Raw genomic sequence first — 144179 nt, 5'->3', positions numbered from 1 at the left:
GGTAACATGTTATGCTTCCTTGGGGCTTAATAGAAACATCTCAGCAAGCCATTCCTAAAAGTAGCACATCAAGATTTCTTAGGAATATAAGGGAAAAAATACCTCAAACACTACAACCCCAAAATATAGTGATCTGAATAAGACAGAAGTTTCTTACTCTCTCACAAAGCAGGCTGGATGTGACCCATTCAGGTCTGGTGGATCCCCTCTACCATCCTCTACCAGGGCTTCAGGGTTCCCCCATTCCCCAATCAAACTAGTCAATTCTAAAGGAAATCAACCTTGAATATTCACTGGAAGGACTGATGCTGAAGCTCCAATACTTTGGCCACCTGATGCAAGCAGCAGACTCATCGGAAAAGACTGTGATGCTGGGAAAGGTTGAAGGCAGGAGGAGAAGGGACTGACAAAGGATGAGATGGTTGGATGGCATCACCAGTTCAATGGACATGAGTTTGCACAAACTAGGGACATAGTGGAGGACAAGAAAGACTGACGTGCTGCAGTCCATGGGGTTGCAGAGTTGGACACGACTCAGTGACTGAACCACAACAACATTCCCCTATCAGAATCAGGACGAAAAAGATGTCTAGGACATGTGAATTGACCTTGAAAAAGATGACATGGAAATCCTATATCTCTTTTGCCCATAGCCAACTAGTCAGTAATTTGCTGCAAGGGAGGTAAAGAAGTGTCATTCCTAGCTGGGTGGGAGGATTTTCTTCCTAAAAAGGACAGAAAGGCTACTAGGAAGAAGTTATTAGTTTCTATCATAGACCAACTCTGGCCATCCAAATACTCATACATATGGAACACATTCCCACCCTATATTTCCTCCAACTCAAAGTCCTGGGTCTCTGAGTGGTACATGTCCTTTCCATCAGGACTTTTCAGGGACCTGCAAACTAACACATTACTCTCTCTCCCTCCCCTTCTCTCAGTTCAACTCACACACACACATACATATGGGCTCACATACAAAAGTAGAGACAGAACAGGATAGCTGCCATAACATCTCCTATTCATAAAAGGATTGCACATGCACAGCAATGAATGGTCCTCAACTATGAACCCTCCTGGGAGTACTTATGGAGACCCCCTCATCCTGGAAGGACAGGTGCTGTGTTGGTTGCCAGGAGGCATCACCTTGTCAGTCACTCTGTGGCCACTGGTACTGCTCTCTAGGTAGTTTTCTCTCATTTACCATCATGGTGGCCCCATAACCAGAGAAGGAGATGTTGGCAAATAGTCCACCTTTCTGATGGTACATGTTTGGGAGGGAGGGAAGGGCTACAAAAATAAGCTTTTGTAGGCCAGACCTGTGACTTCTTTGGCAGAACAATTCCCTCAAAGTTGTGATAGGCTCTTATGGGCTTGCTCCTGCCAAGTTCCAAGTGCAATAACCATTCCTAAAGTTCTCTTTAGAGCACAGATCTTAAGAGGAGTGACTCTTGTTTTATTTACTACCCCCTATATTTTCTCAGTTTCATGACTGCTACCCTAAGGCCACTTGAAACAGTCAGCTTGGGAGGGAAAGAGAAGCCTTTAATAAGATCCTTGCCTCTGAGTTGCTTCCTGGTCTGAATGTGGTGTCTTACCATATTTGTGAGAAAAGTTCTAAAATACAGATTTATCTTTAGAATTTTGCTACAGAAGAGCTGACTTTTCCAACCTGGCAAATCCCCAAATTTAACTTGCACAGCATAGGCAAAAGCAAATTTATGTTTCTTCCCAGCTCTGCTTCCAAACTGGGCAAATTTTGTCTGCTTTCATCTCTCTTTTGTAAAAACCAGCAGGAAAAAGCCAGGAAACATCAAACACTTGAGTTTTTCCATGTCGTTACCCTAGACCAACAGATTCAGTAAGCATGTCATCTGTCTTTCAAGTTACTAGAGATGAAATTTTACCAAATAGTTTTCAACAGCCTACAGTCAGCAGCATGAGAATCTGCACTTTCTGTTGGTCTGCAAACCACTGCCAGACAACTGGGCATCATTTTAGTTATTTTTACGTTGAAGCTCACTTCTGGGTACCATTTTCTGTATTAGCTAGCTGCTATAACAAAAAACCCCCAAACATTGGCTTATAATAAGAATGAAGTTCACTACTTTCCCAAAAGGCAGTCTAGAGATTGCAGGGTGGCCCTACACTGGTGATACATGGTTTCATAACTGTTTAAACTGTCACCATTTCCTAGCTAGCAGACAAGGAAGAAGAGACAACTCAAAGCAAATGGGTGCTCTATAGGGAGACAATTTCAAAAGTACTCATATATCTACTCTCATCTCATTGGCTTAAACTTATTTACATTGCCATATCTTGATTCACATGTGTTCTCTAGCTGGTGAAATACCTGCTCCTTGAAAACTGGCTGGAGGAGGATACTATTACTAAAAATAACAGAGAGACTGGCTAGTGAAGAGCAATCAGCAGTCTTTGCCACCATGGATTTTAGAATCCTAGCTTAACGTTACTCCATCATTTTGATTCCCCCTTTCAACCTGGGCTCCTAAGAGTCTGCAAAGCATAGTACACAATGTAGCATCTCAATTGCAGACACAAAGACCCATCTTTGATGAGTTTACATAGATAACAATCCCCACACACTACACATTCCTAGTTCAGCCTCACGTTTACCGTAATTTTTCACATCCCATAAAAAGGAGAAAAGAAAGAAACAGACTAGCATACCAGTCTCTTGCTTCCATTTTGAAATGCTCATAATTGAAGACTTCTTTCTTATCTCCTCTTCATGATGAAATTCTTGGAATTCTGTGTCATATAGCACCCACCCACTAGCTATAGTACAGTCTCCCAGTGAATCAGGGTTTCACCAACCTTTTCAGCCCTGATGTTATCCTTCTCAAGTTCCACAAACACAAAATTTATGACTCAGGGAAATATGATTTAATGGTTTAATCAAAACAGTCATAGATGGGCTACACAGTATTCTATGAAAAAATGGAAAAAAAGTCCCCTATTGATTACAACACATCACCCTTTAAGACAAGAGTTCAGTATACCATTTGAGCCTTTTTAATGCTTCTTCAACACACTTTGCTTCTAGTACCATAATTTCACGCTTATCTTCTGATCAGTACTAAGCTCACTTCCCAGATACTTTGGTACCAGAATTGCATACCATGGGGTAAGTGATTCACAAAATATCTATTATGCAGCATAAACTGGATATAATGTTATGTGTGAGATGTATGTGAATGTAATAGTAATGAGGCTGCCATCAAGAGAATCTTATTCCTATAGAATGGGACAAACAATAGAAATGGTGACCCAATCAAGACGTTTTTCCTAAGAGGCTCCACTTATAAGTGAATTGTCTCCCAAATGACAACCTCATTGGCCTTCCTTCAAATGCCTTTAAATGCATTTCTAATTCTCATCAGTAGATCTCCTGTAAGCTGTAAATCTAGGGCAATGGTGAGGTGATCTTGCCACTTGTTTTAAAAAACTCTTAATGGACACCCCTCCAACACGAATTAAAGAAATATAACTGTTCTCGACTTTTTATTGTGTTTAATGAAGTTCTGTTTACAGGGAGAAAACACACATATACACACCCCAAGAGCCAGAAAACAAAATCCTGAAACATAATTCTTTTTATCATTTTGGTTGATTACTACATAACATTCCTCATCAATACCATAATAGATACTTTAAACCCATCATAACAACCTTTCCCACCAATGCCAAAAGTAACCCTAGAATCCAACTCTAGCCCAAGCTCTAAGAAATTGTCATCAATTAGAATTGGTCCTCAGATTGAAATCTATTCAACACCCTGACATCTAATCACACGCCCTCACCCCCACCACACACACACGTATGCATACATTCACTGATGCCTAAGGTGACACAACCAACTAGCGACAGATCTGAGACTAGGGTCCAGCACTCCTATTTCCTGAGACTAACGTTCTTTTTTCTACAATGTATTTTGATGGCTAGTTGATAAACTAATGATATTTTTAACAGTTTGGGATGACTTTATTTGCCAAAGGGAAAATCATCTAAAGAAAAATAAAAATCAATCCATAGCTCCCTAGATGGCAGTTTAAAGGAGCTTTCAAAAGTCCTTCTAAATGTTAAGAAGGTAAGAAAAAATACTGTTAATTAAATTCAATAGCTAATGTTTACTATACATATTTTTTCATTATTAGGCTAAACTTAGTAGAGGCTAAACAGAGTAGAGATGTATGTAGGTGTGCTTTCTGCATTTTATAGTATATTCATGCTCTCTTGTATCATCATTTGTGAAATGCTAATGCTATTTCTCCACCTTTTATAAGGAATGTAATTGGCTGTACTCTTACAAATTAGGAGAAATAGATGAGGTCTCCTTTATCTTAGAGTATGGGTGTGGGCTACTCCTGGACTTTTTTGCACTCTAGTTTTCTCTTTGTTGAGTTGAAGGGGTCTTCTTTATGCTCTCTGAAAATACTCAAGCCCTATTATTCAAAGCATAATTTGAGGGACTTCCCTGATGATCCAGCGGTTAAGACTCTGCACTGCAAATGTAGGGGATGTGGGTTCGATCTCTGGTCTGGGAAATAAGATCCCACTCACCACACAGCAAAAAAAAAAAAAAGGCAGAATTTTGTTGTTTTAAAATTATTATAGGATATTTCTGGACTTTCTATCTTGTTCCATTGGTCTATATTTCTGTTTTTGTGCTGGTACCATATAGTTTTGATGACCGCAGCTTTGTAGTATAATCTGAAGTTAGGAAGGTTGATTCTTCCAGCTTCATTCTTCTTCCTCAAGACTGTTTTGGCTTGTCTTGAGAATGGAGAAGGAAATGGCACCCCACTCCAGTACTCTTGCCTGGAAAATCCCATGGACGGAGGAGCCTGGTGGGCTGCAGACCATGGGGTCACAAAGAGTTGAACACGACTGAGTGACTTCACTTTCACATTTCCCTTTCATGCATTGGAGAAGGAAATGGCAACCCACTCCAGTGTTCTTGCCTGGAGAATCCCAGGGATGGGGGAGTCTGGTGGGCCACCATCTATGGGGTCACACAGAGTCAGACACGACTGAAGCGACTTAGCAGCAGCAGTCTTGAGAAAGCCCAGAAATAAACAAGAAAACCCAGAAACAAACCCATGTACCTATGGGTACCTTATTTTTGACAAAGGAGGCAAGACTATACAATGGGGCAAAGACAGCCTCTTCAGTAAATGGTGCTGGGAAAACTGGACAGCTACATGTAAAAGAATGAAATTAGAACACTTTCTAACACCATACACAAAGATAAACTCAAAATGGATTAAAGAGCTAAATGTAAGACCAGAAACTATAAAACTCTTAGAAGAAAACATAGGCAGAACACTCAATGACATGAATCAAAGCAAGATCCTTTAGGATCCACCTCATGGAGTAATGGAAATAAAAACAAAAGTAAACAAGTGGGACCTGCTTAAACTTAAAAGCTTTTGCACAGCAAAGAACGCTATCAGTTCAGTTCAGTCGCTCAGTCGTGTCCGACTCCTTGTGACCTCATGAATTGCAGCACGCCAGGACTCCCTGTCCATCACTAACTTCCAGAGTTCACTCAAACTCATGTCCATCGAGTCGGTGATACCATCCAGCCATCTCATCCTCTGTCGTCCCCTTCTCTTCCTGCCCCCAATCCCGCCCAGAATCAGAGTCTTTTCCAATGAGTCAACTCTTCGCATGAGGTGGCCAAAGTACTGGAGTTTCAGCTTCAGCATCAGTCCTTCCAATGAACACCCAGGACTGATCTCCTTTAGAATGGACTGGTTGGATCTCCTTGTAGTACAAGGGACTCTCAAGAGTCTTCTCCAACACCACAGTTCAAAAGCACCAATTCTTTGGCGCTCAGCTTTCTTCACAGTCCAACTCTCACATCCATACAAGACCACTGGAAAAACCATAGCCTCGACTAGATGGAACTTTGTTGGCAAAGTAATGTCTGTGCTTTTGAATATGCCATCTAGGTTGGTCATAACTTTCCTTCCAAGGAGTAAGCGTCTTTTAATTTCATGGCTGCAGTCACCATCTGCAGTGATTTGGAGCCCAGAAAAAGAAAGTCTGACACTGTTACCACTGTTTCCCCATCTATTTCCCATGAAGTGATGGGACCAGATGCCATGATCTTTGTTTTCTGAATGTTGAGCTTTAAGCCAACTTTTTCACTCTCCACTTTCACTTTCATCAAGAGGCTTTTGAGTTCCTCTTCACTTTCTGCCATAAGGGTGCTATCATCTGCATATCTGAGGTTACTATATTTCTCCCAGCAATCTTGATTCCAGCTTGTGCTTCTTCCAGCCCAGCGTTTCTCATGATGTACTACAGATGGTGACTGCAGCCATGAAATTAAAAGATGCTTACTCCTTGGAAGGAAAGTTATGACCAACCTAGATGGCATATTCAAAAGCACAGACATTACTTTGCCAACAAAGTTCCATCTAGTCGAAGCTATGGTTTTTCCTGTGGTCATGTATGGATGTGAGAGTTGGACTGTGAAAAAAGCTGAGCACCAAAGAATTGATGCTTTTGAACTGTGGTGTTGGAAAAGACTCTTGAGAGTCCAGTGGACTGCAAGGAGATCCAACCAGTCCATCCTAAAGGAGATCAGTCCTGGGTATTCATTGGAAGGACTGATGCTGAAGCTGAAACTCCAGTACTTTGGCCACCTCATGCGAAGAGTTGACTCATTGGAAAAGACCCTGATGCTGGGAGGGATTGGGGGCAGGAGGAGAAGGGGACGACAGAGGATGAGATGGCTGGATGGCATCACTGACTCAATGGACGTGAGTCTAGGTGAACTCCGGGAGTTGGTGATGGACAGGGAGGCCTGGTGTGCTGTGATTCACAGGGTCGCAAAGAGTCGGACACGACTGAGCAACTGAACTGAACTGAACTGAAGGAGGAGGGAGGGTATAGGGAAAAGAAGGATTTTCTTGGTGCAAACCGGAAGATGCAAACTAGTATATATAGGATGGGTAAACACAGGGTCCTACTGTATAGCACAGGGAACTAAATTCAATATCTTGTGATAAATCAGAATGGAAAAGAATACGAAAAAGAATATGTATAACAACTGAGTCACTTTGTTGTACAGCAGAAATTAGCACAATATGGTAAATCAACTATATTTCAATAAAATTCTTTTTTAAAAAGTCAGCATGATTTACTCAAGCTACTTCATTTGAGTGCTATTTGGCTTTCTGAACTTCAATTCTTAGAACTCTGAATGTAGGTACATTCCAAGGAATACACATCTTTAAAGGAAATATGCATTAGTCTTACTTTATCATATATATATCACAAGTAAATATAAACAAATTTTCTCCATATGAAAATAAAATGCAATATATTTATCAATCAGTTGAGAAAAATGGTATTTATTCATTTTTTATTATCTATAGATAGGCTCAGTAGAGAATGCTTGTGCTTTATTAAAGGAACTGAATTGATTTTAGTAGGGCTGGAAAATAAAGTGCTAGGAAGTGACGAGTAAAGAGAAGCCTGGACTAATTAGCAGAGGCAATGTGGTAAAGGATCTTGTAAGCATTAGGATGGAGTCATAAGGCAGAGGAAGCCATCAGAGTTGTCATCTTCCTACATGATCAGATTTACATTGTAAGAAGCTCCCTCTAGAGGCAGTGCAGGGAACAGATGATTAAAGGGCAGGAAGAAGCAAGAAGAGGCTTGAGTATTCTTTGTTGTTGTTTGATGGCTAACTTGTCAACTGCTAACTTTGCGACCTTATGTACTGTAGATTGTCAGGCTCCTCTGTCCATAGGATTTCCAGGCAAGAATACTGGAGTGGCTTGCTATTTCCTCCTCCAGGTGATCTTCCCAACCCGGGGACTGAACCCATGTCTCCTGCATTGGCAGGTGGATTCTTTACCACTGAGCCACCAGGCAAGCCCTTTGAGTATTCATAGGTGACAGATAATGTTGAGTTGAAATACCAGTATTTGTTGTGGGAATAAAGAGAAGTGGAAAGACTCAAGATTGTAAGAGTTGAAATCTCCCAGACTTGATAATTTGTTGGCAGAGGAATGCATGGCAGAATCACAAACTGGGGGATAAAAAAGAACAGGCTTGGAGTAAGAGACAGAGTTCAGATTGGGACATACAGAGACTGAGCCAGTTAGACATATGGGTGTTGGGGGCCAGCGTGAGGCACTCTGCCCATGGCAAAGGTCATGAGGAAGGAGGCTCGACATACGCAAAGGCGGGATCGAGCCTCAGGAGTCCCCCTGGAAATCCTTGAGCATCTACCCCCATAACCAGAGTCTGCCTACTTTACTACTTTGTGCTCTCACCTACACCTCTGACTTTATGGGGGGCTGTCCCCCACCCTCTCTTTCAGAGAAGGAGTTAACTTAGAGCTCCAGTTAATAAAAACTCCTGGGTGTGACAAGAGTGTTTTAACCTACAAACTCCTCTGAAGGTTCTCTAGCCTGCCTGACAGGCTTGTCCGGCCACATGTGATTGCTCACAGCCTCCCAACCATGAGAGGCACGAGATGCTTTAAACCCTCTAAAAACAGGTTCTTTAGAGAAGTTAGAAAACTATTAGTATAAGTATAGTGGGCTGATTAGAAGTTGTATTGGTGAAGGGTTTTTCATTTGTTGAGCCAATATTTACTGCTAAGTCTCCACATCCCCTGCCCTTGTACACATTAATGAATATATAGAAGAAATAAGTATTAACCTTTGATATAAATCACATTAGATCTTAGGCCAAGTAAATTCTTTCCTTAACTAAAACCCACTACACCCTCACCCTACAGGAATGTAACTTTATTTGAGTGGCGTCTGTTTTAAGAATAATCACCCCTGGAGAAATAAGTGTTGACTGACCGCTGTCACAAGGAGAGGGTCATAAATTGTCAGCAGGCCCCCCTGGCCAGAAGATGATGAAACACCCTTAAGACCTCTGTATACATTTGTATGAAGCACCTGACTTTTAATAAAGTCAGGACTGCTCACCCCACGTGACTTTTGTATAACATCTCAGTGTATAAAAACAGACTCTGGAAAATAAAGAATGGGGATCAGTTCCTCAAAAGACTGGTCTCCCCATGTCTCTCTCTCTCTCTCAAACTCTGGCTGAGTCTCCATCTGGAGCGTGGAACCCACCATGCTTACTAATTTTGCCTGGGCTTCTAAAATCCGACCAGGGAGGCCTCAGTGTCTCCTCTCCTTCGGGAGAACGGAAGGACGCCTGCAGCCTACGTAAGTGGTGCAAGCTTCTTGTCTTGAAGTTTTATTGGTCTCCTGTGTAAACCAAGCTACTCAGCCTCTTTTCTCCACTGAATTTTCCTACTGAGCTATCCTCATTCTATTACTCTTTATATCTCTAATTAATATCTAATTGAAGCTATTGTATCCTGATCCTCACTGAAGCTGTCTCCCCTTCGAATACCCTGGATCAGCAGGGGCTGGACCCCAGCATATGGGTTTATGGCTCTAGAGAAAGGTCAAGGCCAGAAATCAAAGTGGGAGGATCTCTGGCATAAACACAGTAGTTGAAGCTATGGAAAGAAGTGTAGTGAAAGTTGGGCAAGTGTGTAGTGTGGAGGGTGAGAAGGATCCAAGAAAGGAGCACCAAGATCATAGGGATGGGTCAGAAGAAGCAGCTTACAAAGGAGAGTGAGAAAGAGGGCTTGAGAGTTAAAGGAAGCCTGGAATAGGAACAGGCCATGGAAAACAAGGGAAACAAGCACTCCAAAACAAGAAGAGCTTCAGTGGTATAAAAGATTGTCAGGTGGAAAGTAAAAAAGGACTAAGGCACGTGGGCTTAGTGTTAGTCAGTGTTTGTGTCAATGAGAGGTTTTTTCCTGCCTCGGTAACTTAAGGAAGAGTTCACTTAACTCAAGAGTTAAGGCTTGAGTAGTGATGAGGCTTGAAATTAGAGAAGAAATTTGAACAGGAAAGAGTGAATAGACTACAGTAGGTGGAGAAGAGCATCTCTGTGCTCAAGGGGGGTTGTTGTTGTTTACCATAAGAAAGCTTTGAACAATTTTTAAATGATAGGAAAAGCCTGTACACAAAAGAAATATTTTAAGAACTTAGGAGAGAGACAGTATGCTGGAGCTGAGAAACAATGTAAAGTGGGAGAGGGGCTAAATTAAAAAAAAAAAAAAATGAAAGGGTGGAGGTATTATGGGTTGAACTATGTCCTGTGCTGTGCTGAGCGTAATTGCTCAGTTGTGTGCAACTCCATGCGCTGCAGTCCATCAGGATCCTCTGTCCTTGGGGATTCTCCAGACAAGAATACTAGAGTGGGTTGCCATGCCCTCCTCCAGAGGATCTTCCCCACCCAGGGATCGAACCCAGGTCTCCTGCATTGCAGGCAGATTCTTTACCATCTGAGCCACCAGAGGAGCCCAAACAATGTTACTATCTTTGCATAAATCAGATTTTTTTAATTATAACCCTCACAGAACTGTAACATTACAAAGATCATGTATTTCTACTAAAAAAGGAGACATAAAGGGAAAAAAGGGAAAATAAGTATTAACAAAACTCAGCTTCCCAGAAAAAAAAACCTCATAATCTATATTACACAATTTGTTGTTTCTTAAATTATCTCTGCATATTGGTTCTCAAAATTTATAATTTATATGGCCATGATGCACTCATATATGATAAGCAGATATTTAAGATTAAATTCAATCCTCCAAATTCAGTCCATTTTTTGCACTCAGAAACACCATTCAGGGCCCCCCTGGTGGACTAATAGTTAAGAATCTGCCTACCAATGCTGGGGACATGAGTTCCATCCCTGGTCAGTGAAGATCTCACCATATCTCGGAGCAACAAAGTTCACTGGCTGGGGGCTTAGTTGAGCCCCCATGCCCAGAGCCCGTGCTCTGCAGCAAGACAAGCCACCACAATGAAAAGTCTGCATACCTCAATGAAGAGTAACCGCTGCTCTGCAACTAGAGAAAGCCAGTGCATAGCAATGAAGACCCAGCACAGCCAAAATAAACAATAAATAAATAATTCTTAAAAAAAAAAAAATTCAGACTTTAACAATAGAAAACAATTACATACTCCTAAAGCATATCACGGAGAAGGCAATGGCAACCCACTCCAGTACTCTTGCCTGGAAAATCCCATGGACAGAGGAACCTGGTGGGCTGCAGTCCATGGGGTCGCTAGGAGCCAGACACGATTGAGCAACTTAACTTTCACTTTTCACTTTCATGCATTGGAGAAGGAAATGACAACCCACTCCAGTGTTCTTGCCTGGAGAATCCCAGGGATGGGTCAGCCTCGTGGGCTGCCATCTGGGTCGCACAGAGTTGGACACGACTGAAGTGACTTAGCAGCAGCAGCAGCAAAGCATAGCAAAGCAAAGAAAGGGCTTTCCTGGTCAAAGTATTTTGCTTGAGATCATTCAGTTCAATAACATTTGTTAGAAAAACAAAACAGAATTGTTTAAATTATAAAGTAATTATAAATATATATTATTTATATAATATATAATTTATTTATAATTTATATATAAATTAATTTTTAAATTTAATTTTTAAAATTGGCCATTTATTTTACATATATTTGGACTTCTACTTTTTTCCTTTGTAGATAATTGTGAGCAAGAATTGGTGCCAAAAGTAAATTGAGACTTTTGAAGTAAGATAACCTATAACTCCGTTCTCAACACACCACAGTTATGCTGATTCAATATTTCCTTGAATTAACTCTTCTGCCTTCTGATATATGGTCATCAGAGTTAAGCTCTTAATGTGGCAGCATCTAGATCATTGTTAGTCTCTCAATTTTGGCCCATGTTCTGACCAATGGGAATCTCACGGATCACACAGTACTTCACAAACCACCAGCCTGTAAAATTACCAAAAAGTAACACAGCAATATTTCTGATTCAGTCACCTTCTAGAGAATTCAGATAACTCAGATCCTAGACCCTCTCTTCCAAGAAGAGAAACCCCTCTCTCAAAAAAGAAAAAAGTCCTGAAAGAAGTCTTTCTCCTCACACCCATGTCTCTCCTGGCTCCTGGGAATGCAATCTTTCTCAATGTATTTGAGAAACAAGATGCTTCCAATGCCTATTAAATCCAAGCTCACTAAGGATGCCAACCTGATACCAAAATGAGAGCTCGGGACTTCTTTAATGGGTGCTTTTTCTGGTCCATGTTAGATCTCAAAGCAGCATCGTTATGTGTCCTGTTGTGTTTTAAATAAAAGCTCTCATGACATACCTTAACTTATTCCCCTCTCTAGTACAGTTCCCTCTTGACACATGTCCAAAGACAACTGAGCTGGAAGCCAGAAGATGATCACATTTTGGTGCAACCGTGTGCATATCCTACCCCACTCCCACCTAGGTTATAATTTGTGGAGCATCGTTTCATAAAGGAATGAGCTATATGAAGAGAAAGCCCCAGAGATCTGCAGAGGGGCCCAATCAAATCTTTGAATGAATTCTTATCTATCCATGAACATAATGAAACTCTATGAGGCTGATAAAGAGCCTCCAGAAAACAAAAGACTGAACAATTACCAGAGCTCACACAAGCCTGGGAATAGTTTATATTACCAGAGTGCAGAGACTTTTTAACTAATAGGCCACTGGATAGCATCCTTGGAAGGGCATTGCCTTAGTAAATTAGCCCCTAAAGGATATGTTAAATCTGCCCTAACAAATTTTAAAATTAGCTCCCGGAAGAATCAGTCTCTTCCAAGACAAATATACTACATCTGATGTTATAGACTTAGCCTTTCTCAGGACAGAGAAGGAAGGCTCCAGTGTGAGCAGAAGGCTGGAGGGACAAAAACCATTCACACACAAAAAAAACAATCACACCTACACAAATACAAAACAGGTTTGCTACTAAAGGCATTTAATTCTATTAGCCATGCATTCTCAAATGTCTTTAAATCCAGCCTTATGGTTCATCCATCTCATATATGAAAGGAAACAATTATGTAAGTTCTTTAAGAAAGACATCAGTTCCTATCGAGTTCAGTATATAACAATCTGTGTCCACTTCGTGCTTAATGAAAGTTGACAAGAATGCTTGATTCAGATCGTCCATGCATTTGAATTATTGTTCTGCATGGGAAATGAATTTCACTTATGCCAGCACCTGAAGGAACACACGATCAGCACATATAAAAATGCTTGCCACAGAGAGTAAACCTTAGTTTTTCTTTCTCTGCAAAACACAAACAGGCAAACAAATCCCCAAGGTTATTATAAAATGTTACAGAAAGTTAATAGGCTAAGTAGATTTTTGCAAAGCTAATGACTTTCAAAGTTCTCAGCAAGATTAATTTACTTAATGAAAAGACCAGCATTCTCTTCCCTCATATATTGTATTTTCCTTCTCGAGTGTCAGAGTTTAAAAATACAGTCTTTGGTATCAGATAATAAGCCTCATTCTTCCTGTCTCTGAGCCACTCCAAAATTATGTTACATGCCATTTTAGGTCACTGGAGTCTCAAAATCTATGGTGTTTTTAATATAAGTTCAATTCAGTTCAGTCGCTCAGTCGTGTCTGACTCTTTGCGACCCCATGAATCACAGCACACCAGGACTCCCTGTCCATCACCAACTCCCGGAGTTCACTCAGACTCACGTCCATCGAGTCAGTGATGCCATCCAGCCATCTCATCCTCTGTCGTCCCCTTCTCCTCCTGCCCCCAATCTCTCCCACCATCAGAGTCTTTTCTAATGAGTCAACTCTTCACATGAGATGGCCAAACTACTGGAGTTTCAGCTTTAGCATCATTCCTTCAAAAAAAATCCCAAGGCTAATCTCCTTCAGAATGGACTGGTTGGATCTCCTTGCAGTCCAAGGGACTCTCAAGAGTCTTCTCCACCACAGTTCAAAAGCATCAATTCTTCGGCGCTCAGCCTTCTTCACAGTCCAACTCTCACATTCATACATGACCACAGGAAAAACCATAGCCTTGACTAGACCTAGAACCTTTGTTGGCAAAGTAATGTCTCTGTTTTTCAATATGCTATCTAGGTTGGTCATAACTTTCCTTCCAAGGAGTAAGCATCTTTTAATTTCATGACTGCAGTCACCATCTGCAGTGATTTGGAGCCCAAAAAAATAAAGTCTGACACTGTTTCCACTGTTTGGAAACAGTGGTCCCATCTATTTGCCATGATGTGATGGGACCAGATGCCATGATCTTCGTTTTCTGAATGTTGAGCTTTAAGCCCACTTTTTCACTCTCCACTTTCACTTTCATCAAGAGGCTTTTTAGTTCCTCTTCACTTTCTGCCATAAGGGTGGTGTCACCTACATATCTGAGGTTATTGATATTTCTCCTGGCAATCTTGATTCCAGCTTGTGTTTAAGTTTAATACAATAATTCCTCCATTGAGCAAATAAATATTAATACTTTTACCAAACATGATTAATATAAACACTGCAAATAGGAAGCATTGTATAATCATAATAAGATCAGAAATTTCCTCAAATTCCAATAACAACTTAGAATTTTTAAAATATAGAACATATTATTATAAGTTTTAGTCTGTGGGTCATACTGCTTATAAAACAAAAACCTCAAAAACTGTTAGCAAATAGGTCTCAAAGTTTTCTACCTCAACTCCATTCACATGTGCAACCAATTCGTTTTTCCCATCATAGGCATTCATTCAAAAAATTACACTAAATTCCTTCTACAAGCAAAGTGCATACAGGAGTAAATACCACTGACATGGTCCCTATCCTCATAGAGATTAAAGTCTCCTAGTGGTGGAGATAGTAATCAAGTTATATAAACATAAATAGGAATGACAAAAGATTTTAAAATGACATTAAGATATATGAACCCTAATGTTGGCTGCAGCACTAATTATAATAGCCAAGACATGGAAGCAACCTAAATGTCCATTGACACATGACTGGGTAAAGAAGATGTGCATGTATGCATATATATATTGGGCTTCCCTGGTGGTTCAGGTAGTAAAGAATCCACCAATAATGCGGAAGACCTGGGTTTGATACTTGGGTTGGGAAGACCCCCTGGAGAAGGCAACAGCCACCCACTCCAGTATTCTAGCCTGGAGAATTTCATGGATTTAGGAGCCTGTAAGGTTTGTGAAGAGTTGACTCATTGGAAGAGACTCTGATGCTGGGAGGGATTGGGGGCAGGAGGAGAAGGGGATGGCAGAGGATGAGATGGCTGGATGGCATCACTAACTTGATGGACGTGAGTCTGAGTGAACTCCGGGAGTTGGTGATGGACAGAGAGTCCTGGCATGCTGCGATTCATGGGGTCGCAAAGAGTCAGACACGACTGAGCGACTGAACTGAACTGAACTGAACTGAAGGTTACAGTCCATGAGGTCACAAAGAGTCAGACACGACTGAGTGACTTTCACTTTCATATATATATATATATATATATGCGAGTACATATATATATGTATATTGCAGTAGAATATTACTCAGCCATAAAAAAGAACAAAATAATGCCATTTGTAGCAACATGGATGAACCTAGACATTATCACCCTAAGTGAAATGTCAGATAGAGAAAGACAAATATATAATATCACTCATATGTGGAATCTAAACACATAAATTAACTTCTTTATAAAACATAAATAGACTCACAGACATAGAAAACAAACTTATGCTTACCAAAGGGGAAAGAGAGGGAGGGAGTGATAAATTGGGAATTTGAGATTAAAATACACACACTTCTATATATAAAATAGAAAAATAACAAGGATTTAACAAGGATTTCCCTGTGCTGTACAGGATATTATAAAATATTCAATATTTTATAATAACTTTTAAGGAAAAGAATCTGAAAAGGAATATGTGTGTGTCTGTGTGTGTGTGTAACTAAATCACTGTGCTGTACACCTGAAACTGCATGATACTGTAAATAAATAATACTTTAATTAAATTTTTTAATAATTTTTAAGGACATACGAGATTTGGTATCTAGGTTTATAATTTATGATATAGGAAACTCTCTCCTTAAAAACTGCCTCACGGAGATGAAAGTTGGTGTCTCTCTCTCATAGTAGTGCCACAGACTCCTTGTCTTACTGGCCCATCATTCCTTCAGTCAATTTAGTCGCTCAGTCATGTCCGACTCTTTGCAACCCTGTGAATCCCAGCACGCCAGGCCTCCTGTCCATCACCAACTCCCGGAGTTCACTCAGACTCACGTCCATCGAGTCAATGATGCCATCCAGCCATCTCATCCTCTGTCGTCCCCTTCTCCTCCTGCCCCCAATCCCTCCCAGTATCAGAGTCTTTTCCAATGAGTCAACTCTTCGCATGAGGTGGCCAAACTACTGGAGCTTCAGCTTTAGCATCATTCCTTCCAAAGAAATCCCAGGGCTGATCTCCTTCAAAATGGACTGGTTGGATCTCCTTGCAGTCCAAGGGACTCTCAAGAGTCTTCTCCAACACCACAGTTCAAAAGCATCAATTCTTCGGCGCTCAGCCTTCTTCACAGTCCAACTCTCACATCCATACATGACCACTGGAAAAACCATAGCCTCGACTAGATGGACCTTTGTTGGCAAAGTAATGTCTCTGTTTTTCAATATGCTATCTAGGTTGGTCATAACTTTCCTTCCAAGGAGTAAGCTTCTTTTAATTTCATGGCTGCAGTGACCATCTGCAGTGATTTTGGAGCCCCAAAAAACAAAGTCTGACACTGTTTCCACTGTTTCCCCATCTATTTGCCATGAAGTGATGGGACCGGATGCCATGATCTTCGTTTTCTGAATGTTGAGCTTTAAGCCAACTTTTTCACTCTCCACTTTCACTTTCATCAAGAGGCTTTTTAGTTCCTCTTCACTTTCTGCCATAAGGGTGGTATCATCTGCATATCTGAGGTTACTGATATTTCTCCCAGCAATCTTAATTCCAGCTTGTGCTTCTTCCAGCCCAGCGTTTCTCATGATGTACTCTGCATAGAAGTTAAATGAGCAGGGTGATAATATACAGCCTTGATGTACTCCTTTTCCTATTTGGAACCAGTCTGTTGTTCCATGTCCAGTTCTAACTGTTGCTTCCTGACCTGCAAATAGGTTTCTCAAAAGGCAGGTCAGGTGGTCTGGTATTCCCATCTCTTTCAGAATTTTCCACAGTTGATTGTGATCCACACAGTCAAAGCCTTTGGCATAGTCAATAAAGCAGAAATAGATGTTTTTCTGGAACTCTCTGGCTTTTTCCATGATCCAGCGGATGTTGGCAATTTGATCTCCGGTTCCTCTGCCTTTTCTAAAACCAGCTTGAACATCAGGAAGTTCACGGTTCACATATTGCTGAAGCCTGGCTGGGAGAATTTTGAGCATTACTTTACTAGCGTATGAGATGAGTGCAATTGTGCGGTAGTTTGAGCATTCTTTGGCATTGCCTTTCTTTGGGATTGGAATGAAAACTGACCTTTTCCAGCCCTGTGGTCACTGCTGAGTTTTCCAAATTTGCTGGCATATTGAGTGCAGCCCTTTCACAGCATCATCTTTCAGGATTTGAAATAGCTCAACTGGAATTCCATCACCTCCACTAGCTTTGTTCATAGTGATGCTTTCTAAGGCCCACTTGACTTCACATTCCAGGATGTCTGGCTCTAGGTGAGTGATCACACCATCATGATTATCTTGGTCATGAAGATCTTTTTTGTACAGTTCTTCTCCATTCCTTAGGAAGTTCCTTTTGACAGTCTAGTCACCATGCATTGTGTCTACATTCTAACTTCAAAAAGTAGAGGAAAAAAAGAAAAGGGAAGCAAGCAATTTCCTTCTAAAGGACAGAACCCAGAAGCTGCCTACATCACTGCTGCTCAGGTCTTGTCATCAGGATTTAGTTGTTCAGCCACATCTGTCTTCAAGAGAGTCTGTGAAATATAGTCTCAAGCTGGGCAGTCACATGCCAAACTTGGGGTTCTATTATTTTAAAAAGGAGAGAGCAGAGACAGAGGACCTTTCCCAGACTCTGCCTTATCTAGCCCATGCTTTAAACAGATGCATTCAGATGAATAATGTAGTTATCATTTGTTGTAGAAAATCAGATCACAAGCATAAATGGCCTCTCTCACATGAATTAATTAAATGATTAACTGAGTATTAATTAAAAGGGCTTTTGTTCTTAATTTGTTATTATTTCAAGAAAGTTGGAGATTGTGTCTCCTAACCATTTACCAATGTGGAGAAAATATTCAAACTTGGTTGCTAAGTAACCATTCTTATTTGACACATAGTTAAAATCTAACTGAACTAAGTAATCTTCAATAATAGGAGAGAAACTGCTAAAGTAAATTTACAGTACCCTAAATTCATTCCAAGTAATAATTGTAAGTGTTTCTTAACAAACCAGTCATTTAAGAAGTAAAATAACAGTTAATAAATACAAATTAATGAAAGAATAAATAGAAATCAGCTTTTTGCTTGAATATAATTCTGTTGTTATTTCTGCCCATTCTCATAGACTTAGCTATCTTTTATGATAAGCCCCACTAGAAAATAAACACGTAAGAAGCATGGATCCATCAGCCTTTACATTTCAAATTACAACTAAAAAAGATGTGAAAACATGAGAGAATTAGAAGAGCAGATATCTAGATTCTCCATGATCAGGAACAGAGGGATATCCTTCCTAGCCTTCTGGTCTCCAATTATTCAACAAACATCTGTTGAGCACCTTCCCTGAGTTACATGCTGTGCTAAGTGGTGTCATGAGAGAAAGCAGACATACTTTATGCTGGCAAAATCTCATAGTCAAGAAAGATAAGAACAGGGGCTCCTTCACCTCCATGAACTCAGTCATAACATTTTGAGCCTTCTGCCACAGTTTCCTCATTGTGTTTACTTGCCCCCCACCTCCTGCCACCCCTTGTGTAAGAAATTGTTTATAAGATTCTTTTCTGGGGAATCGGATCAGAGAAACAGAAAAACTTAAATATACCACTCCCAATTCCCTGATGAAATGGCCCAGACTTTCAAGTCTCCTACAATAAAAGGCATTATTAACATGGCTGCCCACATGCATGCAGCCTCCAGTGAGATGTAAAGAACTCCTCTAAACATGAGGAGACATGGACTTCCCTATGGTAGTTAAGACTTTGCCTTCCAATGCAGGGGGTGTGGGTTTGATCACTGGTCTGGGAGCTAAGATCTCACATGTCTTGAGGCCAAAAAACCAAAACATAAAATAGAAACAACATTGTAACAAACTCATAAAGACTTTAAAAATGGTCAACATCAAAAAAATCTTTAATAAATAGATAAACATGATGAAACATTCAGAGATCGTCAGACATCTGAGAGATGTGTGTGTGTGTGGTGACAGGGCAGGTGTAAGAGAGTCAGAGAGAATTATCCCATCACAACTGAGGGGACAGAAATATAGGACTTATACTATTTTATAAAATTGTTAACATACCTCCTGTTTGGAGATCCACTGAGTATATGTGCTACAACAGGGGTCAGCAAATGATGGCCCATCATTTGGGCCCAAATCAAGCCTACTCACTCACAGTTTTTGTAAATAAAATTTTATAGAAACACATCCACGCCCCTCATTCACTCATCGCCTATGGTGGCATTCATACTACAGCAGGAAAGTGGAGTGGTCAAGAGGTAGACCTTATGGTCCACAGAAGCCTTAATTATCTACTGTTTGTCCTTTCATAGGAAAAGTTTGTAGACCTCTCTTCTACAAAACAGATCATTTGAATGATCTCTTCAACCAATCATACAATTTTTTTTTGTGCCAGCTCTATGAAGGGAGAAATAAAGGTGATTAAGACATGGATTCCATTTTCAAGCAACCTAAGATTTAGTAAGAAGAACTAACATGTGTGTGTGTGTGTGTGTGTGTGTGTGTGTGTGCACACATGCATGCAGGCACGCATGTGTGCACTTAGTCTTTCAGTTGTGTCCGACTCTTTGCAATCCCATGGACTGTATATATCTATGTGTGTGTGTGTATATATATATATAAAATCATATTAGCAAGTAGACAGTGAAAAGTGCTGTACAGGGTAAGATAATATGCTAAGTTATTAGGAGATACATTAATATTTGTGTAGTACAGAGACTCACAGAAGATCCTAAAGCAGATGATTTTTGAATTGGAACTTAAATATTAGCTGCATCCTTGAAATTTTACCTTCTTTTATATCTTTAAAGTGCTTTACATATTTACTGGAAACCACGGGTTTTTAATTCAGATGTTTAAAAAATAATAATAATCTTGTCCTTTTAAAATATCACTTTCTGTACAAACTGTTATAATTGTATTTAGCTTTGTCTTATTTAATTCTTGTTGTCAAGGATCTTGAAAACTATGTCTAAAGAAATTAATAGTGAATTCACATAATGTTCTCTAACATACTCTGATTTGGGTAGGAAGCATTTATGAAAGTCTGTACAGCAGAGAAGAAGAAATGGTTAGGTCAAAGTAATTACAGCCAAGCTGCTCTCTAATCACAAGGTAACTTGGCTGTTTGGCATGAATCTAATTTCACAAAACATACCATTCATTATTGCTGGTATAAAAGAATGTTTAAAAGATTTTTTTTCAAAGAACACTATAGTTCTATAGCAACAGAAGCCCAACTTTTATTTTCTTTTTTTTTCTTCTTTATTTTTTAATTTTACAATATTGTGTTGGTTTTGCCATATATCAACATGAATCTGCCACAGGTATACACGAAACATATATAATATCATATATGAAACGAGTCACCAGTCCAGGTTCGATGCACGATACTGGATGCTTGGGGCTGGTGCACTGGGATGACCTAGAAGGATGGTACGGGGAGGGAGGAAGGAGGAGGGTTCAGGACAGGGAACACGTGTATACCTGTGGCAGATTCATGTTGATATATGGCAAAACCAACTTTTATTTTCAATTGTTCAGTTTTTAAATTGTATTCAAAATAGATATGCACATCTCTTCTGAGCTCCATATACATGAGTAAGCCAACGATGCTCACCCACATCTATCTGGACTGATGGTTTCCTACTTTCCTTTAAAGTATCATTACTGGAAACTTCACAACTGAGGGAAAATCTCTTCTTTGGTGGGGAGGCAGCTCTTATCTCAAGAGTCTCCTTTCAGCCTCCTTGCTACCACCTTGTTGGCAATGACAACCATTAATAACCAACAAGCACAGAAGAGAAAAAGTTCTAAAGCCCTTACCAACGTTTTAGTAAAGACTTTGTGGTAAGAAGGCAGTAAAACCAGAATATCACATGAAACTGAATCTATAAGAGCTCATCAGGACTCTGAGTCTCAGTGCTGCCCTCCTGTCCTTCTAGAGAGAAGATGGGGACACCATTCCCACATTTAACTCCTTGAGCTTTCTCCCACACCTGATTTCCCCCAACCGTTTTAAGAGATTCAATTATTTCACCATGACCCACAGCAGTTAACTCACCACTATGTTCAAGGTTGATACAAGGAACAATTTTTTAATTAAAATACCATTTGAAGACATTTTTTAACATACAACATGTTAATATTTGTCACTACTGCTGTGGTGTGACCCTGGAAAAGACGTTATTAAACAATCTCAAAATTTAAGTTGTCATTTCAGAAACAAGATTATAATTAGGTGTTCAGTATCCATCATGAAATTAGCATGAAGTCAGTCATATACATGATCAACTGTATGGAATGAAGAGAAGGTGCTAATGCGAGGTGGTGCCTGCCACATTTCCTTTCTACATCACATGATTGAGCCTCTCAGGACAGCTTTCTCTCCTCTAATGTTTCCTTATGGAAATTCAGAACTTAGCCTGGAAACTGTAGGCCATTTCCATTTCTAATAAAAAATTTCAAATGATAAAAAGAAAATATTATTCCCTTTTCCTCTACAGTTACAGAGAAGTAGATTTAGTTTTGTGACATAAAACTGAACTTATAATTGTAATTTCTAACACATAAGTCTTGTAAAACATCTGAACTTCAAAGATAATTGCTATGCCCTATAAAAGTAACCTCTAACATTTAAAAAAAAAAAAAAAACCTATATGTTATTGATTATCTAAAAAGCCTGCTTTCCAGGTGTTACTATTTAAACAAACTCTTCCTTATTTGCCCAGGCATTTCCTGGTTTGAGCACTAAAAAGTCCCTCTTCCCAGGAAAACTCTCAGTCCCAGGTAAACCCAGACATTAGTCAGACTAATTGACATCCTTGTGTTCTGGAAAGTATAAATACATGCAAATTTTCTTTGTAAAGCCAGAAAAGAATGATTGGCATTTAGCTCTTCACCTCAAAGTAGGAAGATTTTAAAACCTGACTGCGATATTCCTTGCTTAAACAAAGGGGTTAAGAATCTGTGTCTCACTTAACAATTCAAGCAACTGCAAACTATGAACTTCCTTGATAACTATAAATAAGTCAATATGCCCTGAATCCTAGAATATCAGAATATATTTTTGTGCACACCAAGTACTCACAACAAAATGAAACACATTTAATAAGTCTATCACATAACAAAATAGTTTTATGATTCATTTCATTTATGATTCATTTCAAACAGCTTATCAGTAGTAATTCTAGTGTTCTCTGAAGAATTGAATGGACTCAGCACTATTGAAACACTGCCTTAGAATGAGCCCTATGGTCCTGGATTAGAATCAAGGATGTATGTTTTAGCTTAATATAAATACAAATGGAAAGATACAATAACAATTATAGACACACACACATATTTATATTATACACATATTATATATACATATGGGTTAGTATACATAAATATATTACCTCACTTTTTTGGCAGAGATGGCCAAGAATAATGACACCCCAGGGGCTGTTACCACATTCAGTTCCTGATCTTGGACCCAGAAGCCAACATGAAAGAGCTTCCAGTGGCCAGAGCTGGAACAACCCAAGCAACAAAATAAATAATATAGCATGAGATTGCAATTTAGAATAAAATATAAACACAAGATTCCACTAAAATTTTAAGGAATAAAAATGACAGAATAAGAAAGTAGACATAAGCAAAAATATACTTCAAAAACATTTTCTGGAAAAAGGAAAGTAGTCAGAATGTTCTGGTAATCAATTAATTGAGATGGAGAAAACCATAAACCAAACTGCTCACAGGAGGGATAGAGATGAAAAGAGGGATGATTTCCCTCATCAAATGCTGATGATGGCTCAATCCTTAGAGATGCAAGATACAGAACGGAGGGGTAGAACTGAGAGATAAGTCTAAAACAGAGGCTTTGGTTAAAAGTGTGTATGTGGAGGGAGGAGGGTTCAGGATGGGGAACACATGTATACCTGTGGCGGATTCATGTTAATGTATGGCAAAACCAATACAAATTGTAAAGTAATTAACCTCCAATTAAAATAAATAAATTTATATATTTTTTAAAAATGTGTATGTGGAACATTCATTTATTCCATTGCTTTCCACACCCTAAATATGAAATCCTGGGAACTAGATGTCCATTCCCTAGAGGGCACCTTCTCTAGGAAAACTGAGAAGTCCAAGAGAAAACATAATCTCTGAGACAGTAGATTATAGACCTAGAGAGTTGACTATACTCAAGTATAATCAATAGAAATGGCATCCAAAAGACAGGAATTCAATATTGGTTCATTCAATTAACAGGAGTTTCAGAGGTGAAAAAGAATAACTGGGAGATGTAAATTATTAGAGAAATAATACTAGCGAAATTCCCAGAGGTAACAAGTACAAGTTGTCAGACTGCAAATTCCCACTGACTATCCAATATACTGAATTAAAAAAAAAATAGACCTGTAACACATTATTTGAAATTTTGCACACCAAACTTGAATAAAACAAATGAGAAAATATAGGTTATCTACCCAAAATAATAATGATATGGCATTTCTCATTCATAATCCTATATGCTACAGGACATTAGACCAAACCTTCAAAAATATGAGGGAAAAATTATTTTCAGCAATTAATTCTCTGCAGAATTATCAGCCAAGTGTGAGATAAAAGATACGTTTGTAAAGGCATGAATTCAAATAAGTTCTCCTTCAGCTCTATTCAGTTCAGTCACTCAGTTATGTCCGACTCTGCGACTCCATGGACTGCAGTACCCCGTGACTGTTAGTGACCGTCCATCACCAACTCCCAGAGCTTGCTCAAACTCACGTCCATTTAGTCAGTAATACCATCTAACCATCTCATCCTCTGTCGTCCCCTTCTCCTCCTGCCTTCAATCTTTCCCAGCATCAGGGCCTTTTCCAATGAGTCAGTTATTCGCATCAGGTGGCCAAAGTATAGGAGTAAATGTATTAATTCAAATAAATTCTCCTTAGGTGCACCTTTTCTAAGGATTCTGTTTGGCAAGACGCTCCAAAAAAATAAGAGGACTAACCAAGAAAAAGAAATGGAATAAGACCCAAATTGTTGGTTTCAACCTAAAGGAAGTGGTGAATCAGAGTTCCCAAAGGGCAGATATGGAGAACAATCAGGCCAACAATCAAGAGCAAAGAAGACAGGACACCAAGAGGACTCCAAAGCCCCCAAGGAAAAAAGGAGAGGGCAACAAATGGGATACAAATACAGCAGAACATTTAGAAACATTAAACATAACTGAATGGAAGTTGGGGAAAAGAAAAAAGAGCACTTTGAAAAAATTTAACTCTACAATAAATGAATACATTCTTACAAGCACTGACTTTTAGTCACTTAGAGTAGGACTATATCCATAGTGGGAATACTGGAGAAGAGGAGGTAGATATCCTAAAAGATATAAACCCTCATCAATTAAAACAGGAAGTCAGTAGGTAATCTCTCAACTTGATTAATAAGAATATAATAGTATAAGCATATCACTGTAAGTAAAAACAACCACTGAAAATAAAGCAAATAAAGACAATAAAAATGATAACTTCCTAAAAGTAATTTTTAAAAATCAGAGAAATAATAGTAGAGAATGTCCTGAAAATGAGTGCTGGACACGTTCATACTGACAACACCCTCAAAGTGTGCATCACCTGGCAATATATATGTGCCAGCTTATAGTATTGTATAATGTTGCATCATTAAGGATTAAAGAGAAGATTCATGGATACCAAAAAGTGTGTGCTGATTCCAGCTAATTTTCTAACCTACATTTTCTTTTCTTTTTCTTTTACTCAATAGGTAATTTTCTTGAGCATCTAGCAATGCCAGGCATCATTCTAGATGCTGAGTCTAGAGCAGTGATCAAACACCAAATTCTTGCTTTGTGGAGCTCATTGCATGTACAGAGGACAGACAATATAACTACTAAATATAGAAAGTGTCAGGCATGGTGAGTTTCAGTATGAATAAGCATGGGAGCATAGTAGTTTCATAGTAAATTTTGAATTAATTATATATTTTAATAGTTTCATACCTTCATCAACCTGATATTTCCCAAATGTGAGATTCTTGCTATGCTTAAAGCTACTTAAAAGTTGAAAGAAGAGGCCAATAATCACCACCTATATATCCTTTTCCTAAATTCAATTGTTAAAAACATTATGCATTTGCTTGCTCTTACTTTCTCCAGTGAGGGAAGGAGTGAAAAAGAGAGACAGAAACAGAAAGATCTACATTATTTAACTTTTTTCTGAGCCATTGGAAACTATGTTATAAGCATCATGATCCCTACTTCATTCAGAACGTATCTCCTAAGAATAAGAATATTCTCTTAGCTAACCACAATACCATTATTTCACCTAAGAAAATCAATGATGTATGTTTGTTGCTCCTGGGATGGAACTGCTTCTGAGACATTTTAATGAAGATAGCAAGGAAAATATATACACAATTAGTTTATACCACTATCTTCAATTCAAATCTACATCCCAGGGTTCTACCTTAACTTTTCCCAACCCATATTTGCAGCTCCCTTCTCCCACAATGAAAATCATTATTTCCCCCCTACATCTATATATTCACTCATTAGCTGTGTCCTACTACACAAAATAGTTTGAAAATTATACCACCAATATCACTAAAAACAAAAAAATCTAATAAGAGCTCAAAGGTGTTTGTAATTGTTTTAGCCTTGAAATACTTTCTTCTAAGTGTACATGATCAAAGTACTGTATTCAAAAATCACTTGATTAATTTCTTTTTTGGTGTATTAGGGAGGATATCAACTTTACACAAAGTAAGGATGCTTGTGTCTGTATTTAGTTTCAATGTTTGCTTTTTATTTCACCTGTTTTGTTTGCTTTTTTTGAATATATAAAATATTTACATGAATATTACATCACAAAAGTCAAAACCATTTACAAGTTTATTCAGGGAACTCTAGTTCCCACATGTCTACCTTCCTCAATTCTCACCTGCCTGCTTATATAACCACTTCCATTGGTTTCTAGCTTGTCATTCCTGTATTTCTATTTGAAAAACCAAGTTGTGTGTGTGTGTGTTCTTATTTCTCCTTCTTTATTACACAAAGATAGTGCACTATATACCCTCTTTTGCACCTTGCTTTCTTTAACAATATATCCTGGAAATGATTCCATATAGTTTCATAAAGATCTTCTTTGTCATTTCATGACAAATTATTCCATTTTGTAGCTCTTAGAGTGGATATTTAAGCTGTTTGCAACATTTTACTAATACAAATCATTTTGCCATGAGTAGCTTGGGGCATTTTATATTCTATATTTAAGATGTACCTTCAGAGGCTTAAAAATATTTTGAGAATTTGCCACATAGGATGGTTAAATGCTAGAGATATCGTTAAGACAGTGTGGTAGTTGTCTGTCCAAAATCCATTTTCTTCTCTCTACTCACAGAATCTTGGTTGAATTATAGACCTCAGTGTGCCAACTAGAATACTATATTCTCCACCCACTTTTAGGCAGACTCAACAGAGAGGAGGTCCTTTGCCCGTCTCTCATCTGCCCTTTTTTCTTTTTTACTTTTTATTTTATATTAGAGTATAGCTGATTAACAATATTGTGATAGTTTCAGGTGACCAGCAAAGGGACTCAGTCATACATATATATGCATCCATTCTCCCCCAAACTCCCCTCCCATCCAGACTGCATATAACATTCAGCAGATTTCCCTGTGCTATACAGTAGGCTCTTATTGGTTACCCATTTTAAGTATATTAATAGCAGTGTGTACCCTGCACTCTTTTTGTGTAAAATCTGAACAAAATGTCTGGAAGTCCAGATGCCATTTTGGACTATGTACTTAGTCGCTCAGTCATGTCTCTTTGCAACCCTTTAGACTGTAGCCTGCCAGGCTTCTCTGTCCATGAATACTCGAATGGGTTGCTATTTCCTCTCCAGGGGATCTTCCCAACCCAGGGATTGAACCCAAGTCTCCTGTGTCTCCTGCATTGCAGGTAGATTCTTTACCTGATGATCCATCAGGGAAATACCTTTGGATTATGAAGTAACTTCAAAATCTGCAATCTACATACAAAGGATGGCATAGAGATAAATAAGAGACTGAGTTTTGGCCCAAAACTGCCTGCCTCTAGATTTCCTTACATGAAAGAACAATAAACTTCTCTATCATTGGAGCTATTTGTTTGGATTTTTCTGATAATAAGCCAAATAAAATAGTAGTGATATAGAAACCGGTACCTGATAGCAGAGTGACTTTAGGAACTTGAGTCAAAATATGCCAAGGCTTAGCAGAGGCAAGCCAGATGGAAAACTGATGATCTTTATAATGGGAGAGCAAAACAGGCAAATGTTTGCCTCTGCTTTGGCAGAATGTCCACATGCTGATGGACTCCAGTGTTAGGGGAAATGGTTGGGATATTCATAATGATCCATGTGTTGGCTCTTTCCTGTCACTTTCAGTAAAACCTAATAGGGAGAAATAACTCGGATCAGAGCTATCAAGTCTGCAACCTGACATTAAAGGAAACCCTGTCTTAGTCAGGGAACTGTTCCCTGCCTGTGTTCTGTAATCTAAGTTTAATTAGAGACCCACAGTTTGAGGCCTCCGAGGTACAGGAGCAACCAGTGCTTCTGTACTTTCAACCCAAAACAGTAATAAGATGTGTCTGTAAAAGTGCAGCCTTAACAAGATTTTAGATGGAAAGTGCATCTGCTGCGAAAGACAAGATCGAGGGTGCACCCTCCCACTGGACCCATTATTCCAAGTGTCCTCCAGACATCAGCCTTGAAGTTGAAAGACAGCACTGGAGAGAACACCAAAGCCACAACTAAAAGATGAAACTCTCAGGCTTTAGAATTATGTCTCAATGAGAGAACTAGAATAGTACATCCTTTTGAGAAAGGATATATTGCCACTGCTGCAGCCCTGGACCGTGACCATGAAAACTGTCTCTGCCTCCTTGACTTCTGTCTTCCACAGGAAAACCAGCTGCTCTTGATGCTCAAGTGTTATATCAGAAATGCTAAAGCAGTTATATCAGAAATGCTGCAAGGGAGGAAATGTGTTATTGGCTTTCTTCCTCCTCAGACCAAGAGGCGATCAGGAGTTCTGACTACCATCGGATGGACTAACAACAAGTTCATTCAGTCAGGACATTCTTCTAGCTGGGTCTTGCTGACCATACAATGTCAACTCATAATCCCTAATTCCTTTTGAGCCAAAAAACTTGAATGCTGGTCTTTGACTCTTTCCAAGGGAAGGGGGAAAAAATATGCAAAAAACTACATCTCTGCCAAGATTAAAGCCTACTTTGCCTCTCTCAAACAAGTCCCCTAGGTGACATCATCATAAGATTAAATCGAAGAGATATCTCTTACAGACTTCATGAAGAAGCGAAACTTGAAATATGGGTTGAAATACATTAACTCTGACTTACTTCAAGCAGAATAAGCAGTATGCACAAAGGATTAGGGGAGAAAAGGCTCAGGGTCAGTCTAAAGAATAGACGTATTTGGTTGAAGCTTCAGGTACAAGTGAAAAGATATATTTGGACATGGCCTTGAGTGCAAAGCTAAGACATTTGAAAGTTGTCCTGTAGGTAACAAGTGAAATGCTATGCAGGTAACACAGAAACATTTTCTATGTAGGTAACATAGAAAACAATGGGGGATTTTACAAACACTGTTTTTCTACAAGCTACATAGCAATGCCCACCGTTCAAGGAGTCAGCAAGGACCAAAGAAAAACAGCACAAGTTCAACTGAAAGAGTGAATAAGCAAAATAAAGTGAATCCACATTAAACAAGCAAGTCCCTTTAGTGCTCCCCAGCCCAGGAAGCAATAGCAGAGGGGAAATGAGGTCAACTCTGCGTATTTGGAAAAACTATTCCACCTGTACTTCTACAGAATGAGACTAACCAATTTGGGAACTTCAGTAGCCTGTGACACATTATCTTTGCCAATTGAAATTTTGTAAGTCTTGCCTTTTTTCTCTCCATCATAATTTGATAGTAGGTCAGCATTATTTGATAGAGATCAGCATTGTTACTGAAACTAGGAGCATAAAGGGTGAGATTTATAACTCACCCATCCAGATTAAAATCTGTCTAAAGGCATGACCATTTACAGATATGTCAGAACCGTCTAAATAAAGAGACAGAAGTTCTTCTAGGCTTTCTAAGCAATCTTGATTTTTTTGCATCAATTTCTATAGTACACTCTCTACAAGCCTTAACTGAGCTAGGATACAGGATACAAAATGTTGTCTTTCTTTGGTCTCATTTATATCCATCAATTGTGTTACCTCCCTCTGGCAGTATCTAAGGATTTCTCTGCATTCTAGACAATGTGGTCCTGAAATGTGGTGTAATCTCAAGTTACTCAGTGAACAACCACTATCCTCACATCAGTGCAGTCATCTCAGCCTCTGAACTGTCCGCTCCATATTATAAATTTTCTCTATCTGCTCATGAAGCTGGCCCTCGGAAGACAGATCAGGCCTTGCTTTGAAAGGGGAATGATTAGCAGCAAAGATGGATTCTAGTGTAAAAGAGTATTTAAAAAATTATGAAACCAAAATACATATTATCAATGCCTCTCTACGCAACAGAATAAATTATCCAAACTGAATGCAGCAGAAATATTGCTATTTGAGTTTGCCTTTCTCTCTCTTTCTCATTCTCTCTGTTTATCTTTTACCTCTCTCCTGTTTGGTACAGTACATTCTTTTAAATTACATGTTGCCAAGGGCAAACAGTTTTTGCTGGTACTTTCCTATCTCTGGAGGGAAACAAGGGTGAGTGTCATTTGAAGGTAGACAGCATCTTATTTGTACTGTTGGAAACCTTGCATCCTGCAGGCTTGATAAAAGCTCAAAAAATAAGAATCCTACTTCTACTTTCAGTGGTACCATCAAGATCAGTGTCCTTGGTTATAATGAGAATAAAAAATTTAACTCCATAAATGCAGAATTTGTGATCTCATAAACAAAAAAAAAAATCCTTCTGAACTCAGGCACTTGACTAGCTAGATGTAAGCTTATAAAGTGACAGCTCTGATGATCTTTTTCTCTCCATAAAATCATACTTTCTACTCCTAAAATGAATGCATACCCATCAATCAGAAGTTAATTACATATTTTCTTGCCAAAGTTTTTTTTTTTTTAATTAATAACATTCTCTAAATTATGGAATTTTCCTCAGTGGACTAACACACTGTAAAATGTGGAGATAAAGATGATTGTCTGTCACAGAAACCTAAAGCTCTTACTGGGTTACCAGATAATGTGGGTTGATTTGTGTCCCCCCAAAAGATACACTGAAGTCCCAGGCCCTTGTTCCTGTGAATGTGATTTCATTCAATAGAAACATTTGTTAAGATATAATTCAGTTAAGATGAGGTCATTATGGTGGGCTGTAGCCTAAAATGACTGGAGTCCTTACAAGAAGAGGAAAGTGTCATGTGGAGACAGACACACAGGAGCAACACCATGTGATGACACAGGCAGAGACCACAGTGATGCAGCTACAAGCCAAGGAATGTGAGGGACTGTGGCCACCATGAGCAGCTAGGAAAAGGCAAGGGAAAGTTCTGCCCAAAGGTTCAGATGAAGCAGTACTTTGCTAACACCTTGATTTTTGAACTTTTAGCCTCAAGAACGGTGAGGGATACATTTCTACTGTTCTAAGTCATCTAGTTTGTGGTACTTTGTTACAATATTATAGGAAACTCGTACTCAGGGCAATGAGCTAGTTGGGAGCAATGACATCCCCTTTTCCCAGCTGGAGGGACTGCACCTGAACTTGACATCTCAGAGGACAGAGACACCATATAGCTTGTAGGTGCTGGGCAGTTGACATTTCCCAACACGCATTAAACAGGTGCTTGTCTCCTGTTTTACCAGGTGCTCTTACTCTCCCCTCATTAAAAGGTTGAGCAAAGGGAGGAGGAGTTCTGCTGCTGGAGCACAGTCCCATGATGAGTGCCACTGTGCCCAGGTCAAGCACGGAATGCTGAAGACACAAGAGGTGAGTGTAAGCCACTGACCGGCTCATGAGTGCCAGCCTGCACCAAGTGATCCAGCTGGAACTTGCCCCAGGCCCTTTGCAGGACACATCATGAATTCAAAACAATGTGACATTCCATTTACATATCAAATAATAAATGGAGAGTGTGGAAGTATAAAACCCATATCCTAGAGTCACGGTAATTGGCTTCGGAATCGACTCCTCTCTACTAGCATTGTAGCCTTCGGCAATGTATTAACCTCCTTGGCCTTAGTCTCCTTAGCTATGAAATGAAGATAAAGATAGGAAGGTTTCCTCTGGGTGTCCCTGAAAAGAGTAAGTGAAAACAAAATCCATGTAAAGTGGTGAACACAATTAGACGCAAGTGTTCATTGCAGTGGTTGATAATTCTTTTACCTGCCCTGAGCACTAAGTGACTGAGAATTTATTTCTCATGACTGATGATGCATCTCCAGCCTCCCACTGTGCCAACCCTCTGTCTTCCTGCAAGTATCACACTGACAAATTTCACTGGCTCAGCATTTTCACTTGCATGCCGTTGTTCTGGGGCTTCATGTCCTTAAAGAAAGCCATGTTTACTGTTTCCATTATTTTTCCAAAATCAGTAGGCAAAACATTTACTTAAATTTTTGTACTGAAAAACAGCACAGTCTGAAGGACTCTGAGCTCCCTTGAATGAATGATGATTGTGAGTATCAGGTAAGTACTGTCACCACCAGTCATTCAGTTGCTTTCTCACTCAACTGAGAACAAAGAGCCACCATACCCCAAGATGTGCTTGCTTTTAATCATATATGTAACTTGCATTCTTCTAACCAAATTCCCATCAAAATGTCTATAATACAGCAAAAACTAATGTTTAAAAACTAAAATATCATGATATTAGATCATTTTGGTTCCTTGTTTATTGGGAATGATGAGTCCCACCAGCACTGGGTTATTCACAGAGAAAAGGATTGCATACATATAACACCCTGTATCCTACAACTGCGCTGTAATTGCTCACTTATTCCTGGAGGATTTTTTTCTTTTCTCTTTTTTTGGCTGATTGTTTTGGATTTTCTATATAGACAGTTGCATTATTTACAAAGACAGTTTTATTTCTTCCTTTCCAAATAATGTATCCTTTATTTTCTTTCCTTGTCTTATTGCATTAGGAAAAACTTCTGGTACAACTTTGAAAAGGAGTGGAGAGAGGAGATATTTTTGCATTGTTTCTGATCTGAATGGAAAAACTGCTCTACAGGTACAGTGGGAGGGACTTCCCAGGTGGCGCTAGTGGTAAAGAACCCTCCTGCCAATGCAGGAGTCCTAAGAGACGTGGTTTGATCCCTGGGTCGGGAAGATCCCCTGGAGGAGGGCATGGCAACCTACTCCAGTATTCTTGCCTGGAGAATCGCATGGACAGAGGAGCCTGGCGGGCTATAGCTCATAGGTTTACAAAGAGTCAGACACAACTGAAGCGATTTAGCACAGTGTAAGGAGAAGGTCTTCCATTTAGTTCCTCTGATTCACTTCAAATGGCCAGTCATTTTCTTCAACACACCCCTTTTTTACATTCTTACTCTTCTCCCCTTCCTTCACTTCCTCTTTGCTTCCCAACTGTGCCCAAGCCAAATCTGTTTCTTTTTCTTCCCAACTTTCAAAGTAGGTCATGCCCATCTGGTTTCTCTTATGGATCTCTAGATGTGGCTGGAGGAAGGGGGGATGGAGTGAGGGGAAAGGCCCCATTAGAGTCAGGCTGGGTTATCTATAAGACAAACTGAACTTCCACATTGCCAAAGCAGACCTTTTTTTTGACATACCCCCTGTTTACTATTGTGCTACAAAACAAATTAAAGCCTCTGTCTCTTTTCTGGCACCTTTTAAGGTGCTTTCCAAGACCCTTCTTAGTTATTTTTACTTTGGTATATTTCAAGCCTGAGAAATGGCAGGAGGTAAGGGAAGGGAGAACGCAACCCTGCTATATGTATATTATGTTTATTATCACTAAAATTAAATTCATAAGAATCTTAATTATATGTTAACTAAAAAAAATTTACTTGAATTATAAAATAATTACTTTAATCGCTGAACAAATTATAAATGTGTGTTATTCCAAGGAAGTGTTTCAAAAATTAAAATAATGGGACTATATATTCTGCTATTCTGGACACAAGGACTACTCTGATATGTCCTATCAAATAACTGATTGTATCACTCTGACACTTTCTAAAGAACTTTATTCCTTGATGTCACTGATTTTTTTTAAATTTCTGCTTTGCAATTGAAAAAGTGAAAAAGGAAACAAAGTGTTAAAAAACTGTAGTGAAAGGAAGCTAGAAAACTCTATATGTTTCCTATGTCACTGTTGTTGACAACAAGACTGGCTTTGTGTGCCACTGCAATGGACCAAACTGTCCCACTAAAATCCGTATGTCAAAGCCCTAACCCCTCACGTGACTGTACTGGAGAAAGGGCCTCTAAGAAGACATATAAGGTTAAAGAAAATCATAAGGGGAAGCCCTGATCCCATGGAACTGGTATCCCAAGGGGAGAGACACCAGAGATCTCTCTCTCTCTCCACCATGTGAGGACACAAAGGAGCATGGCTGTCAGCAAGCCAGGACGGAAGCTCTCACCAGAAACCAAACCCTGCTGGAACACTGGTCTTGGACTTCCCAGAGCTGTGAGGCATAATTTTTTTTGTTTGTTTAAGCCACCCAGTCTGTGTTATTTTGTTACGGCAGCCTGAGACAACTTAGACAATCACTGAATAGATGCCAGGAAAAGGAGGGTTACATAGTATGAACAGCTTGAGAAAACCTGTTCTAAGACAAAATTACCTTCATGAAAATATATTGTATCTGAGTCTCCAGCAATATTTTGGTTTTCTTTTTAACACATTAGGGAATCATCTGGAGAAGTTTCAAAAAACAGATTCCTCAGCCACAGCCTCCAAGATTTTGAATCAGTAGATCCAGACACATAACACGCATGGAATTCTCATGCTGCCTCAGTCACCTGTGAATGCAAGAATTCACTGGAACTAGAGTAGGTCTGGGGCCCTGTCAGACATGCATGCTTTGTGATCCAAACTTAAAGAAAAACAGTTATGTCTCCTTCAGCTTTTACTTCCCTTTCAGAATCCCCCTCTTCAATACAAGGTTATTCGTCTTCTATCTCCGAGGATCCTAAATTCCATCACATCTGGCTTTGTACTGATCTTTAAGGAAGAGGCTAATGACAAAAGGACCTGGGTTCAGGAGAACTGGGATCTCATCCAGGGCCTGCCTCTGACCAGATGTGTGACTTTGGAGAAGGTCATATACAACTTTCTTTTCTCAGTCATGTCATCATCCATACAAAAAGAGGTATGCTAACAAATATGTCTAAGGTGTCCAATTTTGTCTAAAATTCTCTGAGATCTAGTAAATAAATTTATAACAAACATGCCCATACCTGGAGGAAGAGAAACACAATCATTTATTAGCAACGGCCTTCAGTAAGTCAAGTCATCTAACTTCTCTAGGCCTCACTGTGCTGTACTTAATCGCTCAGTCACGTCTGAGTCTTTGCAGCTCCATGGACTGTAGCCTGCCAGGCTCCTCTGTCCATGGGGATCCTCCAGGCAAGAACACTGGAGTGGGTTGCCATGCCCTCCTCCAGGGCATCTTCCTGACCTAGGGATTGAACCCAGGTCTCCCGCATTGCAGGCAGATTCTTTACTGTCTAAGCCCTTCCAGGGAAGCCCTACCAGGCCTCATTACTGATGTCAAATTGTCTGATTTTTAAACCCCAGTTTTGCCACCTACTGGCTACAAAGATTTGGGAATATTACTTAACCTCTTTGAACCAGTTAACCAAACTAAAAGATGAGGATAATAATGGCTCTTTCATCATAAGGTCATTGCAAAGATTAAATGAGTTAATATACTTAGCATGTTTAGAGAAGTGCTGCAAATAGTAAGAGCACAATCAATGTCAGCTATTATTATCATCCTTGTCATAATAAAATGAGAATAACCACCTGCTTTGATTTCTTGCCATGATTCACAAGGACCAATTGAGGTATTGTATATCAAAGTGATTTTTAAATTTAAAAGTGCTATTTAAAGTGAAGAAATGATCCAAATGTTCAGTTACTGGCTACTGAATTTTTAAGGTATATGCCATATACAACAACTATGGGGAAGACTATGGAGGTTCCTTAAAAAAAATAAAAATAGAACTACCATAAGATCCAGCAGTCCCAATCCTGGGCACACATCCAGAAAAAACTGTAATTCAAAATGAAGTGTGCACCCCAATTTTCACTGCAGCACTATTTACAACTGTCAAGACATAGAAACAGTTTAAATGTCTATCAACAGATGAATGGATAAAGAAGATGTGGTACATATACACAAGAGAATACTACTTAGCTGTAAAAAATTAAATAATGCCATTTGCAGCAATATGGATGGAGATAGAGACCATCATAATAAATGAAGTAAGCCAAAGAAAGACAAACATCATATGATACTATATGTGGAATCTAAAAAAGTGATACAAATGAACTTATTTATAAAACAGAAACAGACACACAGCTTTCAAAAACAATCTTGTGGTAACCAAAGGGGAAACATGAAGAGAAGGCATCAATTAGGAGGTTGGGATTAACATACACACACTACTATGTGTAAAACAGATAATCAACAAGGACCTACTTATAGCACAGGGAACTCGACTCAATATTCTCTCAGTGACTGATATATAACTCAATCATATTGCTGTACACCTGAAACTAACACAACACTAAATCAACTATACTCCAATATAAAATTAAAAATTAAATTTAAGATAAATATGTGCCATATTCATACAATGGAACATAATTCAGCAATTGAAAGGAACTAGCACACACACTGGAGAAGGCAATGGCAACCCACTCCAGTGTTCTTGCCTGGAGAATCCCAGGGATGGGGGAGCCTCGTGGGCTGCCGTCTATGGGGTCTCACAGAGTCGGACACGACTGAAGCGACTTAGCAGCAGCAGCAGCACTCCAGTACTCTTGCCTGGAAAATCCCATGGACGGAGGAGCCTGGTAGGCTGCAGTCCATGGGGTCACTAAGAGTCAGACAAGACTGAGCAACTTCACTTTCACTTCTCACTTTCATGCATTGGAAAAGGAAATGGCAACCCACTCCAGTGTTCTTGCCTGGAGAATCCCAAGGACGGGAGAGCCTGGTGGGCTGCCGTCTATGGGGTCGCACAGAGTCAGACACGACTGAAGTGACTTAGCAGCAGCAGTGTTACATGTATACTGATGAAACCAAAGACATTTTTCCAAGTAAAAGAAGCCACACACAAAATATTGCATATTTATTCTATGTACTGATCTGCAAATTTATAGAGGCAAAGCAGATCAGTGGCTAGGATAGGTGTGGGAGGAGGGAAATTGACTGTAAACGGGCATGCGGGAAGTTTGGGAGTCACTGGAAATGTTCTACAACTGGACTGTGGTGATGGCTGCACAACTCTATTAAGCTACTAAAACCATTGTATGTTCACAGTGATTGCAAGCTATGTTGTATAAATTAAACCTCAATCAAGCTATTAAACTAATAAATACAAAGTGAAGGCATTACTGCCACTTAATATGTTATATTGTAAACCCTGTTTCTTTCTTAAAAATTGATTTGACATTGCTCAGTTTTGAAAACAAAGTGCTTTGAAAGCTGTCATTCTCTACACAAAGTAATAATGTTACTTATAAAAATAAAAATAATAAAAACATTTTAAGGCACTCTGTTGTGGCCCATCCCCCCCACAACCATTCCCACAGTCAAATACTCCCACAAGAATCCCTGTTTCATGAGCCCGAGTTCCAAAGTCCACTTACTCCCATAACTAAGCTTTCCTCAGAACTCCATCAGCCCATCTTGGGGATCACACTCCAATAGAATGAAAAAAAAAAAAACAAGCTTTAGAGTTAGTCATGGGTTCAAACCTCAGTTCAGCACATACCACTTGTATGACCCTAAGCAAAGTATTTACCCCAAGCACCTCCTTTTCCCAAGGGCAGGAAGACAGGAACCAAAGTAGAGAGATCAGTCCTACACTGAAAAAGCCCACTCATTCTCTCCACATCTTTCCAAATTCAGCTGAGTCCTAACTCCTCCATGTGGGCTTCTCCTAACTCCTCCTTCAGCTCTTCTATGAAGTCATCCATGGAAGTTCCTTCACCAACCTTAACTCTGAGCTCCTTGAGGATAGGCACCAGGTCCTCTATATATGTTTCAAACTTTTAGGTGGGAGATGTGCAAGCTATATTCATTAAAAATCAACTATGGTATTTCTGCTCATCACTGAGTGAGCTGCTTCTCATGATCATTTTTGATAAGAAGGGTACTGACCATTAGGTCCCTGTCTATATCCCAGGAGCCTGAGGTTTTATCCTTGTTAGGTTTGCCCTAACCTACCTAGTCTGCCTTTATTATTTCTTCATGGGAACAGATATTAAGATGTGCCAACATGTTAAAAATCAGAGACGTCACTTTGCTGACAAGTTCCATATAGTCAAAGCTTTGGTTTTCCCAGTAGTCATGTATGGATGTGAGAGTTGGACCATAAAGAAGGCTGAGTGCTAAAGAATTGATACTTTCAAACTGTAGTGCTGGAGAAGACTTTTAGAGTTCCTTGGACTGCCAGGAGATCAAACCAGTCAATCCTAAAAGAAATCAACCCTGGATATTCATTGGAAGGACTGATGCTGAAGCTGAAGCTCCAATACTTTGGCCACCTGATGTGAAGAGCCGCCTCATTGGAAAAGACTTCGATGCTGGGAAAGATTGAAGGCAAGAGAAAGGAACGACAGAGGATGAGACAGTTGGATGGCATCACCGACTCAATGGACATGAGTTTGAGCAAACTCTGGGAGATGGTGAAGGACAGGGAAGCCTGACATGCTGCAATCTGTGAGGTCGCAGAGTCAGCTACAACTTAGCAACTGAACAACAACAACACATGGAGAAAGAGCCAGTATGTTGCCAGAGAATGGAGCTTTTTCATAGTGCAAGGACAGCTGTTCCTATGAAGTCTGGATTCTGATGACAGAGCCTAATCAGTTAAGTTCATCAACCTAGATTTACTATTTTGCCCCCCCACCCCATCCTAAGTTTGGTGAACATCATTAGCCAATAGACTCAATAAATGAAGATTTTTAAAGAGAAAAGCATTCAAAAGCATGGCTGGAGACTTGTCAGTTGAATACTTTGTTGACTATATTTGTCACTCAGGCTCATTTACAGAGCCTTTCCCTGGAATCCCTCCCACTAAGAGAAAGTCATTTGACATCAGACTCAACCACATGATTTGCTTTAGCAAATGGAATGTGAGCAGAAATGATTAACCTTATAAGTAAGCAAAAGCTTTAAGAACCATTGTGATGTTCTGCCATTACCCTTCCCTCTGCCTAAGAATAGTCTGGCTCCATCGGTCTGTGTCTCAGGACAAACATGTGGAGTAAACCCACTAGTCCACAGTTTATATGTACTATGGGCAAGATACAATCCTTTGCTGTAATAAGCCACTGAAATTTCAAAGTTATGCTTTGTTCACAGTGGAACTTCCTGAGAACTGACTAACACAGAAAGTTAACTGTACACATCTCATACTCTCTCTCTGGTTTTTGTCACACCATAAATCTAGAAAGAGTTAGATGGTTGAATAGCATCACCAATTCAATGGACATGAGTTTGAGCAAATTCCAGGAGATAGTGAAGATCAGGGAAGCCTGGCATGCTGCCATCTATGGGGTTGTGAAGAGCTAGACATGACTTAGCAACTAAAAAACAACAACAAATCTTGAAGGAACTGGAAGCTCATTTTTTTTTAAGTCAACAGCAAAAGAGAGAAGAACTATGTCATATAGCTGTTGGAATTGTCTGGTGGGCCAACGTATGGAATCATCTAGGATTCTGTGAGCTCACTTAATGTGAGCACCTCCCCACCACAACCTGTTCCCTTCTCACTTCATTCCTACTTCCACAGTGGAGGTAGGAAATTACAGATAAATGTCTACCAGGGTCTTAACTTTTCTCTTTACAGGTGAGATGAACAAGTCATACACAGTCCCTACCTTTAAAAGCTTCTAGGGAGCTTCTGGTAGGAAAATGTGCATATTTGCTTCCTCAGATATTAAAGTAAGGTTTCAGCATCCATGTGGAAAGCTAATAAATGTGACTGGGATGTGTCTAGGAGTCAATGCATTGTTCATCATTCTTCCCACTCCCCACTGCTTCAACCACCTTCCTCCAGTACATGCACAGCTACCACCCCCACCTCCAGCTATCACTCAAGCTGGATTAGATTCCCCTCTGAGTTCCCACAGATCTCTGGACTTCCCTATTTGCCCAACTATTACTAAGGACTGGATTTACTTGTTTGTGAATCAGTGAATTAAACTACATTCTTTATTGTATCCCCAGAAGTTGGCTCAGGGGGTACAATGCTTGGAACAGGGTACTCATTCATTAACATTTTTGAATGAATAAATTTGATCAGTTAATTCCTTCATAATGACTTTTGAGCTCTCACTACAAGTTGATCAATTTGTTATGCCATAGGCTCAGGGCTCCAACTCAATCCTCATAGATGCTTTTTAAACTTAACTTACAAGGAGTTCTCTATGTGAAATCAGTACGTGATTCACATACACCTACAATGTTAAAGCACTCACAGAGCCTCGTGGAAATTCAAATGGGCAATCCACAAATTGAATTATCAGCTCCTAATTAGGCAGATGTTAACTTTCATTAAAACTGGTAAAATATATTCCAGAAGTTAATTAATAGCTTTGAAAATAACCATGAGCTTCACAAAGCTGAAATCTGCCAAAGCAGGGGTGTTCTGAGGTATGTGCAGCAGAGTTTCCAAGTGTATGATATGTTTCCATAGTTGCCTACACTGTAATAATCAAAGAATAGATAAATTAATTTATCTAAAAAATTAAAAAATGGAATGAACTCAAATTGCCTTTATCTCCTGAAAGGCCTCCAGAGTTGCCAGAGTAAGAAAGACCATGCCCTTACTTACTCCAGGGGTATCTAAAAAACTTTGTTTCTATGAGTTCCTTTTTATAGATGAGGAATGATTCTTATTCTGTTTATTTTTACATAACACCTCTATCATCAACCGTATTTCAAAATGATGATTTGGATTTGCTGAAGCCACTGTGGAAAACAGCATGGAGGTTTCTCAAAAAACTTAAACAGACCTACCATTTGACCCAGCAATTCCACTCCTGGATATACATCCAAACAAAAACAAAACACCTAGAGCAGGACATCCTGGAGTACAAAGTCAAGTGGGCCTTAGGAAGCATGACTACAAACAAAGCTAGTGGAGGTGACAGAATTCCAGGAAGCTATTTCAAATCCTAAAAGATGATGCTGTGAAAGTGCTACACTCAATATGCCAGCAGATTTGGAAAACTCAGTAGTGGCCACAGGACTGGAAAAGGTCAGTTTTCATTCCAATCCCAAAGAAAGCCAGTGCCAAAGAATGTTCAAACTACTGCACAATGACATGCATCTCACATGCTAGCAAAGTAATGCTCAAAATTCTCCAAGCTAGGCTTCAACAGTACAAGAACTGAGAACTTCCACATGTTCAAGCTGGATTCAGAAAAGGCAGAGGAACCAGAGACGAAACTGTCAACATCCACTGGATCATTGAAAAAGCAAGAGAATTCCAGAAAAACATCTACTTCTGCTTTATTGACTATGCCAAAGTCTTTGACTATGTAGATCACAAAAAACTGTGGAAAATTCTTCAAGAGATGGGAATACCAGACCACCTGACCTGCCTCCTGAGAAATTTGTGTGCAGGTCAAGAAGCAACACTTAGACTTGAACACGGAACAACAGAGTGGTTCCAAATTGGGAAAGGAGTATGTCAAAGCTGTATATTGTCATCCTGCTTATTTAGTTTATATGCAGAGTTCAGTTCAATACTGTTCAGTCACTCAATGATGTCCAACTCTTTGCAACCCCATGGACTACAGCACATCAGGCTACCCTGTCCATCACCAACTCCCAGAGCTTGCTCAAACTCATGTCCATAAAGCCGGTGATGGACTCAGTGATGAGGCAGTTGGTGATGATGCATCCAACCATCTCATCCTCTGTCATCCCCTTCTTCTCCTGCCTTCAGTCTTTCCCAGCATCAGATACATCATGCGAAATGCTACGCTGGATGATGCACAAACTGGAATCAAGATTGTTGTGATAAATATCAATAACCTTGGATATGCAGATGACACCACCCATATGGCAGAAAGCAAAGAGGAACTACAGAGCCTTTTCATGAAAGTGAAAGAGGAGAGTTAAAAAGCTAGCTTAAATCTCAACACTCAAAAAACAAAGATCATGGCATCCAGGCCCATCTCTTTATGTCAAATAGATGGGGAAACAGTGGGAAAAGTGACAGACTTCATTTTCTTGGGCTCCAAAATCACTGCAGATGGTGACTGCAGCCATGAAATAAAAAGACGCATGCTCCTTGGAAGAAAAGCTATGACCAACCTAGACAGCATATTAAGAAGCAGAGACATTACTTTGTTGGCAAAGTAATGTCCATCTAGTCAAAGCTATGGTTTTCCCAGTAGTCATGTATGGATGTGAGAGTTGGACTATAAAGAAAGCTGAGCACCAAAGAACTGATGCTTTTGAACTGTGGTGTTGGAGAAGACTCTTGAGAGTCCCTTGGACAACAAGGAGATCAAACCAGTCAATCCTAAAGGAAATCAGTCCTGAATATTCATTGGAAGGACTGATGATGAAGCTGAAACTTCAATACTTTGGCCACCTAATGCGAAGAACTGACTCATTGGAAAAGACCCTGATGCTGGGAAAGGCTGAAGGCAAAGGGGACAACAGAGGATGAGATGGTTGGATGGTATCACCAACTCAATGGACATGAGTTTGACCAAGCTCAGGGAGTTGGTCATGGACAGGGAAGCCTGGCATGCTACAGCTCATGGGATTGAAAAAGTTGGATACGACTGAGCACCTGAACTAAACTGAACTGCACTGAATTAAAAAAGATACATACACTCCAATGTTTACAGTAGCATTACTTATAACTTCCCAGTTATGAAAGCAATCTATGTGTTCATCAACAGATGAATGGATAAAAAAGATGTGGCACATATATACAATGGAACACTACTCAGCCATATAATACAATGAAATTTTGCCACTTGCAGCAACATGGATGGACTTGGAGGCCATTGTGCTGAGTGAAATAAGTTAGTCAGAGAAAGACAAATACCATATATATCACTGACATGTGGAATCTATAAAACACAACAAACCAGTAAATAATACAGAAAGAGGCAAACTCACAGATAAAGAGAACTACTGTTTACCAGTGGGGAGAGGTTACCAGTGGGGAGGGACCATACAGTAGAGGAGGGGAGGGGAGGAGTTATTATGGGATTATATAAAATAATGTATGTGAAATTTTTGAAAATTGTAAAGCACTACAGAATTTAAAGAATCTAATATTGTATGATATCACTTATATGTGGAATCTAAAAAATACAACAAACTAGTGAATACAACAACAACAAAAAAGAAGCAGGCTCATCGACGTAGACAACAAACCAGTGGTTAGGGGCAGAGGGGGTAGTGGCAACGTAGGGCTGGAGGGGTGGGAAGCACAAACTACTGGGTATAACATGGGCGCAGGGATATAGTGGACAACATGGGAAATATTGCCAATAATTTGTAATAACTGCAAATGGAAAGCAACCTTTAAGAATTAAATAATTTTAAAATTTTAATAATACAAAATATAAATAAAATCAAATTTTTAAAAGAATCTTTCATTCAATTAAAAAATGAAAAAAAATTAATTTTTAAAATGATAACTTATAAATACCATCTTCTTTGGCAGAAAAAAAAAATCCTTCCATCCAATCCTCCTATTAGGCTTTAGTCCACATAAGCCCTTTCTCTTAGTTTAACAGGATTGACAAAAACAAATCACAATTCAAGACTTCAGTTTGTCAACTTTCCTTTCCCCTGTTCAGTGAAATTCTCCTACCTACCCATCACCCAGTCCCTGCTGATCCTGAGAGGCACTCCAGAAGGCAGGAAGAAGGGTACACATGCTTGCTTTCTGAGTTGAAGAAGAGGATTTCATTTGTTTTAGAAATGCCAAGCTATTGGGGGGCGGAAATCGCCTTCTCCGTTTAGCCACAAGGCTACACACAAGAAAGATAAGCAGTAAGGCAAGTATTTCGGGAAACACAAGGGTTGTCTGCAGAAGTTCCAATATCCTTTCAACGTGAAGATTATAACAAGCTGTCTACAAATCACATTGTCTATGTAAAATTGTCTCTTTCATTTCGTTGCTTCCTTGTCTCCTCTGCCATCTGCGAGGGTTGTGGTTCAAATAATTTGGTTTTACCCCTGAAATATGGAATCAACTTATATAAAGCCTCATGGGTTCAGAGCCACCAAGGTTCCAGACAGGAGATAACCAACTAGCCCTAGGGAAGCTTCCTTCAGCAGCAGCACCAGGATTCCATAATGTCCCTCCCAAGTAAATTTCTCTGGCCTTGCGGCAGGTGGGTACTCCTGGAACATTATGAAGATCACAAAAGCTCCTGCCAATCCGAAAAGTCAGCTCCAACCCACTCCCTTCTCCTTTTCTTCTCTGCCTTCCCCCATCTCTCTGCCCCTTCCACTTTTCCCCATCCCAATTTGCCTCCACTACTTCCCCACCCTCTTCTTCCCATCCCTCTCCTTAAAGCATCCTGTAGATGTTGACCGAAATTTTCCCCTTGAGGACATCTGTGTAATAATTCACCTCCAGAGGGTTTGCCTCTGGAGAGAGACAATGTCCGCAGAAAGACAATGTCCGAATCTGCCAACTCCTTTCTTTTCCTCTGTCTCCCAACCCAGTCTGGCCACGGGAGGGGAGAACGGGGTCTGCTTCTCCTGGGCACCCACTAGCCACCGCCAGCAAAGGGCTTAAGAGGCCGGACCCTCGTCCACTTCCCCCACCCCCATAGGCCAAGTTTATAGTGTGGCCAGCGCTGCCCTCTAGCGTTGGCAAGTGGGAGCCCTGGGGCGCCATCAGCTCCAGAATTTCTCTTTTACAGCCTAAGCAAGACCTGAAGAACCTCGGGGCTCCGAGCCCCTGGTTCTCCTCCACCACCACTCTCCGCATTGCACCCCGGCCCACCTTTTCACCCCACCCACCCCGTTCTCGGTTCAAGGGTGTCCTGGAGGGCTGTAACCTACCGGTCGATTTAACAGACTGCCCCCTGTTCCTGCTCCTCCTCCTGGTCCTCCCCGCTCTCGCTCTCGCTCTCGCCGCCTCTCCCAGTCCCGGCACCCAGACCTGGCGGAGCGCAGCTCCTGCCGCCCTGCGCGCCGCGCTCCCGGCCGGGTCTGCCGCAGCCCGGGGGCACCGCGCGGGCAAAGGGCGCCCGAGGGGCCAGCGCACCGGCTCGGCGAGCCCTGGAGCCGGGTGCGGTGAGAAGCGGCGCTTTGGTAACGCTCGGGAGCAGAAGGAGCGGCTCGGAGTGAGACTTCTGGAACCAGAGGACGCCCGGGTTCGCCCAGGGCGCGGCGGCTGCGCGCTCCGTCCACAAGGTGAGGGGCGCACGCCTTCCGAAACGCCCTCGGCTTTCCCTTGACCCCGTCTCCGGGCAGGGGCTCCGTTGCGGGCTGGCGGATTTCTGCCTGGTCTTTGGTTCAAAGGCGGCGGGGGTTGGGAGGGCAACGACTGGGGTCGCTCGGGCGCCGTGCCTGCCTCCAGAATTCTTTGCACGGGACACAGTTCTCGGTCAAACAATCCCCCAAATGTGTGAAACCTGAATGTCGACATTGTGTAGAACTATGCTTGGAGAATTTTATCCTACTTCCTTGCAAAAGGATTTGAGCAGCTTAAAAATTAAATAAATTGTGGGAAAGGGGTGCTTGGAGGAAAAAAACTTAAATGGAAATTCCGCGGAGAGGGCTGTGCTGCGGGGACCGCGAGACCACGAGGGAGGTGCAGAGCCCACGCTCATGGGAAAACCTTTGATGAGAAAGGACTGCACTGTTGCTCCAGCGGTCAGAAAATTATGATGTGCTCTATCCTGAGAAAGAAAATACCCGTGTGGGGAGGTGATGGGGCTGACTCATTTACTTAAATTATCAAATACAGCTTGTAAGTGGGGACTGGGAAGTTTAGTCTTGAGCTACTTCCACCCAGTTCTGCAAGGTGAGAGACTGGCCCTCTACGTAGTGAAAATGAAAGGGAATTGAGGCTAAATGGAAGGGGCTCCTGCTCCTACCTCAAGATCAAACAAGGGTTTGCATTGTTAAAATATCATATACATTTTTTATGTGTTTCCATCTGCGTCCAGTTTGGGGTAGGACCTTGTATTCAACCTTAGCCTGCTTGTCCTTGGCTTAGAAGGATGAGACAGAGGGTGTCAGCCTCCCAGGATGCTTCTTCCTAACCTTCCTTGTTGTCCTTCCATACTTCCTGCATCAAATCTCTGAGTCTGGGAGGGAATAATAGATGGTCAAGTGGATTGGGGGAGGGGTGTTTTCCCAAATAGTTCAGGGTCCTCTTACCATTCTTATCTTACTCCCAGCTCCACAGTAGTATATGTTCAGGTCTGAACTTGACATGGCTTCACAATATGTACTTACCATAGTTTCTACACTCAGATGCAAAGTGCTTGACCTTAAACACCCAAGGTGGACTTGTGAATCCAGGGCTTCCCTGAATTAACCCTTTTCCAGGGGCAGGAAGCAAGGGCCTGGGTCTGGCTCCCTGTGCAGTATCTTCCATGGAAAACATATTTGAAATACAGAGGAGATTATGATCCAGTCTTTCTTCTCTTACTGGTGTACTTGTTTTCCTGCTGAATTAAATGAGGTGACACTGTCTTCAACAAACAAACGAATGGAGGTGTCTGAGGCCAACTTAGCAAATGCAGGAAATATATCTGCCTGTCTTTTTCAGCCCCCAGACCACAGAAATGTGAAAATGAAGCAGGCCTCCTAAATGGGAGGCCTAAAACTAAGTATTTTGCTAGTATTGTAGTATTGCTAAGTACAGCTAGAATTGCTAAGTATTTTACTTATTTCTAAAATTGCACAGCTCCTCCACAGCTAACCATTTTTATGCATAAAAGTGGAAGAAGTACTTCTGCCCATGTATTTCATCACTAGAGAGCTACACAGAGAAGTTCATTCAGATCCTGATTCATTGTTGTTGATCGAACTTACCTATTATGTCATCATCACCTGATGTGGCTGTTGAAGCCCAAGGGTTGCTGCAGACCTCTGTATAGATTGAGACATCATGAAAGAGCTGAAATGGAGCTCAAAAATAATGCAATCAAGGCTCAGATCCACAGAGTCTTGGCATAAATGCATGCCCAAACATTCCTTTAGGTGATCATTGTTCCTTTGGGGAAGATTTTGAGGGATGAAGACTTTACAGACTATTTTCATACTAAAAAGTATTCAGAAATTGGCCATTTATGTCAACCAGCTGACAGATTTAAAATTCCATGTGAATCAACATAGAAAACTCAAGCTTTCCTTCTCTTCTCTTTTCCTGCCCATGGTAACTTTACACAGGGTGTATTCCCAGACCAGTACTCCTGGCACTTTGTTCCCTTGGACATATGTTGAAACCTGAGCCACAGCCTCCTTTGCAACTGGCCCTGATGTCACTTTTGTTAACCTTTCTGGTATCTGTTCAGAACGTCTGCTCACCATTTCTTCTTATTGATGCCTGGTCAGCATCAATCATGTAAATACTATTATATCCCTTTGAGGAAAATAACCAAGTCAAGACAAGTCAGAGATTCTCAGTGATGGTACCTAAGAAGAAACAAAAATCTAGGAAACATCTCTAGCCCAGGTGACATTGCACTACTTCCATTTCCTGCTATTTGATGAGATACAGTGAAGTGAGCTACATTACTAATAGCACCTTGTCCCCATCTGTCTCAAGCACCTCCTCATTGACATTTTAACAGCCCCCTCCATCACCTTCAAGATCTCCCAAGGCTCAGATAGAAAGTAGAAAACCTCAGGCCCTGACTTGCTGGGTTGATGTTGTTGTTTAGTCGCTAAGTCATGTCCAACTCTTTTGTGACCCCCTGGACTGTAGCCTGCCAGGCTCCTCTGTCCATGGGATTTCCCAGGTGAGAATACTGGAACAGATTGCCATTTCCTTCTCCAGGGGAATCTCCCCAACCCAGGGATTGAACCTGGGTCTCCTGTATTGGAAGGCAGATTCCTTACCACTGAGCCACCAGGGAAGCCTCTGACCTGCTGGGTTATCTTGGCACTAACCAGGCATCTGATTTCACCTTTACACATGGGTTGTTTTTTCATTTTTATGTAGTCTTTCTTGGAATTTTATTTCTATTTCTATACTATCCTTTAAAAGTAGAAGATTATAGTCTAATATTTTTACAGAGAGGGGACGTCTCTATTTCTGGAGGCTTATTTACATGAGAAAATAAGCTTGAGGCTACTCAAGATGTGAATTTCAACCAAATAAGGATTTACTGTTCATACCACATGTTTTCAGGGTCATCTCAAGATAAAGGTGAATCTGGGCCTCTTATGCTTTATGCTCCTTTCTGCTCCACCTCCCACATTTTTATGTGTGGGAAATTATATGAACATGAATTGCAGGGAAACACTGAAGATGAGAATACTATAAGGATAGGGAGGGGTATAGATGACTGGATAGAGAAGAGAAAAGGGGAGAATGGGCAGTGGCTCTTTAAAGCATCTGACTTTGCCCCTGAGTTATTTTCTAAAAGTACTGGGGATCCTAAAACATGGGTCCAGTCATCCTTCCAAAGTCTTGTCTTCCTAGGAATGAAAATACTTTCATCAACATATCCCATCACCTTGTCATAATTTGGTGTTCATCTCCCCATTTTATGGATTAGGAAACTGAGACCAGAATTTATACAGCTCATTCAGTCAATTACCACATCCTAAATCACAATAAATTGGAAAAAATCTTTGAAAATTCTAAACCAGTTTGATTCTGATTTTATTTTTCATTTTTCATTTATTTTTTTATTTGTTTCATCCACTGGTTCGCTATGGTCCTGGTGCTAATAGATTTTAGTTCTTTTAGTTCTGAAAAATGCACATCAGCAGAGGAATACTTGTAATAGATTTGTTGTTAGAGCTGTCTCCTGGTGACCAGTTCTCAACACATGCAGCTGTAGGATTAGGAAGACAAAATCCTTTGGAAGAACCTGTGAAATCCAGTCCTTATACACATGGATCATTTTATGTTGTAAGAGGAATGAGCATCTCAAGATTCAAGTTATCAGTACAGACCAGATGGAAGGTCTTTTATGAAATCTGGCTTGAGAAGGAAAGCATTTTTATAGTGAGAAGGTAATATTTTGAAAAATAGCAACCAATAGCAGCAGCAGCAGTTTGAAAGCTCTCAGATCCTTCTAACAACCCCATCTACCTAAAGTGACCAGGTAAAGTAAAACCAGACCCTGGACAATGTCTCTCCTTATCTGCAGCCATTTTTTATCCCTTTATCATAGTGGGCATATGGTGATGTTTCCAAAGAAAGGATCTGACTTAAACATGAAAGAATGGGTTTGGTTGGGACAGCTTGCCCAAGAATGTCAAATTTGTGTCAAGATCTGTATTCTTGGGAATCAAAGACAAGCCACAGTACCTTTTTGGAGTAAAGTCTGCTGAATGGATAATGAGATTCATAGGCAATACCTTCCAGAAAATGACTTCAGCGACAATATTCTAATAATGTGCAGAGTTTTCATAAGTCCATTCATAGATGGTAGAAGGGAGAGAGGAGGAAGGAACTATCACGAGTATCTGCTATGCTTCAGGAATTGTGCTATGAACTGCACTTATATTCTTTTATTCAGTGCTAACAAAGACACTGCAGTGTAAGCATTATCAACCCCACAGTTCATTCATCTAAAAACTGCATTTGTCATCCAACTTCCAGACCTACTGTCCTTTTCAGGAAGCTGCGAAAATCCAGAGTAGAGTGAACACACACAAGGGGAACCACTAGAGAAAAGGTCTGAAAACTGTGCTGGCCAGTGAATTTGGGCTTGACTCTGTAGGCCTGGGGGGATCATTACAGGATTTTTTAATGAATTTATCATGAATAATATACATACAAAAAGTGTACAAATCGTAAGCATTAAGCTCAGTGACCTTTCTCAAAGTAAACATACCCAGGTAACTAACCACCACCAAGATGAGAAACAACATCCCCATTACACAAATCCCCTTTCTGTCCCCACCCTGTCACTCCTTCACCCTCCTCCCTAAATGAAGCCACTACCTGCCTTCCAGCATCATAGATTATTTTAAGCTTTATAGATACAGAAATCCCACAGAATGATTTCTTTTGCAATTTGGCTCAGTCTTACATTTGTGAGATTCATTCTTGTGGACGGTGATAACAGTAGCTTGGTTACTTGTAGTTGAAATTGCATTGTATTATATGAATGCCCTGATGCTGGGAAAGACTGAAGGCAAAAGAAGAGGGCAGTGGAGGATAAGATGGTTAGATAGCATCTAACTCAGTGGATATGAGTTTGAGCAAACTCCAAGAGAGGGTGAAGGACAGGGAAGGACTGCGTGCTGCAGTCCATGGGGTCACGGAGTCAAACACGACTGAGCAGCTGAACAACAATAGTCACAGGTTAATTAATTATTCTACTGTTAATGGGCATTTGAGTTGTTTCCAGGTTTCTAAACCTGGTGAATAGTGTTTCCTTTCACCAAGGCTGAGAACACAGGAGAATGAGTTAGAGCGCATTTGTTGGCTCTCAGAAGATGAAAAGAATTGCCCAAACCTGTGCTGCTGCCACAGATACTTTTTCCCCTAGCTCACCCATGTCCCTTCCTCTGTCCCAGCACCCCTCACACCCCGAATTGTAATGAGTAGTCACCTAAAAGGGAACATGAACTACTTCATATTTCCTGAACTGGTGACCTATGAATCATATGCTTTTTTCCCCTTAATTTTACCTCCTTTTGGCAGCACAATTACAAAAAAAGGAAGGAGATGATGATGAATCAGCTAAAACTTTCTTGCAAGACAGAATTCAGGGCAAGAGAATGGAAATAAAGGAAACAGAATGCAGAGGGCCTAGTCTTATTCTGGTAGGTTTAGGGAGACTGACCCAGTTAACAAAATGCAGAGAGATGCCAACACTTTTTAAAAGACTGACACTATCTAACAATGCAGTTGGGCCATGGATGGAGTGTGTGCTGTACTCTGCATTGCTAGGGGCATGTCCTAGGCTGGGTTCTCCAAGAAACACACCCTGAGATGGGGTTTATGGTATAGGATATGTATTAGGGAATGCCTGGAGGGGAACACACCAAAGGAAGGGCAGGAAGCAGGGTTAGGCAAGAGGAGAAGTTGAACTTTGGTGTGGGCCCCTGGGTGGGGTGAGGGTGGGCTGAGGGGTGTCTGAGCATTCTAGAATGATCTATTAGAATTGTCCCAAGCTGGGCCATAAGAGTCAGGCTTCCCAACTCTTCTTCCAGCAGTAACCAAGAGTGGCTGCCCTGAGAAGGGCCCAAATCAGCAGTCTGCAGCTGAGGTCATTCCTGAAAGGCTGACCACTCAAGGCTGTCCTGACCCAAACCCAGCATCCAGGTCACAAGCCCTTTCTTTTTTTAATTTTTAAAAGATTTTTTTATTGGAGTATAGTTGATTTGCAATGTCATGGGCAATGGTACCCCACTCCAGTACTCTTGCTTGGAAAATCCCATGGATGGAGGAGCCCGGTAGGCTGCAGTCCATGGGGTCGCTAAGAGTCGGACACAACTGAGTGACTTCACTTTCACTTTTCACCTTTATGCTTTGGAGAAGGAAATGGCAACCCACTCCAGTGTTCTTGCCTGGAGAATCCCAGGGACGGAGGAGCCTGGTGGGCTGCCGTCTATGGGGTCACATAGAGTCGGACACAACTGAAGTGACTTAGCAGCAGCAGCAGCAGCAGCAGCAGCAGTTAGTTTCAGGTGTACAGCAAAGTGAATCAGTTATACATATGCATATATCCACTCTTTCTTAGATTCTTTTCCCATTTAGGTCATTACAGAGTATTGAGTAGAGTTCCTTGTGTGGGTGTGCTAAGTCACTGCAGTCGTGTCCAACTCTGACTCCATGGACTGTAGCCCACCAGGCTCCTCTGTCCACGGGATTCTCCAGGCAAGAATACTGGAGTGGGTTGCCATTTCCTTCTCCAGAGGATCTTCCTGACCCAGGGATCAAACCCGCATCTCTTATGTCTCCTGCATTGGCAGATGGGTTCTTTACCACTAGCGCCAGTTATCTATTTTATATATAGTAGTGTATACATGTCAATCCCAGTCTCCCAATTTATACCCCCTCAACCGCTTACCCCCTAGTAACCATAAATTTGTTTTCTACATCTGTAACTTTGTTTTATAGATAAGTTCATTTGTACCCTTTTTTTTAGAGTCCACATATAAGCAGTATCGCATGGTATTTCTCATTCTCAGTCTGACTTGACTTCACTCAGTATGACAATCTCCAGGTCCATCCATGTTTCTGTAAATGTACAAGCCCTTTCTCAAAGGAGGGATCTGAACAGTGTGGGTCTGTATCCATTTAGGATATTTTTTATATGGACTCTATCTATAGAGGGTTAAACGAAATAACTTTCCAGGCCCCTTCTAACTGTGAGTTCTGCATTGACTTTTTTCATTATACCCAGGTTTCTAAGCCACTGAAGAACTTCCAAAGTGTAACTAATTTGCCATTTTGCCTCTCAGTTCTCCTCCCCGCCATTTTGGCAAGTAAATACATCACTTAAACTACTCAAGGCAGATGGGTGGCCAGACTCCTATAATATAAAATTCTCCCCTTGATGCAGAAAGAAGGTGGGGAGTGTGTACTGCCAACTGTCTTCAGGAGTAACCTTTTAGATGATCATAAAGGAACTCTGTGTGTGCATAATGGTGATACCTGTATTTAATGCTTGAGAAAGATGTTGCTATAACTGCTCCTTTGTGACTGGACCTGCATGATGACAAATACAATGGAAAAATCACCCATGAAAACCTCTCCTTACTATCTCTGCCTGTTCAACTCAGTAACACGCTATGCTGCAAAGGGGTGTTGACTGTACATTGTTGAGAAGGCGCCGGCTCATATTTGTCAGCTTGAACAACCTCTCAGAGCAGATTTTGCTGGGGAAACCCTGCTCCCACACCAGACACAGCAGCCCTTGAGTTGGACACTCTGCCTCTGACCTCGTGATGTGTTCCATCGTTCCCTTTAATGTCAAGACTGCTGCTCTCAGTTTTCCCACAGCTGTATTTAGTGAATTCCTAGCAAGAGCCTCTCCACAGCACTTTTCTGATCCAGAAAGGGCAGAATTACAGTCTGCATCCATCTGAGCTCCTTTCCTGGGTGCTATTTGCTTTTCTTCCCTCAGGTTGGTTTCCTTTCAAAAATAGTTTTAGTGCCTGCAAAAGCATCATTATAAAGAAACAGTCTGTTAAGAAAATGTCAATAGTTTTTATGGACTCTGTTGCATTCGTTTTCTCTAACACCCTTACTGCAGTTCTCCAGTTTGCTTTTCTTGATGGCAATCTGATGCCTCCTCCTCCCTTATTACCTCCAATAATTTCTTGGACTACTTTAGACTTCAGGTGTCCTGTCGCTAACATGAGAATGACAATTCCTGCCTCAGAGACCTATTGCGGGGAGTAAAGAAAGGGCAGTGTAACACAGGCTGTGAAGAAATGGAGGTATTATTACAATTAATGTTTTCATTACTATTCCTGTGGGGGTGTTGTGGAAATAACCTTGACCTAAATTTGGGGAAGAGTGTGGCGTGGGCCTTGTAGAAAGTAAAAAGTGGTGGATTTCCGTCTGAATTCCACTGCACAGAACCCTGTGGGCAAGAATATTTCCTCTCGGGAATAGCATTGAAACATGTATATTACTATATGTGATACAGATCACCAGTCCAAATTCGATGCATGCAACAGGGCACTCAAAGCAGTGACTGGGACTGCACAACCCAGAGGGATGGGATGGGGAGGGAGGTGGGGGGGGGGTGTGGGATGGGGGACACATGTACAGCCGTGGCTGACTCATGTCAATGTATGGCAAAAACTACCACAATACTGTAAAGTAATTAGCCTCCAATTAAAATAAATATTCTCTTTTTAAAAAAAGAATATTTCCTCTCTGGACTTCACAAATGGTCCACTGAGGCAGGAATTGTCATTCTCATGTTAGATCCCACGTATATGTGATATCATACAGTATTTCTCTTCCTCTGACTTATCTCACTTAGCATAATGCCTTCCAAGACCATCCATGCTTACATGCTAAGTGGCTTCAGTTGTGTCTGACTCTTTGAGACCCCATGGACTGTAGCCCACCAGGCGCCTCTGTCCATGGGGTTCTCCAGGATAGAATACTGGAGTGGGTGGCCATGCCCTCCTCCAGGGAATCTTTCTGACCCAGGGATCAAACTCATGTCTCCTGCAGTTTCTGCGTTGCAGGCGGATTCTTCACTGCTGAGCCGCCAGGGAAGCCCCCAAGTCCATCCATGTTGCTGCAAATGGCAAAAAGATTTTACTGACTGACTACACTACATTGTGTGTAGATATACCACATCTTTTTTATCCAATCATCTGTTTATGGACACCTAGGTTGTTTCTATATCTCGGCAATTGTAAATAATGCTGCTATGAACATTGGGGTGCATGTATCTTTTTTCACTTTTTTCAGATATATAGTCAGAAGTGGAATTGCTGGGTCATATGGTAGTTCTATTTTTGATTTTTTGAGAAATCTTCATACTGTTTTACACAGTGCTGAGGCTGAAACTCCAGTACTTTGGCCACCTCATGCGGAGAGTTGACTCATTGGAAAAGACTCTGATGCTGGGAGGGATTGGGGGCAGGAGGAGAAGGGGACGACAGAGGATGAGATGGCTGGATGGCATCACTGACTCGATGGACGTGAGTCTGAATGAACTCCAGGAGTTGGTGATGGACAGGGAGGCCTGGCGTGCTGTGATTCATGGGGTCGCAAAGGGTCGGACACAACTGAGCCAGTGAACTGAACTGAACTGAACTGACACTGGTTTAAATTCCTACTTGCAGTGTATGAGGGTTCCCTTTTCTTCACATCCTCACCAATATTTGTTTTTTGAGTTCTTTTTGACGATTAGTCGCTTGCATCTTAAAAGTTTATTTCAGGGTGCAGATTTTAATGTTGAACTCTGTCCTCCTCAAGGGAATTGTTATCACCTGACATGAGAATTGCACATTTAGTACTGTGTAAATACTCACCTACCGTATAGTCCAGCATAATTTAAGTAAACATTCAAGGAAAGAAGCAGGGTTTCCTATTTCATTATGTTTTCATTTGAACTGTTTTAACTTCCAGATCAGTCTGTTGCTCTGAACCTAATTCAGTTCCTTACAAAGATGCTCTAAAAAAAATCAAGTGTTAAATATGGCATTTAATTAGCTATTAGCAAATAAATTCACACGTGCATTTATATTGGCAAGCATGTTTTATTTCATAGATTCTAAACTGATAGAGTCATGTAATCTCCTCACCCTTTCTGTGACACGATAAGCCTGTTTCTAAGGCCACCTGAGGCCTTACCTGATGTCCAAGGCATTGGAAGACCAAAATGTGCTGAGCCCAAGGTTTGGTGGCTTAAATATAAATGAAGCGTTTTACCAAGAAGGCATGAAAAATGACTCTAGAGGAAACAGAAGTCTCAAAGCTCATGAGATGTGGTTAGTTTTTCAGCTGAGTAGCAGAGGCAGTGCTCCTGGTATGCCGATGGAGCAGTTTTCTCCAGCACGTCCATGGCAATTTGTTGTTGTTGTTCAATCGCTCAGTCATGCCCAACTCTTTGCAACCCCATGGACTGCAGCACACCAGGCTCCTCGGTCCTCCACTATCTCCCGAAGCTTGCTCCACTTCATGTCCATTGAGTCGGTGATGCCATCCAACCATCTCATCCTCCGTTGCTGGCTTCTTCTCCTGCCCTCAGTCTTTCCCAGCTTCAGGGCTTTTTCCAATGAGTTGCCTCTTCACATTAGGTAGCCAGAGTCTTGGAGCTTCAGCTTCAGCATCAGTCTTTGTAGTGAATATTCAGGATTGATTTCCTTTAGGATTGACTGGTTTGATCTCCTTGCTGTCCAAGGGAGTCTCAAGAGTCTTTTCTAACACTACAGTTGAAAACCATCAATTCTTTGGTGCTCAGCCTTCTTTGTGGTCCAACTCTCACATCCATACATGACTACTGGAGAAACCATAGCTCTGACTATACAGACCTCTGTCAGCAAAAGTGATGTCTTTGCTTTTTAATATGCTGTCTCAGTTTGTCAGAGCTTTTCTTCCAAGGAACAAGTGTCTTTTAATTTCATGACTGCAGTCTCTGTCAATGTCCACAATGATTTTGGAGCCCAATAAAATAAAATCTGTCACTGTTTCCACTTTTCCCACATCTATTTGCCATGAAGTGATGGGACCAGATGCCATGATATTAGTTTTTTAACGTTGACTTTTAAACCAGCTTTTTCTCTCTCCTCTTTCATGTTTATCTAGAGGCTCTTTAGATTGTCTTCACTTTCTGCCATTGTAGTGGTATCATCTGCATATCAGAGGCTGTCGATATTTCTCCCAGCAAACATTGGCATGTATTTAATGAATAATTTATGATTCACACAATATTATATTTTATAAATATAAATATTATATTTATATAATATATTGTTATATTAATTAATTAGAATAATTAATTATAGTGATTAATATATTAATATATTATTATATTTTACTTACTTTAATGAATATTTTATTGTTCACAGTTTTTTATTATTATTGCATATTACTGTTATTAATATATATTAAAATATGTGGTATTTGTAGCATATAGTTTGCCAGTGTAATAAAAATTAACATGAATCTAAGGGTGAGGATGCATGGAGCAAAGACAGAGAACCTGGATTAATGCCTCAGCCTCTGGCTTCTAAGCTTCATGGTTTATCATCATTGCTGGTGGTGGTAGTTTAGTCACTAAGTCGTGTCCAACTCTTTGCAACCCCATGAACTGTAGCCCACCAGCCTCCTCTGTCCATGGGATTATCCATGGAGTGAGTTGCTACGTCCTCCTCCAGAGGATCTTCCCGAACCAGGGATCAAACTTGCATCTCCCCACATCTCCTGCACTGCAGGTGGATTCTTTAGCACTGACTGAGCCACCAGGGAAGCCCTTATCATCATTACCGTAGGACAATAATACCCTGCCAACTTAGCCTTCTTTTAGAAAAGTTTCTCAAATCAGCATGTGCTGTAGGAATTCATCCTCTCCATGATCACCTGTGTTGAGTCAAACTGCATATTATCTTCCTCCTAGGGGGTAATTCAGCATGGAACTCAAGCTCTGGAGTTCAGCAAGCCAGGTGCAGGTCCCAGCTCAGCCACTTATTAACTGTTTGCTTTGGGGAAAATTACTTACCTCTTTAAATCTTAATGTCCTCATTTGTTAGGGCTGGAATAATAGACCTACCTCATAGGACTACCTATGGGAATTTAAAATATGTATTAATTATCCACTGCTGCATAGCAAATTACCCCAAACCTAATGGCTTAAAACAACAGAACTCTCACTTATGTCAGGTTTTATGTGAATGAGGAATCTGGGCATAGCTTAGCTGGGTCTTCTGGCTCAGGTTTCTCAGAAGCCTGCAATCAAAGTGTCAATCAGGACTATGGACATCTCCTGGCACAAGTGAAGGAAGATCCCCTTTCAGGCTCACTCGTGTAACTATTGACAAGCCTCAGATCCTGTCTGGCTGGAGACTTAGGTTCATGATTACATGGACCTCTCTAAAGGGCTATTACCAGCACAGCTTACTTCTCCCACATGTTGCAGTTTGCTTTCCCCAGAGTGAGGGCTGAGAGTGAAAGATTCCAAGATGGAAGTCACACTCTTTTTATAACCTAATTTCAGAAGTGTCATTCCATCACTTGGCCTGCATTCTGTTCGTTACAGACAAGACACTAGCTCCAGCCTATATCAGGGGAAGGAGTTACATGGGGGCATGAGTGTCAGGAGGCACAGATCACTGGGCCCTCTTAGGTTGCCTACCACAATATGATGATATATGCAAAGTAGTTTAGTAAGGACTCAGGTCAGTATAAACTGCTATTACAACCACACAGTACTGTTCTTGTAGCTCAGCTGGTAAAGAATCCTCCTGCAATGCAGGAGACCTGGGTTCAACCCTGGATCGGGAAGATCCCCTGGAGAAGGGATAGGCTACCCACTCCAGTATTCTTGGGCTTCCCTGGTGGCTCAGATGGTATAGAATCTGCCTGCAATGCAGGAGACCTGGGTTCAATCCCTGGGTTGAGAAGATCCCCTGGAGAAGGGCATGGCAACCCACTCCAGTGTTCTTGCCTGGAGAATCCCCATGGACAGAGGAGCCTGGCAGGCTACAGTCCATGGGGTTGCAAAGAGTAGGACACAACCAAGTGACTAAGCACAGCACAGTACTGTTCTTAGACTGAACTTAGAATCAATGTAATATATTATAATATATGTAAAAGAAATTTGTAAAATGTAAACATCAATGTAAAATCAAGGTTTGATTAGCTTCATAATGTTGAAAATCTAGTTCCAGATTATAGATGGTGATATAAAAACAACAAATCAAGGAGTAAGTGATCTGAATTCTACACCTTTCTGTGTGAATGACCTTGGAATAACCATTTATTTATTTCATGCTTTAGTTCTCTTATAAGAGCAATATTAATAATAGCCTTGCCAGGATAAAATGTGATAGTATATATATATTGATAAAATTATGCTTAAACCTAAAGAAAATAAGACAATGATGATAATGCTGACGGTGATGATAATGATGACAACAAGTATAAAAATGATGATATAGTTCAGCTACTGCTTCTTGGTCCTTTGTTGACAGTTCAACTGAACAGGTGTGACTTTTATCAGTTATGTTTTAAGTGTATGTATAAAGTCCAGCTGCTCCCAATTTTTACAGTAATTTTATATGGCTCAATCTTATCCTGCTTTGATTACTGGATATGCTGCACTGAAAAGTGGATGCAAATAGTTTTTAGAATCTGACCTGCAATTCAAATGCACAGAAAGGGTTTCCATATATCTAGGGAATATTTCATGCAAAGATGGGCACAATAAAGGACAGAAATGGTATGGACCTAACAGAAGCAAAAGATATTAAGAAGAGGTGGCAAGAATACACAGAAGAACTGTACAAAAAAAATCTTCATGACCCAGATAACCACAATGGTGTGATCATGCACCTAGAGCCAGACATTCTGGAATACAAAGTCAAGTGGGCCTTAGGAAGCATCACTATGAACAAAGCTAGTGGAGGTGATGGAATTCCAGTTGAACTATATCAAATCCTAAAAGATGATGCTGTGAAAGTGCTGCACTCAATATGCCAGCAAATTTGGAAAACTCAACAGTGGCCACAGGACTGGAAAAGATCAGTTTTCATTCCAATCCCAAAGAACCTCAATGCCAAAGAATGCTCAAACTGCACAATTGCACTCATCTCACACACTAGGCAAATAATGCTCAAAATTCTTCAATTCAGGCTTCAACACTACATGAACCATGAACTTCCAGATGTTCAAGCTGAATTTAGAAAAGGCAGAGGAACCAGAGATGAAATTGTCAACATCCATTGGATCATTGAAAAGGCAAGAGAATTCCAGAAAAACATATACTTCTGCTTTATTGACTATGCCAAAGTCTTTGACTGTGTAGATCACAATAAACGGTGGAAAATTCTTCAAGAGATGGGAATACCAGACCACCTTACCTGCCTCCTGAGAAATCTGTCTTCAGGTCAAGAAGCAACAGTTAGAACTGGACATGGAACAACAGACTGGCTCAAATTAGTAAAGGAGTACGTCAAGGCTGTATATTGTCACCCTGCTTATTTAACTTATATGCAGAGTACATCATGCGAAATGCCAGGCTGGATGAAGCACAAGCTGGAATCAAAATTGCTGGGAGAAATATCAATAACCTCAGATATGCAGATGACACCACTCTTATGGCAGAAAGTGAAGAAGAACTAAAGAGCCTCTTGATGAAAGTGAAAAAGGAGAGTGAAAAATCTGGCTTAAAACTCAACATTCAGAAAACTAAGATCATGACATCTGGTCCCATCACTTCATGGTAAATAGATGGGGAAACAATGGAAACAGTGATAGGCTTTATTTGGGGGGCTCCAAAATCACTGCAGATGGTGATTGCAGCCATGAAATTAAAAGATGCTTGCTCTTTAGAAGAAAAGTTATGACCAACCTAGACAGCATATTAAAAAGGAGAGACGTTACTTTGCCAACAAAGGTCCCTCTAGTCAGCTATGGTTTTTCCAGTAGTCATGTATGGATGTGAGAGTTGGACTATAAAGAAAGCTGAGTGCCAAAGAATTGATGCTTTTGAACTGTGGAGTTGAAGAAGACTCTTGAGAGTCCCTTGGACAGCAAGGAGATCCAACCAGTCCATCCTAAAGGAAATCAGTCCTGAATGTTCATTGGAAGGACTGATGATGAAGCTGAAACTCCAATACCTTGGCCACCTGATGCAAAGAACTGACTCATTGGAAAAGACCCTGATGCTAGGAAAGATTGAAGGCGGTAAGAGAGAGGACGACAGAGGATGAGATGGTTAGATGGCATCACCGACTCAATGGACATGAGTTTGAGTAAGCTCTGGGAGGTGGTGATAGACAGGGAAGCCTGACAAGCTTCAGTCCACGGGGTCACAAAGCGTCAGACACGAATGAGCTATTGAACTGAACTCAATGCAATGTTTACAATGCAAGTGTAATGTAATTAGTATTTTTGCAATAGAAAGGATTATATTTCTCTAATTAGCTTAGTTTCTGACATTATGTCAAGTGCTATAGATTGGGCACATCTGGAAAAATACTGTGTTTTTTGTATCCATCAACTTTTTAAATTAACATTATATCTTTAATATCAATAGTTTCACTTATAATTAAATATGTTATAAAACATCTCTTCTAATAAGTATATAATATATTGTACAGATATTATTGTAACATTTAACCAATCATTACTACTGGGTTTTTAGATTGCCACTGTTTAATACTATAAAATTGTAGTGTGAAGTTATATAAATTTAATACTGTAACATAGTGTGACATTTTTTACTTAAATCGTTGCCTTTTATTATTCTGGTAATTTTAGTAAGTGATCTGTAGCAGAGGAGTTCTTGCAGTCACTACGTAGAAAATGAGGTTGGGTAATTTCATTATGGATAGGACTATCATACATAGCATAGCCTTTTCTTTCCCTTCCTCCCCTCCTTTGGCAGAAATTTGTAGCCTTTTAGTGCTGGAAATTGCCAAAGCAACAGTCTAATTGGAGTGGCATCTGTCTTTTTATCCCTCCCCAGCATCCATCCTCCTTATCCTGTAGTAGTGACCTGATTTTTCTTGAAGAACCACTCCTCTTTACTCTCTGTTTGTATGACCCACTCAGATCAAACTGAATGCACCCTTGGCTCTAAGAGTTACACATAACCCAGACCAATCACAACATCTTGCACTTCTAGCCACTGTGATTGGTTCAGGGATGCCTGTGATCCAGGACGGACCAATCAGAACCGGTGAAACTCAGTTCAGAGGTTTACCGGTGCCGCCAAAACCCCTGTATCCCCTGTGCAGATTTGAGGATTTATGCCTGGAACAGCATAAATTGCTGGGACCTGATATAAAGGCAAAGACCCCTAAAGATAACATCTTACATGGTGGAAAGAAGAGATGAAGAAAGATTCTTGATTTACTCTTTGACTTTCTTGATCCAGCTGTGCGTGGATCTGCCTTGGACATTAAAATCTCCCAAGCAGTTTCCTCCTGCCCCACCTCTTTTTTTTTTTTTTTCATAAGCCAGTTAAAGAGGATTTGTGTCATGTGTGTTTGAAAGGATTCTCATTAATCCAGGGATCTTACAGTCTCAACTGATGGAGAGGAGTTGTGATTAAGATAGGATAAATTCATATTTTATAAATTTTTGAGTTGTGGTAAGAAGATTTTGGAGCTTAATTGTACATCCATCTGGGGAAAGGTCGTTAACACAACCTTCCCTGTCACCTCAGCTTTAATGAGTAGAATGAAGAGTTAAATATATTAATATGTGAAAAGTGCTTAGAACTATGCCTGGCACCTCCTAAGTGCTATGTAACTCTGCCCCTGCTGCAGCTTTTGTTATTTTGAAAGCAGAAAGTGAAGCACAGGGGAGTTAAGTGACCTGTTTTACTCAGAGCTTTGTTGGTCAACCTAAAATTCAAACGTAGGTCTTCTCTTTTCTCCACTCGGTTAACCATGTCATCATCGTTACGAGAGAGATTTAAGCATTAAGCTTTGAGAGGGTTTTTGTGTATGTATTTGAATATTTCTGTCAAAGCATTGGAGGGAAATCTAGGACCCACAAAATAGCTTCATGTTACTAGCAGTGACTGGACCTTACCATTAGGACTGTAGGTTTTAATCCATAACTGAATATATTTTATTAAAATAAATGTAGTTAAATGTATTTAATTGTGAATATATTTCTAATTATGGATTTATATTTGATAATAAATGTATTTGCAATTATATATAATAATATATATTATATATTTATACATATATTTAATTATATATATAAATATATTTAATTAAAATTAGAATGCATTTTATTGTAATTTCTGTTACAAATGACTGAAAAGGGAATACTTGCTCCCTTTCCCAACTTTTTATTTCTTAAGTAAAATGTGTGTGTGTGTGTGCTTAGTTCTGTCTGACTCTTTGCAACCCCATGGACAATATATAGCCCAACAGGCTCCTCTGTCCTTGGAATTTTCCAGGCAAGAATACTGGAATGGATTGCCATTACCTCCTGGAGGGGATCTTCCCAACCCAGGGATGGAACCCGGATCTCTTGAGTCCCCTGTTGACAGGCAGATTCTTTACCACTGTGCCACCTGGGAAGCCCCTAAGTAGAATATACTTTCCCACTAAACCAGTTGCTCCTACAGAATGCTCTCAGTTAGCAGGCTCCCATTACTACTGAGCGCTGGGGGAGTGTGTTTCCTGGGAAGGCAGCTAGTCTCTCCCAAATGTAAATCAGATTTCATCATGTCTGGCTCAGAGAGAACGTGGCATATAGAAAACAAATACACAGCTGCCTGGTGAATTTTTCCACTGAGAATTAGTCTAATACCTAAATGCACAATGAATAAAACATTTTCTAAATAAGACTATTACATTCAAATTCGTTGTCACCATTAAATATTAAGAGTCAGGTCACTCCCTTGAATTATAACAAAATCCCACTCTCCTCCTTGAAAAAAAGTCCATATTACCTAGCATTTATTGTCACACTATTCAAATACGGGCTGCCTTTTAAATTTTATTATTAAATTTTTTCGGACAGCTACATTGCCTGTTATTAAAATATAAATTCTCCTTTGAGTGGAGAACTTCTCTGTAAAGGCCTCACAAAGTTCTTTTTTTTAATTATTTTTTAAACACTTCTCTTTATTTATTTGGCCACACCTCAAGGCATGTGGGGCTTCCCTGGTGGCTCAGTGGTAAAAATTTTTTAAAAATCCACCTGCAATGCAGCAGATGCAAGGATACAGGTTCAATTTCTGGGTTGGGAAGATCCCCAGGAGTAGGAAATGGCAACCTGCTCCAGTGTTCTTGCCTGGAAAAACCTATGGACAGAGGAATCTGGTGGGCTACAACCCATGGGGTCACAAAGAGTCTGACACCTCTAAGCACATACGTGTGCACGTGTGCACACACACACACGCGCACACACAATGCTCTTAGCACAGTACAGGCTGTAGCTAGCCCTCAAAAACAATGCGCGCTGCTTTGTTATTGATTCCAAAATTTACAGAATCATCTTTGTAACCATGAGAAAATTATTAAACCTTCCTGGGCCTCACTTTTGTCATCTTTACAAGTAAATTGGATCAGATTCAATAGAAAATGCCTTTCAGGTTTCAAATGCTATGACAGTGCCCATAGGGATGGGGTAAACCCCAAATCTCTAACAGTGTGAGTGTTGGGGGAACTTTTTCAAACCTGTTCTTTCACAGTGAAATCAAGCTTCACCCATTCTCAACAAGGTTCATCATGAATTTTTCTGCATCCAGTGCTCAGATTTTTTAGCGCTTGTTTGGGAAAAAGAATGACTCACTCATTGCAGAACTTTCCTCATTATGACAACTTTAATAATATTATTGACTTTCAAACTCCATAATGAATTTTTTCTTTTTTTAAGATTATCTTATTATTCTTATTGTTGTTTATGTTTATTTTTTGACCGTGCTGTATGGTATGTGGGATCTTAGTTCCCCAACCAGGGATCAAACCTGTGCCTCCTGCATTGAAAATGCAGAGTCTTAATCAATGGACCTCCAGGGAAGTCCCTAAAAGTCCACAATGAATCTTTATTATAATCAAAGGGCTGCATGATGTAGATAGCACAGATAAAACTAACCAATTCAAGGGTTAGCTTGGTTAATGAGGATCACTAATATAGATTATTCCCTCCCAGTTGTTTTGGTGGGGTGAGTGTTAAGCACACTATCTAGCCATCTTCGCTGATTAAGCTAACCTGAAAATCTCCTTATCAGCCCTTAACTTTGTGCTTCACCAACACAGCCTTTGAAGTCTTTTTTTCTTTCTCATGAATAGCTTTTTTTTCTTTTTTTCCAGCCTAAGCTCCAAATTAAGAAATTAAATAGCATTACTTTCAAAGTAGATTTATGAGACCATTCACACATCATCATTAAATCTAAATTGATAAGTATTTTTTTCTCTAAATGATGCTACTTGTAGAACTAGTGGTATTTCCTATATGAATTACCATAGCTATATTGATTTGTGAACTCCAGAAAGAATTACCGCTAGGAGAAAAGACAAGCTAGAAGAGCATTAGCTGTTAAGTAGATATAACATTTTAAACTGTGTGTGTTAACTGATATTTATGCTCATTTTCCAAAAATGAATTGTAGATTGATGAAAGATATACTCACAACTCGATTTACTGGAAGAAAAAAAAACAATATATATAAATACACCCTGTGAGACTAAAAAATGTTTTTCTTCCAATAATTTAAATGGGCAATAATGCAAATAAGAATGTCATCTGGGTTTTAAGTGGCACACACAGTATTTTTGGATCCCAGATTGACTACTGGCATAAATTGTTGTTTAGGCACTGAGTCGTGTCCAACTCTTTTTCGACCCCATGGATTGGAGCCCATTGGGCTCCTCTGTCCATGGGATTTTCCAGGCAAGAATATTGGAGTGGGTTGCCATTTCCATCTCCAACTGGCATTAAGTACCAGAAAATAAAATAGAAACTAGATACAGCTGCTACTGCTGCTAAATCGCTTCAGTCGTGTCTGACTCTGTGCGACCCCATAGACAGCAGCCCACCAGGCTCCCCCATCCCTGGGATTCTCCAGGCAAGAACACTGGAGTGGGTTGCCATTTCCTTCTCCAATGCGTGAAAGTGAAAAGTGAAAGTGAAGTCGCTCAGTCCTGTCTGATTCTTAGCGACCCCATGGACTGCAGCCTACCAAGCTCCTCCATCCATGGGATTTTCCAGGCAAGAGTACTGGAGTGGGTTGCCATTGCCTTCTCCAAGACACAGCTAGGCATTGGCAAATATCCTTTCATGTTACTGTTAAGAGATTAAAATAACTGCCTCTTTATTGGTGTGAATTTTCCTTATTTGAGGCTTTCTTGATTACAAATAACAGATTCCCACTTCAAATTAGCTTAATCATGAAGGGAATTTATTAGAAGATGCTGGACTATAATATGGTGAAACCCCAGATCCAGAACTAGCCATTAGGAGGTTACCTGACTCCTGGAATGCAATGTATGTATGTCTCTCTTTCTCTCCCTCCTCAACCCCTTCCCTCCTCTCCTGTCTCCAGATTGGCTATTAATGCTTCTGCATGCACGTAGGGAAATGTAGTTGTTCTGCAGCTCCCTAGCTTAAATGTCCAGATTCAGACAACTCAGAGAGAAAACCAATAAACCTCTCTCACTCACGGGCTCAGATTTTTAGAAGAAACTGATTGGCCCAGCTTTAGTTAAATGTGTTGTTGTTGTTCAGTTGCTAAGTCATGTCTGAATCTTGCCACCCCCTGGACTGTAGCCTGTCAGGCTCCTCTGTCCATGGGATTTACCAGGCAAGAATACTGGAGTGAGTCACCATTTTCTTCTCCAGGGGATCTTCCCGACCCAGGGATCAAACCCACATCTCTTACGTCTCTTGCATTAGCAGGTAGATTCCTTACCACTGAGCCACCAGGGAAGCCCAGTTAAGTGTGTACCCTTGGCCTAGTCAACAATGGCCAGGGAGTAAGGTTCTGGAAATGCAAACATGGTTACTGGGAATCTAGTCCTAGCAGGAGGAGAACAAACAGTATGCACAAAAACAGAGGATATGGGTTGTATAGAGATACTACCCCCAAAAGTTGTCTGTTCTTCCTTTTGACTGGCATGCATACACACACACACACAACTCTTTCTTCCTGATTATGCAATACATGATTTAAAACATCTTACATTGGACTAGCCCACTCTCTTCCTGAAGGGAGATAATCCAATCAGTCATCTCTAGCAACTGAAACCAAAAATGTCATCAATGGGCCCCTCTCCTCAAAGTGAATGATTTTCAGGTCAGCCCATCTTCCCGTTAGACCAGACTCCATTTTGTTCGGAGTATGCTCTTTTTCATCCTGCAATTCAGTAGTTAGATGAAAAAGTTAGAAAGCAGTCAGAACCACATACCACCCCCACTTAGAAGAAGGTACAGGACGCAAAAATCTTCAAGGCAACACCATCCATTGGTTACCAGGTCATAGAATAGATTGCATCTCATAGGAAATAGATTGTTAAAGGGAAGGCTAAAAATATTTATGGGCATCCATTAGTGTTGTGGTAAGTTCCTTGCTTAGTTAGTTGCTTTAGTAAAACATAATTACAAATGAGGGATTTCTTTCTGCATACTATCCTGAGTGACTCAGCCAATGAGTTCTTCAGTCTCTCTGTAGCCTCTTCTATTGATACAGTTTCTCTCTTACTCAAGATTCTTTGGGTTGAAGGTGAAAACATACACAGACACAAAAACACACAGCTTAGGGGGAAAATGTTAGAAATTTATTGGAAGGATAAAGGATATATCAGGTAACTTTTACCAGGTAACAAATAACCCCAAGACTTAAAGACGTAAAACCATACCCCTGAGGACTCCCTTGGTGGTCCAGTGGTTAAAAATCCATCTTCCTATTCAGGGGACCGAGGTTTGATCCCCGGTCAGGGAACTAAGATCCCACATGCCTCGGGGCAGCTAAGCCCATGCGTGACTAGAGAGCCCGTGCGCTTCAACTAAGAGCTGATGCAGCCAAACAAATAATTTTTTTAAGTACTCTTTATTTAACTCAGTTTTGGAGACTGCTGGGTAGCTTTTCTCATGTGGTCCAACGCAGCTGGTCTCTGCTGAGATTCCTCGTGCATCTGCACAACTGGAAGGTAAGTTGGAAGCCTGATCTAGTGTGTTCATGCACTTGTGGTGATTGGCAGGCTACTTACTGTCTAGTGCATCTAAGTGGGTCACTCAGGATACTAGACAAGGTGCCCTCAATTGGTGGGCACAGGGTTCCTAAAAGAGCAGTGGAGGAAGCTGCAAAGCTCTTGAGAGCCAGAGTCAAAGCTCAGACAGTTCCATGTCTGCCATATTCTACTGGTCACGGTCACTCCTAAATTCAGCTGGATTCAAGGAAAAGGGAAAAGATCTACTCCTTGATGGAAGGAGTGCAAAATCTTATTAGTATTTCTGCAGTCTCCAGTAAGTGATATTTCAAGATCAAAGATAATACGAATAGCCAGACACCACAGTGACTAGATCTGGGAACTGTAATGCTTACAGAGCCTGGGACATTTCCATTTTCATTCAGGCTGTTGTCTGCCTCTCATCACAGCTAACTCTGCTCTTCTCAATAAGGCAGCTGACTTTAATTTGTGACTTTCTTCTCCTCTTTCGTGGGTGTATACAAAACGGAGGGAATAACCTCACAATTCAGAAGTGTGCATGTCTTCTGTTCTAGTGACCAGGGGCAGCTGTTGACCCAGCCCATCCACTGTGTCTGGGTGGAGAGCCACAGAATAGACACATGGTAGCTGGGAGCCCACCTGTGGAAGGGAAAGTTTTGGGATCTTTCTCAAAGGTGAGAGACCCAGGAGGCACTTTCTGTCACAGTGTGTAATGACAAAGCCTGTGTGCTATAAAAAAAAGACAAATGGAATAAGTACCTGATTACCACATCAGTAGCAGACAAGTGCAACAAAAATTGAAAACAAGCTTGTCATTTTCTTTTATGTCTTCCGAATCTGAAGCTCCTGTAAATACTCTCTATTCTTTTAAAAGGTTTATAAACGGTATTTAATGGAAGTCAAATTTGGTCTGCAGCATATTTTTTTCATTTGATTTTTTTCTCCTTATCTTGGGAACATCCCCTGATGAAAGGAATATTGCAGAGCACCATCATAGTATCCCTTCCATCCATCTGGGAAATGAGCACAGCATAAACCATAGCAAATAGACTATCTGCTTTCTGATAACAAATGTGATTTTTAGGAGTTTCTCTGAGCCCATGTCTTATGATTGCACCACACTTTTCTATACTTCCTGGTGGTCCCACAGAGAATCAGTTTTCCCTGGTACTCTTGTTGGGACAAATAATATCTCTTGCTGGCACCACTGCTTATTTTGTAGAAAGTGATTCAGAGGGGTATAAACTCCACGCAGATTAGTTCCCCACTTGCACTTACTCACTATGTCACCATCAGCAGGTCCTGGCAACCTTAGATCCACAGGCATGGAGTAGAAGGGTGTATTGTTCACTCAGCTCAAGCTAGAAGCACAGCGAGGCAGCAGCTTCTAGGGCAGATGGCTCTCCCCCCTGCCCAGTGGCACAGCATCTGTGAACTCCTCATGAGTGCGGGCTAAGCTTCAGCCTTTCTACCTGTCCCAGCAGTTCTCCAAGCAGCCTAGGAGGCTTGTCTTCTACATGTAGGACACTAGGACTGGGATGCCCACTGTGTGGCTTAAGCACACACACTAAGCCTGGTGTGTACAATGCTTTCCTTCCCATCCTGCCCAATTAAGTATGCATCTTCCTTACAACCTTGATGATATAGGAGTCCTTCTCCCAGTTTCCAGTTAGTTTTCCATGAGAATTGTCCCACAGGTAGATGTACATTGATGGGTTCACAGGGGAAGATGAACTCCACATCCTCTTACTCCACCATCTTGATCTCCTCTGGCCTTCAGTTCAGTTCAGTCGCTCAGTCGTGTCCGACTCTTTTCGACCCCATGAATCGCAGCATGCCAGGCCTCCCTGTCCATCACCAACTCCTGGAGTTCACCCAAACCCACGTCCATCAAGTCGGTGATGCCATCCAGCCATCTCATCCTCTGTCGTCCCCTTCTCCTCCTGCCCCCAATCCCTCCCAGCATCAGAGTCTTTTCCAATGAGTCAACTCTTTGCATGAGGTGGCCAAAGTACTGGAGTTTCAGCTTTAGCATCATTCCTTCCAAAGAACACCCAGGACTGATCTCCTTTAGCATACACTGGTTAGAGAAACTCCCCAAGTAGACTCAAATGCAAATGGAAATTTTGATTATGATAAAAGTAGCTTTCCTCTAACATTACTGGAAAAATGATGGCTTGTAAACAAATGGTGTTCAGGCAACTGGACTGCAATTTGAAAAAAATAAAACTAGCTCCATACCAAAATTCCAAATTAATTACAATTCTAAGTGTAAAAATACTATATAAGAACAGAAGAAAATACAGATTCATGCCTTTTATTATAAAGGCTTTTCCCTGGTTTATAAAGGCATGAATCTGTATTTTCTTCTGTTCTTATATAGTATTTTTACACTTAGAATTGTAATTAATTTGGAATTTTTGCATGGAGCTAGTTTTATTTTTTTTCAAATTGCAGTCCAGTTGCCTGAACACCATTTATTTACAAGCCATCATTTTTCCAGTAATGTTAGAGGAAAGCTACTTTTATCATAATCAAAATTTCCATTTGTATTTGAGTCTACTTGGGGAGTTTCTCTTCAGTCTCATCTATCTGTCTGTTCATGCACTAAGCTCCACAATTCCAAGAACTAACATCAAGGATATGGGAAAAAACCAACCATGGAACTGAAGATTAACTGTACTTAAAACAATCAAGATGATGCCAGTCAGACCACCACATGACCAATTTCAAGATGACTGTCAGAGCTGACTGTGCTGTTTCTGCATGGAGCCACCTCCTTCTGTCTATAAAAGCTCTTATCCCCTATTGCCGGTGGGGAGGGCGTAGTCTGCTTTCGGATAGGAGTCCAACCTCCCCCTCTCTGGTTGTCAGCATCCAAAATAAAGCAAACTTTCCTTTCCACCAAACTTGCCTCTTTATTGACTTTTGAATGATGGTCAGCCGGACCCCACTTTTGATTATATGACCAACAACCAGCAAAAAACAAACAAACCTGAAGCTCTAGAATCTTCCTCTCTTTTTCTCCCTCTCCATTGTGGGTTTATAGAGGCAAGCTGCCATGAATCCTACAGCCATAAGAAAATTCATTTTGCCAATAATCTGAGAAAGCTTAAACGTGAATCTTTCTGCATTCAGGTCTGTGACAAGAACCTAGCCCTGGCAGACACCTGAGGGCAGACTTATAAGACCTTAAGCCAAAGACTCAGCTTAAGTCATGCTCAGACTTCTGATCCCAGAACCTGAGAAAATAAATAAGTGTGGCTTTAGGCTGCTGAATGTGTGATAGTTTATTATACAGCTGCTGCTGCTGCTGCTGTCAGTCACGTCAGTCATGTCCGACTCTGTGCAACCCCATAGATGGCAGCCCACCAGGCTCCCCCGTCCCTGGGATTCTCCAGGCAAGAACACTGGAGTGGTTTGCCATTTCCCTTTCCAGTGCACGAAAGTGAAAAGTGGAAGTGAAGTCTCACTCAGTCATGTCCGACTCTTCGTGACCCATGGACTGCAGCCTACCAGGCTTCTCCATCCATGAGATTTCCCAGGCAAGAGTACTGGAGTGGGGTGCCATTGCCTTCTCCTTATTATACAGAAAGGAACAACTAATACAGCGTTCACTCTTCAATGTAAAATAGCAGTTTGAATAATAGAATCCTAAGTACGTATGAATATATGTAGGCTTGAGCAAGAGAAAGTGTGTGTATGAAAAATAAAACACGTTTAAAAATTAAATACATTTTTAAGAATCAGAAAGTGCTGAGATGCTACTTGCTTAGCCTATGGTAAGCAAGTAAGTAAATAACCTTATATGTATTTTTTTTTTTTTTTTTTTTAGTGTGTGTGTGAGAGAGAGAGATAAAATAAGACTACCACTACCAACCTTAGAGTTTTATGAGAGTAAAATAATAAAAGTATATACATATGCTTAGTGCATTGTTTGGCCAGGGTAGAAGACTATATAAATATTAGGTCTGTGCTTACACCTTTGTTTGACTGTTTATTGATGTTCAAGGGGATCCATGGCTGTGTTTCATCACATGCCAACTTTGTCACTCAGCATATAAAACAATCCTTGTTGAAACCATCAGTCTACAGATACCCAACAAAAAGTCTGTCTGAGACTCTGAGACTGCTTAGCAAAGCCTATCCAACAGAACTGAGAAGCCTTGGGAGCAGGCTTTGGGGGGCATTTTAAAAGTTTACGCACCAATCCAGGGGTTTTTTGTTTAAATGAGGTGGCATTGTGGAATTTTTCAAAAACAATAAGCAGAACACCATTGTTCTGGTTATTATTGTTATTCATTGTTCAAGATGATTATTTCCTGCCTGCTGGGGTAATTATTTGAGCAATGTATTTCAAATAATCCTAATCGAAGAAGAATTTTTCACTTCAACCTTTGAAAAGATTCTTTGAAAACCTTTGAAAGTATCTACCATCTTCTCTTAATAGTTGTGTGAACAACCTCTATTTATTAGGATATTTAGAAGTTTCTTTTCATGATCGATACTGGCTAAGACCACCTGTGTTTTTATAAAGCATAGTTAGAATTAAATCCAAGAATTCAAGGTGAGCTTTCCCTCACTGTTATTTTTCTTCCTACTTCTTGACTCCACAAGGACTCTCCGTGGATATATCAGCCCCATCTTCTCCGTCCTGAGCAAAAGCACAGTGGAGTCTGTCTCTCATCAATTAATCTGAATATTTAGCTCCTTCTGTTTGTTTTACAGTTTTTACAAAATAAATTCTTTTCCCAGTGGGGGAAAAAAGATTTGTAGGCATTTGCATGGAAAGATTTCTAAGATGTATTGCTAAGAAAAAAAAAAAAGCCTGTGATGGAATGAAGACTAATATGCAAAGCCAGATCCCACAAGCATGGAAAAACATGGGCAAAAGTTTGATGGTGTTTGATGGTTCCACTGCACACCCATGGAAGGGAGTGGAATGGGAAGTGGCCAGGGTGCCTGTCGCCTTTAATTATGTCCATTTCTGTATCATTTAAGTTTTTTACAGTAAGGCTGTATAGACTCACTGTTTCAGGCTTCCACGGTGGCTCAGTAATGAAGAACATGCCTGCCAGCACAGGAGACACAGGCAACATGGGTTCAATCCCTGGGTCAAGAAGATCTCCTGGAGGAGGAAATGGCAACCCACTCCAGTATTCTTGCCTGGAGAATCCCGTGGACAGAGGAACCTGGCGGGGTACAGTCCACAGGGTCACACAGAGAGAGTCGGACATGACTGAAGCGACTGAGCATGCACACATACACAGACTCACTATTTCATTTTTTTTTAATTTTATTTTATTTTTAAACTTTACATAATTGTATTAGTTTTGCCAAATATTTCATTTCATTTTTTAAGCTGTTTTCAATTAAAAAGAATATGCAGACTTTGATCAATAGAGGCACTTATCACTGGCAAGCCTATGTTTAGATGTCGGTTCCTTGAAATCACCTTCTTTGACCATTATGTCTAAAGGACCCTCTCTTCTTTCACTCTGTCCCTGAGTCCCTCATCTCCCTCAAAACTCTTGTCACAATGCAAAATTCAATTGTTGGGACTTCTTTGTGGTCCAGTAGTTAAAATTTTGTGCTTCCAATGTAGGGGGCCCAGGTTTGATTCCCTAGCCCCCCAGGCTGCACAGCATGCCCCCCTCCAAAAAAGAAGAATAAACTAAGAACAAAATCACATGGACACAACAATTCAATATGTTCTTTTAGAACTCATAGTAGATCTGAAAACCCACGAGTATGTGAGTAGAACTTCCTGTTTGACTTTCTTCTAATGCCCTTACAATGGCCAAAAAAAAAAGAAAGAAAAGGTGAAAAAAATAATAGTACCACACTCACATGATTGTTGTAAAGATAAAGTGGAATAAATTATCTGTTATAAAAGGAACAAAATTCAATCAAACCAAGGCTTATTGGCCTCTCCCAGCTAAATTGCAGATTTTGTAATGGCAAAAGTCTCATCAATCTTGTTCAGTTTTGATTCTCCAGTTTATGGTAGAGAACTGGCCATAGAGTAGTCGGTCAGGAAATATTTGAATGAATGTTGGAATGAATGAGGCAGATGCCCATTTACCCTGTGTTCTCAGCTGCACAACTTCAGAGGGACAGGAGCTGCAAGGGAGAGCTGTAGCTTGCCCAAGTTCTGTATCTGCTTCCAATTTACCCCTTGCTTCATCATTAGAGACACTTATCTCAAGAGCTTCAGAGAAAATTGGCCCAATAGAGGATCCCAGCAGTTGCGGATTTGTGACAAGGAAGTGTCTGCCAACCTGCTGTTGACCTGGCTCCCAAAGAGTATGGGGCAGTGTTTTACTCCAGGTTCTGCAGAAAAGAAGAACCAACAGTGTGTATATCTCTCTCTCACTCGTTATACCTATTTTTTTTAAGCACACATTATAGCTCTGTTCAAAGGGCTTTCTTGGCAGCTCAGATAGTAAAGAATCTACCTTCAATGCAGGAGATCTGGTTTAATTCCTGGGTTGGGAAGATCCCCTGGAGGAGAGCATGGCAACCCACTCAAGTGTTCTTGCCTGGAGAATCCAATGGACAGAGGAGCCTGGTGGGTTGCAGTCCATGGGGTCACAAAGAGTTGGACGTGACTGAGCAACTTGCGTATGTATGATATATATGTGTGTGTGTGTGTGTGTGTATGTTTATGCTGTAAAAATGTAAGTGAATGTTTATTACATGAGGGGAGAGCACAAAAAAATAACTAAAAAAATAACACCCTCTTGTGTACAGAGAGATAGTCCCATATAAGATTGTAACTCTCATTACAGGTTTTAGGTGAAGCAATGATACTACTCAAAAGAACCCAGAATTGGGCTTAAAGTCTCTCTGTCACCTGGCCTGAAGTAGTGAATGAAATACAATTCTAGAAGAATAGAAGATGTTTGATATAGAATGACATGAAGGCAACAAAGTGAAGTAACTCATCACTAGTAATTTTTTTTTAAGGTAGCGTGAATTTAAGCTTGTGGCCATCTTTTGGAGCTTAGGTATGATAAAAGAATGGCACCACAGGACAGACAGGTCCTAACTATTGGGAGGGGTTAACATGGGCAGCTCTGTAGAACCAAGCTGCTTCCAAAATTGTCACTGTGATGTTTCGGGTACCACTTTGAACTTTGGGCACATTTTGAGTTAGAGATTGGTCCTTTCTCTTACTATTTGTTTTTTTTTTGTCCTATTCAATAGTTCTACTGGTTTCAGAAGCATCATTCCACATCCTACCAACAGAGAGAAAGAGAATATGAGAGAGGGAGATTGGGTTTAAGGAATTAGCTCACAAAATTTTAGGGGCTGGCAAGTCCAAATCTACAGGGCAGGCCAACAGGCTTGAGACCCAGAGAAGAGTTCATGTTTCAGCTTGAGCCCAAAGTCAGTCTGCTGGCAGAATTCCCTCTTCTTTGAGGGACATCAGTCTTTCTTTCATGAAAGGTCTTCCACTGATTAGATGAGGTCCACCTTCATCATTGCAAATTTGGAAAACTCAGCAGTGGCCACAGGGCTGGAAAAGGTCAGTTTTCATTCCAATCCCAAAGAAAGGCAATGCCAAAGAATGCTCAAACTACCACACAATTGCACTCATCTCACATGCTAGTAAAGTAATGCTCAAAATTCTCCAAGCCAGGCTTCAGCAATACGTGAACCGTGAACTTCCTGATGTTCAAGCGGGTTTTAGAAAAGGCAGAGGAACCAGAGATCAAATTGCCAACATCTGCTGGATCATGGAAAAAGCAAGAGAGTTCCAGAAAAACATCTATTTCTGCTTTATTGACTATGCCAAAGCCTTTGACTGTGTGGATCACAATAAACTGTGGAAAATTCTGAAAGAGATGGGAATACCAGACCACCTGATCTGCCTCTTGAGAAATTTGTATGCAGGTCAGGAAGCAACAGTTCGAAGTGGACTGATTCCAAATAGGAAAAGGAGTACGTCAAGGCTGTATATTGTCACCCTGTTTATTTAACTTATATGCAGAGTACATCATGAGAAACACTGGACTGGAAGAAACACAAGCTGGAATCAAGTTTGCCAGGAGAAATATCAATAACCTCAGATATGCAGATGACAGAAAGTGGCAGAAAGTGAAGAGGAACAAAAAAGCCTCTTGATGAAAGTGAAAGTGGAGAGTGAAAAAGTTGGCTTAAAGCTCAACATTCAGAAAACGAAGATCATGGCATCCAGTCCCATCACTTCATGGAAAATAGATGGGGAAACAGTGGAAACAGTGTCAGACTTTATTTGGGGGGGCTCCAAAATCACTGCAGATGGTGACTGCAGCCATGAAATTAAAAGACTCTTACTCCTTGGAAGGAAAGTTATGACCAACCTAGATAGCATATTCAAAAGCAGAGACATTACTTTGCCAACAAAGGTCCATCTAGTCAAGGCTATGGTTTTTCCTGTGGTCATGTATGGATGTGAGAGTTGGACTGTGAAGAAGGCTGAGCGCCGAAGAATTGATGCTTTTGAACTGTGGTGTTGGAGAAGACTTGAGAGTCCCTTGGACTGCAAGGAGATCCAATCAGTCTATTCTGAAGGAGATCAGCCCTGGGATTCTTTGGAAGGAATCATGCTGAAGCTGAAACTCTGGTACTTTGGCCACCTCATGCGAAGAGTTGACTCATTGGAAAAGACTCTGATGATGGGAGGTACTGGGGGCAAGAGGAGAAGAGGACAACAGAGGATGAGATGGCTGGATGGCATCACTGACTCGATGGAGGTGAGTCTCAGTGAACTCCGGGAGTTGATGATGTACAGGGAGGCCTGGCGTGCTGCGATTCATGGGGTCGCAAAGAGTCGGACACGACTGAGCGACTGATCTGATCTGATCTGACCTTCATTATAAAGGGTGACCTGCTTCACTCAAAGTCTACTGAATTTTAAGTGTTAATCTCATCTTTAAATATGCCTTCACAGGCAGGGAAAGTCTGCACCCTTCCCCCATACTTTGCCCTGTGTATCTATTCCATCTGGTTATCCTGAGTTATAGCCTTTTATAATAAATTAGTGACCTTGTAGGTTTCCCAGGTGGCACTGTGGTAAAGAACTCACCTGCCAATGCAGAAGACACAAGGACATAGTTCCACCCCTGGGGTTGGGAGGATCCCTTAGAGTAGGAAGTGTCAACCCACTCCAGTATTCTTGCCTAGAAAACTCCATGGATGGAGGGGCCTGGGGGGCTACAATCTATGGGGTTGCAAGGAGTCAGACATGACCAAGCGACTGAGCACAGACAGTGATCTTGTAAGTAAAATGTTTCTCTGAGTTCTGTGAGCCAATTTAGCAAATTAAATAAACCTGGAGAAGGGTTAATTGCAGTTTCCCATTGATAGCAGGTAGGTCAGAAGTACAGGTGGCAGTCTGGACTTGAGACTGGCACCTGAAGTGGGAGGGCAGTCCTGAAGGAGTGACCCCTTAACCTATGGGATCTGATGCTATCTCAGCAAAGACAGGTCAGAACTGAGTTAATTTGTGGTGTCAGGGAATTTCTTCTTGGTATAGGGAACCACCACCACCCCACTACACACACACACACACACACACACACACACATACACACACACACACACTGGAATGGGTAACCAGAACCTTTAGAGACTCACTCATGTTGTGTGTAGTTGTGGTTTGTTTATTCTCATTGCTAGATAGTATCCAGTGTATGAATATAAAATAAATTTTAAGAAATACCAAAAAAGCCTTCATAGAAACATTTAGACTATCATTTGATGAAATATGAGGGCAGCGTGTCCTAGCCAAGGTGACACATAAAATTAATCATTCCAGGCAGGATGGCAGAGCTTCAGCTGAGGCAAGTGAGTAGAGAGTCCTATGTTGAAAAGCTTAGACACAAGGGCATGTGTGAGGAAGAAAGAGCAAGTTTTATGTAACTTCCTGACTGATGCTGAACCTCTCTTAACCTTCTGTTTATATTTTTTAATTGTGGTATAAGTCACATAATCTAAAACATACTATCTTAACCATATTTAACTGTACAGTTTAGGGCACTAAGTACATTCACATTGTTGTGTAACTCTCACAATCTTTCCTCTCCCGAATTTTTCACCTTCCTAAACTGAGATGCTGTCCCCATTAAACAACTCCTCACTCCCCCTCCCCACCCCCAAACCCCCAGGCCCTGGCATCTACCAATGTACTTTCTGACTCTATGAATCTGACTGTTCTGGATACCTTGTATAAGTAGAGTCAAACAATATTTTTCTGCACCCAATGCATATTGGAATGCATGTTTAAGGTCTTAACTCTCTTTTGTGCAGTGATTGGGGGTTCCCAGGTGGCACTAGTGGCAAAGAACCTGCCTTTTAATACAGGAGATGTAAGATACATGAATTCAATTTGCAGGTCAGGAAGATCCCCTGGAGAAGGGCATGGCAACCCACACCAGTATTCTTGCTTAGAGAGCCCATGGACAGAGGAACCTGGCAGGCTACAGTCCATAGGGTCACACAGAGTCAGGCACTACTGAAGCGACTTAGCACATGCAGTGATTAGAAAGAGAATCAGAGCCAAGCTGGAGCCAAGTCCAGCAAGGGGAGGAGCCCTGGCTTCCAGTCCCATCTCAGCCAAATGTAGAGATGAAGCTGTTGGTGGAAACCAGGCAGCTCTGAGCACCCAGCTCTGACTGCGGTGACCTTCTTCCTCAGCATTACTACATTCTTGGGTACCAGCAAGAAAGCCAACCAATTCTAGCCAAACTACAGATAAATAAATTGAAAGGCAGACTGTCTAAACAAGCCACCTTCAGTGGCACACTGGAACATTTGTCCAGATAAGTCAGGGTAAGATTTTGTCAGCAAGGGTGAAAAGCTTATGTTTGGGGGTTCCATTATTCCAGGGGGTGATTTTCACCAGTGAGATTATCTTTAGCATTTAACTCAGGGAGTTGTTCTGTTGTCACAGATGTTCATCAAGCTCTGTGGAGCTGCCAGTGAGGAGAGAAGTGGAACAGGGAAAACTCCACCAGGAAACTGGGACTTTATGAAAGGGTGTCTGAGGGACAGGATTCTAATCCGATTCAACACCTCTCTGGCTGATTCAGGACCAATCACTTAACCTCCAGCCTCAGTTTCCTCTCTGATTCTCTCCCAGCCCTATAATTTCCTTGGATTTCTAATCTCAGACTCTCTGATGGCCAAAATGGCCTCTGTCCTCTCTCCTAATGCCTAATGCTAACCCCGTGTGCCTTTGATGTCTGCTACCAATGCTGTTGATTTTTTTTATTTATTTATTTTTGGTCTGTGCTGTGGGACATGTGACATCTTAGTTCCCTAACCAGGATAGAACCCACAACCCCTGCATTGGAAGCATGGAGTCTTAACCACTGGGCTGCCAGGGAAGTTCCATGTTGATTTTATTTCTGCCACTTGAGTCACAGAAAACCCATATTAAAGAACATTTCTTTTTCCCCACACTGGTGTGTCAGAATATGGGTTGGGAATTCCTTTATACATATACTATATGTTTCTCTAATTCTAATAGAGAATAATACTGTGCCAGTGATAAAAACTGAAGAAGGCAATGGCAACCCACTCCAGTACTCTTGCCTGGAAAATCCCTGGTAGGCTGCAGTCCATGGGGTCATGAAGAATCGGACACAACTGAGCAACTTCACTTTCACTTTTCACTTTCAGGAAATGAAAGTGAAGGAAATGGCAACCCACTCCAGTGTTCTTGCCTGGAGAATCCGAGGGAAGGGGAAGCCTGGTGGGCTGCCGTCTATGGGGTCGCACAGAGTCAGACACGACTGAAGCGACTTAGCGGCAGCAGCAGCAGCAGCAGTGATAAAAACAAAGCAAGGAACAATTAACAGAGCCTGATTGTATTTCCAAATACCACTATATCCTTTCCTGGTTTGGTTTCCAGTATTTGGGAAGTCGGTTTTTCTTTTTTTAGTCTTCCTGCTGTTTACTTGATTCAGAAAATCTCTTGTTGCTATGGAAGTCAAATTTTTTTTTCATGTTTTCATATCCTCTCTTCATGCCTTTACAATTAAAACTCAGACCTAATTATAATGCTAAACATTTCAATCTGAGATCACATATGAAGTAAAAGAGAAAGCTTTGTCCGACTTGGTTTATTTTTCTACTTGACTTTGAACTCTTTTCCATTCTTTCACATCCCACTTGAATGAGGCTAAGAGGTGACGAAAATCAATTATATGAGTTTAATTTGTCCAAGCTTGGGATCAAATTTTATTACTCTTTTCCTGAGCATCTGGTTATTCTAATTAATTTTCTCCTCCTTATCAGCAGTTTTAATGATTCATTTCCATGCCCTTCTTTTGCCAACTGCGTCAGAGCGATATGGTTGGCCAAAGGTGTCTCCATGGCTGTTGAGAAGCTCTGACTCTGGGAGAAGAATGAGGAGCAGGATGCTGAGCAAAAGAGGAGGGTTGAGGTCATTTCACTGAGCAGTGACTGTCACCTTCATTTTGCCTGTGGGTTTTGTCATCTCCACGCATGCGTACACACAAATATACATCATTGGATGGATCCTCATGTCAGAAATGGGTAGCAAGTAAAAATGAGGGCATATTCCACACTTTTTACCCTAGTCTAAATTCAGGTTCTCTGTAGCACTTCTCCTAAGTAAGCTCTTTTAAATCGGATCCCTTTAATTACTCCAGATCCCCTTAACACATTGCTGTCGTAGCCAAGTCACAGGTTGACATGCACAACAGGGCAGATCAGTAACGAATGTGTGAACTTGTGGCGTGAGATCAGGCTCCAGGCATCCATGCTCATGAATGGCATTGAGAGGAGTGTCAGACCTGTAGGAAGTTAAGCATGTGATGTGAGTTCCTGGAATTAAGAGTAAACACAAATTAAATCAGAAATGGTGTGTGTGGCCCCATCCTTGAAAGGTGTGAAAATGGCCCTGCTCCACTGTAGCCCCCAGTAGGTTCATTAAGTCCTTCCCGAAGGGAACATGGCTCAGTCCCAGACTCTGAGCATCTGCAAGTACTGAAAAACATGCAGGGAAATAAATGCATGAAAATGAATACATCCATACAGAAGGGCACCATCACCTCCAAAGACTACTGAGGCTGATGTCAATCACTCAGAAAAAGCAAATAAACAACCCATGCCTTATGCTCCTGTTTCACCTTTAATTCCCATGACTAATCTTCTAAGTAAGAACTGCCTTCCTGAGAGCATTTTTTTCATGTACCTTTTACCTGTTCACAAAGAGTAGGCAAAGATAGAGTAGGGACATTCTGTTTGCACGTGAAGAAGGATTTCTTGGGGATGAACAATACAGCAGCTTATAAAATGTGGTGTGTAGTTTTCAACCCTGGAGCAGGTAAAAAAAAAAAAAAAAAAAAAAAAAAAACAGTTGTCTGAAGTTACTTGGGTCATAAATGGCAAGGATTGGATATACATTATTTTAACCAGCTGTGAAACTGGTCAGATATAGATATGGAGAGAATAATATCATTTGTCCTATAAACACTTGCCAAGTACCTGCTATACACCAAACACTATGCCCAGTTTTGGAAATACAATGAACCAACTCTCTTTCCAAGGCACTCATAGTCTCAGGAGTGGGACAAGCAGGCAAGCAAATTTTGCTATATAGGTCAGGACATAATTCCAGAAAACTCTAGTAAAGGGTATGCAAAGCACTGGGTGCTTTGGAGTAAAAAGAGAGATATCTAACTTGGGGCAATGCATGCTAGGAAATCCTCCCTGATAACCAGCCCTCTAGTTATAAACACTAAATAATCATGTGATTATAAAGAAAGTTCATCTGTGGGAATAATATGCATTGGAATCGCTTCTTGCATATGGGGTAGGTTATTAGCACACAGGATAAAAATCAAATGTATTGACAGTTATTCATAAACTTCCTGCACATTGCCCATTCAGTACTATGTACATGAGTTTTTGCAGTTTTATGTGATAACTATATTCAGTAACAAATATGCATAAATGTGTGATCTAAACAAGCACAAAGATAACAATCAGCAAGATGCTTTCAACGTGAGAGACACAAGAAAATGTGATATATTTATTTAGTGATAGAGCAGAACCACTTGCAGTATTTAAATTATTTCTTCCTTCCTCTGCCTTTGTATTTTTTTTTCAAGCATGGGTAGTTAGATTTGTCTAAGTTAAACGAGGACATGGTATGATTGCACCATATTACTTTGACTTCTCCCTACAACAATGACAAATTACAGTTGGAACAAAAGTCTTTAAAGTATCTTGAATTCTCTTAAATCAGTGATTCACAGAGCTGAGGAACTAAATGAAAACTACAGCAAAATAAACTTTTAAAAATAACAAATATTTATTAATTTTGGTATCCTTATTTTTTTAATGTCCTGCAATTAGGAAGAATTATTTCATTCATAAGAATGATGACTTTTGCATAAAATTACAATTGCTCATTTCAAATTAACAAGTGAAACAATATAGTACCATTAAAAGAAATGAAAACGCACATCACTAGAAACATATTCTCCAAATTTGCTCTGTTCCATCCGCCCATGGACTGTGTTGGCCCAGCTGTTGCTTCAGAAGCAAATCTGCTCAGTTAATATCACCTTCTACCTCCTTTCCATTGCCTCTATAAGCCGAGTGAAACTGGAAAGTCGCTCAGTCATGTCCAACTCTTTGCAATCCCATGGACTGTAGCCTGCTAGGCTCCTCTGTCCATGGAGTTCTCCAGGCAAGAATACAGGAATGGGTAGCCAGTTCCCTTCTCCAAGGGATCTTCCCATCCCAGGGATCCAACCCAGGTCTCCCACATTGCAGGTGGATTCTGTACCATCTGAACCACCAGGGAAATCCATAAGTCAAGTCCCCGGTCACTGTTCCCCTCCGTGCCCCATATGCAACCTTCCAAACCAATCCTTCATTGAAGGACTCAGCATCCTGGGCTTCTTATCCCTGAAGGGGAGCTGTTCGAGGAGCACCTAGGTCAGTCCTGGGACATGCGCACTGCTGCTCAGGCCCAAAATGGGACCAGAGTTGATCTCTGACAAGGCAGCTCTGAGTCTTCTCGCCCTCCACTTAAGGCCCCCTGTCTGATCGTGATACTCCCATTCTTGTCATGGTATCTGCCCCCACTCTCTCACCTTCTAGGAGTCCCACTCCAGGAAGTCTCAATGATACTCAACTGAAAGCATTCAAATTCCCTAGTTTAGTAGTTCTCAAGGTTGACTACACATTTTATTCTTGGGAAATTCTTTAAAAAAAAAAATCATTGTCTGGCCCTACCCCCATAGATTCTGACTTATAAGTTCTGGAGTAAGTTATAGTTATTAGCATTTTGTGTATGTTTCTAATGTGTGTGCAGCCAGGGTTGAGGACCACTGCCCTAGCAAGTGTTATGTGTAATCGCAGGCTCACCTTCCCAGGCAGTGCCAACAGCCAGGCTAGTCCGTCTAAGGATTCCTAACATGCACACACACACACACACAAACACCAGACTAGCTAAAAGTAAATAACACAAGGAAAGATTACCAATAGAAGCAGAAATAAAGTATACCTACCATGCTGTGTCTGAATGCCTGGCCCACAGAATCCAGAAGCATGATGACGTAGTTGTTGTTATACACATTCTGTTTGGGAGGTTTTGTTACATAGCAGTAGATAATTGGAACAGCAAGTTACATAACTTTTCTAAGGTCTGATTTGGTTATTTTCTAAAGTTTTGAAAGGTTGTGTTGAAAATTAGAGTTAATGTATATCATTTACCGGCACAAAATAAGTGCTCAATAAATGATATCTGTTCATGACAACAGTTATCATTATTAACTCTTGTCTCTATGAAACCTGGCTGCTTCTACTTCATAGTTGCCCTTCAGATTTGAAGAGGCATCAGGATGTGAACAAAAAATTTTATATGATGGATGCTCTTTCAAAGCTAACTGTTCAGAAGGACCAGTCTCTTGATTTGAAGTGACACCAGTCATTTATCCAACAACTCAGTCATAAATTACTTTTTTGATTCATGTTTTTTCTGAGCAGTTTAACAAGTTTTTATGGAACAGTGTGCTATATACAATGACACAAAACATAGAATCTCTGCCCAAAGGGGTTAATAGTCTTAATAATAATTAAGAAAACAAAATCATCAAATAGGGCTGAGAGCGTCCAAAATATTCCTTCATTTTATTCTTGAGGAAATTGAAATCTGGAAAAGTTCCATCAAGCTGCTCAGGACCACATATGATTAGCAGCAGAGCTGAGACTAGAACCCAGAACGCCTTACTTCAACCCTTTATTCATTCCTCCCTTCAGGAAACATTTGTTGAGCACTTCCTATGCTCTGGCCACTGTGGACTCAAAGATGAAAGGGAGACACTCTTGCTGACAAGGAGCTCATAGTCTGATGGGAGGTACAGTCACAAAGACAGATAAGCACAGAGTTCGAGGGAGGAGCTGCAAGGTTGGAAGGTGGTCTGCGAGCACCGAAGAGGCTGCCGCCTCTTCTTTGTTGAAAGATTCAGAAAGGAGATGACATTTGGGCTGATTTTTAAAGGCTGAATAGGAGTTTCCAGGCAGGGAAAAGGCATGCCAAGTAAAAACAATTAATTTTGTGATGCCTTAGATATATGCATATGCATTTTTATTACACTAGAGTTTCAGAAACTCAGCTCCATGCACCTATGGAGAATTTTGATCCTTTTAAACAGTTCATATTTTATTCAAGTTTATTAAACAGACACCAACCCTAAATATCCATTGGAAAGACTGATGCTGAAGCTGAAGCTTCAATACTTTGACCACCTGATGCGAAGAGCTGACTCTTGGAAAAGACCCTGATGCTGGGAAAGATTGGGGGCAGGAGAAGAAGCAGGCAACGGAGGGCGAGATGGTTGGATGGCATCACTGACTGAATGGACATGAATTTGAGCAAACTCCAAGAGATGGTGAAGGTCAGGAAAGCCTAGCATGCTGCAGTCCATGGGATCACAGAGTCAGACATGATTTAGCGACTGAACAACAGCAGACACAATTCTTCACACGCAAGAAAACAATATGAGACACATAAAATATACATCTTTTCTAAAGAAACATGTAGTGTCTAAATTGGAGAGACCTTCAGAGATCATTTATCTCAGCCCCTGTGGATTCATGATCCATAGACATGGAGGGATATAGCTTAAAGAGCAGGAAGACTATGAAACCAGAGATGTAGTTAAAAGCAAGAACAATTAAAGGTTAAACTTAGATTATTATTCCCCCTTGATTCCCTTCCCCCATGGCATATCACAAAGTATAAAAGCAAAGGGGAGGAAAAAAATCAGCCACTGGGAGGACTCCCCCCTCTAGCCAGCCTATCACAATTATAACATGGTATTTGAAAGAAGAAAAGACATTTCCAAAGGGCAACGTTATTAATGCCATCAAGAAAGAATTGGAAAGTTGCAGTTTAAATCATTGGTTTTGTGCCAGTTCTCCTTTTTATATAAATATCAATTCTCACTGTGAGTTACTGCACCCTAATTTAGTTAGGAATACATCTTAAAAATGGCTTGCTAGAAGGTGTGATTCAATGGAGGAAAAGGATGATCAGGTGGGGCAATGATCCATAAATAGATGTTATTATTATTTAACATTTGTTAAACACCCACAGTGAACTAAGCACTGTACTAAACTTTGGGAAGATATAGTTCTTCCTCTGACAAGAAGAGGCTAAACCCACAGAAAAGATGAAAGTTTAAATCTACTTAAGATCAGGGAAATTTATTTTTCTACTCCAACTTTTCCTTGCTTCACTTGTCAAATTAATATTATTCAAGATATTAGACTAGTATTTATAACAGTTATCCCTTACCCATATTCAGCGTCTTATACTTTTTGTTATTGTTGTTGTTTAGTCTTTCAATCACATCTGACTCTTTTGTGACCCAGTGGACTATAGCCCACCAGGCTCCTCTGTCCATGGGATTTCCTAGGTAAGAATATTTGAGTGGGTTGTTATTTCCTTTCTCTAGGATATCTTCTCGACCCAGAGATCAAACCTGCATTTCCTGCATTGCAGGCAGATTCTTTACCACTAAGCCACTTGAGAACCCTAATGTTTTATACTTTCTAGAGGGTCTTACGTGCATATCTCATTAGATAGCTAGATACATAGTCTTTGGGAGATGTTAGCATTAAGAAGAGAGAGCTTCATTTTGGAGAAGACAAAAAAAGTTAGAGGGGTCAGCTGACCTTTCAGAGCATCAAAGGGCAGCTATACTTGGGGGAGGAGAGAGATTTTTCAAATACGTTAATATATGCACAAAGCAACTGTCCTCCCCACCTCTGTCTTTCAGGCCCCAGTTTCTTATCCTAGAGACAGAATAAATCAATTTCTTGTGTATTCTGCCAGAAATATCATATGCAGGTACCAGCATACAGATTACATATGTGGTGTCATACTATATGCATGGTTATGCACCCACTTCTTTTTCTTATATTTTGGAGATTTTTTTTCATGCTGCGTTATTGTTTGTAATGGTTGCATCATATTTCATGTATAAATGATCCATAATTTACTTAATTAGTGTGGTTGTTGTTGCTTATTGTTCAGTTAATCAGTTGTGTCCAACTCTTTGTCACCCCAGGGACTGCAGCACACCAGGCTTCCCTGACCTTCACTATCTCCTGGAGTTTGCTCAAACGCATGTCCATTGTGTCAGTAATGCCATCCAACTATCTCATCCTCTGTCATCCGCTTCTCCTCCTGCCCCTAGTCTTTCCCAGCATCAGGGTCTTTTCTAATGAGTCAGCTCTTCTCATCAGGTGGCCAAAATATTGGCGCTTCAGCTTCAGCATCAGTCCTGCCAATGAGTATTAAGGGTTGATTTCCTTTAGGATCGACTGGTTTAATCTCCTTGCAGTCCCAGGGACTCTTAAGAGTGTTCTCCAGCACCACAGTTCGAAAGCATCAATTCTTCAGCACTCAGCCGAATTAATGTGGTAATAACGGATATATAGGTGACATATATACACTACCACATATAAAATAGATAACTAGTGGGAACCTGCCATATAGAGCAGGGAGCTCAGATAGGTGCTCTGTGATGACCTAGATGGATGGGATGAGGAGGATGGGAGAGAGGTCCAAGAAGGAGGGGGTACATGTATACATATAGCTGATTCACTTCATTGTACAGCAGAGACTAACACAACATTGTAAAGCAATTATACTCTAGTTTTAGAAATGGGGAGAAAAATAAAGTACTATTTTAAATAAAACAGTATTTGGGAGGGTTAAGTTTTTTGTTTGTTTCTTCAAACTTTCTGCTATTACAATGATTCAATAGTTCAGTTCAGTTGCTCAGTCATATCTGACTCTTTTTGACCCCATGAACCACAGCATGCCAGGCCTCCCTGTCCATCACCAACTCCCGGAGTCCACTCAAACCCATGTCCATTGAGTCGGTGATGCCATCCAACCATCTTATCCTCTGTTGTCCCTTTCTCCTCCTGCCCTCAATCTTTCCCAGCATCAGGGTCTTTTCCAATGAGTCAGCTCTTCTCATCAGGTGGCCAAAGTTTCAGCCTCAACATCAGTCCCTCCAGTGAACACCCAGGACTGATCTCCTTTAGGATGGACTGGTTGGATCTCCTTGAAGTCCAAGGGACTCTCAAGAGTCTTCTCCAACACCACAGTTCAAAAACATCAATTCTTTGGCCCTCAGCTTTCTTTATAGTCCAACTCTCACATCCATACATGACCACTGGAAAAATCATAGCCTTGACTAGACGGACCTTTGTTGACAAAGTAATGTCTCTGCTTTTTAATATGCTGTCTAGGTTGGTCATAACTTTCCTTCCAAGAAGTAAACTTCTTTTAATTTCATGGCTGCAATCACCATCTGCAGTGATTTTAGAGCCCCCAAAAATAAAGTCAGCCACTGTGTCCACAGTTTGCCATGAAGTGATGGGACCAGATACCATGATCTTAGTTTTCTGAATGTTGAGCTTTAAGCCAACTTTTTCACTCTCCTCCTTCACTTTCATCAAGAGGCTCTTTAGTTCTTCACTTTCTGCCATAACGGTGGTTTCATCTGCATATCTGAGGTTATTGATATTTCTTCCAGCAATCTTGATTCCAGCTTGTGCCTCCTCCAGCCCAGCATTTCTCATGATGTACTCTGCATATAAGTTAAATAAGCAGAGTGACAATAATACCCTTGTAAAAACAACTTTCCTTGTTTTTTGCTAGTCAAAGTGAATTTGCTAGCCAAAGTGTACATGAGTTGGTCATTTTGATAGCTGTTGACAGATTCTTCTCTGGAACGTCTATGTTAACGGAAATTCTTTGCAGCAGCATTAGGACTGCCTGTTTTTCCACTGTCACTGACACAACGTGTACTATCAAAACTGATGGTTTTTATAATCTGATAAGTAAAAAATAGAATCTTGCAGTAGTTTCATTTGCCCTCCTTCTAAAAATGAGACTTCTTTTTTTCACAGTTTAAAATGATGTATAGAACAGTCTTATGGACTCTGTGGGAGAGTGAGAGGGTGGGAAGATTTGGGAGAATGGCATTGAAACATGTAAAATATCATGTATGAAACGAGATGCCAGTCCAGGTTCGATGCACGATACTGGATGCTTGGGGCTAGAGCACTGGGACAACCCAGAGGGATGGTATGGGGAGGGAGGAGGGAGGAGGGTTCAGGATGGGGAACACATGTATACCTGTGGCAGATTCATTTTGATATTTTGCAAAACTAATACAATTATGTAAAGTTGAAAAATAAAATAAAATTGAAAAAAAAAAACATTAGCATTCCTTTCTGTGAACTCTGTTTATATTCTGTATAAGATTTTCTTTTGGGGGTGGTTGTCTTTTTTCTGATTGATTTTAGGGAACTCTTAATACATAATCTGAATTGCATGTATTTTTCATAGTATGACATTTATCTTTTGATTCTGTTAATGATAATTTTTGTCTTAAAGAATTGTCTACTTTTAATAAATACATGAATTTGAGGGCATGGCAACCCACACCAGTATTCTTGCCTGGAGAATCCCATGGACAGAGGAGCCTGGGAGGGTCCAGTCCATAGGGTCACACAGAGTCGGACACAGAGCAACTAAGCAGCAGCAGGTTTTGTTTCATATTTACAAGTCATTATTAATACAAGATTATGTTTTAAGAAACTCCCTAGTTTTCATCTGGTATTATGATTTTTATATGTAAGGGATTAATCCATTTGGTATTTATTTGTTGTAAGGTAGGCATCTAATATTTTGTTTTTCTTGATGGCCACCAGGTGATCCCAACTCCTTTCATGAATAAATCACCTTTAAATGTAAAGGCCACTTCTGCCAAATATCAAACTCCTTTATGGACAGCAGTGCTTTGTAAAGGCCATTATTCAGTTTAGGAATCTAGAAATTCCTCTGGGTCAGTTCACCAGAGCTGATGCTAAGAATGACCTCCTTAATCCAAGTAGATGTGTGTGGCATAGAACACAGAAAAAGTGACATGTAGGAAACAAGTGGAGTGCCTAGCTGGCCTGGAGATAGCAAATAGGAACAGAGAAAAGATAAAATATGAGGGGAAATTTAGGGCAGATTCCAAAACAAATACTTTATGATACAGAAGGTGATCTGCCTTCCAAGTGCCCTCCTGATAAAATAGGCAATCACCTATTCCAAATGCCCTGATGATAAAAATTGAAACTCCATCCAGGACCTGTCTAATCCACCTCTGCTTACCTCTCCAGCCCAGGATAGGCTGTTACCCCTACTTGTCTTTCAGCTTTCAGCTTAAGCACTATTTCCCCAGGTCTACTTCCCTGACCTGGCCAGGACTGAGTCAGATATTCCTCTTATGTGCCTCTGCAGGATTTTGTGCTTTGTAGGGTATAATTGTCTAGTCTCTTAATCCTTTCACCTTTGTTGCAAACATTTTCCCCTGCCTCCCATCTTCTATAAGATCTTTCTCCTGGTTAATAAATTTCTCCTGGGGGACAGTCCCATCTCTTACAATAAGTTCCATATTTCTGGGGCATTGACTCCAACCAGCCCAGAGATCTCACACTTGATCTAGAGCAAAGTCATTTAGCGCTTGGTCCAGGAATGGGCATGTGCCCAAGGAGAACTAATAGACACTTAGACTGGGGAGCCTGAATACAGACTCATGCCAAAAGCCATTGCAGAACAGGAGGCTGCAGAATGAACCAAAAATAAAGTGGGGCCGAAAAAATGGAGAGATAGAATATCACCTGAAGCCCTAGGTCAATCTGAAATCAGTCTTGTCCTCAGACAGTTTAATGACGTGGATTATTTCCTGTTTTTCCTCAGGTCACTTCAGTTTGGATTTTCCATCACTTCCAACTACAGTTTCTTAACTTAAAGATTATGTTTCTTCAGTTCAGTTTAGTCGCTCAGTCGTGTCCAACTCTTTGCGACCCCATGGACTGCAGCACAACAGGCTTCTTTGTCCATAACCAACTCCCAGAGCTTGCTCAAACTCATGTCCATTAACTCAGTGATGCCATCCAACCATCTCATCCTTTGTCTTCCCCTTCTCCTCCTGCCTTCAATCTTTCCCAGCATCAAGGTCTTTTCAAATGAGTCAGTTCTTCACATCAGGTGGCCAAAGTATTCCAGTTTTAGCCTCAGCATCAGTCCTTCCAGTGAATATTCAGGACTGATTTCCTTTAGGATGGACTGATTGGATCTCCTTGCAGTCCAAGGGACTCTCAAGAGTCTTCTTCAACTCCACAGTTCAAAAGCATCAGTTCTTCAGCACTCAGTTTTCTTCATGGTCCAACTCTCACACCCATACATGACTACTGGAAAAACCATAGCTTTGACTAAATGGACCTTTGTTGGCAAAGTAATGTCTCTGCTTTTTAATATGCTGTCTAGGTTGGTCATAGCTTTTCTTCCAAGGAGCAAGCTTCTTTTAATTTCATGACAGCAGTCACCATCTGCAGTGATACTGGAGCCCAAGAAAATAGTCTGTCACTCTTTCCATTGTCTCCCCATCTATTTGCTATGAAGTGATGGGACTGGATGCCATGATCTTCATTTTTGGAATGTTGAGTTTTATGCCAGATTTTTCACTCTCGTCTTTCACTTTCATCAAGAGGCTCTTTAGTTCTTCACTTTCTGCCACAGGGCTGATGTCATCTGTGTACCTGCTGCTGCTGCTGCTGCTGCTGCTAAGTCACTTTAGTCATGTGTACCTGAGGTTATTGCTATTTCTCCTGGCAGTCTTGATTCCAGCTTGTGCTTCATCCAGCCTGGCATTTCACATGATGTACTCTGCATATAAGTTAAATAAGCAGGGTGACAATATACTGCCTTGACATACTCGTTTTCTGATTTGAAACCAGTCTTATTTTCCATGTCCAGTTCTAACTATTGCTTCCTGACCTGCATACAGGTTTCTCAGGAGGCAGGTTAGGTGGTCTGGTATTCCCATCTCTTGAAGAATTTTCCACAGTTTATTGTGATTCACACAGTCAAAGGTTTGTCATAGTCAATAAAGCAGAAGTAGATGTTCTTCTGGTATTTCTCTTGCTTTTTTGATGATCCAACAGATGTTGGGAATTTGATCTCTGGCTCCTCTGCTTTTTCTAAATCCAGCTTGAACATCTAGAATTTCATGGTTCATGTATTGTTGAAGCCTGGCTTGGAGGATTTTGAGCATTACTTTGCTAGCGTGAGATGAGTGCAATTGTGCAGTAGTTTGAATATTCTTTGGCATTGCCTTTCTTTGGGATTGGAAAGAAAGCTGGCCTTTTCCAGTCCTGTGGCCACTGCTGAGTTTTCCAAATTTGCTGGCATTTTGAGTGCAGCACTTTCACAGCATCATCTTTTAGGATTTGAAATAGCTCAACTGGAATTCCATCACCTCCACTAGCTTTGTTCATAATGATGCTTCCTAAGGCCTTAGGGGCAGGAATTAAGTTTCTTAGGGGTAGGAATTATCTCAATGTTGTTGTATTCCTATCATCTTGCCTGGAGCACAGCAGCCTTCAATATTGATATTCTACTTGCAAAAGATCACTGAGCCAGTGGTTGTAACCGAGCCTGGATTCATATCCATGGCTCCTTTGGGTCAAAATCCTTGGTTTTCTAATCTATAAAATAGCAACAGTAATACCTACTTTGAGGTGTGACATAAAAATGATAATAACATATGACCTGCTCCTGGTGAAGGGCTGGAAGACCCACCACACACCACCACAGGACAAGTTCAAGACCAGGCATGTGGTGCTGTCCATGAGGTTGTTGTTCTTCAGTCCCTGAGTTGTAGCCAATGCACACCAGGCTCCTCTGTCTTCCACTATCTCCCTGAGTTTGCTCAAATTCATGTCCACTGAGTCAGTGATGCTATCTAACCATCTCATCCTCTGCCACCCCCTTCTCCTTTTGCCTTCAATCTTTCCCAACATCACAGACTTTTCTCCATGTGGACCCAGCGTGACTCCCAGTACTGCCAGACTGTGCATATCCTCGGGCTGAAGTTAGTGCCCAAGGTGCAGGATAAGGTGAAGCAAGCCCAGGCCAGGTCCTGGCAGAGTACAAGATGCTGGAGGACCGCAGTGAGTGCTTGGAGCTGACAGCCTGGAAGCAGGCCAAGAACCTGGAGCAGAAGCAACAGCCGGCCAAAGAGAAGGCCCCCCAGGCTGAAGAGGTGCAGGCCTGGGCACAACTCAAGGAGCCAGAGGTGCTACAGCTGTAGGAGGAAATGAAAAACTTTCTCACCAAGAGAACTCAGATATGCAGGTGCAAGACGCATTGGATTCCTAAAAAACTACCACTCTGGGCCATTCCCAGCCCAGGAATCTTACTTCCCCAGCCAGGGATGGAACCCATGCCCCTTGCAGTTGAAGCATGGAGTCTTAACCACTGGACCACCAGGGAAGTCCCTGGAATAAAAATATTTTTTCTGAGGAAGGCTCAGCCTACTCCAGGACAGCCCTCCCCTTCCAGCCTCTGCACCTACCGCTTGGTCAGAAACTGCATGGGCTCATCTCACAGAGGAGCAGACCAGGCCATGGTGCCCCTGGGCAGCCAGGTCATCTCTGAGTATCTTTAAGGATGTTGTTCTTCCGTCACCCAGTCATGTTTGACTCTTTGCGATCCCATAGACTGCAGCATACCAGCCTCGCTGTCCCTCACCATCTCCCAAAGTTTGCCCAAGTTCATGTCCATTGCATTGGTGATGCCATCCAGCCATCTAATCCTTTGACACCCCCTTCTCCTTCTACCCTCAATCATTCCCAACATCACCGACTTTTCCAATGAGTTGGCTGTTCACGTCAGATGACCAAAATACTGGAGCTTCAGCTTCAACATCTTCAAGGATAGTAGGTAGCAAATTATAACACAATGGTCAAACCTGAGCTTCTGCGAATTAGCCAAGGCTTATCAGAATGTACACACACACACAGTGATGATAATAAGAATAGCACATATCAAATACTTATTCTTAAACTGATTATTTTATCCTTTTTCTCCTGTAGACTTAATCCTCTTCAGAACCTTTGCAAATTATAAAAATCCATGTGAGAACTCTCAAACCTCTGAAATGAAGGTATCATGGGTATAAAAGATAATCCCAATTTTGCAAATAAAATTATATTTTTAACTCAGTTTGCAACTGTCTCTGCTGATGAGAGAATTCAAAGTAGTGGATAATCAAAAGTCATTTATACATAGTTGGGGACCTTGTTCTGTGATGAGCTCAGCAGTAAATTTTCTTTCCTAATTACATTTTGCCTACAGCAGCACAGAAATGAGTTTGGACTGTGTAAGCATCTGTTGACCAGGTGATAAAGAAGATAATCATTGGGTAGGACAGGAACAGAAAGCATTTTTAAATGTTTTAAAATTCTCCATGGAATCCTCAAAGCAGGTAATCCAAGGAAGCAGAGCGGTGAGTGTCAACAAAGTATAAGAAATTATTTTTACTCCATCATTATGACTTTAAACATAGCATTATATTTTTTTATTTTGCAATAACTAAAAACAATTTCAGCTACTTTAGTTAGAAGAACTTTTATTAACTGTAAGATTTAATACCACTTGAGGACTCTCTTGTTTCAATTACCATCTTCTTAAAATAGCACAAGAAATGGTTGAAGCATTATTCATTCTATTCATAAGTTAATGCTCTTTTAATTCTGTGACTGAAGTGGATTAAAAATTCTTTATGGAATTCTGCTGATCCACAGATCACAGTAGGTGGAGCTGGGCTTTAGAGAACAAAATGATTCCTCTATGCATGTATAATATGACTGGGGAGCCAGGATAGGAAGTATAAGAGCATAAACTGGTTTGCAGTGAAAGTGTAGCAGGGTCAACTGAACCGGAAACTGTCATCTGAGGTATGCCGCCTGAGATTTTCAGGTGCAAGGCATTGCTAGAGGATTCTTTTCTTAAATGTCATTAAACAGACTTCCCTGGTGGTACAGTGGCTAAGATTCCACATTCCCAATGCAGGCGGCCTGGTTTGATCCCTGGTCAAGGAATTAGATCCCACATGCTGCAACTAAAGATCCTGCATGCTGCAACAAAGACCTGGTACAGCCCAAACAAATAAATAATTTTTTAAATGTCATTGAAAGCAATTTGTCGCCATAGTGACATCAGCATCATGGCTTCATGATGCTCCCATGGTCTCTTCCCTTCAATCTACAACTTTTAAAACATCCATAACTCAACAAAGGCTCCTCTGCCAGACACACCAGGATCCACAGGTCTGTGAATCTCAAGGTGAGTGGATTGGAACTACACAGAGCAAGCAGAACCCAGGGAACAATGGAGGCAGTGCCCACAATCCCAGCCCCTCCAGCCACAACTCCAGAGAATGCAGAAGCAGCAGCAGAGGTGTCACAACGACTCTGGCCTCCCTGCAGCACAGGGGATTAGGTGCAGTGGCCGTGGGCCTGGCTAACCTGACAATCCCGGATGTGGCAGAGGCACCTGCAACCTTGGTTCACCAACCTTCCCTCTCCACAGTAGTGGTGCCCGCAACACCGAACGCGGCAGAGAAGTCAACATCCCGGTGGCCCCAGTGGCAACACCAGCAGCCGAAGGGACACGAAAGAAGCAAGGCCCCAGCAGCCCCAGAGACACAAGCAATGATGACAAGTCAGGGGCGGAAAGCGCCAATTCATAGTGTATAACCAGAGAAAGCGCAGGTAAGAGAAACCAAAAATTTGTGCTGTAGCGCCACCTACTGAAATGTGGAAGAACGGCCTCTAATTACCAACCTGTTGAATTGTTACAAGTTTTCAAAAAGTTTTTTTTCAAGAAAAAAACACATTTGTTACTTCAAATGCACCGGCAAAGGAGCAGCACATCAAGGCACCGTGAAAAACCATGGTTACACAGAATCACAAAAATAAAATGACAATTCTCCAGCAACCACACATAAAGTCATGAAAGACTGTGATCTAACTGACAGAGAATGCAAGATGGCTGTCATGAAGAAACGCAGCAAGTTAGAAGAAAATTCAGATAGGCAGTTCAATGAGCTCAGGGATAATATTAACAAATAGAAATAATATTTTACCAAAGAGATTGAAACTCTAAAATAGAACAAGACAGAAATTCTGGAACTTAAAAACTCAGTGCATTAGAAATCATTGGAAATAGAGCAGATATGGAATTCAAAGATAGAAATCTAGAAATGATTCAGGTAGACAAGGAGAGAGAACTAAATTTTTTGATGAAGAAACTCTGAGAACTACCTGACCCTTTTAGAAAAGGCAACATAAAGATAAGGATATCCCAAAAGGAGAAGAGAGGGAGAAGGGAGCAGAGAACTTAAAGAAGTAGCAGCTGAGAACGTCCCAAACCTGGGGGAGTAACTGGATGTACAAGTCCACAAAGCTAATACAGCACTTAATTATGCGAAATAGACCCTCTCAGGAGTTCCCTGGTGGTCTAGCAGTTAAGACTCCATACTCCCAAAGCAAGGGGTCCAGATTCAATCCCTGGTCAAGGAACTAGATCCTGCATGCTGCAACTAAGACTCTGTGCAGACAAATAAATAAATAATTTTTTAAAAGACCTTCTCCAAGACACATTATATTAAAATTGTCAAAAGTCAAGGATTAAAAAATAATTTTAAAGGCAACCAGAGATAAAAAGACAGTAACCTAGAAAGGAACATCCACCAGGCTATCAGCCTATTTCTCAGCAGAGACTCTACAGTCCAGGAGAGAGTGCAATGGCATACTCAAAATATTGAAAAATAAAAACCTGTTCACTGAAAAATTATATGCAGCAAAGTTACCATTCAAATATGAAGAAAAAATAAAGACTTTCCCAGACAAACAAAAGCCGAGGGAGTTCATCACCATTAGACTTACCTTACAAGAAATGTTGAAGGGAACTCTTCTACCTGAAACAAAAGGCAAAAGTAAATAAAACGTTGATCAGGTGATAGACAGAATCAAAAAATTGCAACTCTGTATCCGAATAGGTTGTTAAACACAATTACAGCATAAAGGTTAAAGTAGGGGGAAGCACTGAAAGCAACTACAGCTATTTCAGTTTGATTGAGCCCATAAATAATAAGGGATAAATTATGGAACCTATATAGACAAGGAGAAGGCAATGGCACTCCACTCCAGTACTCTTGTTTGGAAAATCCCATGGACGGAGGAGCCTGGTGGGCTGCAGTCCATGGGGTCACTAGGAGTCGGACAGGACTGAGCGACTTCACTTTCACTTTTCACTTTCGTGCATTGGAGAAGGAAATGGCAACCCACTCCAGTGTTCTTGCCTGGAGAATCCCAGGGACGGGGGAGCCTGGTGGGCTGCTGTCTCTGGAGTCACACAGAGTCAGACACGACTGAAGCGACTTAGCCACAGTAGCAGCATATAGACAAATGAAGATATGATGCTATCAGGAGAAAATTGACATTTTATCTGTGAGACATGGATACAAAGCTTATGGTAACCACAAAACAAAAATCTAAAGCAGAGACACAAAACATAAAAAAAAAGATACTCAGAAAAAAAAAAAAAAAAAACCATAGAAAACCATCAAACTAAAATAGAAGACAGAAACAGAAAGAAAAAGAAAGACTGGAGACATAGAGCAGTCAGAAAATGAAAGATAAAATGGCAGTACTAGATCCTCATTTATCAGTAGCCACCCTAAATATAAATGGATTGAATTCACCAATCAGAAAACACAGAGTGGCTGGCTAGATTAGGAAACAAGACCCAACTAGACGCTGCTTCTAGGAGACTCCATCAAGACATAAACTTATTAATAGGTATCCCAGGCAGTACTAGTGGTAAAAGGAAAAAAAAAAAAAAAAAAACAGCCTGCCAATGCAGGAGATGTAAGGGACTAGGATTTGATCCCTGGATCGGGAAGATCCACTGGAGGAGGAAATGGCAACGCACTCCAGTATTCTTGCCTGGGAAATCCCATGGACAGAGGAGCCTGGAGGGCTACGGTCCATAGGGTCACAAAAAGTCAGACACGACTGAAGTGACTTAGCATGAACATATGCACCTTAAGAGCACCAAAATACGTAAAATAATTATTAACACACCTAAAGTGAAAAATTGACAGCAACACAATAACAGCAGGGCAATTTTGCAATGCACTTACATCAGTGGCTAGAAAGTCAACAAGGAAACATTGGCCTTAAATGAAACACTGAAACAGATAGACCTAACAGATATACATAGAACATTCCATTCAAAAGCAGCAGAATACAAGTGCACATGGAACATTCTCAGGGATAGACCATGTGTTGGGAGACAAACCAGTCTCAATTAATTTCAAAAGATTAAAATCATAGCAAGCATCTTTGCCAACCACAAAAATATAAAACTAGAAATCAACTGTAAAAAGAAAGGGAAAATCACCAAAATGTGGAGGCTAAACAGTATGCTATCAAAGAACTATTGGGCCAATGAAGAAATCAAAGAGAAAATTTTAAATACTTGAAGACAAGTGAAAATAAAAATATAACATGCCAATATCTATGGGAGACAGCAAACATGATACTAAGAGTGTATTTCACAGCAATACAGGTATACTTCAAAACACAAGAAAAATATCTCAAAAACACTCTAAACTTACACCTAAAGGAAGTAGAAAACAAAGACCAAAGGGACAGAAGGAAGAAATAATACAGATCAGTGGAGAAATAAATGAAATAAAGACCAAAAAGACAATAGAAAAGATCAGTGAGACTAAGAACTGTTTCTTTGAAAAGATAAACAAACTTGACAGATGTTTAGCTATTCTCACTAAGGGAAAAAGAGAGAAGGCTTAGACAAATAAAATCAAAAGTGAAAGAGGAAAAAAAATTTCAGCTGCCATATAAATGGAAAGGATTAGTAAGAGAATTCGTAAGAGAATACTTCAAATAGCTATACACCAACTAACTGGACAGTCTAGAAGAAATGGATACATTATTTAGATCAAGCATAGAATTTTCCAAGACTGAATCATGAAGAAATAGAAAATCTGAATAGACCAATCACTAGTAAAGAGACTTGAAACAGTAATTAAAAAAAAAAAAAAAACTCTCAAAAAAGCAAATGTTCTGACTGATGGATTCACAGGTGAATTTTACCAAACATTCAAAGAAAATTTAATACTGATCCTTCTCAAACTCTTCAAAAAAATTTGAAAAGGTGGGAATGTAAGATGCCAACGCATTAAACAAGACTAACATTACCCAGATATCAAAACCAGAAAGGGACACCACACCAGGCTTCCCTGACCTTCACTATCTCCTGGAGTTTGCTCAAACTAATGTCCATTGAGTCGAGGATGCCATCCAACCATCTCATCCATTGCTGCCCCTTTCTCCTCCTGCCCTCAGTCTTTCCCAGCATCAGGGTCTTTTCCAATGAGTCACCTCTTCACATCATGTGGCCAAATATTGGAGCTTCAGCTTCAGCATCAGTCATTCCAATGAATATTCAGGGTTGATTTCCTTTAGGATTGACTGGTTTGATCTCCTCGCTGTCCAAGGGACTCTCAAGAGTCTACTCCAGCACCACAGCTTGAGAGCATCAATTCTTCAGCCCTTGGTCTTTTTTATGATCCAACTCTCACATCCATACATGACTCCTCAAAAAAACATAGCTTTGACTATATGATCCTTGCCAGCAAAGTGATGTCTCTGCTTTTAAGTATGCTGTCCAGGTTTGTTATAGCTTTCCTTCCAAGGAACAAGCATCTTTTAATTTCATGGCTGCAGTCACCATCCACAGTGATTTTGGAGCTCAGGAAAATAAAATCTGTCACTATTTCCACTTTTACCCCTTATCTTTTCCAGGAAGTGATGGGACTGGATGCTGTGATCTTCGTTGTTTTGCATGTTGAGTTTTAAGCCAGCTTTTTAATTCTCCTCTTTCATAGATATAGATTCCACCAAAACAAATAAAAACTATTTTAAAAAAATAAATGAACACAGAAAAGGTGCAAAGGACAAAATAAATATACAAAATCATGGCAACCCACTTCAGTATTCTCGCCCTAGAGAGTCCCATGGATGGAGGAGCCTAGTGGGCTATAGTCCATAGGGTCACAAAGAGTTGGATAAAACTGAAGCAACTTAGCACACTGCATTTCTGTACACTAATAATGAACACGCAAAAAGAGAAATTATTAAGAAAGCACACTTCATATTCTTAGTTATGCAGGATGTAAAGACCAAGCAGAATATTTGAAGATACTTACTGCTCAAATACTTTGGGCAGTCTTTTTAAAAAAAATAACCTAAACTCAGGAAATGATGCACTTTTACAAGGAAGTCTCTAGTACATTTCACATTATGGCCAGTATCTGTATACATTAATATATTATTTCTATAGTTCAGTTTTCCAATTTCTATAAAAATCCCTGAAGTATTTAGCATTTGGGTCAATTACACTTTAAGGAGCTATCTTAAGAAAATAATGACACACAGAAAACATCTCATCGCAGCACTATTGATTATAGAGTGAAAGATCTAAATTTCTAACTATAATAACATATCTGTAATTTTAAAAAGCATGTTTTCAAAGATTATTTCATAGCCAGACAAGATGATTGCAGTGTAATTATTAAGTAAAATACCCACACAGAAAAAACTATCCCATACATCTATATGAGTGTGTATAGGGGGAGTAGGGGAGTATGATAGAAAATTTGTCAGGTATTACTAGTGTTGTGGGATGATGAATCATTTTTACTTCTCATTTCAACTTCCTGTGTCATCACAAACATATGTAATAAACATGTGTAGCCTTTAGAGGTATGGGCTTTATTTCAGTAACTAGATCCAGGTTCTCAGAGTACATAGGTTAAGCATACACCTCATTTTAGAGGATGGTTCCTCAAAAGAGGCTTCAAGACTGGAGCTTGTTTTACTGCAGCTATTTCTAATTATCCAATACCTTTTTGTAGCTATACTTTGCAGCTTGGTCTATGATATACAAAGTTTAAAATCATTAGCTTAAAAGCATAGTATGTTTTGTGCTCCTTGTCTAGAGGCAAGAAGACCCTTGAAGGGGCTGTTAGAATGGTCTGCATCAGAAATGATTACCCTGAACCAAGGCAGTGGCAGTATGTGTGTGTGTGAGTGTGTGTGGCTAAGTGGGAGATTCAGTTAGCCCACCCAGCCCACATGTACCCTCAGCCTGAAGTGATCTTCATCTTTGCTCAGCCAGATCTTCCTTCAAGCAACCATTCAAATGCCTCCTCCATAAAACCCTTCATATTTTGTGTTTTGAAGCAACCCCAGTTACAGAAAAGTTTCAGGTACAGTACAAAGCTCTTTCTTAAACCATTTGAGAATAGGTTACACAACTAATGCTCCATCATCAGCCCTGAATACTTTCTCATGCATTTCCTACCAAAACAGACATTCTCTACATAATCAATCACAACCAGCAAAATCAGAAAGGTAATATTGAAATATTAATACCATCTATTCCTCACCCAAGTCATGCTTTTTTTTTTTTCCAAAGCAGAAGGATCCTATTTAGAATCAATGTCTCTTTAATCTCATTCAACCTGGAGCAGGGTCTGTCTTAACCTTCATGACCTTTACACTTAGAAAATCACAGGCCAATAGTTTGTTGTTGTTCAGTTGCTCAGTCATATCCGACTCTGTGACCACATGGACTGCAACTCTCCAGCCTTCCCTGTCCCTTCACCATCTCCTGGAGTTTGCTCAGGCTCATGTCCATTGAGTTGATGATGCCATCCAACCCTCTTGTCCTCTGTCATCCCCCTCTCCTCCTGCCTTCAATCTTTCCCAACATCAGGGTCTTTTCCAATGAGTCAGCTCTTTGAATCAGGTGGCCAAAGTATTGGAACTTCAGCTTCAGTATCAGTCCTTCCAGTGAATATTCAGGGTTAATTTCCTTTAGGATTGACTGGTTTGATCTCCTTGCTGTCCAAGAGTCTTCTCCAGCACCACAGTTTGAATGCCTCAATTCTTTGGCACTCAGCCTTCTTTATGGTCCAACTCTCACATCCATACATGACTACTGGAAAAACCATAGCTTTGACTAGATAGACCTTAGTCGGCAAAGTAATGTCTCTGCCAGTAGAATGTTTATCAACTTGGACTTGTTTGGTATTTCCTTATGACTAGATCCAGGTTATATATCTTAGCAAAAATAAAACAGAAGCTATACAGTAGTCCTATTAAACAGTACATGACTGCAATTTTTACTACTATTGGTTATGTTCACTTTGGCCACTTGATTAGGATGATTTCTGCCAGTCTTCTCAACTTTTCAAATATTTTCCCCTATGTAATTAATATTTTATAGGGCTATACTTTGAAACTTTTAATTTATGATTTATTTTTATAAGTACACACTCAGTCACCATGAGAGTCTCCTTCACTCTCACTCATTCCTCTGTGAATCAAAAGTTTGCAAAGGAAAATCAAATTAATATTTTTAATGGAAAATACTGCATATTACATTCTGCTGCTGGAAAGATACTTTTGGTACAGCTAGAATGATGGCAGCACCAAAGGGAATACAGGAAGATATTATGGAAGACAGAAGAAAGGGGATGAGGAAATAAGAAATTGAAAATTGGGGAATGAGGAAGGTACAAGGAGGGAAATGGAAAAGATGACCTAGGTGAGAAAAGGCAGATGGGGGAGACTGAACAAGAGAAATGTAGAAAGGGAGTGGTGGAGTGACATTCAGGAGGATCTGACTTGGTCACCACATCCCAGATACTCCAACCATATAATCAGCTCCAAAACAGAGATACTGTCAAAATGAAAAAGTATCAACTACCCCAGGATCACTGATATATTTAAGTAAGCTATGCAGGAGTTGTTAGTTCATATACTTCCTTTAGGGCTTCCCTGGTAGCTCAGCTGGTAAAGAATCCACCTGCAATGCAGGACACCCCAGTTCAATTCCTGGGGCAGGAAGATCCCCTGGAGAAGGGAGAGGCTACCCACTCTAGTATTCTTAGACTTCTCTGGTGGCTCAGACTGTAAAGAATCCACCTGCAATGCGGGAGACCTGGGTTCGAGTCCTGTGTTGGGACAATCCCCTGGAGGAGGGCATGGCAACCCACTCTGGTATTCTTGCCTGGAGAATCCCATGGACAGAGGAGCCTGGAAGGCTGCAGTCTGCAAAGAATGGGGTCACAAGGAGTGGGACACAGCAGAGTGACTAAGCACAGCACAGCACATACTTCCTTTAATACACTGTACAACCGGGAACTACCCTAGTTAAAACTCTGGGTTTCCACTACAGTGGGCATGGATTTGGTCCCTGGTCAGGGAACTAAGATCTCACATGCTGTGCAGTGCAGCCAATAAATAAAATAATATAACTTAAAAATATGTATATATTATACAACTGAATCAAACTAGCATCTGGAAGATTAGTGTAGCAAATTTCTAGATTTTGTCATGTGTTTGCTTACTGACACGTGTAAGTAATTTCTATTTTGAGAGTCACTTTTGGAAACTACACAGGCATTGTGGCATGGTCAAAACTTTAATGGGAAAAAATATTGATACTATATGTACTGCGGAAAATTCTGAAAGAGGTGGGAATACCAGACCACCTGACCTGCCTCTTGAGAAACCTGTATGCAGGTCAGGAAGTAACAGAACTGCACATGGAACAACAGACTGGTTCCAAATAGGAAAAGGAGTACGTCAAGGCTGTATATTGTCACCCTGCTTATTTAACTTATATGCAGAGTACATCATGAGAAAGGCTGGGCTGGAAGAAGCACAAACTGGAATCAAGATTTCCGGGAGAAATATCAATAACCTCAGATATGCAGATGATACCACCCTTATGGCAGAAAGTGAAGAAGAACTAAAGAGTCTCTTGATGAAAGTGAAAGAGGAGAGTGAAAAAGTTGGCTTAAAGCTCAACATTCAGAAAACGAAGATCATGGCATCCAGTCCCATCACTTCATGGGAAATACATGGGGAAACAGTGAAAACAGTGGCTGACTTTATTTTTCTGGGCTCTAAAATTACTGTAGATGGTGACTGTAGCCATGAAATTAAAAGACGCTTACTCCTTGGAAGTAATGTTATGACCAACCTAGATAGCATATTAAAAAGCAGAGACATTACTTTGCCAACAAAGGTCCATCTAGTCAAGGCTATGGTTTTTCCAGTAGTCATGTATGGATGTGACAGTTGGACTATAAAGAAGTCTGAGCGCCAAAGAATTGGTGCTTTTGAACTGTGGTGTTGGAGAAGACTCTTGAGAGTACCTTGGACTGCAAGAAGATCTAACCAATCCATCCTAAAGGAGATCAGTCCTAGGTGTTCACTGGAGGGACTGATGTTGAAGCTGAAACTCCAATACTTTGGCCACCTGATGAGAAGAGCTGACTCATTTGAAAAGACCCTGATTCTGGGAAAGATTGAGGGCAGGAGGAGAAGGGGACGATGGAGGATGAGATGTTTGGATGGCATCACTGACTCGATGGACACGGGTTTTGGTGGACTCCAGGAGTTGGTGATGGACAGGGACCTGGCGTGCTGTGGTTCGTGGGGTCACAAAGAGTAGAACACTACTGAGTGACTGAACTGACTGACTGATATGTATTAAAGGAATGCCTGCAACTCCTAACATAACACTGATTTCACTGCTTTGATAAAGAAACTATGTATCCTGTAGCTCAGTGTATCAGACAAAATGTATCAAAGACAAAATGGCATCAATGTATCAGACAAAATCCCCTATGAAGGGAGTCCCCAGGTGGCTCAGTGGTAAAAAATCTGTCTCCCAGTACAGGAGACACTAGAAGATGCGGGTTTGATCCCAGGGTCGAGGAGATCCCCTGGAGGAGGAACTGGCAACCCACTCCAGTATTCTTGCCTGGAAGATTCTATGGACAGAGGAGCCTGGCAGGCTACAGTCCATGGGGTTGCGAAGTGTCAGACATAACTTAGTGACTGAGTATGCACACATGCCCTACCAACCACCCAGAGGATCTTCTTTCCAGTGCTATGGTCTTGTCAAAGCCCTGGTATTAAACCACTGCCTTTTAAACAATTTTGGTTCAGAAAAGTGTAACAAAATACAAAGTTCTTTTCTAATACACCTAAGATTGCTGGATTTCCAAAAGGTATTCTGGAAACACAACAGAACTCAAAGCAAAAGATTTAGAGAAAAGGAATACCTATTCTCTGAATAACTTGATAGTTAATTCACAGTTTGGTTTAATTAGCAGATATTTTTAGCTGAGGTAAGACTTTCCACCCGCTTCCTACAGGTGATGTTATGTATACAACTGAAAGTATCAGTAGAGAACATAAGCTGCCTTCCTAACATCTACTCTCTTTCTTCCTAATAGAATTCTAATTTTGTTCAGAGATCTCCCCCAAAAGACTGAGAGTAAAGAGACCTCATTTTGCAAGACTGTTCTTGCAGTCATCATGTGGCATTGCTCTGGCTCCTGTTGCAGAAAGAGAAGTCATGTGACCTCTGTTAGTCCAATCATAGATGGGGCAAAACATTCTTTCTCTATTAGGGTGTGAACAAGAAACATTTGTTGTATCAGATAGTCCTGATACATACCTTGCACTCACAAGCAAAGATGGTCTAAATTCATTGCCATCACACAGAGTAGACGTATGGATAGAATTTGGATCTCTAATGAGATCCAATGACTCAGTAATTACTGAGTCACCAACCTGACTAAAAACTAGCTCTGTTTCCAGACTCTCTGTTATGGAAGACAATAAACTTCTTTACTATATACTTCTTCATTGAATTGGGCTTTCATATTTATAGTCAAAAATATCCTAGTTAATTAAACCATTTCCAAGCTCCAGTCTGAAAGCCAAAATTACATGCAAATATCCATGTCAACTTTGCAGTACTAGGGAAAGTGCTTTTATAGGTTAGAGTCAAGAGTTATAAGGTCTTCTCGGTTTTCTTGCAGAAAGGAATCTGAAAATAATTGGAAATGCTGGAGACTCTCTTTGGAGATTCCTCCTGTTTAAACAACTTTAAGACTTTAATGTAAATTCATAATCCTTTCTTTTCTGGCATAGAGAAAAATCAGTAATACCAGCTTTGCCAAGGGAAACTCATCGATTTGAGTTTTTCAACACAAAAGAATCTTGGAAAATTTTGATGTTCTTTGACAACAATCTCCCTTTGAGCCACACTTTTTAGCCCAAGCTTCCATCAAAATAAAAATGTCATAATTAATTTAGTGCTCAAGATAACTTTCACACTGCTATGTCAAATTCTTTTTCAAGTTTAATATCAGAAGTCTTAATTTGAGCAGAGTTAATGTTTACTTTTTAGGAGGGTTTTTGTTCTGTTTTGTTTTTCACAAATTAGATTTATTTCCATTTTTCCAGAAAGTCACTATTAGATTTTACATGATTTTGTCCATGGAAAAATTATTCTGGTCAAAATCAATTTCCAGATGAGTAAAATAAGTTACGTAAATTTGTTATGTATATGTTTTATGTATTTTTCTGGGGAGAAAAAAATTATATTTTCTTCTGGTTCACAAATGAGTCATGACTCAAGAAGTTAAAACTGTTGCTAGAGAATGAATAATAATTGTAGGCAGTCAGAAAAATAACCACAACAGGGGAAAGAACAAGAAGAAATAAAATAAGATGTATCTAAAGAGTTTTGAGGGACTTTCCTGGTGGTCCAGTGGGTAAGACTCCACCCTTCCAATGCAGGGGAGCTGGGTTTGATCTCTGGTCAAGGAACTAGATCCCACGTGTCTCAACTAAAGATTCTAGCACAGCCAAATAAAAAATATTTTTCAAAAATAAAAATTATCGTTTAAAGAAAGAAATGAACATATTTGGTTCTATAACAACTTTGGTACACATTTGGGGCTAAAGTATACAGTTTTGAATCCTTTCCATTTTGTTAATGTTAGCTTTTAGAGGTATGCCAACATACCTCTCATGTTGGCAACTTTCTGAATATGAACAAATACATATTTTATAATCATTAACTTTCTGACAGTAAATCCAATCCTTTTTCTCTCATGCAGAATGACTCTCCTAGCTCCATAATCTTGGCAGTACTTTATTATTGTCAAAGACCAAAGTGTTTATGTAAACGTGAGATCATCTGCTTTGACTCCACCTCCAATCTATGCTCATTCACACTTGATTTATTCTTCTCTTTTGAGTCATTGTGAGCATAAATTGTGTCCAGAAGTGTGGATAGGTATGTGCAGATAATTTACTGAACTGATCAACAGGGAGACCATGTGTCCGGACAATCTGAAAACTAGCTCATCATGTCTGTCTTTTCAGGAACTGATTGTATAAGGTGTGTGTGTGTGTGTGTGTGTGTGTGTGTGTGTGTGTGTGTGTGTGTGTGTATAGTCACTCAGTCATGTCCGACTCTTTGCGACCCCAGGGATGGTAGCCTGCCATGTTCCTCTCTCCATGGAATTCTCCAGGCAAGAATACTAGCGTGGGTTGCCATTCCCTTCTCCAGGGTATCTTCCAGACCCATCTGGGTCTGGGAACCTGGGTCTTCTGCATTGCAGGCAGATTCTTTACCATCTGCGGTAATATGGTTCAGTGGAAAATGTTCTGGACTTTGGGTTTGGAGGCACTGCTTATCATCTGTCTTTTCACTAACAAGCTGTAGGGCTCTACAACTCCCTTCACCCATCCAGCTTCTCCTTTTATTTCCATAAAAAAAAAAAAAAAATGAGACAACAGAGGCTCTTGATGTCAGTTCCAGCTGACACTTAAAATTCTGTGCTTATCATGCAAGACTAATTACCATACCTAATAGAAACCATCATTTTGCTGCTTATTGGTAGCTTTAGTGTGAAAGGGTTTTTTTTTTTTTACTGAAGTAGAGTTGATTTACGTTGTGTTACTTTCAAGTGTACAGCAAGTGATTCAGTTACACACATATATACACACACACATTCTTTTTTAGATTCTTTTCCATTACAATTTATTATAAGATATGGAATATCCTTCCCTGTGCTATACAGTAGATCCCTGATGTTTTTATATTTCATATATAGTAGTCTATAACTATTAATCCTGGGCTTCCCTGGTGGCTCAGACAGTAAGGAATCTGCCTGCAATGCAGGAGACCTGGGTTTGATTCCTGAGTTGGGAAGATCCCCGGGAGTAGGAAATGGCAATCTACTCCAGTATTCTTGCCTGGAAAATTCCATGGACAGAGGAGCCTGGTGGGCTACAGTTGATGGGGTCACAAAGAGTCTGACACAACTGAAGGACTAACACTTTCACTTTCATCTATTAATCCTAAACCCCTAATTTATCCTTCCCCCTACTTTCCCCTTAGGTAGTCATAAATTTGTTTTCTATGTCTGTGGTTCTATTTCTGCTTTGTAAATAAATTCATTTGTATCACTTTTTTTAGATTCCACATATGTGATATCAAGCTTGTCTTTGTCTCATATCATATTTTGCTTAGTATGATAATCTCTAGGGCCATCCTTGTTGTTCCAAATGGCATTATTTCATTCTTTTTTATAGGTGGATAATATTCCCATTATAAGTATATTTATATGTGTGTGTGTGTATATGTATATATATAGCACCTTCTTTATCCATTCAACTGTCAATGGACATTTAAGTTGCTTCCATGTCTTGGCTATTGTAAATTGTGCTGCTATAAACACTGCGGTGCATGTATCTTTTCTAGTTAAAATTTTCATATTTTCCAGATATATGCCCAGGAATGAGATTGCTGGATCATATGGTAGCTCTATTTTTAGTTTTTCAAGGACCATCCATATTGGTTTTCATAGAGGCTACACAATTTACATTTACATTCCCATGTAAATTGTGGGATTCTGAAAGGGCTTCTTTTAAACCAATATAAAGAATGCTAAATACTCTAAATTAAAATGTAGATAAACAAACAGATGACATTAAAATCCTCAGTGACTTTTTGAGAGTCTAACAGCTCTAGCCTCCCATGAGCCTTGGCATTTCCCTGAATTGCAGAAACTATGTTTACTATTTCACAAGTAAATATTTACATGCCTAAGTAAAGACTCCACAAAGCTATGAGAAATGAAGAGGATAATTTATGTTCTCATAAATTATCATTTATGATCCATGCTTTGTCATTCAGTTCCATTGAAGAAACCCTTCTTAATATCTTTTATATCTTCTCCTGTGTCCTAGAACAGAAGAGGCTGAAGTGTTCCATGCAAGCTGGCACTCTTTACATAGGCAAAGAAATAATTACTTTGTTTTTAACACCTACTACATGCTGTTTTTTTTTTTAATTTTATTTTTAAACTTTACATAATTGTATTAGTTTTGCCAAATATCAAAATGAATCCACCACAGGTATACATGTGTTCCCCATCCTGAACCCTCCTCCCTCCTCCCTCCCCATACCATCCCTCTGGGTCGTCCCAGTGCACTAGCCCCAAGCATCCAGTATCGTGCATCGAACCTGGACTGGCAACTCGTTTCTTACATGATATTTTACATGTTTCAATGCCATTCTCCCAAATCTTCCCACCCTCTCCCTCTCCCACAGAGTCCATAAGACTGTTCTATACATCAGTGTCTCTTTTGCTGTCTTGTACACAGGGTTATCGTTACCATCTTTCTAAATTCCATATATATGCGTTAATATACTGTATTGGTGTTTTTCCTTCTGGCTTACTTCACTCTGTATAATAGGCTCCAGTTTCATCCACCTCATTAGAACTGATTCAAATGTATTCTTTTTAATGGCTGAGTAATACTCCATTGTGTATATGTACCACTGCTTTCTTATCCATTCAGCTGCTGATGGACATCTAGGTTGCTTCCATGTCCTGGCTATTATAAACAGTGCTGCGATGAACACTGGGGTACACGTGTCTCTTTCCCTTCTGGTTTCCTCAGTGTGTATGCCCAGCAGTGGGATTGCTGGATCATAAGGCAGTTCTATTTCCAGTTTTTTAAGGAATCTCCACACTGTTCTCTATAGTGGCTGTACTAGTTTGCATTCCCACCAACAGTATAAGAGGGTTCCCTTTTCTCCACACCCTCTCCAGCATTTATTATTTGTAGACTTTTGGATTGCAGCCATTCTGACTGGTGTGAAATGGTACCTCATAGTGGTTTTGATTTGCATTTCTCTGATAATGAGTACAGATGGCTAACAAACACATGAAAAGATACTACATGCTGTTTTATGTGTCACATATACTATTTAATTCTCACAACTCTTCTTTGATATTAAGTCCAATTTCCTGATCCCAGAGAAGTCAAGTAACTTAACCAAAGACAACCTAGTAAGCAGTGGAACTGAGATTTGACCCTCATAGTCTAGAGCTGATACCTTCATTTTTTTTGCCAGGGGAGAGGGGGAGGTGATGTGCATATAGTTGCTTTACAATGTTGTGTTAATCTCTGCTGTACAAGGAAGTGAATTAGCTGTATGTATACAATTATCCAGAGAAGGCAATGGCACCCCACTCCAGGACTCTTGCCTGGAAAATCCCATGGACGGAGGAGCCTGGTAGGCTGCAGTCCATGGGATCGCTAAGAGTCGGACACAACTGGGCGACTTCACTCTCACTTTTCACTTTCATGTGTTGGAGAAGGAAATGGCAACCCACTCCAGTGTTCTTGCCTGGAGAGTCCCAGGGACGGCGGAGCCTGGTGGGCTGCCGTCTATGGGGTCACACAGAGTCGACACGACTGAAGCGACTTAGCAGCAGCAGCATATAATTATCCTCTCCCTCTTGAACCTCCCTCCCACTCCCCCATGCCATCCCCTTACGTCATTATGGAGCACCAAGCTACGCTCCTTGTGTTTTACAGCAACTTTCCACTATCTGTTTACACAAGGCAGTGCCATACGTCAATCTCAATCCCACACCCCTGCCCCACTGTGTCCAAATGTCCCTTTCCTATGTCTGTGTCTCTATTCCTGCCCTGGAAATAGGTTCGTCTGTATCATTTTTCTGGATTCCAAATATATGCATTAATACACGATATTTGTTTTTCTCTTTCTGACTTACTTCACCCTGTATGACAGACTCAAGTTCTGTATCAGAGGCAATTGATTCACCAAGGAGGCTTGTCTTTAGGCATTAAAAGCCTTATCTCTTTTTATTCTTAATTATAGACCACATTTTTCCCATAAGTATCTGCCTCCTCTCTACTTCCACCATAATTACCCAATTGTCCAAATAACCTACTCCCTGACTCAGTTCTCTCTAGAAAATACCTACCTTCTAAATGTGCTTTAGAAGATTTTACACCTTTACTGGTCTTGGAGGAATAAAAAAGTATTGGAGACACTGCCCTACCCTTTCTGTCTTAAATGGGATCTCCTCAGAACAGACCAAGATGGAAAATTGTGTGCAGACTTGGTTGGGGAGTCCTCTGAGGAGATTTGCCTGCAAGGAAGTGAAGAAAGAAGGACTGAGGAAGGGTGAACCCAGGAGTGGGTCAGCTCTCAAGAGGCGTCTGGGATGAGCCCCATGGTGCTCACTACATCCCATCAGACTGGAGAACTGAATTTGTGTCTTCAGTGTAATTATCTCTTTCTCTTCCCAACAAAGGGTTTCTCTCTTGGGAAAATAAATGGAACAAAGGAAGATTATAAAATATGAAAGTTCTAAAAATAATAGAATGAAACTGGAAGATTTGAAGGAAAGTCAGTCAAATCTATGTGGAATATAGCATATTACTGATTCAACATCAAGCCACACAATTATATTCTATCTACCATGCAGTTTGTATACCATGAAACTTCCTGTGTGAGGTCCATGTTATCTGATTAGAGAGAACAGAGAGAGAGACAGGGGCAAAGGGGGGCATGTAACAGAGTTTAGTTAAGGATGACAGAAGGCATTGCAAATTCAGAAACATCTTTAATATGTGATCAAAATGATGCAAATTCATCTTTTGGTTTCTATAAATAAAGAGGATTTGATTATCTTAAACCTTAGTAAGAATATCCTTCCCTTTCGTCTTCCCTGAACTTGAGTATTTTAAAATTTGTAACAGAGAGAACCATCTTTTTAGATCTAACTTAACATGTTGTTTCAATTGAATGTAGCCAAACCCCAAAAGAAAATCCTTTCCTAAGACATAATTAATTTATACAAAATGTTGATGTAGCAGCTGCTAAATTAAGAACATGGGCTTCCCAGGTGGCACAGTGGTAAAGAATTCACCTGCCAATGCAGGAGACACAGACATGGGTTTCAATCCCTGGGTAGGGAAGATCCTCTGGAGTAGGAAATGGTAACCTACTACAGTATTCTTGCCTGGAAAATTCCATGAACAGAGGAACCTGGCATGCTATAGTCCGTGAGGTCACAAAGAGTTGACCACAGCTGAGTGACTGAGCATACACACAAATTAGGAACATAGATTTCAAGATTTTCTAGGTTCTTCTGGTCAAACTTTAAAGATATACTTTCAAAAAAAAAAATATATATATATATATATATGCCTCAGATTCTGTGATCAGGGGTTTTCAGTGACTAAAAGATGTTGAGGAAAATGTAAAGCTCTAAGTTAAAGGTATCAAGTCAAACACATTGGTGGTATTATCTATGCTAAAAACAATTATTTACTTTTGTCCTAGTAAGAGATGAAATAGTAACCATTGCAAATTATGCTCTTAGGCTAATATGATCAAATACATTAATATCTCAATAACTACTCTAAAGTTTTGAGGAATGTTTGCATATAAAGAATAAAGAGGTATGCATGTATATAGTTAAAATAGTCTTCATAATTTTTAGTGTCCTAAGAATTATATTAAAAGCACTTTCCAAGTCTGTTTCTAAAGGAGCCATCATTAATATTTCATTTTAAATAAATTATTCTAGGAATAGGATATAAATCTGTGGAAGGCAAAGTTTTTTATCTGTTTTTTACACCATGTCCCCAACAAGTGGAAGAGTAACTGACATAGAATAGGTGCTCAGTGAATATCTGTTGAATTAATATATTAGGACAAGTTTAGTGAGGACTAGGAGAAAATACAAGAACTGGCGCTGGCCATTCAGTGACCATACTTTGTCTTAGAAAGAGAACTAGCAGGTATTGAAAGCAAATGGATTCGATCCAGATTTGGATTAACACTAAAACACTCTATTGAAATCTGTCCAAATTCTTTCCACAATCTTAGGTTTTTACATAGTTCTGAAATCTTTTAAAATAGAACAACAGGCATAAGCCCAGAACCATGACAATTTTGTTTCAATAGAGAATTAAGAGGAAGCTGGCTTATGAAATATCTTTAAAATGAATTATTCATGCTGGGAAGTCAACAAATTACTTACTGATTTAATTGTAATACTTAACTGTGTTATCAGACCAAGAGATTGAAATGATCTTGAAAAATTCAGGAGAGACAAGAGAACATGGCAAGTAAGGAACTGCACCCAGTGGAGTCACATAAAGACCCTAAATGCTACGTCATCATCATTAATATATAATGTGCTCTCTGGTGGTTCAGAAGGTAAAGAATCTGCCTGCAGTACAAGAAACCCAGGTTCAGTTCCTGGATTGGGAAGATCTGAAGAAGGGAATGGCTACCCATTCCAGTATTCTTGCCTAGAGAATTCCATGGCCAGAGGAGCCTGGCAGGTTATAATCCATGGGGTCACAAAGAGTCGTACATGACCGAGCAACTAAGCACAGAACATAATCATTATAGCTAGCACCTAAAGAGTATTTCTTTCTGTGCCAAGTACTATCTGTGTGCTTTCACATGTTAACTCACTTCCCACTCACAACAACGACAAGGTTCCAAATAGGAACCAAGGCATCTGCTTTCCTAAAGTTATTAAGAATTGACAAATTCAGTTTCAACCTGATGTAAAAACTACAATTTTTGTCCCTCTCCCCTGAGTTGAAGATAGTCAGGGAATGACTGCTCTCACTTTTCCACCCAGTGTCCTGCAGTACAGTTGAAACAGACAGAACTGAGGTCTGGCTACAACAGGCTTGTGTGTCCTGGGGTCTTTTTTACTAACAGAACCTAAATATGTAAACTTCAGACTTTCCTCAGTTCCACCCACCTCTAGAAAGTTTTTTCAGTGGTCAGAAAATTGTTACTGAAAATGATGCTGTTCTCTCCTGGGGAGTCAAGCAGATATCCTCTGTGCCTCCACGGGAAACTGCAGGGAGGAAAGTGAGTGTCCCAGGCTATCCTACCCCCAACATCTCCAACAGCCAAATGAGGAAAACTGAGGATCAAGTAGGCTTAGAAGCTTCCTCCACATCAAAGAAAGGCAAATAGCAAAGACAGATCTTGAGTCCTAGCACTCTGATGACTGTCCCCATCATGTAGGGGTCCCCAACCTCAGGGATCTAATGCCTGATGATCTGAGCTGGAGCTGATGTAATAATAATAGAAATAAAGTGTACAATTAATGTAATGCACTTGAATCATCCTAATAAATTCCCCCTCCCCTGGTCCATGGAAACATTGTCTTCTGCAAAACCAAGCCCTGGTGCCAAAAAGGTTGAGGAGCGTTGCTCTACTGAACACTGGAAACCTTCCACTCAGATAAGTTTGGTGAGACCTGAAAGGCAAAACTCTTGAACACTCTTCTAGAAACGCTCTCATGCCTTAACCAGATTCTCCTTTTCCCACAACTTTTTGCCACATGATCTGAAAACATATCATTCAAACCACTTCTTTCTGAGCCAAGTGAAGAGATGGAGTGAACAGCAAAAAAGAAAAAGGAAAAGATCTAACTGTGCTTCATCTTACATCAGCACATTTAAAAGTTGACCCCATTTTGACCTTGCTACACTTCCAATACTCAATAAGTACTCACTATATTGAATAATACAGTAAAGATCTTCGGTTTAGAGAGTTATCAATTGTGCCAAAAGCACTAATATTTTGCTTTGGCAAACGTCAGAGTCAGGAGCAGATGCCTCATTATTCTCTTACGTGTATTTTCATCAGTCTTCATTCAACAGGTATCCAAATATGAAAGCACCTGTTAGCTTACTTACCAGTAAGTACATACACGTAATTAATATGAGCTAGTTCATGCAGTATTTACCTTATTGCCTATTAACAGACTTAAACTGCAGAGTCCGAATAAATTTGACTACCTGTTCCCACTAAGAAAAGGTCTTATCAGTCTAATGCCATTAAGGAAGGTCTTTCCTGTAATTTATTTTGTGGGTTTCTTAATAACCAGTTTGAATGATTCACTGTGTTTCTAAAGTTCTTTTTAAGAACTCCACGATGATAATTTAGAGTTTAATACCTAATCTTTCATTCAGCCTTTGATCTCTTAAACTATTCTTCTGCCAATAAGCTCTCCAGTCACAATTATAATGAGAGATTCTATAACTTATTAGAGTAGACTTTGAGATGTGGAGTGGAAAGGGAATTAAAAATGTCCTTTCTTCTTCCCAAGAAGTTCTGCCAATTTTGGACACTGTTATCATGTCTGTGGCAGCCGAATGCCTTTTGTTTATGCTGTAATGCTTCCTAATCAAGTAAAAAATTAAAAAGGTTAAGTAACTTCAAGACCTCATAAAATCATGAGAAAAATCATTTCAGTTTTGAATAAGCCAGTAATTACTTCAGATAATGACATCCAGCTCATATGTCTTCCACTTCCTGTGGACAGATTTTCCTTGGTGTCCTTTGAAATCTTACTTTTTTTTATTTGATCATCTGTTGTTAAGGTTATTGTTCAGAGACCTGATTTAAGTATGTAATATTTGGGTTTAAGATCAACAGAAGTTGTTTCCACTAACCCTTCTAGAACCAGAGCATCCTTTCTGCTCACCCACCTTAATTTTGGTTTTCAGTGAGTTTGTTTAGTTTTACTGTTGTATCCACTATTGCAGTCATATAGTTCTAAATCATTTCACTGCCCATGACAATATAACCAGTGTAGTAAAAGCTTAGAAATCATCAAAGAAATGCATTTCAGTAGTATGAAAAATGTTTCTAATGAAATTTTTCTCTGTTTCTGATTGAATAAATCTACTCATCCCACCAAGTAATTAACTTTCAAAAATAACCAATAATAAAACTTTTAAAAAGTCAGAGATCATACCTTGAATTGTAACAAAAATATAGTTATTTAAATATATATACTTCTAGAGTCATTTAACTTTTACTTAATGAATGTTTTTCCTGATCAATCTCCCTGATTAACTTCAACTTTATATTGGCCTGTGCTCATTTTTTTTTTTGGAAAGACTATAAAAAATTTTTCCAAATTGGGCTTATTAACATAGTCCATCCTTCTTATTGCTGTAAGAAATTCCAATTTGATCCATTTCCTGGGGGTAGTTGAATCTTGGTTGCTGCAACCTTTGCTTCAGTGGCTTTAGTTGTTAAGGTAAAGCCTCACTTCCCTAATACATCCTATGTCTGAAAGTGAAAGTCACTCAGTTGTGTCCAACTCTTTGCAACCCCATGGACTTCTCCAGCCCAGAATACTGGAGTGGGTTGCCTTTCCCTTCTCCAGAGGATCTTCCCAATTCAGGGATCAAACCCAGGTCTCCCACAATGCAGGCAGATTCTTTACCAGATGAGCCACAAGGGAAGCCCGAGAATACTGGAGTGGGTTGCCTTTCCCTTCTCCAGTGGATCTTCCCAACCCAGGAATCAAACCAGAGTCTCCTGCATTGCAGGCAGATTCTTTACCAACTGAGCTATCAGGGAAGCCCCAGGCAAATGTCTTTAAGACTCAAAGGCTACATCTTTAGACTTAAGAAACAAAAGCAGAGGTGGTTTCAGTGTGTGTGTGTGTGTGTGTGTGTGTGTGTGTGTGTTAGTTGCTCAGTCATATCCAACTCTTTGCGGCCCCATGGCTTGTAGCCCACCAGGCTCCTCTGTCCATGGGATTCTCTAGGCAAGAATACTGGAGTTATTTGCCATACCCTTCTCAAGGGATCTTTCCGACCCAGGGATTGAACACACATCTCTTGTGTCTCCTGCAGTGGCAGGTGGATTCTTTACCACTGTCACCACTACGGGAGAAGCCCAGTTTCAGTATACACGTGTGTAAAATATAAAACTGTCTTCCAAGGTAAAGGGTCTATAATTCTGCTCTCACCGGGAAATCCAGGGCTCTGAGATGTTTTTCACAAAATAGATAAATGAATTTGATCAATCCACAGTCTCTCAACCAGTCTTTCTTCAAACTGAACCACAGTGCCCTGAGTTTCAGTGTTTAGAGCAATTATATGGCCTTCACAAGGAGTTCACCCATGACTTGAACTTTAATACTGTGCCCTTAACCGATGGCAAGAGTGAGCCACCAACAAGAAAAGACAGGGACACTAGTTTTAGGTACTTAATTACATGCCTTTACAGGTTAGGGTGACCCCAAGTATAGCATATAATCCCTGACATGTCAGTGGCTTGACGCAGCAGAAATTGAGTTCATTCTCAGATAATGGTCCAACTCAGGAACCCCTGATTGAGTGGTAGCCCTCCTTCATGTGATGATTTTAGACAGCCTCTTGTGTCTTTTGGTCCTGCCATTCAAGGCCTCATAATCTTCTATACCCAATGACAAAAGAAAGCATGAGAAACACCCCTGCTTCTTTAAAGTGTGGCCCAGAAAGTAATACACATCACTTTTGCCCACATTTCAGTGATGAGAAATTATCACAAAATCAAACCCAGGAGCAGGGGTAGGGGGAGGGTTGAAAATATAGTCTTTGATTAGATGGCAACTTGCCAGTGATAAACCTAAACTAAAGAACAAGAAACACAAGTTTGATGTGTAGCTGATCACTACCACCACAAGCATCACTGAACAATTGACTAACACCTGTTTTGTTCTGGATACTACATTAATATCCTGGGTCGAAAAGACCCCCTCGAGGAGGGCATGGCAACCCACTCCAGTATTCTTGCCTGGAGAATTCCATGGAGAGAGGAGCCTGGAGGGCTACAGTCCATACGCTTGCAGAGTCAGACATGACTGAAGTGATTTAGCCCAAATGCACCACATTAATAATCAACATATGTGTAGTGACAATAATTAACTACAGTAATTAACTACAGTTTATTCACTCAGTCATTCAACAAATTCTTACTGAACTTCTTTTTTAGAAGGATGAATTAGGAGGTTGGGATGAACATACACACCCTGCTGCTGCTGCTGCTGCTGCTGCTGCTGCTGCTAAGTCGCTTCAGTCGTGTCCGACTCTGTGCGACCCCATAGACGGCAGCCCACCAGGCTCCCTCGTCCCTGGGATTCTCCAGGCAAGGACACTGGAGTGGGTTGCCATTTCCTTCTCCAATGCATGAAAGTGAAAAGTGAAAGGGAAGTTGCTCAGTCGTGTCCGACTCTTAGCAACCCATGGACTGCAGCCCACCAGGCTCCTCCATCCATGGGATTTTCCAGGCAAGAGTACTGGAGTGGGGTGCCATCACCTTCTCCGCATACACACCCTACTATACATAAAATAGATAATCAACAAGGACCTACTGATTAGCACAGGGAACTCTACTCAGTAGTCTGTAATAACCTATATGGGGAATGAATATGAAAAATAACTGATATATGTATAACTATCGCTTTGCTGTACACCTGAAACTAACACATAACTATGAATCAACTATACTCCAACATAAAATAAAAATAAAATAAATAAAAAGGGAAAAGATGAATTTCTACTGTGTGCTACTTGCTAGGCTGTGAACCAGGGAAATAGGGCAGTGTTCCCAATCCTGTGTAGGAGATAGGGGTGAGCAGTTCTAGAATATCCCCAAAGGAAATCAAGTACATTTTTAGGGTTTCATTGCAGAAACATGAGAAAAGAGACTTCTCCATTTCCTTTTTCTCTAAAAAAAAGCTTTTGAGATAATTTCATCAAGAGGCTCATCAGAAAGTTCTTCGCTTTCTGCCATAAGGGTAGTGTCATCTGCATATCTGAGGTTATTGATATTTCTCCCAGCAATCTTGATTCCAGCTTGGGCTTCATCCAGCCTGGCATTTCATATAATGTACTCTGCATATAAGTTAAATAAGCAGGGTGACAATATGCAGCTTTGACACACTCCTTTCCCAATTTGGAACCAGTCTGTTGTTCCATGTCCAGTTCTAACTGTTGCTTCCTGACCTGCATACAGATTTCTCAGGAGGCAGGTCAGGTGGTCTGGTAGTCCCATCTGTTGAAGAATTTTCCTCAGTTTGTTGTGATCCTCTCAGTCAAAGACTTTGGCATAGTCAATGTAGCAGAAGTAGATGTTTTTTCTGCAACTCTCAATTTTTTGATGGTCCAACAGATGTTGGGAATTTGATCTCTGGTTCATCTGCCTTTTCTAAATCCAGCTTGAACATCTGGAAGTTCACAGTTCACATACTATTGAAGCCTGGCTTGGAGAATTTTGAGCATTACTTTACTAGCGTGTGAGATGAGTGCTATTGTGCAGTAGTTTGAACATTCTTTGGCATTGCCTTTCTTTGAGATTGGAATGAAAACTGACCTTTTCCAGTCCTGTGGCCACTGCTGAGTTTTACAAATTTGCTGGCATGTTGAGTGCAGCACTTTCATAGCATCAGCTTTTAGGATTTGAAATAGCTCAACTGGAATCCCATCACCTTCACTAGGTCTGATAATGCCTAAGCCCTCTAAAATATCAACTTGGTCTTGAATATTTAAATAATTCACTTTAGAAAAGACCTCACAAATGGGATAGGATTTGGGTCCTTGGAAAAAGAATAGGGTTCAAATGAGGAAAGTAGACGAACAAGGCAAGGTGTTTCAGGCCAAAGGAACTTGAGTAGTGCTGGTCAGGAGATGGGCTTTAAGGGGGCGCCATTATGGCTGGGAATGATCAATTAACATGAGGGCAGGAAAGGTTGTCGTAGTCTAGGCTCACTCAGGCTATGATTTAGAGAAATCGGGTCTATTTTTCCTGGTGAACTGTGAGCACCTGAAGGCAAGAACCATAGTCAGCCTTTAACTCCAGTAGTATCCATCCGGTTCTAGGTGTTTGCCCAGCTTGGGAGAATTAAATACAATTGAATATGTGCATCCACTTGTATATGGTATAGATGACATAACTATACATATCTATGGTATACATATACCGGGAGACTTTTTAATCATCTTGACTTTGAAAACCATGTATTGTCAGATTGAGGACTTCCCTGGTGGTCCAGTGGTTCAGAATCCACCTCCCACACAGGGGACACCGGTTCAATCCCTGGTCCGGGAATATTCTACGTGCCCTGGGGAAACTAAGCCCATGTACCACAACTACTGAAGCCACATGCCTAGAGCCTGTGCTCTGCAACACAATGAAAGCCTGTGCACCACACCTAGAGAATAGCCCCTGCTCACCACAATGAGAGAAAGCTGGTGCACCACAACTACTGAAGTCCTTGGGTCTAGAGCCCATGCTCTGCAACAAAAGAAGCCACCACAGTGAAAGCCTGTGTATTGCAACCAGAGAATAGCCCCTGCTTTCTGCAACTAGAGAAAGCCGATGAGCAGCAGCAAAAGACCCAGCATGGCCAAAAATAAATATATACATAATTTTTTAAGTAATAAATGAAATTTAAAAAACATATATTGTTGGATCAAGATGGGAAGGTGAGTGCTCTTATGTGTCTAGGATTGGAATGCTCCTTACTTGTATCACAAATTATATTTACTGGAATATTTTCTTTGTACATTTCACCTTCTGCCATCACTTCTTTCTTTGTGCAGTAAATATTAGATCTGTTTTGTCACTTAATCTTCATCCCAGAAAACTACCATTATCTATTCTATTCATCCTAAGCATCTGAAGTATTGGGAAAACTGTTAGTTAAAAATTCATGGTGACATTCTTCACATGCTGTAGAAGAAATTCTGGTCATGATTATTATTTCTAACATCTAGAGGGCTATTATTCATTATTTATGCAGTTGTAGAAGGGGGGAAAGTTTGATCACTACCTTGCTGTATTTCTTGTAAACAATTTTTTTAAAGTAGCATAGAGGGTCACATTTCTATCACTGTTCTCATAAAAACTGGAATTCATGAACATGGCAGTTAGAAGAGATTATTTTTCTCTAGGTGGAACTGGGATCGAAATTAGATTGACTCAAAATGATAGTCCTCAAGATATTTGCTGCCATTTGGAAGGACAATGACTATTTTTTTAATTCTAGGGGGGGAAAATCTTAGCTTTTCAGATAGCAATCTGGACTAGTTACTAGTGACTGATTACTAATCAGTCATAATCTTCTTTTGCTGAGTCTAGATACAACCTCTGGATCTTCAGCCCAACACTCCCACAGCCAGGACCTATGAGTTGGAGTTTATATGAGGTGAAGCTACTTGCTTTTCCTATTAACTCTGAAGTACATCACCTATAACAGTTTAAAAATAAAATATATAATCCTATAATATTTGCAGGGATATCCTGCCCTTTTAAATTCTAATTAGTGCTACTAATCCCTATAAACAATTTCTACACTGCCGGAAAATAGTGAAATCTAATTAACTGTGTTCTAGAAGGGACTGTGGCAGATAATAGCTTAGCAACTAAGAGGGTTCATCAGGGGTAAAAAGAAACACACAAAGTTCCCTTGGCCCCTTAATAACCATAATATTGATGAAGGAATAAAGAAAGGAGGCAAAAATGGACAAATGTTATCAGTTTGGGAGTCAGACAGTATAACTATAGGAAAATCAAAACATTTCCTTTTTGAGGCAAGTTAGTCAAGTACAAAGTAAACAAACAAATATATGACCAAAAAAAGGTAAATATATAGGATACATGCTCTCTAGCCCCTCCCCACACCCACAGCAAATATCACTTCCCGTTCACAGCATTATCACACTGAGCCAGGATGCAGCCTTAAAATGCAACCACTGGTACATGAGATGAGGCTTAGTTGTCCCCCCCAGTCTTGTCTCTGTTGCCAACTCCAGATTTTATTTGGATTTGACCATTTTTTCCATTAATATCCTCTTTCCATTTCAACCCAGGACATCATATTGTATTTAGTTGTCACATTTCCCATCTCCTCTCGCCTGTGATGCTTTCTCACCATTTTCTTCTTTTTCATGACCTTGATGTTCTTGAGGAGTTCTGACTAGGTATACTGCAGAATAACCCCAATTTTGTTGCTTTTATTTCTTTATTTATTTGGCTGTTCCAGGTCTTAGTGGCAGCATAAGAGATCTTTGATCTTCGTTGTGGCATGTGGGCTGTAGTTCCCTGACCAGGGATTGAACCTGGGCCCCATGCATTGGGAGTATGGCGTTCCAGCCACCGGACCACCAGGGAAGTACCCTTCCACCACAACCTTGTTGTCTGATGCTTTTCTCATAATTAAAGTGGGGTTATGGGTTTGGGGAAAGAATACAATGAGGAAGTGCCCTTCTCATGACAACATATCAGAGCATATCATATTTACATAATAACACTGGGAATAAACCTTCATCACTTGGTTAAGGTAGTGCTTGCCAGGATTATTCTCTGCAAAGTAATATTTTTCCCTTTCTCTACTCTATTTTTAGAAATGAGTCATTAAGTATAGTCTACCCTCAAGGGTGGGGAATTAAGCTCCACTTCCTGGAGGGGGAAAATATGTATATATATTATTTGGAATTCTTCTTTAAAGAAGATTTGTCTCTTCTCCACTATGTATTCACTTATTCAACAATTTATATGTGTATATACCCATAAGTCATTCCTAAGGGGACAGTAGCCTTTCATTTGGGGGGAATTACTTTGATGCAGATGTAGAGAACGACCTGTGGACACAAGGTGGGAAGGGGAGGATGGGACAAACTGGGAGAGTAGCACTGACATATATATACTAGAAGGCAATGGCACCCCACTCCAGACTCTTGCCTGGAAAATCCCATGGACAGAGGAGCCTGGTAGGCTGCAGTCCATGCGGTCGCTAAGAGTTGGACAGGACTGAGCAGCTTCACTTTCACTTTTCACTTTCATGCATTGGAGAAGGAAATGGCAACCCACTCCAGTGTTCTTGCCTGGAGAATCCCAGAGACAGGGGAGCCTAATGGGCTGCCGTCTATGGGGTCGCACAGAGTCGGACATGACTGAAGCAACTTAGAAGCAGCAGCAGCATTCGTGAAATAGACAGCTAGTGGGAAGTTGCTGCATAGCACAGGGAGCTCAGCTCGGTGCTCTGTGATGACCTACAGGGGTGGAAAGGGGGATGAGAGGGAAGGGATGTATGTATATATAAGCAGATTCACTTTGTTATACAGCAGAAACTAATACAACATTGTAAAGCAATTATACTTCAATTTTTAATTAGATAAAAATAAATAAATATATATATGTAATAAAAATACTCCAATTTTTTAAAAAATGCTATTGATGCTTATATATGTTATTTATTTATATCAGTATGGACTCTTGAATGTTTTTCTTCTCTTGTTTATAATCCAATACTACGCTATTTGTTTTACTGCTCAAATTGTCCCAGCTCTTGCAGTCATTCTCATTAGGAGCTCTTTCAGTTAATGGCTCTTGAATCATCTCTTTTATCAGACTATTTTCCCTTGTCCTCTATGGACTGGATACATCTCTTTGAAAGATGATAGGGAAAAACAATCTGTCTTATGAAGTATAGATAAGGTTTTAGTTAATAGACAGTTTATATTGTAGGCAAATAAAGCCTTTTAATATGAAGGGTACCTGTAGAAGTGTTATTTGCTTTTCAGCTGAGAATAAAAATGAACTTTATGAAGTGCCTGTCATTTAAGCTAGCTGGTGCTTGAGGTTGTATTGGCATACTTTTTTTGAAGTGACATGACTTTTTTTGACCCAGCTTAATGACACAACTGAAGTACTCAATTCATCAGAGATGATCTGGGCTCCTTCCTGTTCTGTGCACATATTTTTATTTTAAATCTTCTGCAGCACAATTGCCTTTGTACCAGACTCAAGGAAATGAGCATTTAAGCTGCCCCACCGAGCTAAGGTTTCCTACTGAGCTTCTACCTTGAGAAGTATTGCTGTCTCAGACCACTTGGCTCCACTCCAGCTGCCCCCAAGGGCATGTTTATAAGAGGGACACTGGTAGGTACCCATGTTGGGTTTTTGTTTTTTTTTTTTTTTTTTGCTCAACCTATTGGATTGGCCAAAAGTTCATTCTAGTTTTTCTGTAAGATAGTATGGGAAAAAACTCAAGCTTTTTGGCCAACCCAATTCTTTAGGTTGAGAAACAAGAAATAGTATGTTGCCTAGGTCCTGTGAATGCACCTCAGATCTATCAATGGTTGGTTGTATGGCCCTGAAAAGATGCTCCATGCCTTTGGGTCTCAGTTTCCCTACCCCATCTGTGGGGCTTCCCTCATGGCTCAGATGGTAAAGAATCTGCCTGCAAAGCATGAGACCCTGGGTTTGATCCCTGGGTCTGGAAGATCCCCTGAAGAAAGGAATGGCTACTCACTCCCATATTCTTATCTGGAAAATCCCATGGACAGAGGAGCCTGGCAGGCTACAGTCCATGGGGTCGCAAAGAGTTGGACATGATTGGGCGACTAACACTTCCACATCCACTTCCCTGTCTCTGTAATTAGTCCTTAGTTATTTCTGAGCATCTATTAGGTCTAACACCCTAGAGTTTTATGCTACAATTTTATGGTGGCCGAAAGAAGGCTATGTGCATATATTTATGTTTCAGTTCCAAGAGAAGTAGCCTCTAGTCTGAGGGAAATTATGTTTAAAAATGTATTATTGATGCCCAATAAAAATGCCAAGAATTCTTGACATTTACATGACACTATTACTTTTCAAATTTACTTTCACATTTTCTGGTCTCAATTTTCTATTTTTAACTTTGAACATATACTTTTTCTGCCACACATACACATTTATCCCTCGCTTTGACTCTCAGGTTGATACTTAGCCATATCTTTAACTGACTGATTTTCTCCCACTAGGTCACTTGCTGTGGGTGGTGTATGGTTTCTCACTTTGATGAAAGTCTTGGGATTGCCTTTGTTCCAGACTATCATCCCAAGAATGGTTGTATAGAAAATAGCCTTGGATGATAGAGATTGGAAAAGGAAAGCATGTTTAGTCTAGTATGCCTCCTTTCGGAGTAGGGGGCAGGATGCTTACTGCCCATTATAAAAGATCTGGGCTCCCTAGTTCAGTATGCAACTTATAATACACTCACTAAGTGTGCATCACTCTTGAGCTTGGGAAATGGGTGCAAAAAATGCTAATACAAATAGGCTTATTATATAGTGATTTTTTTAATTGAACAAGAAAACTGGAAAAGAATACTGTCTCTGCAAATGACATGATTGTTTCTTAGAAAAAAATCATAAGAATCTATAAAATAGCTGCAAAATTTATGAGTATTTAGCAAGATAACAGATTTAAAATTAACATCCAAAAATTCATTGTGTTTCTCTATATAAGCAATAAAAATGGAAATTGAATTACAAATACTATTTACAAAAACATATTAAAATACATAGAGATCAAGTTAAATATGTGCAAACCTCTATACTGAAAATTACAACTAATACGAAAGAAATTAAATATCAAAATAAATGGAGAATGCTATTTTCTTCACAGACTGGAGGACATACAATGTTGATAAATTTAAATTCTCCTTAATTTAGTCTATAATTTCTATACAATCACAACTAAAATTCCAGCAGGGTTTTTTAGAAATTTACAATTTGATTCTAAAATTTGTGTGGAAAATCATAGAACCTAGAATAGTCCAAACTATCTTGAAAAAAAGAAAAAAGTTGGCCTCATACCACCTGATCTGAAGATTTCTATAAATCTAAAGTAGTATAGATACTGTTATATTGGCACAAATGTAGATCAGTGGACCAGAAGAGAGAATCTTAAACAGACTGACACATACAGAGTCAACTGTGTTTTTGGACAAAGGCACCAAAGCATTTCAAAGGGCAAAGGAAGTCTGTACCACAAAAAGGGCTGAAATAACTAAACATCCCATATTTTAGGGGAAAAAATAATTCCCCTTTCTTTTTTCCAGTTTCTGGAAAAATATTTATCTTAGAATTAACAAAACATGCATGTAAAAGCATTAACATTAAACCTTCAATGTCCCAACTACCAAAATAGTCACTCTCAAGCCAGGTTGCACTTCAAAACCACCTTAGAACACCTGCCTAGGCCCTGTCCAAATATTCAGAAATTCCAGGGACTGGGAAGAAGGCGCCCAGGCATGGTATTTAGGAAATGCTCTCCAAACAATCCTATAATTGGGAACTGCTTTAAGGCATACAAGCCTATTATGCTGCAATTAGAAAAGAAAAATTAAGATGTAAAGGTGTTTCTATAACTTTATTTGACAATCAGCAGTTAGTTCTCCTTCACATTAACTGTCTGGAGACTTGAAAGCGGTGACAGGTACACAGGTCACCAGCATTTAGAGTTTGTTTGGTTAATCTTTATTATGTTTCCTGGACAACCGCACATAGATAGAAGTGTGTGTGTGTGTGTATGTGTGTGTGTGTGTGTTCAGTTGCTCAATCCTGTCCAACTCTTTGTGACCCCATGGACTGTAGCCCTCCAGGCTCCTCTGTCCATGGGATTTCCCAGGCAAGAATACTGGAATGGGTTGCCATGCCCTCCTCCAGGGGATCTTCCCGACCCAGGGATAGAACCCACCTCTGTTGCATCTCCTGCATTAGCAGGCGGATTCTTTATCACTGCGCCACCTGGGAAGCACATGGATCCAGCATTGGACATTCCTTTTTCCTTTGGTCCAGACAGCTTTGCTGATCCTGGTGTCAGTGTATACATCTGGGGTTCCCTCTTGGCAAATTTCAGGATTTCTCTGAATGCCCTGAAGGGTACAGTTCTTGGAACCCATTCCATGGATGTGCTTGTGAATGTTGATAGTGTATTCTCTGGTCACCACCTCGTTGATGGTGGACCAGCCCTTCTTCTCAGCACCCTTCTTTGCAGGAGTCACTTCTGCCGGACTGGGGTGCAGGATTATGGGAGAAGGGACACAGTATCCTAACCCACCCCTTGATAGGAATAGAAGTTCTTACCATGTGTGCTAAGAGATTCTACCTGGAGAAATAAATATATTGCTAGGAGCTCTTGGTTTATGGAGCTATGTCAGGTTTCTTCCCCCTTTTAGAACTGGGACAAATATATTAGGGGTATTTTTCCTTCTGTTGTCTTTGCCACAGTGCCGAGCCTCTACCTTCCAGACTTGTATGCATGTCTAAGTCCAGTGGTAGGTCTGTTTGAGACATACCCAGACCTTTAAGCAGCTTCACTTTCATTTTTACCTTCTCAATGGTGGCTTGGACTTTAAGAAGCCATGTCCCATGCATGCCCTTCTTTATCAGGCACTATAAGGGTTGGCACATTGTGCCAGGTGGGAAGTAAAAGTCCTCCAGAACCCCCAAGTCCCCAGGCAGACTTGAATGCCTCTCATGTTCTTAGGGATCGGCTAGGTTTGTACATTATCAGTCAAAGTTTCTGGAACAATATACATTTTACCCAAATAAATGGCTTCCAAAAATTTTATGGCAGTGCCTGGGTCTTGAATTTTCTGTGAGTTCATTGATCTATTCTCTTCTCAGATGTTCCAGAGAAGTCTACAGAGTGTCCTGCAGCAAGGCAAATCCTCATATATTATTAACATTATATCATCAATGTGCTGCTCCATACTCAGCTGCTTCAGTCATGAATGGAATGGAATGGGCCCATTTTATTGATGTGGGGAGAAGACCCAATTTGAAACATCAAAGGGAACTTCCTGACTATAACTGTTTGCCCCCTGCCACCATCAGTGGTGCCAAGGTGGTGCCAGAAAACTTTTGAGGGTGCCCATGTACACTAAAATACAGTTGGCTCCAGTATCAACTAGAACTGTCTCCTTTAGTTCATTTTGGGGGGACCGGTGAACAGTGAGCAGAACAGGAAGCCTCCAGTGGCCCTGATCTGGATATGATCTTGCCTGCATGCTATACCTGGGGAGTGAGGCACCATTCCAAATAGGACTGTATCCCTGAGGCCTCTACTGGAGCTGGCAGGGCACCAGGGCTGGTTGGGGCAGGTGGGGCAGGTCTGAACTGCTGTTCAGGTTTTAAGGCTTTCCATAGGCCAGCCAGTGGAGCATTGGGTTGCTGGTCTATCCTTTTAGATGGGGTCCTGGCAGCAAGGAGGTAAAACCACGTTTACAGGTTACTTTTACTAGGTAACTTTCACAGCCAGCTAAGTAAGATAGCCTTTCGGCTTTCTGACCTTCTTCTCTGTCTCCAGACTTTATTTTTTAAATAATTTTATTTATTTGTTTATTTGTTTGTTTTTGGCTCTGCTGGGTCAGGCTTTTCTCTAGTTGCTGGAAGTGGGGGCTGCTTACTAGCTGCAGTGTGCGGGCTTCTCTTGTTGCGAACCACGGGCTCTCAGACGCACAGGCTTCAGAAGCTGAGACACATGGGCTGCTCCTAGGCTCACGAGCACAGGCTCAGTAGCTACAGTGTGCTATAGCTATAGCCCAGGTTTAGTTGTTCCGTGGCAGGTGGAATCTTCTCAGATCAGGGATGGAATCCATGTCTCCTACATTAGCAGGCAGATTCTTTACTATGAAGCCACCAGGGAAGCCCTGTCTCGGGGCTTTCTTGCAGCCCAAACCTGTATCTGGAATTTGTCAGTTTCCTCCAATCAATGAGTTGCCCAACATCATGAATTGTCTTATTTTATGACCAGGTTTAGCATGGATATCAGTATCTCATATCAGGTGCTAGGGGCGGACTGGGGTATTTTGGCTTTCATTCCTGCAGTGAATGTGACCCATTCGGGACTCAAAGACAGGGATGTAGGTGGCCTGTTTTACCAAACTCCCTAATAATTTACTTACCTACTGCCTAGATCCACATGCCCAAGGAGAACCCTTTCAATGGGCCAGGTCTCCCTGCAGGATAGAATAATCCAACCTGTAAGGGAGTAAGTACCCTGAACCCCTAGGTGCTATGCAGGCACTGCTGGGGGCAGGGGGGTGGTGTGTGATCACGTTGCTCATTTTCTCCGCTTCCTGGCTGTTCAGAGAACCACCATCACTCCCTGGATCTCACAGCCATACCAACCAGGTGGGGATATTTTCCCTGGCCTTTTGTTGGAACTTGGCAGCTTTATCAGTAAGCTCAGCAGGAGTACATTCTCTCGCTGTGTTTCCTGAATCGGGGGCTGACCCACTCTCTGGTGGTGGTGTTTTCTTTTTTCATTTGGGGTCAAATAGCACAGAGCATTTCATCCATTTAATTGTCAACCATAACATCCTCTTCTTCATTTGAATCTCTTTCCCAGGGATTCCACGTCCTAGCAGCCCAATCAGGCTTTGTTCCGCCACTTAGACCTTAATCCTCAACAGCTTGTGGCCTTCTAGCTTTGCAAACTAGTGCACCAAGGTCTCTAACTTCTTACCCTGCTCTCCCACCTTGTCTGTCAGCCCACAAGCTGGAAGAGCCACGGACATCCTTCTCCAACCTCAGCTCTTCTTACAACTTCTAACTCAAGTTCCCACCTGCCCGCACTAGAGACTAGCCCACTGCCAGCCCTTCAGTTCCCTTCTTTGCTGCAGTGCACCACGTACAGTTCCCCAAACAAGCTCACTAAGCCAGGGTTCCAGGGTGTGCACAGACACACACAGAGGACCATGAGCATTTAATACATAGGTCACCCTTCCCCCACATAAAGGTCAATAGCCAACTCAGGACTTCTCCCACGGACATCTCTTTCCCAAAACCCACTTCTCCAATCTCCTAATTTTTTTGGTTTTCAAATTCAGAAATTTCCAGAGTGAAATCTGAAATTGGCCCTCAAATGTAGAAAGCAAAGAGAGACCAAAGAAAGAGGCAGACCACTCCAGATGGGTAGGTGGGAGGCTAACTGAGCAAGGGAACCTGTATCTGAGGCTAGTCTTAAGCAGCCACCAGATGAATACATCTTTGCATCCATCTGCCAGAATCTTTAAAGTTTATGTAGAGGCCTTAACTGGATGCAGCCACATATACTGTCCAGATGATCTCAATAATACTTTAATTTCTCAAGGCAGCATCCTTGAAAACGGCTCCCACCATGGGAACTGTGAGCAGAACATATGTTCTAAAGACCGGAGAGGGGTGGAGGAGCCTCCCTTTGCTCTGTTCCAGCTCATGGGTCAGCTGGCAGTCATGCCCTCTGGGTGACCTCCCCTAAGATGAACATAAAACCTAAAACTATTAAGCTTCTAAAAGAAGATACAGAAAAGTATCCTGGTGACTTTGAGATTATAAAAAAAAAAAATCTTCTTAGAAGCTCTAATCACAAAGAAAACATGGATCACTTACCCTTTCTCAAAATTAAAGCTTTCTGCTTTATCGAAAGCCTTCAGACAAAGGCAAGGAATTCCCTGGTGGTCCAGTGGTTAGGAGTCTGTGGTTCCTAACCTGCAGGGGACACAGGTTTGATCCCTGGTCAGGGAACTTAAGATCCCACATGCCAAGTGGTGTGGCCAAAAAAAAAAAAAAAAAAAATCTTTTTTTTAAATACAAAGGCAAACCACAGAGTGGAAGAAAATGTTCACAAAACGTTGTTCTGACAGAAGACTTGTGTCTAGAGTATGTAAACATCTCCTGAAAATATGTCCTGTTTTGTTTGAATTTTTACAATGATAATATTGTCCTGTTATTATGATATAGTAACCTCATAATGACCACATTTCATGTCCCAATCACAATTTCAGTCAACAAATAAGAAAATGGGAATGAAGAACCCCACACTCTAGTATCTGTTCTACATCTACCTCTGCTCCCACTAAAAGTCACATTGAGAAACACACTGCTAGTCACCCTTTCTTTCCCTTGACAGGCAAAGAACAGTCTTTATGAAGACTGAGGAAGTGGATTTAACAAATAGGGAGATAAAATTACTAATATGAGGGCAAGCTGCCACTCCTGCAATAATGAAAAGAAGAAATTGGCACACATTTTTAAAACAGCTCAGAAAAACTTGGGCAAAATGAAAACAAAGAAGAGATTAAAGAATACAGTAAGTCCCCAACATGAAATGAGTTCTGTTCTGAGAGTATGTTCATAAGTCCAATTTGTCCATAAGTCAAACAGACTTAACCTAGGTACCCAACTAACACAATTGGCTACATGGTACTATATAAAGTAATAGCTTTATAATACTTGTCACAAAAATATTACATAAAAAACCAACACAAAAAATAAAACATTAAACATTTTTAATAAACATTAAACATTTTTAATCTTACAGTACAGTAACTTACAGATATGTGAACTAACTTACATGACTGGATATGTGAACACATGTTCTCATCTTTGAAAGTTCACAACTTGAAGGTTTGTATGTAGGTGACTTTACTGTATTTATGGTAAATTATTAATAGTTATGAAAACCAATAGGATAGTAGATAAGATGGTGAAATTAAAAAATATTTAAGTATGCTCATAACCTCATCTGGTGCCTGGTGCTCTGACCATCACTGGGATAATATAAACCAGAGGCTCTGAGGTATCTTGGTAAATGGGAATGGGAGCATCATGCACTGAGCCAGTTGGTATAGACTAATTCTTTTCTATTGGTAATTCTAATGAAAAATAATTTATTAATAGATATGGATTTATACTGCACTGGTATTTTCAATGCCATGATTAGAGCAGAAACAAAGTTACAAAACCACCCACAAGATGTTCCTGCATCAACTCCTGATATGTCTGTTTTTAGTTATGATTATTGCAGTCAATTTTCCATTCCAGAAGACTAATACAAGTTTGGTATGTTGCTATCAGTATTTGCATTGGTTCTGCAAAATGTGTTTTGGGTTAAGGGTTACTATGGCCCCTCCTCCCCTACTAGGTGTGAAGCTAAAGCTACTTAATAGATTTTCAGACGCTATTTAACCAGCTCTGTTCTAATTAGAAATCGTACTACCTCCTATGGATTCAGTGCTCAGTTGCTCAGTTGTGTCCGACTCTTCGCAACCCCATAGACGATAGCCCACCAGGCTGCTCTGTCCGATGCCGGGAGCCGGTGAGGCATTCTGCTCGTGACAAAGGTCATGAGGAAGGAGGCTCGGCATACGCAAAGGCGGGATCGAGCCTCAGGAGTCCGCCCGGATATTCTCGAGCATTTTCCCCCAAAAAACCAGAGTCTGCCTACTTTATTGCTTTGTGCTCTCACCTCTGACTTTACTGGGGGCTGTCCCCTACCACCATCTCGCTCTCTCTCTGTCAAAGAGTTAACTTACAGCTCCAATTAATAAAGTTCCTGGGCAATTAGGAGTGTTTAAATCCAAACCCCTCAGATGGCTCTCTAACTCGACTGACAAGTTTACCCGGACTCCTGCAGCTATGCATACGATTGTTTACAGTCTCCTAGCCTCCAGAGGCACGGGAAGCTTAAGATATTCAAATAGCTTAGAGCCTCTCAGAGAGTTAAAAACTGTCAGAATAAACTAGTAAAGGATTTCATTGATGAGTCAATGCTTGTTGCCAAGTTTTCACATCCCCTGAATTGTATCCTTGAATGTGTATTAATTAATAGTTGGTATATAGTAAAAAATAAGTAGTGGCCTTGGTGTTAGTAACTTTAGACCCTTAAGGTAATAAATTCTTTCCTTTGTTGTAAACCCATTACACATCCGCCCTATAGGAATGCAATTTTATCTTTGGAAGATGGTGCCAAACCTTAAAATAATTACTCTTAGAGAAAATAAGTCTTTGTTGATAAGTCCTTGTCAAGAGTCATAAAATGTTAGTAGGCCTTCTAGCCAGAAGATGATGTAAATCACCTAAACCATTTGTATACGATAAATTTGCAGGAAAGAAACCTTGGTTTTTGATAAGAATCAAAGACTGCTGACTTTGCATCCCCTATTATCCTCTATGTGTAACTTAGGGTATAAAAGCCCCTGTTAAAAATAAAGCTACGGGCCTTGTTCACCAACGCTTGGTCTCCCCATGTCATTCTTCCCTTTAACTTCCAGCTGAGTCTCCATCTGGAGCGCAGAACCCACCACGCTTACTAATTATGCCTGGGCTTCTAAGACCCACTCGAGAAGGTGTCTAGGGTGAGGCACCTTCCGCTATTCGAGAGGGCGCCTGCGGCCTACGTAAGTGGTGCAAACTTCTTGTCTTGAAGTTTTATTGGTCTCCCGCGTAAACCAAGCTACTCAGCTTCTTTTCTCCACTGAATTTTCCTACTGAGCTATCCTCATTCTATTGTTCTCTATATCTCTAATTAGCATATACATAGTCGCCTAGGCCGTCTCTCCTTCGAATACCCTGGATCAGCTGGGGCTGGTCCCCAGCAGTCCATGGGATTTTCCAGGCAAGAATACTGGAGTGGGTTGCCATTTCCTTCTCCAGGATGGAGTTGGTAGTGATTCTAAAACAGGTGCTATTTTTCTTAAGAAGGTAAAGGAAGCCAAGACAATTGAGGCTGGATCATTTCCTGAGTAAGGCTCTAGCCTCTTCACCACCCCCAATGTAATCTCTTAAATTGCTACTTACCCGTGTCCCCAGGCCCCCTGACTCTCGACCTCCTCCATGACTGCTTTCCTGCTTCCTCTTTTACATTCCACTCAGTCCACAAACACTCCCTGTCCCAGTATAAAAGTTATTGAGTGTAGCAGTAAAGGAAACTATAAACAGCCCAGTTTAAAAAAAACACCTCTCATCTTAAAGAGAGAGCAACCCTGACTCCACATTTCCCTCCACAGTCACCACCTTAATTTTCTGCTCCCCTTTTCAGTAAAACTCTGGAAAACATTGCTTTTATTGGATGTCTCAATTTCCTCTCCTCCCATTTCCTCTTGAAACTGCTGCATTCTGCCTTTCATCTCCATCTCTGCACCTGAACGCCTCTTGTCAAGGCCATGGATGTCACCCAGATTGCCCAGCCAGTATTTAGGTCACACTCTCTTACTTAATACATTTTCTTTACATGGTCGTGGCATAGAATTCTCTCTCCTTGTTCTCCTCCACCTTGGGAGCTTTTCTTGTGCTCTAATGAAGAATTTATTTGCAGGGCAGCAATGGAGAAACAGACATAGAGAATAGGCTTATGTTCATGGGGAGAGGGGAGGAGAGGGTGAGATGTTTGGAAAGAATAACATGGAAACTTAATTACCATATGTAAAATAGCCAATGGGAATGCTGTATGGCTCAGGAAACTCAAACAGGGCTCTGTATCAATCTAGAGACTGGGATGGGGAGTGAGATGGGAGGGAGGTTCAAAAGAGAGGGGAGATATATATATATAGAAGTATATATATATATATATATATATATGTATATATATATGGCTGGTTCATGTTGAGGTTTGACAGAAAACAACAAAATTTTGTAAAGCAATTATCCTTCAGTTAAAAATTAAATCGATTTTTTTTTAAAAAAGAGCTAACAATGCAGTCCCTGAAAACTATGTTTTTACTCACTTAACTAGAAATTAAATTTAATTTAAAATTAAAAAGAAATGAGGTATAGATCTTACCCTCCAGAAATGTATAGTTTGCTGGGGGGAGTGGGGGTTGAAAAATAAATAGTTACAAAATAAGGAATAAATGGTGTTGCCAGAGAAATGACAGTTGGGACTTATGGAAACTCAGATAAATAGAGCATCTCTTAAAAGTTTGATGAAGCTGAATTAGTTTTGACTTTTTTATTGCACACTTGCAAAATTAATGCATTTCCTAATTGCCTCTGTAATCAGATTGAAATTTCTAAAGTTTTCTATTGCTTGTTCATGCTCCCAATCTTATAATTGGAATGGAAAAGCCTTTTTCTTGGTCTATCTCACAAACCTCAAGAACCCAAGAAACACATATCTAAGGATAAATATTTGAAGAAAAAAAAACAATTTTATTTCATTTTATTTAAGAGGAAGGGGTCAAAATGTAGAGATTAACACATGGGACACTGGGAGAAATGTAGAGAGGTTTCCCTAAGCAGCTAGTAGATGGTTCCTCTGGGATCTGAACCCAGGTCTGTCTAGTTCCAGAGCCCATACTCTTTCAGTATTATAGCCTGGTCTCAAATATAAATTCATATTTAAACATTATACAAAGAGGGTAAGGTACCCGTGGGTAAGAAAACATTTGATTTACAAAAACCAGGGAGTTGTTGATGGCACAAGTGCCCTGGAAGAACTAGAGAAACACAAGACATTTAAAAGTGAGCACATCCATGGACTTCCCTGGTGGTCCAGAGGTTAAGACCCCACACTCCCACTGCAGGGGACGTGGGTTTGATCCCTGGTCAGGGAAACTAAGATCCCACATGCCAAAGGAAGATACAGACTATCTTAGGAATAATTGCCCCATTTGATTGTTAGTGAAATTATCATTTCCTTTTATTTTCTGTATCTAAAATATAAATGATGCTCATTTCCTCTCTTCTTGGTTTTTGTGCTATATGCAGGAGAAGGTAAATTTAGAGCTAAATCTTATCCAAGCCGGAGATTTAGATTCCTGTTCTCTGCCTTTCAACTCCCACTTCATCCAAAGACCTTCACCATCACTCTTTACCGGCTCTTGCCCTCGTCCTCTGCTAAAATCATTATGTCTGTTGGGTCTAATCCACATCAATCTTCAACCCTTCTTAAAACTGCTGAAACACTGGTTTTTCTTGGACCTAATGTCATAGAGTCACATCAGAGGATTTGATTTTTGTTCTAACCAGTAGTCATCAGTTGTGAATATTCCTATGCAGATTTTGATTGACTTGTTGTCATGAGTACAAATTTATATTTAACTTCACAGCTATGTATTCAATAAATGTCTCTATCTTATTTACTGCCCAGCTTAATGACAGCTATCCAGTAGACAGATGACAGATAGAGAGACAAAGAGATAAATAGGGAACACAAATGTTAACCAAAAGTAAACACATCTTTTTAAATATAGACATCTCTGGGCTTGGTGATAATGCTGTTTCACAGCTGATTTACTGTATTACTCTGAGAATAATTAGCCATAAACATCAAAGGAATGTTATATGGTTTTTTCTCTCTTTTCTCCAAAGAAACGCACAGTGGGATATGTAAGATGTCAGAAATAATTAGACAAAATTGCACAATCCCATTGTGATACTAAAATATCTCTGGAGTTGAATATTTGCTGTGAAACCTTAAAATCTGGTTTGAAAGATGCTTATTATAAACAGTATATTTTTTCTTTAAAGGTAATGGTCCCAGAATTTTTAAAGCATGGTATTATGTGACTATATGGTTCCAAGTGTGAAAACATGTATAAAGATAAATGAGAAAGTCATCTGGGTGGCAAGATAGACTTAAAATTCTGTAATGTCGCCCTCAAAAAGAGTTTGGGAACTTAAAAAAGTAGCATTTGAATAATAATATAGGGATGAAGTTTATTGGTGAACATAACAGAAAAGAAACTGACTCACAGATATAGAGAACTAGTGGTTACCAGTGGGGAGAAGGAAGAAAGGAGGGGCAATATAGAGGATTAACAGATACCAAACAAACTACTATTATATAAGATAAGCTACAAGGATAGGGACTTCCCTGGCAGACCAGGGTAAGACTTCGCCTTCCAATGTAGGGGATGAGGGTTTAATCCCTGGTCAAGGAGGTAAGATCCCACATGATTTGTGGCCAAAAAACCAAAACATACAACAGAAGCAATGTTGTAACAAATTCAATAGTTTTTAAATGGTCCATTTTTTTTTAAATCCTTTTTGAAAAAAAGCTATAGGGGGCTTCCCGGTGGCTCAGCAGTAAAGAATCCACCTACCAGTGCAGGAGACATTGGTTCAATCCCTGGTCCAGGAAGATCCTGCATGCCACAGAGCAACTAAGCCCATGACCACAACTACTGAGCCTGTGCTGTAGAGCCCAGGAGCCACAACTACAGATGCCTGCACACCTAGACCCCGTGCTCTGCAACACAAGAAGCCACAGCAATGCAAAGCCCATGCCCTACAACTAGAAAGTAGCCCCTGGTTGCCAAAACTAGGGAAAAAGTCTATGCAGCAATGAAGACCCAGGACAGCCAAAAATAAATAAATAAATAAATAAATAAAATTTTTAAAATGCTGCATGGATATATTGTACAGCACAGAGACTACAGCTAATACTTTTTAATAACTGTACATAGAGTATAACCTTTAAAAATTGTGAATCACCATATTGTACATTTATAACATATTATATATTAACTATACTTCCATTTTTTAAAAAGAGGGAGTTTACATTCAGAGAAGAAAAAATATATATCAAAAACATGTAAAGATTTTATGAATACTGAAATACTGTCATTTGTCTTCCAGGTGAAAGAACATGGCTTTTTCATTCAGACTATAGCATACAGTACTGTGGTTTTTCTATTTACCCACACAAAATGGAACCCAAGAGACGAGACAGCTGAGGAAATTACAGAGTCTTTACCAATGAAAGACATTCAAGTCTGCATAGTTTTCAGCTGAAACAAATAACCACCAGCTTCTCCACAGCATAGATTAGAACAGGGGAAAATGAACATCACTAACTGTACCCCGGAAGCCAGTGTGGCTGTGAGACCCAAGACCATTACGGAGAAGATGCTCATTTCTATGACTCTGGTGATCATCACCACCCTGACCATGCTGCTAAACTCCGCCGTGATCATGGCCATCTGCACCACCAAGAAGCTCCACCAGCCTGCCAACTACCTTATCTGTTCTCTAGCCGTGACGGATCTCCTGGTGGCTGTGCTTGTCATGCCCTTGAGCATCATGTACATTGTCATGGACAGCTGGAAGCTGGGGTACTTCATCTGCGAGGTGTGGCTGAGTGTGGATATGACCTGCTGCACCTGCTCCATCCTTCATCTCTGTGTGATCGCCCTGGACAGGTACTGGGCCATCACCAATGCTATCGAGTACGCCAGGAAGAGGACTGCCAAGAGGGCCGGGCTGATGATCCTCACGGTCTGGACCATCTCCATCTTCATCTCCATGCCCCCTCTGTTCTGGAGGAGCCACCGCAGACTCAGCCCGCCCCCCAGTCAGTGCACCATCCGGCACGACCACGTCATCTACACCATCTACTCCACACTTGGGGCATTCTACATTCCCTTGACTTTGATACTGATTCTCTATTATCGGATTTACCATGCAGCCAAGAGCCTTTACCAGAAAAGAGGTTCAAGCCGGCATTTAAGCAACAGAAGCACAGATAGCCAAAATTCGTTCGCCAGTTGCAAACTGACACAGACGTTCTGTGTGTCTGACTTCTCCACCTCAGACCCTACCACAGAGTTTGAGAAGATCCACACCTCCATTAGGATTCCTCCCTTTGACAATGACCTAGATTACCCAGGAGAACGCCAACAAATCTCCAGCACCAGGGAGCGCAAGGCAGCACGAATCCTGGGTCTGATTTTGGGTGCGTTCATCTTATCCTGGCTGCCATTCTTCATCAAAGAGTTGATCGTAGGTCTGAGCACCTATGCTGTGTCCTCCGAAGTGGCTGATTTTTTGACCTGGCTTGGTTATGTGAATTCTCTGATCAACCCTCTGCTCTACACAAGTTTCAATGAAGACTTTAAACTGGCTTTTAAAAAGCTTATTCGGTGCCGAGAACACACTTAGATTGTAAAAACTCAGAAGGCTTGACTTTTAGCAGCCTCGTGAGTGCACAGGGGTAAGGGATATAGCTTATAAATTCTTGAACATAGTTGGTTCAGGAGAGTTTGTGAGTACATGTGGTCTTGTTTTGTCTTTTTTTTCTTTTCCTGTTTTGTTATTTCATGTGCTGTTTTCTACCTCTGGTCTTATTTGTGGTACATAATTTCAAATAAACACTATCAAACAAAAACAGAAATTTCATAGCAGTAATAATAGGCTGAAATAGTACATACTTTTTATTTCTTTAGCCATTTCAGTTAACCCAGCAATTAAAGAATGCCAAAATAAATCTTCATTTGCAGAATTCTTTATTACTTATGTATCAAATACACGATGACCTGCCTTGGTGTGTGGCATTAATTCTGAGGTTATGGATCCAAACGCTTAAAAATTCCATTGGGTATTGCATGATAACATAAAGGATTTTTTTTTAAGTTGTGCGGTGTCATCTACTGCTTGCAGATCTGACCTGAAGTCATTCCTTATGACTACATGGCCTGCACCTTTCTGGCAGTATAGCTGCCTCTTAGTGCTCTTAGTTCACGATTAAATAAGCATCTTCATTCTCTAAAAAGAACCTAGAATGAATGTGCTAATACTTTCCTAGGCCTTTGACTATGAATGTGAAACATAAGCAAATAATATTATGAAACAATTATCAAAACTGGTCGCTTTGTTGTTGACACATCGGGCCTCCTCTAGTTCTCAGAAGCATCACAGCAAAACTTCGGATACACTCTCCCATTCTAGCAGGATTAAAGTGGGAGCACATGCCAAACTGGAGAACTTTTAAAGCAACATTAAGCTACTGTACCCATTAAGGGATGTATTGATCATATGAGGGAATACATTACCTGAAGAACTTTGTTGGAGAAAGTTACTCATTAAATTATCAGTTGTGCATGTGGAAAAAAGATTAAACACTGAAAATCTATGTTTATGGCAGAAACCACTCAGCAGCAAGTAAGTATAAAATTGTGTCTCCTGGAACCCCAGTGGCTTCCGTGCCAGACTGCTGCGTGGGTCCAGGAGGCTGCAGGCAGGACCCAAGGCCACGCAATGTGTGGCTGACCAGGACCAATGGCTCCAGTCCCTTGGAGGAGCTCACCGCTAAGTCAAGAGTGCTGACAGAAGGGACTGAAAGTGTGTAAATTCTTGCACATTCCTCAGTGACTGCTGTAGAGCTGGGCTCCTCACCTCTCATCCACAACCTCTCCCACTTCTTCACATCCCCCAGATTGCATCTCTTCTTTGTTGAGAAGACATTGGTTTCTCAACCATCTGCACCTCCATGTTTTACTCCTTAATTCCATCCCCTCTCAACTTTTCTATAATCTTGCCCCTTTCTCTCAGTCTCTCCCTCTCCCTTTCAATCTCCTTCCCATCACCGCTTCCTCTCCCCCCTCTTCTTTACTCTCAGCCATCAATTTGCTCGAGTCTTTTTTTGCACTAGGACGGAGTCCTCCACCTGTAGTACCTCCTTATGCTCCTTCATCTCTCTCCTCGTTCTCCCACCTGAGTCTCCAGTTATCCACCCATTTGTTCTGCCTCCAGTTCTCACCTGCCACTGCCTATTCTCTCTTTTGCCATCTGGGTATGCCTGTCCCAATTCCCCCAAAACTGATCTCCCAAAGGTTACTGGGGACTTGCCAATGGGCAAATCTAGTGACCTTCCCTCTGTCCTTATCTAACTTCCTGTTCTCATCAGTTCAAACAGTTAGCCATCCCTTTCTTGTTTAAGCCCGTGCCTTCTAGGATCCTTTACTTTCTCACTTCTCTAGTTACCTTCTCATTCTTTGCCTCCTTTTCTTCATTCTGGGAGTTAACCATCAGTTCTTACTTCCTGTATATTCATACTCCATTCCAACCTCCATCATTTCCACAAATATTTCCTTGCCTGAGGCTCTAAAATATGTTTCTCTGATTGTGATCTGTCTCGTTCTCACACCATAACCCATGAATTAAGTCTGGTGGACATCTCCTTGTGAACACTGTCAGTGCCTCAAACACAGCCCTTCTAAACTGAACTCATGATCATTTTCCTGCACTCAAACCTTCTCCTTTCTACCTTCTCAGTCTCAGACAACAGGATTTTGTTTTATTTATTTGGGGGCTGCACTAGGTCTTTATTATAGCACATGGGCTTTCTCCAGATGCAGTTCATGGACTTACTTGCTCCCAGGCATGTGGGGTCTTAGTTCCCTGACCAGAGATCGAACCTGCATCCCCTGCATTGGAAGGCAGATTCTTCATTTGTTTTTTCTTTTTGTTTTCTTTTTTGGAGTGGAGGGAGCTGTGCTGAGTCTTCATTGCTGTACGTGGGCTTTCTCTAGTTGTGGCGAAGGAAGCTACCGTCTAGTGGTGGTGTGTGGGTTTCTCATTGCCATGGCTTCTCTTGCAGAGCATGGGCTTTAGGGTGTGTGGACTTCAGTAGTTGTGGCCCATGGGCTCAGTAGTTGCGGCTCCCAGGTTCTAGAGCACAGGCTCAGTAGTTGTGGTGTATGGGCTTAGTCGCTCCACAGGATCTTCCCGGACCAGGGATTGAACCCATTTCTCTTGCATTGGCAAGCAGATTCTTAACCACTAGATTACTAGGGAAGTCCCAGACAACAGGATTGCCATTCATTTTATCATTCACATTAGATAAATGAGATTCTCTCTCTTTGTGGTTTGTCTTTCACATCCATACAGTATAAAAGTTTTATTACCCATTTATCTCTGTAGAAATGTTTGTATATGCACCCTCCTTCTTCAATAACTTGGTCCTCTCCCCTGGACCAATCTTCTTATCTGATCCACCTACCTCTGGACTCCTCATCTACAACTCTGCCCCTGCTCACCTTCCAGATATACATCTTCCTAGAGCAATAGTTCTCAAAGCAACATCTCCAGACCAGCCATGTTAGTTTCACTTGGGGACTTGTTAGAAAAGCAAAGTCTAGGGCCCCACTGAAAACCTACCAAGTCAGAAATTTCAAGGCAAGGGGCATCCATCTCTGTCTTAACAAGCCTTCCAGGAGACTCTGGTGCATGCTAACATTTAATAATCACTCTCCTAGAATGTCCTGTTGATTTTTAATAACAGCACTCAAAATCCCCCACTATTTTCCCATCAGTATAAGATAAATTAAAATTCCTAAATATAACGTTCAAGGCTTCTTCACCATGTGGCCTCAAGCCACCTTTCCAAAGCTAAGTTTCAGCACTTCTTCTCACTCCCATCATATTCCAGAAAAATCTGGATATTTCCTGTGTTTTCTGAGCCTTCCTAACATTTTGCCCCCACTGCTTCAGAAACCTGACCCCATAAGTTTCCATCTTTCTTCCTCCAATCCTTCATCATGGAGTGCAAACACAATCTCTTCTGCAAAGTCTTCGTAAGAAGATTGTCTATCACCATAAAATTCCTCTCTCTGGGGTCTGTGCTCCCTGGAACCTCACGGGGACCTCTGTTATTATAAGTGCTTCCTATCTTGTTGCGCGTTTGTTTGTGTATTTCTGCTGTCTGCCCCCAGTAGATTGTGAGCTCCTTGAGGACAGGAACTGTGTCTGTTTTATCTCTGTATCCTTAAGAACTCCAACAGTGTTTTACACACAGTAGGCACTCAATAAATATCTCTTAATGTGAATGAAATTATGTCCCCAGAAAAAAATGTAAGTGTGCAATGTTCTCTCAGTGAGAAAACCAAACTTAAAATCTCATGATGCAATACACACTTCCTTTTTCTTTAATATTTACCCTCTCATCCCAGCTTTGTTCAAAAACTGCTAGGAATGCTTCCACATGAGAATAAAATTAATTTCTCATGCCGCTGAACATAAATGAATATCCTTTATTGGTTAGGATTCAAGCTAAGCTGTTCCCAAAGAAGAGACCCCCAAATACAGCAGTTCAAGCAAGACAGATCCTCTTTTACATGACAGTCAGGAGGTAGGAGGGAGCCCAGAGTGAGCAGGAAACTCTGCTCCACAGTGTTCTTCAAGGACTTGGGTCTTTACATTTTGTGACTCTGCCATCCTCTCAAGGCTGGTCCTTTTCTGAATGGCCAAAGCTGACTCCCCATCACATCCGTGTTCCAGTCCATAGAAAAGGGGAGAGAGAAATGGAGACCAAGCAATTTCCTTTTAAGTAAGTTGCATGGAAATTATACACATCATTTTTCCTTGGATTCCATTGGCAATAACTTGGTCACATGGGCTTCCCTGGTGGTTCAGCTGGTAAAGAATTCGCCTGCAATAAGGGAGACCTGGGTTCAACCCCTGGGTTGGGAAGATCCCCTGGAGAAGGGAATGGCTACTCACTCCAGTATTCCGGCCTGGAGAATTCCATGGGCTGTATAGTCCATGAGGTCACAAAGAGTCAGACACGACTGAGCAACTTTCACTTTCACTAGTCACATGGACACACCAAACTGTAAAAGAGAATTAAGAGTGAATTTCTTGTTGGGCAACCATGTGCCTTGCCAAAAATGAGCACTTCAAAATAAAAGGAAGAAGGAGAGAATGGATACCAGGGGCCAGTGAGCCATCCCTTCTACAAGAGAATATTGGTTTCTGCATGTGCAGCTCAAATATTACAGGGCAAGCCAGATGGCTGTCCAGTCAATGGTGACCTATGTACCAGGATGTCGAGGTTTAAGTTATGGGTGATTTAACTAAGATTGTCCCTATGCTGAAAATCTAGTATTTATCATGACTGTAATGTCTGCTTGCTTTTTTATCACCCTCCATAAGTCTTCATTGAAAATTCTTGGCAATTATGAGTTTAAAACTTTCACAAGTCTAAGTAAATAAAAACACAAAAAATATATGCATAACTAATTTTCACTTACTAACTCATTTCCAGCTTACTAGATAGATCCTAACTAAATATGCTTTCTCATACCTACCTCTGTTCTTAGCAAAGAAGAGTCCATGTATGTTTCCTAGCCTAAATCAAACCTGCTAAAAAAAGTCTATTGTTCAATTTACTCCTTTAACTGATAGTGTGAGTTGCTACTGACCATTGTTGCCCCCTTAAATTAAAGCTTGAGTGAAATAATAGTAACTTCTGATATGGTCGGTGCTTCTAGGGTAAACATTAGCAGATTAAAAGTAAACCCCAGGAGTCACATTTCATTCACCTCCATTAACTAATAAATTAGGACTTTGGGGCTTGTGTACTTGGTAAAAGAATTCTTGGACATATCACTCCACTGGAGACCTGATGCTTTGCTTGAAACTAGTGTCAGTAAGAATATAATACTACTATCAGCTTTGGATAACTCTATAGGCACCCCACACTTATGAACTTCAGTTTGCAAACTGATACTTATACACCCAGAGCAACACCCAGCAACTGTGCAGATTACCAGCACAAGTCATTTGTTAATAGTTTCAGCTATCACATTGATCTTAATCGACTCGTGTGTTTGCAGTGTTTGCTAAATTTTTAAGATCTCCTACAGATAACTTCATTCTGTAAATATTTGCAAAAACAGTGAGAACACTAGAAAAAATAGCAAGAAAGAGTATATGACTACAATAGAAATACAAATAACGGTAATTTTTAAATTAAAATTGCTGAGACAATGACAGTCATTGGATATGGGAATGGGATGAAATCTTGTTGAGTTTGTAGGGGACACTATAAACAACAGGTGAAAAGGCCCTGTGCCTAAATTGTCAACTATAATTATCAGGAAATAAGGGAAAGTAATTAATGAGATGTCCCAGCATTGCACAGTAGTTCTAAGAGGTATCTGGGAATGTGTGTGATCACATGTAGTAATCTCAGCAGAGAACACCAGTGACATTTTATGGTAGGAGACAAAAGAGGCTAAATCCTGCAATTAAAATCAAAAAACAGTCCCATTCAGTAAAGAATTATGCCACCCAGAATACCATTATCACCACCTCCTGGAAACCCCAGGTATATCAGCAGGAATGCGGGATACTCAGGAGCCTAATTAATTCAGCTGTTGGCTTGGGGATATTTGAGAACTTAAAGACTACACCTCATGAAAGTGTTGCTTATGAATTTTATTGTAAGTCATCAGTTCAGTTCAGTTCAGTTGAGTCACTCAGTCATGTCCGACTCTTTGCGACCCCATAAATTGCAGCATGCCAGGCCTCCCTGTCCATCACCAACTCCCGGAGTTCACTCAGACTCACATCCATAGAGTCAGTGATGCCATCCAGCCATCTCATCCTCTGTCGTCCCCTTCTCCTCCTGCCCCCAATCCCTCCCAGCATCAGAGTCTTTTCCAATGAGTCAACTCTTCGCAGGAGATGGCCAAAGTACTGGAGTTTCAGCTTTAGCATCATTCCTTCCAAAGAAATCCCAGGGCTGATCTCCTTCAGAATGGACTGGTTGGATCTCCTTGCAGTCCAAGGGACTGCTAAGACCAATTTAAATCTGCCCAATAACAAAGTGGGGACTTCCCTGATGGTTCAGATGGTAAAAAATCCACCTGCAATGCAGGAGACCTGGGTTCGATCCCTGGGTCAGGAAGGTCCCCTGGAGAAAGGATTGGTTACCCACTACAGTATTCTTGCCCTAGAGAATTTCAAGGACAGAGGAGCCTAGAGAGCTACAGTCCATGGGATCACAAAGAGTCGGATATGACTGAGAAACTAACATTTTCATCTTCACTTTTTCAATATCAAAGTGAGGGTCAGGCCAACAAATACAGACACAATGGGTAAAGAGCTTCCCATGACAGTGATAGAGATCATCCAGAAGAGGGACCCAATAAAATGTCTATCATCACAGAGGAGGTATTGTTATTTGACAGAACTGGCTCATGTCTTTATCTGATGAAAAGGTTTTTGAAGACTAAATATAGACTGACCTAAGAACCCCAGATTTAGAGGACTTCCCTAGGGGTCCAATGGTTAAGACTCCACACTTCCACTGCTTGGGATGCAGGTTGGATCCCTAGTCCAGGAACAAAGATCCTCCATGCTGCACGGTGTGAACAAAAAAAAAAAGTTAAAAGAGGGCTTCAGATACCTGTCAGTAGGAGGAGCTAATTTTAAATGGTAGGAAGGAAGATACTGGATGTTCCTGGGACACTTAAATCATACAATGTCCCTAAATCATCCTCTTTTCTCTCCATAAACTCCAGAAAGT

The 144179-nt window shown here is 40.6% G+C and overlaps 1 protein-coding gene across 1 annotated transcript; it reads left to right on the top strand.

The window, feature by feature from the left end:
- The first annotated feature begins 44484 nt into the window (after nt 1-44484).
- HTR1E (5-hydroxytryptamine receptor 1E) lies at nt 44485-137369 on the top strand. The gene is made up of 2 exons (XM_019966986.2): nt 44485-44965; nt 135728-137369. Exon 2 carries the CDS (start codon nt 135932-135934, stop codon nt 137027-137029), a length of 1098 nt encoding a protein of 365 aa, XP_019822545.1. The 5' UTR covers nt 44485-44965; nt 135728-135931; the 3' UTR covers nt 137030-137369.
- The last annotated feature ends 6810 nt before the right edge of the window (nt 137370-144179 follow it).

Source organism: Bos indicus, chromosome 9, assembly GCF_029378745.1.
Source record: "Bos indicus isolate NIAB-ARS_2022 breed Sahiwal x Tharparkar chromosome 9, NIAB-ARS_B.indTharparkar_mat_pri_1.0, whole genome shotgun sequence".
Lineage (NCBI taxonomy): Eukaryota > Metazoa > Chordata > Mammalia > Artiodactyla > Bovidae > Bos > Bos indicus.
This window is presented reverse-complemented; position numbering and strand designations above follow the sequence as displayed.

Excerpts from the sequence above, each read along its gene's own strand:
- HTR1E (XM_019966986.2), top strand. The coding sequence starts at position 135,932 with ATGAACATCACTAACTGTACCCCGGAAGCCAGTGTGGCTGTGAGACCC.